Raw genomic sequence first — 108,256 nt, 5'->3', positions numbered from 1 at the left:
TTAGTCTAAAGAAGCCAGATTTTGTTCCTGGCACTTGAATATATGTGTTCAACGGATATGATAGTCGTTAGCTTGCGTCTTGAGAAAGAACCATTGCGTCTTGAGCTCAAAAACTGACAAAAATATTCTGATATTATATGTGCCGAACGATAGTGCAGCGTAGGCTAGCTGCACTCACATATATGACCATTGACCTCATAATGGCGCATACATGCTCACTCACACACAGAGAGGTCAATTACCAGGCTATTGTCAGTAGCCTTAGTCGGATGTCCCTCGGCTCATTATGCGTCTCAAAGGTTGGAACAAAATGGCCATGCGTGGCTGTGGATTCAACCTACCATCTTTCTGAAGATATCGAGGCGATAACACTGTGCACAGGCTGCGAATTTGCTGGGATTTTTGCCAGCGGGGGGCAAGTCTGAATGGGGCGGGAGCCCAAACCCACTAAAAAGAGGTAAAAGAGGTGTAGGTGTGGGTGGTTCGACGCACCCGTCCGCCACCACCCTAGCTTGGTAAAGAAGAAAGATCGGATAGCAAAACAGGACCTAGCTTGGCTGTAGCCCAACCAGGTATGATGCATCACCACTTTTCGAGTTTTTATCACAAAAATAGGCGGCCCCCTATCTTTGAAATTTGTAGTAGACGTAACGGATGAGGGCAGTATTGCACAATGGAAGGTGAAAGTCAGATATTGACCTGAACCATCATGACTATCCGCACCCTTTGGTGATGATGTTATTAAAACGTTTTGACCTAAGCCAAAACATTTTTTTGTTGTTCATATCAAGATGCAAATTTCCACATTTTTTAGTTGCTCTATGGTGACCGAGTGATGATCTTCTTAGGGGTGGGATACCCAGGTGCTTCCACTGAACGGACTCACAATTCCAGTGATTAATGTATGTCTTTTGACCTTTAGCCAAATATAGATGAAACTTGTCTCGGTCCTCATTCGAAGTGTATAGGAGGTGACCTGATTATGTCAACTGGTATCCGAATTTTGTGCATGACGATTCTGGGACTCCCATTTAGAAGGCTCCCTGGAATACTCAGCAAGTCTTTTGGACCTTCGGATGATGCATCCCGCTTGAACTCTGAGGACCATTTAGTTGCTGTTGAGGATCGAGACCAATAAATTTTGTATTGGGTGAAAAAACCATCCAATTTTATCATTATTATGTTTTCAGAATCTTTTCTTGGTCAAAAATGTAATTTTTGGTCAAATATGTAATTTTTGGTAAAAAATGTGATTTTTGGTTTTAAAAAATGTGATTTTTGGTAAAAATGTGATTTTTGGTAAAAATATGATTTTTGGTAAAAATATGATTTTTTGGTCAATTAATGTGATTGTTGTTGAATGAGCAAGCCAAAAATGAATTTTGGTCAAAAATTTGTAGAAAACAAAATTTTTTGGGAAAAGTGAGCCTATCCAACACATTCCAAGTTTTGAGTCCAAGTGTTGATTATATTGGACTCTTCAACTCTGTACAAAGTATAAGAAGGAAGATTCTGAGAACATAATAATGTGTTTAATTCTGGCAGACCCTGTGAATTCAAGTAGGTATGTTTCATGTACATTGTATCCTGCTCATAATTATACCGTGATGCAAAAATCGGAATATTTTTGCAGTAATATTGTGAAGGATTGTTTTCAAATGAGACTATATTCATTATACCTTGTTCTACGAACTTATTGACCGCCCCTCGTAGCGTAGTGCAGTAATAAATATTTCACTTTTTCATCTCAAAACAAATTATAAAGTCATGTGTATTGATGAAGTAGTACATTGCTTACATCTACCGTAGATCTATGTATTGATGAAGTAGTGCATTGCTTACATCTACTGTAGATATGTGTATTGATGAAGTAGTACATTGCTTACATCTACCGTAGATCTATGTATTGATGAAGTAGTGCATTGCTTACATCTACTGTAGATATGTGTATTGATGAAGTAGTACATTGCTTACATCTACCGTAGATCTATGTATTGATGAAGTAGTGCATTGCTTACATCTACTGTAGATCTGTGTATTGATGAGGTAGTACCGTTGCTTATATCTACCGTAGATCTGTGTATTGATGAAGTAGTGCATTGCTTACATCTACTGTAGATATGTGGATTGATGAAGTAGTACATTACTTATATCTACTGTAGACCTGCGTATTAATGAAGTAGTACATTGCTTACATCTACTGCAGATATGTGTATTGATGAAGTAGTACTTTGTTTACATCTGTTGTAGATCTGTGTATTGATGAAGTAGTAGGCCTACATTGCTTATATCTACTGTAGATCTGTGTATTGATGAGGTAGTACTTTGCTTACATCTACTGTAGATCTGTGTATTGATGAAGTAGTGCATTGCTTACATCTACTGTAGATATGTGTATTGATGAAGTAGTACATTGCTTATATCTACCGTAGATCTGTGTATTGATGAAGTAGTGAATTGCTTACATCTACTGTAGATATGTGTATTGATGAAGCAGTACATTGCTTATATCTACTGTAGATATGTGTATTGATGAAGTAGTACATTGCTTACATCTACCGTAGATCTGTGTATTGATGAAGTAGTGCATTGCTTACATTTACTGTAGATATGTGTATTGATGAAGTAGTACATTGCGTATATCTACTGTAGATATGTGTATTGATGAAGTAGTACATTGCTTACATTTACCGTAGATCTGTGTATTGATGAAGTAGTGCATTGCTTACATTTACTGTAGATCTGTGTATTGATGAAGTAGTGCATTGCTTATATCTACCGTAGATTTGTGGATTGATGAAGTAGTGCATTGCTTACATCTACTGTAGATCTGTGTATTGATGAGGTAGTACCGTTGCTTACATCTACCGTAGATCTGTGGATTGATGAAGTAGTGCATTGCTTACATCTACTGTAGATCTGTGTATTGATGAGGTAGTACCGTTGCTTACATCTACCGTAGATCTGTGGATTGATGAAGTAGTGCATTGCTTACATCTACTGTAGATATGTGTATTGATGAAGCAGTACATTGCTTATATCTACTGTAGATCTGTGGATTGATGAAGTAGTACATTGCTTATATCTACTGCAGATATGTGTATTGATGAAGTAGTACCTTGTTTACATCTGTTGTAGATCTGTGTATTGATGAAGTAGTAGGCCTACATTGCTTATATCTACTGTAGACCTGTGTATTGATGAGGTAGTACTTTGCTTACATCTACCGTAGATCTGTGTATTGATGAAGTAGTGCATTGCTTACATCTACTGTAGATATGTGTATTGATGAAGTAGTACATTGCTTATATCTACCGTAGATCTGTGTATTGATGAAGTAGTGCATTGTTTATATCTACTGTAGATATGTGTATTGATGAAGCAGTACATTGCTTATATCTACTGTATATGTGTGTATTGATGAAGTAGTACATTGCTTACATCTACTGTAGATCTGTGTATTGATGAAGTAGTACATTGCTTACATCTACTGTAGATGTGTATTGATGAAGTAGTACATTGCTTATATCTACTGTAGACCTGCGTATTGATGAAGTAGTACATTGCTTACATCTACTACAGATATGTGTATTGATGAAGTACATCTGTTGTAGATCTGTGTATTGATGAAGTATAGTACATTGCTTTATCTACTGTAGATTTGTGTATGAATAGTGCACTGCTTATATCTACTGTAGATATAGGTATTGATGAAGTAGTACAATGCTTATATCTGCTGTATATATGTATATTGAATAAGTAGTACATTGCTTACATCTACTGTAGATCTATGTATTGGTGAAGCAGAACATTGCTTATATCTACTGTAAATGTGTGTATTGATAAAATGGTGCATTGCTTACATCTACTGTAGATCTGTGTATTGATGAAGTAGTACATTGCTTATATCTACTGCAGATCTGTGTATTGATGAAACAGTACAATGCTTACATATACCGTAAATCTGTATATTGATGAAGTAGTATTTTGTTTTATCTACTGTAGATTTGTGTATGAAGTAGTGCATTGCTTATATCTACTGTAGATATGGGTATTGATGAAGTAGTACAATGCTTAGGCCTATATCTGCTGTATATCTGTATATTGATGAAGTGTTGCATTGCTGCGCTTACATCTACTGTAGATCTGTGTATTGATGAAGTAGTACATTGCTTATATCTACGGTAGATCTGTGTATTAACGAAGTAGTACTTTGCTTATATCTACCGTAGATCCATGTATTGATGAAGTATAGTACATTGCTTATATCTACTGTATATCTGTGTATTGATGAAGTAGCACATTGCTTATATCTACTGTAGATATGTATATTGATGAAGTACTATCTACTGTAAAGTGCATTACTTATAAATAATGCTGAGTATTTATGGAGTGGTGTATTGTTTACATCTACTCTAAATCTATGTATTGATGATGTACCGTAGTAATTTGCTTACATCTACTGTAGACCTGGGTATTAATGAAGTAGTACATTGCTCACATCTACTGCAGATATGTGTATTGATGAAGTAGTACTTTGTTTACATCTGTTGTAGATCTGTGTATTGATGAAGTAGTACATTGCTTATATCTACTGTAGACCTGAGTATTGATGAAGTAGTACATTGCTTACATCTGTTGTATATCTGTGTATTGATGTACCGGCATTACTTTGCTTACATCTGGTGTAGATCTGTATATTGATGAAGTAGTACATTGCTTAAATGTCTACTGTAGATCTGTGTATTGATGAAATAGTGCGTTGCTTATATCTACTGCAGATATGTGTATTGATGGAACAGTACATTGCTTATATATACTGTAAATCTGTATATTGATGAAGTAGTACTTTGCTTTATCTACTGTAGATTTGTGTATGAGGTAGTGCACCGTGCTTATATCTACTGTAGATATAGGTATTGATGAAGTAGTACAATGCTTATATCTGCTGTATATATGTATATTGAATAAGTAGTACATTGCTTACATCTACTGTAGATCTATGTATTGGTGAAGTAGTACATTTCTTACATCTACTGTATATATGTGTATTGATGAAGCAGAACATTGCTTATATCTACTGTATATGTGTATTGATGAAATGGTGCATTGCATACATCTACTGTAGATGTGTATTGATGAAGTAGTACATTGCTTATATCTACTGTAGATCTGTGTATTGATGAAGTAGTACATTGCTTATATCTACTGCAGATCTGTGTATTGATGAAACAGTACAATGCTTACATATACCGTAAATCTGTATATTGATGAAGTAGTATTTTGTTTTATCTACTGTAGATTTGTGTATAAAGTAGTGCATCTACTGTAGATTTGGGTATTGATGAAGTAGTACAATGCTTATATCTGCTGTATATCTGTATATTGATGAAGTGGTGCGTTGCTTACATCTACTGTAGATCTGTGTATTGATGAAGTAGTAGGCCTATATTGCTTATATCTACCGTAAATGTATTAACGAAGTAGTACTTTGCTTATATCTACCGCAGATCTGTGTATTGATGAAGTATAGTATGCCTACATTGCTTATATCTACTGTATATCTGTGTATTGATGAAGTAGCACATTGCTTATATCTACTGTAGATATGTATATTGATGAAGTACTATCTACTGTAAAGTGCATTGCTTATAAATACCCGGTAATGCTGAGTATTTATGGAGTACCGTATAGTGTATTGTTTACATCTACTCTGAATCTATGTATTGATGATGTACCGTAGTAATTTGCTTACTACTGTAGATCTGTGTATTGATGACTTAGTAGGCCTACATTGCTTATATCTACTGTAGATCTGTGTATTGATGAAGTAGTGCATTGCTTACATCTACTCACAGTAGGCCCTATCTATATGTATTGATGAAGTAGTGCATTGCTTACATCTACTGTAGATATGTATTGATGAAGTAGTGCATTGCTTACATCTACCGTAGATATGTGTATTGATGAAGTAGTAGGCCTACATTGCTTACATCTACTGTAGATAGGCCTATGTGTATTGATGAAGTAGTGCATAGGCCTATGGGGAACTACTATTGGAAGTCTAAAAGTGCAACAACACACCTCCACCCTATACATCCAGTCTTTTTTCCCCGAAGCTATTTCCCTTTGGAACGCCCTTCCTCAATCTTCAGTTGACATGCCCACCTACGCCACCTTCAAAACTTCCATCCAAGCCTTGGACCAAGACCACCAACTTCACAGCCCCCGTTAGACCACCGGACCACTCTCGTCAACTTCCAGTATAGGGGGACTTCCCTGGTGGACTCTTCGGGAGTGATATCTACAAGGTACAAGGTGTCTTTCACATTTATCATAGCAATCCGCTGTCGTTAACAGTTGCCATACAATGCCCATCATATAGGCCTACAACCTGAGATTTTATGGTTGAATAATTATACTTTTAGACTTCCAATAGTAGGCCCTACCGGGTAGTTCCCCATAGGCCTATCCAATTTTTGTTCAAAAACTTCAATATTTATTACCCATTTCACCTATGGATGAGGGGTGAAATGTGGATCTGTGAACTCGCTTTCAATTATGCCAGATCAAATATTTAAAATTTCACATTTGATTTATTTCTACGAGTTCCCAGTTTATAAATAGACCTGAGTTTTAAGCAAAAAAATCCATGATCAGATCTGAATACTACTGGTCTGATAAAAATGGTATCATGCTGCCCTCTGTTGACCATCAGCAAAATTAGACAGGTGCTCACTATCAATATGGACATTGTTTCACTATTTCCAATATGATTTTCCACGTTGAGATTACCGCAACATTACAGGTCCATCTAGGTTTCAAAGCTATTGATACACGTATTCAAAATGGACGTTTTCTTCTTCTGACAGGTGGAATTACCAGCTTGATTGAAGAAATTAATTAAGGTGTTAAAACTCACATACGGATAAAAAATACGCACCGAATTGATTGATGTTATAGAGAAGAAAGTGAACAATTATTTAGCTTTGATAAATAGCAACAATTTAGAGAGATTTGGCTGAAAACATGGCGAGTCCACGTACACGAAGGGTGATGAAAGAATTGAGGCCAAAATATGGCAATAACGTAAGAATTAAAATTTTAATTGATTTTTTGTTTTCATGTGTATTTTGATTTTTGTTAAATCATTTGTTAAATTTAATTGCTTTAAATTTATTTTTGGGATTATATTGACTACAATTATGTGCATATAAAATTATAGACCAAAAAAATGGATGATCGATGATCGATTCGAGTCGAGACGTATCAATTAATCATGTCAGTATTGTCACTGCATGAATGTTATAGAAAAATTATTAAATTTGTGTACATAAGTCATCGTGGAACATTCAACTATGCTTGTTACTCTGCGGCGACTAATCATGCTAAAGTTTTTTTTTTAAAACTTCTGTGGTCGTGCCTGTGCGTATCGCGTACACGAGTGTAAACGCAAAAGCAATAAACAATCACGCTGATTGGCTGATCAACAACGGACTTGACAACAAGCCGGTTGACCCATTGGTCATCGGCGTGGCGTGTAGTAGGCGACCTTGTCACTTCTACGCGATCGCAATTCACCAGCGTGTACCCTGACCACGGAAGTTTAAAAAAAAAACCACTTTAATACACGAGCGTACATTTATTATGCCATGACCGGTCACCGGTCGCAGCAAGCATTTGCGCATGGAATTGATAGCAGCGCAAAATTCGAACTCAATTATACCCAGCCAGTTTCGACTGATTTTGTCCAAAATTTACGGAAAATCTATTATGTGTGGACAATAATTCTATTATTTGCAACTTGAATATTCCTTTAATTTCAAGCTTTATTGCGAAAATGCATACAAAAGCAGACTTGCCGGGCAGCTTGCAAAGTACAGGAAGCAAGGCTTGTTACATGTTTCCGGGTGGGATCACGTGACTGCGAACCCTGAGCTTACATGTACGTCACAAGCATTCCCAAGGTCACTCATAGACGATTGATTTGGGTGCTTTTTGGGCGCCTTAAAAAATACAAATAATGTATTGATTTTTTTAATTTTTCAGCTTTACTGGCCATCAAAAAAATCTGAAAAAAATGTTTTTAGTATCCTGACATCATAAGCTTTCCATTGATAATGATACTTTATTTTCAATGAGGTTCATATAACAATTTTAATTATAATGGTTGGTTCCTGTAACCTCATTCTGTTACTCGAGAACTCTAGCTTCGAATTTGCAGTTTTTTGCACATGATAGTTACGTATTCAATGCTATGAGAGCTTTGCAATATTTTTTCGGTCGGACAGCGGGACAGCGGTGCAATTTTTTGCACCGGAAGTTATTTAATTTTGTTAATTAATGTTGAAATTCGTATGACTATGAAGCTATTTCGATGAGTCTTTTGAGCAAGATTTGCCTATTTTTGACAGTCTAAAATTTTGTTGAAGTGTAATTTTAGCAACATTTTTGATGCAATCCCCTGTCGCGATCAGCTGTGTTTACTTCTGAACTGCTTTACACGGTGTCATGCTTCAGCGAATCCAACTAGATTTTGAATGCAATGGTCTCTACTCTACATTTGTACTTTTGTAGCCTAGAATGTGAAGCTATGGATGAGCAAATTCTTGGCTAGACTTCTCGAGCAATCATTCTTTACAACTTCTACAAGGCATCGATGTATTGAAAAAAAAATGGGGTTTTCTTCCTCCTTTTCGTTGTCAATAAAACCCAGAATTCAGAATAGACTCGGAATGCCGAGTCATGGACTACGTACATGTAGTGTCAGAAATTCGGCGAGAATCAATTCTCGCAAAGATTCTAATCAACAAAATTGCAAGAATCTGAATATACCGTAAAACCCCGTCTACAAGCATAGTGTTTTTTATGAAAGCTAAATTAATTCGAAGCAAGCGTAAATATACCAATACAAATTACAATAGATTGGTCTTAAAATAATACTTGTTTGTATATGCTTGGATCCATAATTTATTTGCTTAAACTCCATAATGGTGCCTGGATTAATGTAGCTTTCATCAGAAGCACTCTATATGCTTGTAGACGGGGTTTTACGGTATATGGCTTCTTGTAAATATCAGTTGGGGGGGTTCGGGGGCACTCGTAACTCACGGACGTCTCTGATTTCAAAGACGGGTCAATGATTTCACATACAGGGGTCTGTGATATCACATACATACGTTGAGATTTGTTGACAGCTGGGCACTCGATGCACCACATTGGAACGAAGCTGATTGTATTACAATAAGCTTTCCTATGTTTAGCAAATATCTACCTGTACAAATTCTGACAAATGATCCCAGAACACACTTAGATTGCAATTGCCAAAATCAAATGTTTTGAAGTAAAAATATCCCAAGAGTACCCGAGCCTGCGCTCTAATTCATGAATTGGATAGTAAAATTAGCAGGCACTCAACTTGGGCTAGCTACAACCCTGATAAGGCCTACTGACAAAATTATTCCCACTGCGCTGGCACGTTCACCAAAAGGACTAATATCGTAAACCTTGTGACTGGGTTTTGAAACTAGGGAGTATGTAATTTATGAGACGTCTCTGAAATATGATATTGATACTGTTATGTGACATGACGCTTCAAGAGTATTTGATATCAGAGACGTCCGTGAGTGCCCCAAAACTGATATTTCAATTTTTCATATGTAAAGTTATGGCGAGAATCCATGGATTCTATTCTTGCACAATTCCAATGGGAGAATCCAAAGGATTCTCCCAGTGGTTGCGATTTTCTGGTGCTAATTTTGAAATTATAGGCTTAATTTTATATGGTCAATAAATTTGATTTCTTGTATTATTTCAGAGTTGTTTTGAATGCAATGGCCATAACCCTCAATGGGTGAGTGTGTCATATGGAATATGGATATGTCTGGAATGCTCTGGAAAACACAGGGGACTAGGAGTGCATTTAAGGTAAACATTGTGTTGTAAATTGTATTATATACCTCATATATAGATTCCTGTCATCTGATTGGTTTTATTTAACCATGCCCTGTATTTGAGAGAATTTCATCAAAATGAACTATATACATGTATTGACCGGTTTTGGAAATGAACTATTGACCTGTCACATGCGTCCCGTCAAAGATCTTATACAATGAGATAAGACACTCCGTACAATTAACGTGCAAACAGCCTATACCGATGTGAGGACAGAAAAATGTGACTCTCGTGCTAGTCTCCCACACAACCAGCTAAGTATGTGGCCCTGACACTCATCGTTCATAACCGCCAGGACCACATAATTAACCAGTTGTGCAGGAGACCAGCACGAGAGTCACATTTTCTGTCCTCCGGACGCCACCGGAGTGTCGCGTGCTTGGTCCCGTTCGAACTGCGCAATCACAACATCCACGTACATCCATTGGGTATATAAAACTAATATTGACTGCTTTATATTCGGGACATGGTTGGCAGCTCTGTGTCATCGATCTTATGGTTTGTTCCCTGACCTAAAATTTGTCAATTGTGACATTTGAAATTTGGCCTGATTTAAAGGTTAAAAAAACTGTTCCCTTTATTACAGTTTTGTGAGGTCTATAAGCATGGATAAATGGAAGGACATCGAGCTTGAGAAGATGAAATGTGGTGGTAATAACAATGCAAGGGAATTCATCAAATCCCAGCCAGACTATAACCCTTCGTGGACATTCCAAGAAAAATACAACAGCAAAGCTGCTGCACTCTACAGGGATAAGGTACGGGCCATTCCAGTTGAAATCCATTACAACCCCTATTTTAATTTAGTCTCGCTATTGTTGATCAAGTGGACTTTGGATGTATTTGCATGTAGACATATCATAGGCTCCAGAAATGAGCCCCCCAATAATTTGGGTGTGGGGGCTGGAATACCCTTCAGCCCCCAAAATAAGCCAAATCGGCATTGGAAGTTTGCAATGCATTGTAGGACAGTTTTTGCAGTTTTAGGACACTTTGTCCTTTGACCTTTCAGAAAATTCAGAAATATTGGGTTTTTGTACGTACAAAATATGATCTAAAATGTTTTACAATAATTAAAACAAATATAAAAAATATTAGTATGTTATAAATTAATTATTTAGTATTTTTAATGATCAACATTACGACAATAATAAGAAAGTTAATAATAATTACGTCAATTTTCCCGATATGTCAGAGGTCAAAGTGTCCCAAAACTGCTCTCAAAAACCGGAAGTTAGAATGGCGATTGGGCTTATTCCATGTGAAGTAAAGAAAAATGAGCAGATAGCGGAAAAAATTGCTGTTTTTGACCTACTTTTTCTGACCCTTAAGGGGACCCCCCCTCAGGCACCCCCAGAACAAGTCATCAACAAAATGGGTTTTGTTAGCCCCCTAAAGCAACATGACATCACTGTACTGTCCAGGTCCACAGATGGCCATATCAGTTTCAAAAATTTCAAAATTAAGAAATATCCACTGCTTAAAACCATTTGTACCATAGAGCATTCCTGTAATTTGCACTTTCCTACTATTGATGCGGTGAACACATTGATACCGAATTGATGTATCACACATTATTGAATAACAAAAGCGAGGTCAAGAAGGTATGACATGATTATTTCATTATTTTATAATCATGTCATACCTAATTGACCTTGCTTTCATTATTTTATTATATTTATGTGATGCTGATGTTCACCCCATCAATGGCAGGAAAGTGCAAATTTTAGGAATGGTCCATAGCATCATTGTGATACTGGTCTGTTGATTAATCAGTTACTCAAGCGCGCTTCAGACTCCGAGTATTATGCATACAATATTGTATGTGCAATATATACGTTATTTAATCTATTGCCATTCTATTTCCAGTAATGTTTAAGTTCTAACGAATGTTTGATGACGAAAAATCGATAATATGTTACATACAATATCTAGCAGAAATATATTATCGATTTTACGTCATCAAACATTCGATAGAACTTAAACATTACTGGAAATAGAATGGCAATAGATTAAATAACGTACATATTGTACATACAATATTGTACGAAATATAATAAAAAGTCTGTATACTGCTTTACAGTTCTTTGTCAAGACCAAGGGAAGAACTTGCATATTTTAGCATCATTGCATCATCCAGCTTAAAGTGTTCCAGAGACATCCAGAATAACATGCTTTAAATTGTGTTTCTTGTTTCTTGTTTCTTCTCCCCATCATCAGATTGCTACAGAAGCTCAAGGCAAGCCCTGGTCAGCAGAAACATCCTCAGCTAGAAACCATGTACCATACACAGCATCGCTGAGAGTGTCCTCATCTAGTTCCATGCATACATCCAGTAGTTCACCTAGCTTTGACACATATAATTCAGGGGGTGCCAAGTCGGAATCATACGGGAGTGGGTACCAAGCAGCTGGCACAGATGATTTTGAATTTCAGTACGGAATGTCAAAGTAAGTGTGTAAAGTGTAAACTTCTGTATGAATCAATTAATTGATTGGCTTATTGAATCACTTTATGAAGCATCTGCATGGCACCTCATTTGACGAACAAGCAACATAGATATTGTTTGACCCTGGCATGACCTAGTTCTTTTCGCGCAAATAAATGGATGCGCTCGCACCGGCAAGTGCATTTGAACCTTACTGAGAACTGCGACAAGGTCTCAACATTTATAATTTGCCACTTGGGCAAGTTGCAGTCATGTTACAACTTGCTCCAATGCCATTACCAGCAATTGGCTATTACAGTTGAAATCTGTACACCCTCGATGAAAGACATCCACACACACATAGTGTGAATTTCAAATGGGATTACCAAAATGGGTGACTCCATTTGAAATCTACACCCTCTGTGTGGGAGATTAAGGCCATGTCTTCCATTTGGTGTGTATTTCAATTCAATGGAATAGTCCAATGGGCAAGTGGCAATTTAGAACCATACTTTATTTACTGCTGTTGATTATTGTGTAGGGGTGAGTTGACATGTGTTTACATGGTGCACCTTTCGTTAATCTGAGATAAAAACTGCGGGACAAAAGACCCTATAGTCAGGGTGTGTCTCATGGAGGAAGTTGATTTTTTGCATTAACTTTGGTTTCAAAGCAAAAAATGCCAAAACTTGCTTCCAGGTGCTACAAGCTACATAATATTACAAAATTAAAACAAAGGTTTTGTAAGATTTCATGTGGTTTGCTGTTATTTTCTATATTATTTTGTCTGTAACAACAGAGGGTGTTCTGAATTTAAACATACAACATCATAGGTCAACTCATCTGAAGAGATGAAAAGAGAAAGAGGATTATATTTGTCAGCAGGGTCCATAAACATTGACAAAATTCAATATCATCTAATGTATGTACACTGTTTGTAATTTCAGATCGGAAGTTAAAAATAAAACGGACAACTACTTTGAAAGAAGAAAGATGGAGAATGCTTCAAGACCCGAGTAAGTTCTAGCAAATATTTGTATAATGCGATTTCCCAGATATTGAATTCAGTCATGATAAAAAATGTTTCCAGCAACCTGGGCAACACGGCTGTAATTGACCTTTTCGATAAATCCCACAAGGCTTTGCGAGTAATCCTGAGATGTCGTCATTTGCTGTCACGCTGACTTCCAATACACAGTAATTATGTTCACTAAGCAATGTGCGCATCGGCGTGACGCGTGCTGATGTTAAATGACGACATCTCGGGTGTATTCGCAAAGGCTTATGGGATTTACTGTAAAGGTCAATTTTACTTGTTCGCCATCTTGTTTTGGTCTCTGTACATTAATTTATATTGCCATCAATTTATATGTTCTTTTATTTGGGAGCATTTGTGGCCGAGTGGATAAGGTGCTCGACTCATAATCCATAGATTTGGACCCGACTTGTGTCAACGTGTTGTGTCCTTGGGCAAGGCACTTGCCTCATTGCCTACGGGGGTGGGGTGGGGTTGGATTTTTGTATACTTGTTTGTTTTGATGTTGCAATATTGGCCCTGATTAAGCTGCGGATCACAATTAGAGTTTGAAATAAACCTTACTAAAATTTCTTCTTAATATGGTTTGAGTACAAATAAAACTCGATACAACTGTGAGAAGATAAACTAGTGTTCCTTTGAATTTGCTACCAGAGTGTAATGTCCACTTGTGCATTTTTGTAGTCATAAGTACTCACAATTGTCATGTAGATATGATAGGTTCTTCCAGTTGTAATCCATACACCCCCTATGGAAGATATGACCCCAGGGATATGACCTTAATCTCCCACACAGGGGGTGTAGATTTCAAATGGAGTCGCCCATTCAGGTAACCCTCTTTCAAATCCACCTCCCTGTGTGGAAGATTAAGGTTGTGTCTACCATAGGGGTGTATGTATTAAACTGGATTATATACCTCATATATAGATTCCTCTCATCTGATTGGTTAAAAGTGGAGTCATTAAAATAGCTGTGCCCCCTTTTTCTATCAAGATGACGTCATACAACAACTGTGCCCCGGGCACAGTTGATTCTATGCCCGAAAATAATTGGATATTCGCAACCCGAATACACAGATCGCTTCGTATACATTGCGCACCCACTATACGGCCGGCGTTGATTACGAGTGTTGAGACTATCGCGGTCACAGTTCGCAATGAATTTGACCTCTCCTTGACGACGATCTTTCACCGGCCGCCGTGAGTGCAGTGATTGTTTACATTCTGTTACATGTCAAGGATTTATACCTGCCAAATGTCACTTTAGACAAATTACTACGACCTGGAGACTCGGCAGTGTGTGATGTTAGCACAGAAACGGTAGGGTTGTTTTAGATATGAAATCGGTAGATATCGGTCCAAATTCTGCACCCTTGCTCTTACATGCACTGTGACTGTGTGCATTTAAGCCTAAGGCCTATGCAGTTACAAAGCTTGTAGGCCTTGTCAGTCAGGAAATCTTTTAACCAATCAAATGAGAAGAATCTATATTATTCGGTATATAAAACAAATATTGACTGCTTAATATTAGGGGCAGAGTTTAAAATTATAGGCCCTCGGTGATGTCAAAACCATGACTATGCCCTCAGCTTCGCTCGGGCATAGTCATGGTTTTGACATCACTCGGCCTATAATTTTAACTGTGCCCCTCATAGCAGTCAATATTTGTATACTAGCCCTGTGTATCATATTTGGGCTATTTTGGGCCCGCATCTGTCCTACCTTTATAATAAGCCTCCCAGCTTTTTTAAAAAGTGCACTTGGAGTTTTGGATCAAAAAGGTATATGCAAATATATGTTACTAATTTTTTTTACATAAAAATAATCATATTAAAACATTTTTGCAGGGGTTTACCACCCAATCAAGGAGGACGCTACACAGGTTTCGGGAACACCCCAGCTGAAATGCCAAAAAGTGAAAGCCAAGAATTTTACAATAATGCCGTTTCGTCGCTCACATCGGTAAGTATAGCAATTTCAAATGACTTGCCTAAACTTTGACAAGTCATTTTGAAAACGGTTGGAAATGCAAATTTTTCATGCCGTATTTCAGTGACCATGTCCATCTTTGTAATATGCATAGCTTAAAATGTATTCTTTATCTGCGCTATTTGAATATTTCACACAAAATTTTAACCAACTGTACCACATTATCTCTAATTAACACCCCCGGGAGCGTAACATTTTCAAAAAGAGGATGTTTATTAGAAGTGAATTGCAAAATAAGACTTTCGCTTCAAAATACAGAAATCAGAATTACTACGAAATTAGTGCATTTTTATGCAAGAAAGCGGTTTATTTAGTGAATAATTATTTGAACATTCTACTATAATGTGGTGGGTGGAAATGTAAGTTGCTCATGGGTTGTGTATCTATTGCATAACCTAGTCGTAACATGATATTTTGCATTCTTTAAGAACATCAGAATTTTATATTTTGTATGATGGCAAAATACAAATGAATTTAAACAAGGGAGTAATCATCAAAGCCATCACCACCGCAACGACTACCATCACCAACACCAACCAACTAACTACACCCCTGGTCCTCCCCAAAATGTGAACTGCAAAAAAATTGCTACTCCTGATCCTGATTTATCTAAAGAGTCTTTGTAATATTTGGAAATAGTGAAACCTGTATTCTTTCTAATTTTGAATGATTTTATTTTTGTTTGTTTGCAACAGGGTTGGAGTGCATTTTCTTTAGGAGCTTCAAAGTTTGCCAGTGCTACAAAAGAAGGGGTAAGTCTAATATATATTATACTCAGCACAAATGACTATATATGGGTCACATTTTCGTCCATTTGGTATACCAATTGCCCTTTTTAGGCCAATTTTGATATATGGATGGTATTTTGTCCAAATTTTCCAATTTTTTCTGAAAAAAAAATTTAGCCTAACTGTAGCTAAAAAATGTTGGCAATTTGCGTAAAATTTGGCTGAATAGAATAGAATTTCTTGCCAATTTGACACTTTCAAATACTCAGCGGCACATCCGTACCCAAACCAAACTTGAGTACCTTTCCTGGCTGTTGTGTGTTATCTGCTTCTTGTGATACAATTTGGGCAACATGGAGAATCATTTAAATTTAAATTCTGACGTGGATGGGATCCAGCAAGAGTAGATTAAACCGATGTCGGAAATTAGAAAACTAAGGCTCTGGTATTATCACAGTAATATTCATACCATTAGGAATAATACAATGACATCCCAACCACAATTCAAAACACCATTTATATGTGATGCGTTCAAGCAAAATCAGTCGGAACTCGGAGATATTAAATTTTCAGTTTCTTACAGCTTTGTAAAAAACATTTACACAGCTGCATTTTCCAGAAAACCCCATTGAAATTGAGCAACCAGTTCCAAAGATATGAGCAATTAATGAGTTTCCAAAACAGGAGGAAACAAAAGGAAATAGTTCCTTTGTTCAGCTATATCTCAAAATCAATATTTTCAAGTTCTGAATGATTTTGCTTGATCGCATCACATATGTGACCATCCAGCACAACTGAGCCCTGAAGTCGCCAATCATCATTTTTGAGATATTCAACCAAAATATTCTGCTTGAAATTAGCTTTAAAATTATGTATATCATGTCTATAGACCACTTGACATGTGACGTCATTGCCCGGCAGTATGCGCAAGCATTATGGTATTTTCCATTGTTCTTTGCCCTGCAGTGTGCGTGCGCATCATAGTCTGCTCAGGGCATGTGCATTTTAAATCTCCCACCACATTTCATATAGTACAAGAAAGCCATGGAACAGTGAAGCGGTTAGATTCGGGCATATCGACAGACCAATCCTCGCCTTTGTTGATAAACAATAATGTAAAGTGGTCTATAGTACTTGACATTTAAGTAGTGAAAAATCAATAAAACAGTCAATAAATCCTTTGTTTCCTATTGTTTATTGTTAAGTTCAACAGAGCATATCTCAATAGTGGCACTGGAGACATCCGGGCTCAGTTGTGGTGGATGGTCACATATGTGTATATCCATGTCAAAGGGATGTAGTTATCGGCTACTACATAAGTCTCTTTTCACATAATAGCTAGGAATATCAGACTCATCTCAAGTGGAGGTCACTTCAAATCATCCCCAAGTCACATGGTTTATGAATACAGAGAGCACTCATAAATCATGTGAGTTGGTGATGATTTGAAGTGACCTTGCCTATAAACTCATTTTATTGTCAGTTTTATTTAAAAAAGTATAGTACATGAAAAAGGAGGTTTTTGTCAAAAACAAAAAAAGAAGAAAAAAGATTTTTCACACCCATCATACTTTTTTGACCTCTACAGAAAACTTGCAAAAATCTGTCTCATTTGCTTGCGTTGTTACACAAGAGATGCAAATGGGCAGATTCATCTTTCATTTTCATTTTTGAAGCAAGAATGATCAAATGAAGGCCCTAGTTGCATTTAGGAGTGAATATAAATGATCTGCAATTCTTGTTACCCACCCCCTGAGTGATCTTTTTTCAATTAAATGCTGCCCTCAATGTTTGTCTGTCTACTCTCATGACTACTTGAATAAATTGTACTGTAGTACAAACAAATTTAATTGTCTGAAATGGGTAGACTTGCTTCAAATCCTTAGGCATCCTTTGTGAATGATAATTACATGTTCTCAAAGGTCATGTCTTTTCTTTTTCAATGCCTAAGAAGTTTGTCAAGTCAGTGAGATACTGATGATTTATGCTCTGATTCAATTAAATAAGCCAATTAGAACTTTGGATTTTTTCAAGAAGTTTATCCACAACATGTCTGTAAAATTCATCAATACATTTTGTCTGGAACTTTGAAGAAAATAGGCCTTACTATACAAACCAAAGCTGAATGCATTTATAAGAGAAAAACTCAGGACAGGTGAAAGGTACCATCCCAATATGCATTGCATTTGATCTCCTATTATGTGGAAATAAGAAAGAATGTATCTGGAGAGCGAAAAAAGTGCAAATATGTGACCGTACGGTACGAATGAGCCGTAAATGTCCTAAATTGTATTCTGAGTATAAAATGTGCATGATGGTCGTATTCATAGGTACCTTAATTTGGCGCGACATGTATCTCTTTAAACCAATCAATAATCCTATTGTTGAAGGGAATAATAAGCTTCTACCTTAGATGTCTATAGAATTCTTATAGCTCTGGTCTTTATTTGATTTGGCTAAATCCTGTTCAAGTGGTGGATTGCAAAGCATTGTATTTTGTCTAGGTATGTATAACCAACAATTAACAATGAGAGGACATTTGTGAACCTAGTTGACTTGGGGATGATTTGAAATGACCGCCAATTATAACTGTTTGATATTTATTACCAGCAATGTGGAATGTGGAAACATGTAGAAAGGAAAAAAAGCTACCATTTTGTTGAAGGAGCAAAGTTCAACAAACCATAAGCTCGCTTCTGGATATTGTTTGAAGTCATATGATACCATTTTAAAGCTTTAAGTATGCTCATGTGTCAGGACACAGTTCTTTAACCCCAATATACTTGTACATCATACAAAATCTCATACCCACACAACTAGGGATCAACTTTTGAGCAAAGGTTCTTAAGGTTAGCCGAGAGTTTTTCATGCGCTTGATTTCAGAGGGGCGTAAGTTCATAACAGAAACAGCCATGCAGAAAATGAACAAGCTTACCGGGACGTAGGCCTACTTACAATAGAATATCGATCCACGGTCAAGACATGAAACGGCTATGAAACTTGGCTTAGCTCGTGCCCGGAGCTCGGATGCCGGGGTGGCACAAGCCGTTTTCGCAATTTTCACAAGGATTTTATAAATTTTAAAATTGATTGGGGCACTTCGTCAAGCTACGCCCTGGAAAATGTGTTGATTTTGAATTTATAGCCTTGATATCTTTGATGAAATCAATGCTGCTATTCCCCTGATTACAATGTAGGCCTAAGGGTAGGCAACAACAACAATATCAAAAAGCAATTATTTGTAAATCGAATTTGGGATGAAAATCAACAAGACAGACTTAGCAGGCCTACAAATTTCTGAATTATATAAAGTGAAAAAAACAATCAATCACGATTCACTGCACTCAGCTTAATCAATCAAATAAAACTAAAAAGAAAGGAGCAAGAAAGAATAAAGACATAGTGAAAAAGAGGAAGAAAGAGAGAGAAAGAAAATAAACGAAAATGAAAGAAAGAAAGAAAGAAAGAAATGAAAAAAAGAAATGAAAAAGGGAGAAAGAAAAGAGGAAAGAAAGGAAGTAAAAATGAGAAAAGAAAAAAAAAAAGAAAATTCAGCCACACGGAGACTCGAACCCACAAAAATAGTTCACATTAGATTATCAGTCCAATGCTCTATCCACTCGGCCATCGATCAACTTATGCAATAGACTGTTCTCAAAGCGGGTGATATAACTATTTGGATGCAATTCAAGATGATTACAATCGCGTCCGCATTATGGCTCTTAGAATAAACACGCATGTCGGCGCTGAAATTTTGAACTAACTGATGGAGGAAAACCTCGCTTTTTGCAAAACTAGCTTCAATTTGGAGTGAAAATCAAATGGAATAGCAATTGGCAGAATGTTGAGAAATAATGTAGGTATTCAGATGTCTAAATTAACGCCTCGTAATCAAGATATCGATAATTTCACAAACCAGCTTTTTCTCAAGCAAATTCTCCAAAATTTTCCCCCAAAAGGGCTTTTAAAATTTAATCGGTACTGTATTTGGTTCTTCCCCATGGCAACATTATTTCTTTGATCGATTTATAATACAATACGAAAAAGAAGAAAACAATCGCTCGGTGTGGATTTATACGGAGCGCACATTTGAAAAAAAACCTCATGGAACGTGTTTTTGATGTTGTGAACATGGTGGGTAAAAATGCTTTAAACGAAGGATTTTCAAATTTATTCTAATAATTTGTATATAACACACACAAAAATGTTAAGCTACATCCAATGCACCAACATTTCACTCGCTGCGATATTTGATTACTGAGAAAACTCTGTTTTAGAGAACAACTTTATACGTCTTTTATATACGCTTTTTTATACGCCTCTTTGTGTAACCTTAAATGAGGGTTTAATATTGAACTATGCCATTGGAGATCAGACCATTTTGGCTTGCTGTAAAAATGGAAATTTTCACGCTTTCTGTGTTCCAAGCAGCTACCACGAATGTACGAATATATTCCTGCTGTGTATCGGTCAATGCAAGCATAGAATTATAAATTAAAAAAGCAACTGAAACCGTCCAAACTTGGTAGAGCGTGGATTGAAAAATTTACCCCGCAAATATTTCCGCTTTTGCCTCTATAGGGTGAGCCATTCTAGGTTGAATGACTCGTACAAAGTTGTGTAATAGTAGACATTGCATGTATGATTTATATCTACAGTTTCATTTTGTAAAGTCAAATTCATTGAATAATATTCCCTGTATAGCCGACTCTCATCTAGTCAGCCAGTCAAGTAGTGATTGAAATAGTCTATATGGGGTACTTACATCAGAGTATTCTTTGCTTGCATAATGCATATGGACCCCGATTCTGCATTTTAAAGTATTATATTTATGAGGACCAGATTTAACACAGGGCCAGATAGGCACAGGCCTAGAGCCCAAGATCCAAGGGGCCCCAAATTTGGTAGGAATGAAAAATGAAATTAAAAAAGAAAAAAAGAAAAAGAACGGAAGAAAAGGAAAAAGAGAAAATTGAGTGAAGCATTGCTTTGAGGTGTAACATGTGGATCTGGATACGAATAGCTAGATGCCCTACATTTTAGCCTGGTACAGGGCCCTGAACAAGGTTAATCCGAATATTTATAATGCTTTGTTGAAAACTATATCAAAACACTTCATAAATCATTTTTTCTAAACATATTTTTAACCCAAACCTTACACCCGGTGGGGGGGGGGCTTTCCTCTGGAACGGGATGGCCGCTCAACAAAGAGCACCAAGACTGAATCCTTTGTTGTCTACAACTGTGCATGTTATTTGTGTTAAGCTATCGTATCATGTTGGACTCATGACAATATTCCTGTGTGTCTTTGGTTGTACCCCATATTACTTCCTATCACTGTTATGAAAGGATCACGCTCTGCTATTCTAAAGATATATATTTATGAACAAAGGTGGTCAAAATGTAAATTTGGACACAACTGCACAGTCTCAGACCCCAGATTCTGGTAGTACATGTATGTCCAACACTTTTTAACACATCAGTTTCTCAGTCATCAACCCAGAACACTGACAAATGAGGGGATCATGTTTTTGTTGCTGCATGTATCAATAAAGTCCCAACTTACGCTCACATAAATAAAACTATGCACACGCTACTAGCATAAGTGCTGTACCCAACTGCGTGTATGATGTTCTAGATCAATACACAATGTATGATTTTTATTTTATTATTATTTTTTTTGCCAATCATATTTTTTTTTGCCAATCAAATTTTTTTTTTTTTTTTTTGCCAATCAATTTTTTTTTTTTTGCCAATCAAATTTTTTTTTTGCCAAATTTTTTTTGTGTCTAACAAACTTAAAGGGCACCTCTGACCAAACAACGACTAGGGAGTTAAATAAAAGAGGTGATTTTGTTGGGGGAGGTGGGTGCATATTTTTTCTTTCTTTTTTGTGGGTGGATTTTGGTGTGTTCTGGGTGTGTGGGTGACGGGTGTACCATTTTTTTAAATGCCAAGGAGATACCAAATAACCCTTGACTCAATATTTTTCATGTCAGTTCTCTCCTCTATGAATACCTGCACAGGGATCACAGTGATACCCAGAAAGACTGCCATACTGCCCCTCCCCTTCTATTGAAATTTCTATTATAACACTACATGAATATATATGTACAGTGTTAAGCAATAGAATAGTGTTTGGTCTGATTTCCCCAGGTGAGGTGAATAGAATCACAGTTATGTTTACAGAGTGTTTCCTTTCCCTAACAATTTGGAACATAATGGAATTGCACGTTCCATAGTACAAGGTGCAACTCGATCTTGTCGTTGACATTTTGGCTCTTACCTGGTATTTAAAAAGTGGTGTTTGTTGAAATTTAGCTGAAAATATGTTATTGAAGAATGACATTTTATTATAAATTAGCACTACACTACAGGCGTACATATTTTTGACCGAATGGTTTATCTGAATTGACATGTTTTTGAATAAAGGTAAAAGGCCTTTTTTCTTCTTTAACTTCCAAAAGTGCTTATTTTTTCATACCCAAAAAGTACCAAATTTGCAAGTTAATATACCCCTGACTATATTGCAAAGTAATACAAAAGTGAACGTACATGCAGCATGTTACGAAAACACATCATATGAGAAATAAAAGAGATGTACTATTTTAATATGAAGGTAAATAAGTCTTCACTTTTCAGCCTTATGGATAGTGGCAAGTTGCTTCATAGCTCTGTATTCTCTGAACTTCAAAGACCAGGTACAGGGAAGTACAGTATTTTAACCTTAGCATAGAGTCATGTGGCAAGTTTTCCGTGATTTAAAACACTGAATTCCGTGATTTTCCGTGCATGGTTTTAAATACTACATTCCGTGATGTAATTTCAATTCCGTGTTCACATTCCGTGATTAAACGGGATTAAAAATCACAAATATAAGCGTATGTCTAAAGTTGTTTTCTTAAAACTTCCGTGGTCGCGTGCCTGTGTGTATCGGCATTACACGAAAGCGTAAATGCAAAAGCAATAAACAATCACGCTGATTGGCTGATCATTGATCAACGCACTTGACAACAAGCCGGGTGACCCATTGGTTTTCGGCGTGGTGCGTAGTAGGCGACCTTGTCACTTCTACGCGATCGCAATTCACCAGCGCGTACCCGGACCACGGAAGTTTAAAAAAACCAACTTTACTCTATGGCTATATAGTTGTTTTAAGCCTGATATCTTTGAAGACATACTTCATTCTCGTTATTTTTGCCTCACATTCTCATTATTTTTTCTTCATTTTAATTTTTTAATGAAAAAGATGTTTTCCGCGAATTTCTGTGTTTTCCATTTTTTTCTTAAATTCTGTGGATTTGTCTGTTTTTCCGTGACACGAAAAACTTGCCACTTTACCCTAGCATCATAAAGCGACTGCAAGTGCAATTCGAACACACACTAAAATACTGGCTGGGCAGCGTAATATTCATGTCTTACTCTCCTCGCTCTTGTCCGAGGGGTCTGTGGTTCTTAACCGGACTAAAGCAAACAACTTTTCTCCTTATCTTCTATTTTTCTTCCTTTCTTCTTTCTGTTCATTCTACAAAAACAGCAGTGGCAGTGTTGTTTGGTTTACAAGGAACAAGAACTTTTTTTGTGCTAGTATCAGTATTGTGCAATGTATTGTTAGCTCCTGGGGTCAACTTGGGGGATTTCCTTTCAGAGAAATGAGATACCAGTGTTGATGCTAGCACATAAATGTGAGTTTCTTGGAGAAGTTCATCAAAGTTCAGCTAAATCAGGTTTCGCTGAGTCTTGGGAGAGGGGAAAACATGATAAAATTGGGAGAAGGAAGTGAAATTTGGTTGTAAAAGTGGACATTTTGTGAAACATTAGTTTTTAATCTTTTTTTATCACAGAAAATAAAAACGGGGGAGATAAAAACAGGCAGAGATTATTATTTTTGGTATAGGTCTATGTAAGAAAATTCAAAATTGTGAATTTGAAACAATCTCAATTTTGCAATCAATGAACCAGTAAATGTATAGGTCTATTATTTTAAAGTTATTTCATTGATATGTGGATGTATACTGTACATTCTCTAAAAAGCGCTTCACGCCTCCACCATTTTTTTCGACCAAATTGTTCCATAAATGCTGTCAAAATATTACAGTACCTGTATTTTTGAACAGTGATCGCCAATTTCACAATATAAATGTGTGAGCAGCCATTGTTTATATCAACAATATTTCCAGTATTTATAGAAATTCTGTATTGTTTGTGGAGCACTGCAGCACTTCAGACAGTTCTTTCTTTAGGAATTGTCCTTTTAAAAAAGATCCAATTAATGCCCCCTTTTGAAAATGTTACACTCCCAGAGGTGTTTATCAGAGAATATATCGAGGGTTGACAAACAGAAGGCCTTTTAAGGCCTTAAAACTCACTTTTGGCCATGTTGAGATTTTGGTACCAAAATAATCTGTAATACCCACAGATTCTTAAAATCATAAGCCTTAACTCAATTCAACTTCCTATTGCATCTATAGCACAACAATACTTGGCCACATCTCAATGCAAAAATATTATTTTACTAATTTTTCTCAAAAAGGCACTTTTTGAGTTAAGGCCTTCTGTTTGTCAACCCTCGATATATGTATGTGTATTTCAGTGGTCCAATTTCAGATCAAGTTAGAATGCATTGTGCAAATTGTAAACTTAGAAAAGTTGTGTAATAGCTTTCAATATGGATAGAATCATAGAACTCTCTGGGCTTAAGACAAATGGGAGATATTACAATGTATGTAGCTTTAGGTTTGTTATGACTCATGTTCTACTGGGATTTTAACATTAGACCTTACCTCAATAAATTTCTCATAATTTGTTGTTTGAAGTCAAAGGTCCAACATTTTGGCATATATGTGCTATGAGTAGTTTGAAAAAAATTGAAGTGTGTTATTTTTAAAAAATTGAAAGAGGTTTTTGTTTGTTCATAAACCTAATTGATATGACCTAATAAATGTATATGTCTGTCATTATAATATCAAGGCTCTATGGTTGAAAGCTGGAATATGTGAACATTAACATTTCATACAGGAATCTATTGCCAACTGAATCTTTTCCAATTCGCAAAGAAAGTTGCTGCAAAATATGAGCATTTCTGACATGAATTCCATGAAATAGTTTGACCTACTTCTCACATTTAAATTAGAGCTGCATTCCTCTTGAGAGAGACATCATATACCACCATGTATACATTGTCTATAAGAACTGAGACCTGAAGGGTTGGTGGTAACTTGGTAAGGGGTATGATAACAGGAAAACATTGCAATGGGGTAATGTTTTATTTAGTCTTAATATCAGTAGTTTGGTGTAATATTTCTCATCATTAAGAAAAGATAACCAATGTTTTGTTCTAACTGATTTATACCCAAATGATTATCAAAAGTTACAACATCTTAGGGTTTCGCCATCTTAAGATTTTGAGTTGGTATTTTGAGATGGTATTTTGAGATGGTATTTTGAGATGGTATATCATGTGCTGGACTACTGCAGCTCATTGTGTTATTTCCAGTTAGATCTCCTCATCCTCATCAAATGGAAACATTGTGTTTGACTCATAAATGTATGTTATGAAAAGAAAATTACTAAGCATTATCATGATTATATGGGGAATGGGAGTCAAAATAAGTTGAATTGTTATGTTTATTGTTATGTTTATTGTTATGTTTATTGTTATGTTTAATTGTTATGTTTAATTCTCGGTGGTGGAAACTTGCTGGGGTATTGACTTTGGGGGGAAAAGTCATCTGCAGATTAAGGGGGTACTACACCCCTGCCCAATTTTGTGCCTATTTTTGCCTTTTCTTAAAAATTATAGCGCATTGGGGACAAGTAAGATATGTATATTATAGGGGCAAGAAATACAACTACTCCACTGGAAATTTTATTTCAGCACAGACAACAGTTGTGGAGTAAACAGTCAAAAATGAGGGAAAACCAATATTTGATCAATAAATCAATAACTACTTGTTTTGAGTTGCTGAATTTTCAGTACAGTAGTTGTCGTCCTTGCCCTATAATATACATATCTTACTTGTCACCAATGTGCTATGATTTTTGAGAAAAACGCAAAAATAGGCACACAATTTGCCAGGGGTGTAGTTCCCCCTTAAATTCAGACTTCCACTTCTCTATGGTGTATTTAGAGTTGGGTAAATGAACCATGGGAGTATTCTGTCCTTCAGAGGGGATGTTACTTTATCAGTCCCATTTATAGACAGCCAGTAAGTTAGAAACGAGGAGGTCGTTAACCACTGGCTGTTCCAAACCAGTCTGGCACTGTTGGATATACACAATCTATTTTTTAAGACTGCACTCATGGAGAAAGTGATTCTGATATTCAATCTAATCGGCACTTTGAGGCATCCACACATAATAAGGCGCTTAACAAATCATGAATGAATGAATATGAGAAATTTGATCATCTTCTCCCTGCCTATGTTCATCCAATTTGACATTGAGCCAGCCTTCCCCTTCCTCCAAACACACAGATTTTTGCCTATGCACTGGATGCACTGTCTGGTGCCTTGAGACACAGACTTGGCTGGTGCAATATCTTGTTAGTGAAGATTGAAATCCATATACCGGATGACTTGCTAATTTCGCCCAAATCGCTTTAGAGCATAAGACGTCGGAGCTTTGGAGTAACCTTGGTTGAATCTCACATCCAGATTCAAGGGATGCAACGCTTTTAAGATCTTTTGCCTGTGTGAGCATCACTTCCTTGTTAATAACCCAGAGCTAAATATTCCAGTTATTTATACTAGCTAGTTTGCATGATCATCATGGTGATGTGGCTGGGTTTGTAGATAAAGTCCCCCTGAGAGATGAAAAATCTAGACCTGATATTGTGTATAGGTAACATAAGATGCCTACCAAATGTAGTATCATCACTTCCCTGGTATCATTATTACCAGAATTTGAAAGCAATTAATGTCTTTATTTTGTGTTCACTAAAAGATACATGTAACAGACACAAAACTTAAGTCTAATGGCTCCTGGTATTTTCTAATACTATAGATTTTCAAATTTGATAAGAAAAATTGTTATAAAAACTTATTCCTTGGTTATTTCTTTAGTGAAAAAGAGTAATCATTTAAGGGCTTGGATCAATTGCCAAATATAACAATCATTCAATAAAATAGAGTACTTCTGCTTTGTAACCAACTTCAATTTTGATAAGAAAAAAATATATAAAAGCTTTTATGGTTATTTGAGGTAGTGAAAAGAGTAACTTTTAAGTATAGCTTTAATACTATGATAATACACTGGTCGTTGTGCAGAGTAAGTGCTGCATTAAGATCCATATCTGAGATTATAAAGGGCACTTCATTCTCAATGTTATACCTTATTGAATGGATATTGAACTCTGACTTGGATTCCTGCCATAAATGAATACTAACCCACTAATCGTCAGCCTGTGGACATTTAGTCAAGGTTTGGTAAATACTGTATCTTTTTATCAGAGGTAAATTGGAAAAAAGAGCCTGTAGGTTGGTCATTTTGTGTTGGTAAATTTTCAGACATTATGAAAATGTCAGCATATTCAGGTTTTTTAAAGTGAATTTTAGTGCTCAAAATTATATACTCAATTCTAAGGGATGCACTGTATCTAATGAAGATAATATAAAAGGAGCCACTCATTCATTGGTGAGTTAATTTTGCAATAATTGGTTGCAAAATAAGCTATTTTGTATTAAAAAAACCAAATTCTTGTTTGTATTTTTGCGAAAGAATAATACACAACCGAAATCTTCAAGAATTGCTTTTTTGGATGTGAGCAGGACCCAAAACAGTGGAAAGATCACTACTTTGAGAGTACCATGCTGTAAGAGTAGCATGTTGTTAATGCGTGTTCATTGCCAAATTGTAGTTTATATAGTGTTTTATTTTACCTCGGGTGAATGGGCGATCAAGGTCATGTTTGTCCATACTTAAACTGTAAAGTGAATTGCAATTGATTGCAATAATTGAACTTCATGCAATGATAAATATCTATTCTTGTTCCGCCACTGAAAAACTAAAAATTGTGCGCACTGCGCTTATTCTCAGTAGCTTATACTGATAATTGTAATAAATAGTTGGCATTGTCAATATGTCAATTAATCAAAATCAATCTTGAGTGTCAACATATTTTTGAAGGGATTTCAATGTTTGGAAAATTTGTCTCAAACCTCGTTCCTATATAATTCAAGTTTCACAAAATAAAATTACCATGGGAGAATTTTTTTTCATTTGTTGAAGACTTGTGTTTCTGAATTTACTTAAAATTGCAGTGTAAAAAAGTTTTATAAGTTTGAAAATATGGTGAAACTCTAATAAATAATCTTGCATTTATAAACATTTTAATTTACATTTAAATTAAATACTTTCTCTAAAGTTGCACAAGACTTTTTTATTTTAAGGTGTTAAGGAAAATAATGAACAGAAGTTCAGCTTTAAAAAATCAGTATGAATTGAAAAAAAACCAATACTTTTGAGAGATACTTTTGAGAGACCCAACTATTTTTGAAAATCCTGATTCATGAATAAGTAGATCAGTGTATCCCCTGAGACAAATATTCATCTCAGGTGTAGCCTACTATAAATAAAACTCATTTTCTAATGTTCTTTAGCTTGGCTTTATTTATTATTATTTGTTTTTCTCTAGCCACATACACTTTAAGACATCGTTTTCAGACTTTTAATTTACCACACGTTTACAAGCTGCGAAAGTCTGTGTAGCGTAAAGATATTTCACTTCATACCCCATGCTGTATCGTACAGTCACATGGTCTATTAAACAAGGGAGGTGGGATAAACTGCTTTGTACCGTTGGTGACCATGGCCCATTGAATAAACCAATATTAATCAAACAATAATGCAATTTAAACCTGGCATAGCAGCACACTGAGGGTTTCTATTTATTTCTTTGTCTTGTTATATTGAACAAGTGTTGCCTCGTTGGAATGCTTTGAACTTGATTGAGTTCAGAAGTAGGAAACATTGTGGTAAATAATACTGGGAGGTTAACCATGATCTTCTTTAATAACAGAAGAGTTTAACTTCAACGCTACACTATTTTTTTTTTTTGCTCACCTGAAACGTTTTCACTAGTTTGACTAGCGTCTTCAGCAGATGGTGATGCTGTGATGATATCTTGTCTACAATCGTATATGATCTTCTTTGCTGAAAGTGTTTTTATAGAAAATATTGTAACCATACTGGCAGGCTGATCTTCTTTGCATATATTTTTTTTCAGGAAATTTCAAGTTTAACTAGTTATATGTGACGTGTCATGTCAAAAGGAGACACTTTTGGGCAGGATCGTAAATGGAGAAATAACCAAAAATCTGCTTGGGAGTGATTTTTTCACAATTTGGGTTTGTTGCGAATTTGTGATATTATTAATGTATAAAATATTGTCTGAGAGTTTCATACCAGAATATAACTGGCATCTTGTATTTTTTGAGACATTTTTCAAGGTAATTCCTACTCTCAACATTGTCAATGATATTTTTAAAGGCCGATATCTCAATTTCCAATTATATAATACCATAACTTACGAACTCAATATCTTCGCTTAGGAATGTCCGATTTCATAGTGAAACGTTAGGAGTAAAATATCTCAATATTTAAGATATGTAAAAAGCTCAAAATTGATAACCTGCCCAAAAGTGTCTCCTTTTGACATGACACGTCACATATATTATAATGTTATAAATTCACTATAAATATAGGCCTATCCCATGCCCAACAATCTGTAATATTCAATTATTATTATTGCAGTTGTTGTTGTAGTTGTTGTAGTTGTTGTTGTTGTTGTTGTTGTTGTTGTTGTTGTTGTCATTATCATGCTTATTAATGTAGGTTTAGAAAGACATGTGTCAAAGGAGAGATTATTTTGTTCAAAACTAGATTCAGTTTAAAAATAGATGATAAAAATTCCAGAAATGCCTTGGACATTGTTGTGTATCTTCACCCCATAAAACCCTGTCACACTTCTAATAACAATGTGAAAACTTCAAGGAAAGAAGCACCAATTTACTTATCCCAACAATGAACTGGCAACCTTGTATCAGTCACAGCTGTTCTGTGATTGCTTTGCTTCATTGCTCCATATGTATTCGTAGAGAGCACGTGAGCTTACACTGACTAGCCTCTGACTGAACACACACTGTGATATCACTGTCATCGTAACTATAATGCTATCTGTTGCATGCGTGTGCTGAAACTTATACGCTTCGTGAGGAACATTTTATACATCAATTAAAAAGTAGCCGATTTGTAATAAAAATGTTATCCAGAAGTAGGAAATATGCAGCGGTACCAACAAATGGGAACAAATATGGCTGTAAATGCAACTATAGTGTAAGTTATTGGTATTTGTTTGTCTGCAATTTATTTGATTATTGGGTGATATTGTATTAACTACTTGAAAAGAAGTTTACGAAGCATGGATAAGGCAAATTAATTAACGTCATGTTGTTTTTTTCTCTATGCTCTTTTGCAGGCAATTAAATTTGGTTCTGCAGCTTCACAAAAGGTAAGTGAATCATTGTCATCAAAAGTTTCTGATTTCGCAATTGGGGAAAAACCTCTCCTGGAGTAATTGCAAATGCAATACAGTACTTTGCAAATTGTTTTCTTTAGACTAGTATGCAATTGGTAGTGTGTGGGTGAGAGTCCTGCAGGTTACTTTCTAATCACAGAAAAATTGTTTTGGTCCACTGCATACATTTGTGTGTGGGGTGTGTATGGAGGGGGTGGATATTGTGTTCCAATATCTGTGATGTGTGTGTGTCTGTGATGCAACTTTACACAGGGGTGGGTGGGGGGTGTTTGTGTTGTGTCATAGTCTCAACTAGATTTAACGATAAGGTTTCATTGGGTTAATTCCAGATACCCTGTGGCAAGTTAACTTTAAAAATAAATTAGGCTACAAAATTTATTTATTTATTTAATTGATTAATTAATATTATTTATTTATTTATTTATTTATTTATTTATTTATTTATTTATTTATTTATTTATTTATTTATTTATTTATTTATTTATTTATTTATTTTATTTTTATTTTTTAAATTTTTTTATTTATTTATTTATTTATTTATTTATTTATTTATTTATTTATTTATTTATTTATTTATTTATTTATTTATTTATTTATTTATTTATTTACTTACTTACTTTTTTAATTTTATTTCTTTTAATTATTATTTACAAAAAAACAATAAATTGGTCAATATAATGTTTTAAAAGCACTTGTTGGTAGTATTGGGTAATTAACCCTTTAAATTCAGTTAAAATTTCATTATGTATTTAAGAATGTACGTTTTGAAACTTCCAAGCATCTCAAGCTTATGTTAACTGAGTTTGAGTGGGCAGAAAAAAGGGGGAAATGCATTTTAAAATCTTCACAAGCTTTGAGACATAACTTTTTTTTAGGTTGACCTAAATTGTTGGATATATCATTAGGGTGCTCATATGGGCATTGGGATCATGGGATATAGATACATCAAAAAGCTATGGGACTTCCCAGTGAACATCTTGTCATATTTGGGCTCATTGTTCTTATTTTGACATTTTGATAATGAGAATTTCTATGCAATATTGAGGGAAATCCCAGTGTCTTTTTTTAATTTCTGGAATGGCCCGTTGAATTCAGCAAAGTAAGAAGTATATCATGAATTTTCATATCTCAAAAGCTGCTGGTACAATAGTACCTCTATGGTAAAATTAAGAATTCAGCTCAATTGGTGTGGCAGCACAGGAATTGTTGCAGGAGGACAATGGGAGGGAGCACAAAATTCTAAAATGTGTCTTAACTTTCTCCACACGGGTGTAAATTTTCATGACCATATTTGGAATCAGCATGAAAAATGCATAAAAATTAGTACAAACAAGCCTAGTATTGGTTCAGTGGTTTATAGCTCTTGATTATTTTGAGAAAATATCTTTTTATGTTAAAGCCTATGGCCAGCATGCAGAGCATTAAACTGGTTGGCCAAAAAAGTGGACATTTCCCCAACGTTTATTTGACTGGGAGAAGCCCAAGATTAGTATGAGTTTCTTCTCTGGCAGTGTCACCATTGCTTACTTGGCTTGATTACATCATATTTATTTATGCGTAAACAAAGTATTTATTGCAAATTATTGTTTTGTTATTTTGTCAGAGTGGGAAGTTGGCTGGTTTTAAACAGTTTATGATTATCATATGTGACGTGTAATATGCTCCAATAAATACACAAGGTCACTGTCAAAAACAAACAAATAAACAAAAACAGAATTTGCATTCCTTAGTTACTTAATTCAAAATGTTTTGACAATGAAATCTTGTGACTGCTGAGTTAATTATCAATAGAACAAATTATGCAGCGTAGCCGTCTCAAACATATTAAGGGATAAACACATATAATTAAGCTTTCTTCAAAAAAACTGCATTAACATTGTAAATCGGATGAGTGTAAGTTCATTCTGTAATGTTCAGGCAAAGAACGGTTGCATGTATCGAGTACTGAAGTCAAATGTCACTGAAAAACACTTTGGTCATCACCATGAAAACAGAAAGAGAGAAAGAGGGCTATTCTAGTAGAAATCCACACACCCTCTATTGAAGATATATAACCTTAAACTTCTACGTAGGGGGTATAGATTTCAAATGAAGTCACCCATTCAGGTAATTCATTTCATCTTTTTGGTTATTTGCTGGAAGCTTTTCAAAACATTTTACTGTTTTGAGCACATATAAGTGACAATAATAAGCAAACAGTCCAAGACTGATGTGAATAGTTCATTATTATCTACATCTACTATGGTAAATAAAGCTTGGAATGAATGTATACTGTAATTAGCCATATAGGATAGTATTATTATTATTGTTTTATTGATAAATGTCAAGGTGTCATTCATAAACGTAGAAGTGATGTTTTTTGTTATCTTGACTAAGCTTAAGTAAATAACCTGATAAAAACAAGCAGGGTTGGAGTAGATGTATACAGATATTGTACAAACCAGATATTTATTTATTTTATTTTTTATTAGAGCATGGAAAGGAGTAGACTCATAATTAAAGAAGAAATTTGAAGTTTCAACTAATGTACTTATCTTGACCATTTTGGGATTTATTTAGAGAATTATTTTTTCTGATAGTTTGACTTTGGAGAATTGCTGAGGTTCTTTTCATGCAAAATCAGGGATAGTTTAAAGCTGATAATCACAATTTTGCCCAAATTTGGAAATAATATATGTTCTGTATTTTTGGGCAAAGGCAGTCTCTATGGTTGGATGCTACAACTGTGGGTTAGGGTCCAAGCAGAACTAAACGGAGATAAAACTTGGACTATGCTGGACCCAAGGATGACAAAAAGAACAAATTTGCGCTGCTTTTTTTTCAGGATGTTTTTTGTTAACCTTTGATGGACGTTCACTTCAATATTGATGTATTCAGAGACGGTTTTAAGATGTTCACCTCACTAATACTTAGAAGTAGAACATCAATTTTTTTACATGTATCATCACATCCCCAAGTTGGGATGCAAATATTTTATCAGGCTTTTCCTTGAGACAGTGTAGGACATACTAAATATTGATGATGTGACATTAAGACTGTCTTACATGTATGTTAACTATTAAAATTAGTACTACACAAGCTTTTTTATGCTGCTACTGTTAGAAAAAGTTACCACAGTTCTGTGTTCCAATATCTGTGGTTCAAGACAAAATCATAGCCATACAGTTTAATACTTATTATACTAAAGAAGCCACAATGACAATCTGAACAAAGCAAGAGTTGTGGGAGGATTGTAATTAGCAAAATGATCAGTGCAGCATCAAAATGTTGGCAATTTAAACACCAATCACCAAACAAATAAATATTAACAATTTATTTTGTGTGTGATTTTTTTTAGTGTCACTAATAAACTTCTATACATGCAACAGCTGTGATACTGCGCATCTAACATGGCATGGTGTCTTGAATATTTTCCATTTGAATGAACGTGATGAAAAGATGACACCATGTACCTTAACTGGTGTTGGCACCAAAAATGACACTCATATAAATTGTCGTTTTTGTGACCAGCTTGTTTGGGTGTCTGTTTTGACCCTTCCTGAAATTTAATTTATTGTTCCAAGATATTGATTGGAATTGGGAATATGCCTTTGTGTGATAAAAATATAACAAAATGTAAGGTAAGCTGTGAATTTGACGTCTATAAATGGCATTGACGTGAACAGTGTGACCCGTTCCTACTACAAAACGCCGAACATGTCAAAAATGTTAAACTGGCTCAGTGCTATGAAAAAAACAGGATTTTGTAGGAATATGTTAAAATTAGCTGGTTCTATTTCAGACATGTGTTGCGGATGTTACTCACTTTCAATTTATAGTTTTGGCAAAGGCAAAGTTACCCCACACTATGAACCAAAACCATCTGATTTCCAGTGACAAAGTTCCTTAAAATATTAATCTACATTCGACAAACATATCTGAACATTTGACCTCAGGTTGCGCAATATGAGGTTTTGTACCCAACATATTCAGGGGTCATTTTACAGATGTACAAACATTAGGGGTTTCAAGAACTGTGTGCTGCTGGATGAGCATGTTTTGTATCCTAGCACCACACTTCGAGATGTTGTCAAATGAAAATTGCCAAATTATTCAACATTCAGCACTCTGTGTATCGATGGGTAGACATGCATGTGCCCAAACTTTTAAAACACCCCCTTTTGTATCTCATTTCACGAAGTTTTCAGGTGAAAGATTGTGCCCTTCAGCAATACCCCTTTTTTCACTAAAATGTAAACAATATTCCAAGGATAACCCTTTTTGATGGAAACATGTGTGAAGAACCTGAAAACGCAGGTTTTCATATTTTGTTTCTCAAAATAACAATTTATAGCAATAAGCATATTATTTAAGAACACCCTTATTATTATATTATACAATTCACAAATATGCATGTAAAAAAGTGAACCTTTTTTTTGTGCTTAGCAGATCATGTTTCTTCATCAGATATTATGTCCTATTGCTTGAAATTTTGCACAAGCATGCCTTCCTGCAGATACAGAGTGCGGTTTTAACACCTTCATGTGAAATTGGAATAGCTGGGAGAAGTTTCATTTTCGTCATCATACAGTAACTATAAACAGAATTTTCACTTCTCCCTAGATCTTGTAATTAGGTTCACTAAAAACTGTAAATTAGCCCTTCATTCAAGGCAGTAAATGCATCATTAAAATGAAGTGAATTATGCTAAAATTAGACATGAAAAATTAAATACAAAACCATTTCCACCCCCAGGTTTCTATCTCAAATTTCTCGTTTTTGATTTCCCCTTCTTGTGTAGTTTACGTCACTCTGAATCATTATGCATAACCTTAATTGTTTGGAGTGACATAATTTTGCATGCCACTACCAGGTACTCGCATCACTGTTTAATATTATGGCTTCTCCGGCTCTATTGTTGTATAAGATCCTACTTCATCATCAACATGATGTGACTGTGACTTGTTTGCTTGTCATTTCCTTTGTTTCTTTGTACCTTCGCTGATTGAATATTGATTGTTGTAAGGGGAATTCCCTTTGTCATTCTTAGTCACTTTCATCACCATCATCTGTTTGCCTTGGTATTATTAGATTGTGACTTTTGATTACTCATTGTCATCGTCAATATGTTACCATGGCAGTGATGCAGGATTTGGACATCCACATGTTGTATCATCTCAATGACCTTGCTTTGGTTTTTATATCATATAAACCCATTGTTAATGAGTTTGCGTGGCGATTATATTGAAAATGTTATGGATTTTTATATTCAATTTTAATACTAGTGTAAGAATTTCACTGTATGTGTTATGTGGACATCGGCCAAAGTTAGTCTGCCCTTGGCCTTTGTGAAACTAACCCTGTTGATCTATAAAAATCTATTTTTATTATCTTATCACAAGTATAGTCGTGTTCACATTTTGAGTTACACCCGGCATAAACTTACGCTAACATTGATGAGAATTCCACAAGTGTTTTCCCTACTCTCACCGCGTGTCCACACCTACTAGCCTACTCCTAGCGCTACGCCGACCAGTTCTACCAAGCATTAACTTCTGGTTGACGTAAACATCAGCTACCACTTCCGGTGTGTCCGTGACCTTTTTCAACCACGCGATATGTAATTTCTTAGTTCTGACCAACAATACATGTAGGTCACACTTACACTGGGTGCCTGGCGTAGCAGCATTCACATTGCAACTTACGCCTGGTGGAGGTTACACCCAGCTCGCTACTCCTGACATTGGTCAGCTCGCTACCCTACTTTTGTCAGCTCACTCCTGACTTTTGTCAGCTCGCTACCCTACTTTCAGTATCACTTATTGAAGACTTTTGTCAGAAGTAAATTGTCGGAATTGGTGGAACTTGCGCCGACCCTCGTTCACAATGCCACTACTCCTGCCAGCACCTACCGCTACTCCTAGCAACTTGCACTGACCAAGTTCCGCCAGGCGTACGTCCGACAATGTGAATGTGAACACAACTTATAAAGGAAGATTTCCAAGATAATCATGCCTTTCCATCCAATTAAATCTAAAATAATTCAAGCATCTAGCACATGGGGAAACATTTCAATCTCTAAGGATGCTGTAATTGTAAATTGGATTGAAGTCAACAGTCCTTTCCTTTATGATATCTTTTGACAAGATTTGAAAAATAAAGGTTTCAAAACCATTTACGCGCATGGGTCATGATAGAAGGTGATCTCTAGAGGAATTAATGGTGCAAACCAGTTTGCTTGCTTACTTGTTTGCTTGTTGGTTTATTTGTTTGTTTGTTTCTTTTGTTCTTTCTTTCATAACTTGGTTGGTTCATATTGAAGAATACAATAATCCTTGGAACATTTTAAAATAATGTCTGTAAAAAGTATCCCAGTCGTAAGTTCAGCTTAATATTATGAGAAAGAAGAATAGTGAGCAATGGAAGAAAAGAAGTCTACTCGCAACAATCAAATAACAATTTTGCTGAGGGTAAGTAAGCCCTTGGGTTGAGAGATAAGAAATTGGAAATTCTTATCCCAAGCCCCAAATACAATGGGGTTTCAGTTGTACTTGAGTAAAGCCAAAAAAAAAAAAGAAAGAAAAAAAAACCCAGAAAAAAACAAGAGCAACCCTTTTCATTTTTGACACATATTCCAAAACACTATAAGACCTGTTGAGCCAAAGGTGCAAATAATTTGTGAGCCATAGATTATTTATTTATGCAGGAGTCAAAGAGAATCTTGACCATACTGTCCTCAAGCTTTCACCATTTCGCTGGTGAAAATTGGTCTTACTCTGTACCTTGCAAAACCATGGGGTGAGTCTTGAAACAATGTCTTTTCAGAAGAGGTGAATCTTCAACCCAACAAATAATCACATCTTCTGACCCAGATCAGGTGGATCATGACCAAGTAACTTTTTTTATGAATCTTGAACCAATATATTTGGACAGAAGGTATAAATCTTTGCCTAAAAGGAATGGAACAAGGTGAAGGGCTGGAGGAGGGTAGATTCAAGACCTCCTTTAGACTCTTGCATTGAAAGAGTCCTTTGTCTTGAGCACTTAAAGAGAAGAGATTCTGTTCCACATTATGAGGACCCAAAATGAATGAACAAGAAGGCTGTAACTGCTTTGTTATCATGCTACACTAACAACCTTTGGCCTAAAAAGAATGAAACAAGGTAAAGGGCTGGAGGAGGGTAGATTCAAGATTCCCTTTAGACTCTTGCATTGAAAGAGTCCTTTGTCTTGAGAACTTACATGAGAGATACTGACATCTGTTCCACATTATCAGGACCCAGAATGAATGAGCAAGAAGGCTTTAACTGCTTTGTTATCATGCTACACTTAACAACCTTTAGCCTAAAAAGAATGAAACAAGGTGAAGGGTTGGAGGAGGGTAGATTCAAGACTCCCTTTAGACTCTTGCATTGAAAGAGTCCTTTGTCTTGAGAACTTAAATATTAGCGGGGGGTCACTCCCATTGTTGGCCTGTACACCATCCGCAATAATCAACTTTTGAAAAGCACCCTAAACAAGGATTTGACCCTTGGCTAAAACAATACCCTAAACAGGTGTTTTCACACCCTAAACAGGGATTTTATTCCTTGCATCAAATTTCATAACCTAAATTTCATTTCCGCGTATTAGCAATTGCAATTTGGCTACCCTTTTTCCAATATTTCATGTTTTTGACACCTAAAGCGTTACGCATGACGTATCGTGCTTACCCACGAAAAAACTACCCTTTTTACGCGTTTTCATTATCGCGGATGGTGTACAGGCCACAATGGGAGTGACCCCGGAATATTAGATACTGACTTCTGTTCCACATTATTGGGACCCAGAATGAATGAAGAAGGTTGTTACTGCTTTGTTATCATGCTACACTTACAATCTTCTTACTTGCTTTCCACAGGATCTACTGCATGTCCTCATTTATACACTGTCAGCATCAATACAAATATTTATGGGCAAATATTCACTAATCTGCATCCTCATTTTCTGATCCTAAGGCATATTTATGAGTCAGACAATAGCAAGTGCCATTTTCTGATTAGGCAAATTTATGGGATAGACAATGGCAAGTTTAACTGATTTAGGTATACATGTATTAGACATTGGCAAGTCATTATCATATGTTTACCATTGTAACCCTTAGGTAGACCTTTGTTCGTTTTGTCTGTTGTGGTTTACAATGTATGTGGTACATGACAGCTGGTGTTACATTTTAGGCCTACAACCTTGTCTTAAATTTCTTTGTTTTGTCTGCTGTTTGTTTTGTGATAATGGTATTTTTGCTAATGCTTATTTTCGCCAGCCCATTCGGGGCTGGTACCTGTTTCAGGTTTGGGGTCAGTTTACTTAAGAGATTATATTTTAGTGGTATTGGAATGATTTTTTTTTTTTACTTTTTGTGGTTAAATTTTTTAAAAAATATTTTAATTGATTTGTTAGGAAAAGTAAGTATGTTTTGCCGTTTCAACGAGCGTAAAACGAAAGTGAGTATTACCAAAGTTATGTTTGAACTAATTAATTATGACTTTAAAAGTTTAAAGGCCTAAATGTAACAATAATAGTTAATATAAATAGCATCATATGGTCAGCAGAAGAAAATCTGACATCACCTATGATGTCATATCAGTGTCCTTGACCGGGGTCCTTACTCCTTGACCACTGAACAGCGTGATATCATGTTGATAACAGATCTATAGAATCAAAATCTTCATCATATCCCGGATCATATCACAGATTCTCAACAATCTGTGATCATATGGACCATATTGATGTGAAAGTAGTTATCTATCATATCCTGTGTCGTTTTATGGATAAAAATGACTCAAAATGTTATTGATGAAATGGTTGCTATCATAAACATCAGTTTTGTCTTTTCAACGGAAAAATCCGATGCAAAATAAAGTTTTTAGGGCCTAGCTATAATATGGGCATAATTTATGCATATAGTATTGAACAATGTACCCCATTTGACATGCACTTATAGATAAATAAATTGTCTTACTTTATTAATTTAATAACTTCTTTATTATAAATAAAATGACACATAACTATTTGATTCATAAAATTACATTCAACAAAATGATTGAAGAGAAAACACACAAGGCACTAGGCAGACTGTTATAGAATGGAGTATGTAAGATGCCATGTCCATAGCTTCGCAGGAGTTTCCGACTAGCTAGCAATCAACATGATCAGCACATTCAGAAAAACACAGTTTAAGAGTGAAGATTGTAGTGAGTAACCAGTCCTTTATAAATGTGCTGGCCACTATCTATTATAATATAGTAGGCTTAAACTATACATTGCGAATTAATTAAGTTATTTTAAAATAAAATGTACATGTAAGTTAACTCAAACCGGCAGTGTATATATCGAAAGCAGTCAAATCGGACATTCATAAGCGACGATATTGACGTTCGTAAGTTCTGGTATTACAAAATTGGAAATTGAGATATCGTGGGTAAAAAGCTGAAAAGACAAAAAAACCCAACGACAACAACAACAACAACAAAACAAACAGACCAGAACAATTTGGAGTACATGTAGGCCTAATGAATTAAAAAGAGTTGACATGAGATTAGGAATTAATGTTTTCTGCTGTTTCAGTGTGCATGTTCTCATCGCTGATGGTTTGGTGGACTGTCAGTGTCATGTAGATGTAAGCGTGATCCTAAAAATGCCTTTCACATTGACCAAAACTAATTACAAGACCTCTTCTACATTGAGGCTGGCTTTCCCTTTTAAAGGAATTTTTATTGCAATTAGGAGTGAAAGAGACATTCAAAGAATGTTCAAAGTTATTTTCATGATTGCCCAATCATGCCATACTTCCTATAGGTCTACATTATTAAATACTTTTGTGTGGTGTTCATTTCATGGTTGGACCTTCAATCGCAAAATTTGCGAAGATAAAATCGTAAAAATTAACATGTATACAGTAATAAGCAGCAGAAAAAGTGAAAAAGGAAACCTACTAGAATGTGCTTTGTATACTGATTTTGGACAGGAATATAAGACTGGGATCAATGGTGGCGCATGGGGGAAAATGCCCTTTCCCACCAGTTGGCCTCCTCCAGTTTCCCCCAGTAAAAACCCAAAATTATGAAAATTTCCTCTTTTTGTGGCAATTTCGCACAAAATTGGTTGATTTTGCTCCCTGAAATTCACATCTCCCCCAATACCCCCTCCTGAAAAAATCCAGGCACTGCCACTGACTGATATTCCTGAATTTGACAATACCAAATTTGATGAAAGGGAGTCCCAAAAATATACAAATTTGCCAGATTTTGAAAGAATTTTTGTTAATTTTCGAAAAAACAAATTGATGAAAAGTTAGTTCTTTTTATGAAAGTTGCAACACAAATCTAAACCCTAACGAGCCTGAAAATGCACGCTAAATCTGCCAAAAAATATTACATTATGTCTAAAAGTCACTGAAATACCTTTATCAAACAGAACCACCGGTCCTGTTGGTCAAAAAGTGTTAATAGATTTTATAGTTTTGAAGAAACAAAAAATGATAATTGAAATAAAGATTTTAACTACAGAGATGCCTTCACCTTTGTGAATTCACAATGTGAAACCATGTGGAGCAAATGGGCAATGGCTTCACTTAATTAGATACGTTTCTGAAAATTTGTCTTTACAAACACAATAAATGCCAAAATAAATTGCATTTTCTCACATCTTTTTTATGCGAGTCGCACGTGTCTCACGTAATGCACATCGTAATAGCAATCGAATTACGGATCTCGCAGAATCTGTGTGTCTTCAACGTAAATAGACAATTGTTCACTTCATTATTGTCGGCTAGGTATACAATGAATTGATGATCAAATTTCGGTATAGTTTACCGTAATTGCAGGTCTTTAATTAGAGTTTAGTGTTTATGAGAAGATTGGTGTGGTCTATAGTTACCCTAGCTGTGCTTTTGATCACCTTTAATTTGCAATGTTCACTTATTGCTTTTGGTTCTTTCCATTCACTTTCTTTTATTTGAGTGTTTTTCTTCATTAGCATAATGTACAAAACTGCAGGTAAATATTTTAATTTTATTGAAGTTTTTTTCCCATTGGATGTGAAATATAGCCGGCAACAGCATCTCTCAGGAGAGATGAGACTTACCATTTTGTTCAGATTTGTTGTCAAAAACTTTCTTTTTATATTTCAGTATTTGTTATTTTCAAAATTAAATAATCCTTGTGGTGTAATAACTTTCTGAAAAGTAACAAAGCAAATGGGCACAAATAATGTGTTGTCGTTTATGTAATTTTGTAGATGACCTCATCTTGTATGATTTAAATTCTTACGTGCAACAGCTTGCTGAAATCACCCCATTACGCATCAGATAAAGTAATTAGAAAGGGAGTTTTAGCTTGAAATGAGTTGCATAAATATCCCATAGTAGTTGTGTGACAATGCTGGTGTCAGATGAAACCAAATGGTTCAGTATTTTTTTCACTATTTTTTAGGTTTTTTCCCATTCATGTATGAATGATAGCACCAAGGAACATTTCTCTTCATGGCGATGCCATGAGGGGAAAATCTCCCAGTCAGAACTCTTGTCCCCCCACCAGTAAAAAGCCAAAATTACAAAAATGTCCACTTTTTGCTGCAATTTATTCTGCCCCCATGTCCTAGCCTAGCCCCCCCAAAAAAACCCAATTCCTGGCACAGTCACTGATAGTTTGATATTTAAGGGTCTCATCACTCATGCCAACTCTCATGTAGTTCCATGTGACAACCTTTTCAGCATGTTCTACACTAATTATTCAAAATTATATCCCACACATTTTGTTCAATTAATGCCTAATAAAGTGTTTGGAAATTTGCACTGCGGTCTGTAATGTTGTGTGAGTTTTATGTAGATCTGAAAGTCATATTTGTGGCTTGGTATCTTTAATTTTTATTTAAATTGTCAAAAAAAAGAAAATTTTATTATCAGCTTTACAAATGCTTTTGTAGGAAACATTAATAGATCAACTAAAAAAGTATACTACATATTTGTATTGCAACATATTTTGCTACAAATAGCAATGTATCAGTGCCCCTACTATTTGGAATTATTTGTGTTATTGAAATAATATTATGTACATGTATAATGATGATGCACAAGTCTACCTTGAACATAATTATTAGTCATGTAATTGAAAAAAGTGCATTGCAGTCGTGTTTTGCTTTATAATATTGCAGTTGGTTAATGAGCCATATCACGAGCTTTGTTTTTGGATAGAGGTGGTGGTTTCAATGCATCGCTGATCCTGTGTGGAAGGGGGAAAGAGGAGAGAGTGAGGGAAAGACGGAGAGAGTATGACGGGGAAGGGGAGAGAGTAAGGGAAGGAGAGTGGGAGGGGAAAGGAGAGAGAGTTGAGTTCAAGGGAAAGGAAGAGAAAGTAGGAGGGGAAGAAGAGAGTGGGATGGGGAATGGAGAGAGTGAGCGAAATGGAGAGAGAGAGAGTAGGGGGAAGGATAGTGAGGGAAATTGAGAGAGAGAGTGGGAGGGGAGTGAGAGAGAGTGAGGAAAAGAAAGTGGGGAGTGAGAGAGAGTGAGGGAAAGAAAGAGAGGAAGATAAAAATGGATTCTCTCGGTCGGACATCTGGGAACATTGTACCCTTTGTCCCCTTTGCACAAGTGTTCATATAGTAACCAGCTCAAGGAAGGCGAACCGCACATGCGCACACTGGTTTTACAAGGCTTTTCCCACTGTGTGACGTCAGCCTGACCGAGAGAATAGAGGAAGGAAGAGAGGAGAAAGAAAGAGAGGGAGAAGAGAGGGTGAAGGGAGGAGGGGAGAATATAGGGAGAGAGTGAGGGAGGGGTGAAAAGGATAGGGAGGGAAGGAAAGTTTGTGTGCCTATATGATTTACATGTTTGTGCATTTGTGGTATATGCATGTTTTTGCTTGTAAATGTTTGCATGGTATATTTGTTCGAAGGTACGTGCGTGAAGCCAAAGACATGCACTGTTGCACAAAATATAGTCTCCTTAATAATATCTTGAACTGACAGTAATGTGTGTGATGTTGTCAGGCAAATTGAGTCTTCTGACCCGAAAATTTTGATTTGGCGGAAATAATGTTTTGCAGGGCACATAAATAATCAATTTTATCTTCATCGTGGAGTTGAGTTCAATAGACTTAGTGCTAGTGAAAGACAGCAGCACTTTTTGAACACTAAACATATTTGGATATGACGACAAACCATCACTTACGCAGACCAAGAAAAACCCGTTTCAGGCATAATATATTTTGCAAGTATACAGGCAAACACCATTCAACTGTATTTATGTCCCTATTAGAAGCAAGCAAGTCTGGACGTTTACACACAGTGTCTAGGCCTATCATGCAGTAGTCCCATTTAACTCTAATAATTCAAGGAGGCTGATGTTGCTTTTTGTGCTGGGAAGTAAAGTGCAGCTGCATCTAGTAGCATTAAAAACAAGATGAAAACTTAATGTTATTGAGAGAGGTAGAGGCAACTTAAGGGCAAATATATATGGATATTTTTTCAACAAACATTTTGAAGCAATATGAGGGGCATGGTTAAAGGTTTACCTTGATCCAAGTTACAACGTCTCATTCCGTTTTACTTGCAGATGATACGTACTCTGATCGTTTTGTTCCTTCCTTTTTGATTTAGGTGGTACTCCCAGTCCCATCTCCTTAACTTTCAGTGATGTGTGTGTGCATCAGGGTGTGATATTTTTGACCTGATTATAGACTCTCAGAAGTTTGAACCTTCCTTGTCCTTGTGTTGGTGAAAAATAGGGGTGTGTGTTCAGTAATGATAAAAGAAAATGAACAAACTTGCAAAAACATTATGTATACTTTATACCCTGATTTATGTTAAAATCCACTTGTTTTGAAAACAACAAAACTTAACAGGCGTCAACAGGCGTTAACAGGCGTCATAAGTGTAATTGATATTGTTAGTTTGTCATACATGTCAGGGGTTTACTTTAATTTAAAAGTTATCCAACTTCAATATTTTTAAGCAAAATTGTCTTTGAGTGTTCTCATACATATTGACCTATCTCAAAATCACACGCATCTAACAAATGTTTGATTATGTGTTTTTTTCATGTTGACAGACACAAGAATATGCTCAAACAGTGAATGACTCGGTAATTAAACCAACTAGGGAAAAGGTCCACGATGGCACATTACTATCAGACCTCTCATCAGGCACAAAATCATGGGCATCTAAGGTAGGTATATGTACTAATTCTCATCAAGCAGGTGTCTGCGATGTATAATGTTCGCAGATTGGGCTTTTCCAATTAAAATCCATACACCCTATGGACGATATGATTTTAATCTTCCACACAGGGAGTGTGAACTTCAAATAGGGTTACCCAAATGGGCAACTTCATTATAAATCTACACTCCTGGTGTGAGAGATTATAAAGATCATGTCTTCCATAGGGTGTATGGATTTCAACTGGAATAGCTGATTGCGACGCCCCTCGATAGCCAGCGCAATTAGGACTGGCTCAGTTTAGTAGATCGTGATGCCCAAAAGGGCAGGCTGTTGCAAAGTGACCATCGAGTGCTATAACGAGCTTCGGTTACGCTGTTGGGCTCAGAAAGTCAGCTGCTCTATTGCGCTCTCTTGGACGGGACAATTCAGTTGCTCTAAATGGGCTATTCCAGTTGTTCTAAATGGGCTATTCCAGTTGAAATTCTTTACTTCCCATATGGAAGACAGACATGACCTTAACCTTGTGCACAGGGGGTGTAGATTTCAAATGGAGTTGCCCATTCCGGTAATCCAGGTCTGCAAACTTTTTGGAATTGCATAGAGTGAGATAATGTGCAGGGCGTACCGGGACGGGAATATTGTTTGCAGACTTGAATTGTTAATAATCTGTTTTTTTGCCACGGTAGCGGCAAAATTTTGATGGATGGGTGCGATTTTACTACTTAGCATATGAATGTGTGAGAGTTGACAACCTTGCATGAGATTTTACTACCTTGGCGTGGGAGCATGAGAAAGTGCCCCAAAGCATGAGACTCGTGCTCAATATGTGAGAGTTGGCAGCCCTGGGTAACCCCATTAGAAATTCACACTCCTTGTGTGGAAGATTAAGATCATGTCTTCCATTGAGGGTGTATCATGATGGATTTCAAATGGAATAGCCCTATAGGCTATCTTAGAGGGTACAGTGCAGTACTGAGCCAGTGTTAATCTCATGATACTGTGTTTGGATCTGTAGCATGATGTACTATCCTTCATAGATATTTAATATTTAATAGAGCATGTTTCAACACATGCATGTGAGTGGTAATTTGCTGCCAAAATCGTATCATCATAACTCCCTCAAATTCAAATTTACATCGCAAGAAAACAATAAAAAACCAGAAACAATTTGCTTGTAGCAGTCAAGTTTACAAAGCATCATATTCTTGAAGGATAATTAAGTCCAAAATTGACTGGTGGTGGTATATCATGGGCTATTCCAATTAAAATCCACACTACCCCTGTGGAAGATTTTGGAAATATTTTCAAGAGGGGGAGTATGACTTTCAAATGGAATAAACACGTTAAGCAGCTCCATTTGAATTTCATACACCCTCTGAGAAAATTCAACCTGAATCTGCCACATTGGGAGGGTGAGTTTCAAATAGAGTTGCATTGGTTAATTAGCTAATTCCATTTGAAATTCATACTCCCCCTGTGGAGGGGTGTAGTGTGGATTTTAGATGGAAGAGCCCAATAAGACTATAGACGTGAGCAAGATAATTTGTTAGCTTTAGTTTTGTGGTATAGCACAAACTTTTGCAAAGAATAGGTCTACCCGATCTACTGCATACCTTTTTGTAAGAAATAAAACTGAACTGAACTGAAGGCTGAAAACAAAGACGGCTTTAAGGTGTGGTTTGATGAAGGGAAGGTGGGAACTTGTAATTGAAATGCATAGCCTTCATCTCGATATTAACTTCTGGCTATGTTAGCACAGTTGCATGTTTTCTCAAAAAGAGAAGTGGAGGAGGAGGAGGATAGGCATACATCTCGCCTTAACCCCCTCCATACGGGTGTCAAAGCCAAGTTCCAAATTTTCTTTAGAAGTTCGAAAATTTCAGAATTGTACATTTCCATGACCATATTTGGAATCAGCATGTAAAATGCATTAAAATGAGTACAAACAAGCCCCGTTTTGGTTCAGTGGTTCTTGAGATAGCACTTGATATTTTTAGAAAATTTGAAGCCTAGGCCAGCATGAAAGTATTAAAACAAGCAGACATTGTGCAGTCAATAAATTCTATCAATATGAATATTGGTTGTAGGCTTGTCTGTTTTACATGCATAGACATAGTTCTTATACTCGGATTTGTAGTAAGTTCGTAAAAAATGGGTCTTGGTTCCTTGTGCATACATATTGAAGTCAATCCTATTAGTGCCAATTAAAAAGGCGTTTGAATTATTGTTTGAAGTTTGAAACTAACAACTAAAACACATTTTTTGAAATCTATGAATTTAGGCATACAAAAATTAAGAGAGTAAGTGATCGCATTGATCATTGTATTTTTTGTGTGAAAGCTTTTAACTTTAAAGAGGACACAAGGAAAAAACTTGGGAATTTTTATAAAAGGGAAGATAACACACTCTGCTTTTTGAGAACTTCTCTAAGTCTAAGATCATCGAATGTAAGTACTTGAAATGCTCCAAACTGTTTTATAAGGGAGTGTCAGTGATTTGCTCCAAATCTCGCTTTTCCCTGCTTATACAATTTGATCAAAATCATTCAATTCGGGCTATTCTGGTAGGAGTATGGCAACTGGACTCTTTTGACATTTGACTTAAAAATATGGCTCCCGAAGTGTGTTGCACTACGTGCCTGCACATAACGAAAACTCCTACCTCCAAGATTGGCTAAAAAATGTAAATTGTATCACTATCCGGTTGCTTTCATACTTATTACCAGCAAGGTATGTAGTATATTTTGACAAGAATGCAAACTTTTGATTTTTAACAATTCACTTAAAAAGTTACCTTTTCAGAGTCTGTGTTGAGCAGCAAGGTAGTTTGCGACACCCATCACCGTATCTTCATTCTGCAATGTGGTTCCAATCCTCCAGTCATCCGACCATCTTTGATGATGTCACAAACTATGTCGCTGCTCAACACAGACTCTGAAAAGGTAACATTTTAAAAAACAAATGGTTAAAAATCAAATGATTGCATTCTTGTATAAAGTATAGGTGTACCAACATACCTTGTAAACGATAAGACTGCAAGCGAAGTGATAGGGATTACATTTTACATCAATGTTGGAGGTAAGAGGTTTCTGTATGTTCGAGCATGTACACACAGATAAATGGAGCTTCATATTTCAGATTTAGATGTTTTCATGCAATTTGGTGTGTCTGAAAAGGAGCATTGATTAGGAAAATAGGCATAGAGGCATGAAGTAAGAATATCAAAGTGCATCATCACACACATTAGCACGTACCTAGGAGTCCTGTACCTTTAGTGATATGACCACAAGTCTAGCAAAAAGCTGGCTTGGTTTGAGGGTGATATATTATACAGATACTCAGCGCAGTAATGTGATACAATGCCTAGACGTTGATCCACAAGCCTCAGCACACTTTTACACATTGTTGATGACCACTACGGCCCCACATCATTCCATAAACAATTAAACACAAGATACAAGAGCAAGAAACAATTTGATTATAGATATTTTGTTATTGTTGATAGTGCCTTTAATTCAGTTCAAATCTGCACTTTAATGTCACCTTTTTTGTATGCATTGGGAGTAACCTTGTGTACCTCAGTTGCCTCAAACCAAGTCTTCATGGATATAAATAGGTGCAGTACAAGGCTTCTCTTTGCAATAAATGTGTTGCTTGTGATGAGTGGCTGCAGAGTACCTACTGCTTTGGTTTCCTCAACTTAGCATCAGGGATGCAAATCATTTAGTGGATGAAAGTACATCTCTTGTTCTATTTTGAGGTTAGGTGATTGCGACAGGTACTGATCAATTCTGACATCGATGTTGCCAGACAGTGGTGTAGTGTTGTGATCAATTCTGACATCGATATACGCAGACGGGGTTCAATTTTTGTCACACTTTACGGGATCAGATTCTTCTTTGTTTATTTTAACAAGAATTCATGTATTCTTGTCAAGTTTAAGTGCTGTGAGCGAAATGTGTGTGGTTTCCAGAGAATTTATGCTTATCAGTGAATCTTATTTTACAGAGTTTTCAGGTTTACAAAAATAAGTAAGGAAAATGGGCATTGTATTAAGAGTACCAATGTATCATCACATACATGTAGTCCACTAGTACTAAACTCTCTGGTAAAAAAAAAGTCCTGTATTAAAAAATCTTGTAAGATATGTTTACGCAAACATTTTGGTAAAGTATGTTGTCAACACTTAAATATTCTGATGTTAAAGTGTTTTGCATCATATTTCCAAAAATGTTTTTGAATGTTATTACATTTTTACCCTTTATGTAACCCGACATTTTCTGGCAACCTTTTCTAACCTTTTATGAATGTTTTGTGTTTGCTGGCACATGACATGCTCCATTCGGACTTAAATCTGGCTTGTTTTTGGAAATTTAAAAAGGTTTAAAATTTACTGCAAATTATTTATAATATAGAACAAAATTTGAATCACAGATTTAGCACTGAAAAACATGAGAACATGAAATTGGAAATTATATTCACTGCTTTAGCAAGTATAAACCAAGTCCATATTCCCATCATTGTCAAATATTTGGCTATTCCAGTTGAAATTCATACTCCCTATCGAAGACATGACCTTAATCTCACACACAGGGGGTGTAGATTTTAAATGGAGTCACCCATTCGGGTAACTCGATTTGAAATTCACTCTCTCTGTGTGAAAGATGTAAGGTCACATCTTCCATTGGGGGTGTGGATTTCAAACGGAACAGCCCTTTGAAGATTTAGTATTCCGTGCAGTATTTGGTTGCAGGGAAGTCTATAGGAAGAGTTCATGATGTAAAATGCAGTATTTTAAAAAAGGCTGCCTTGTGTAATTTTGTAATTTTATGACATTTTATGCAATGAGATATATTGCAATTGCTAATTAGGAGGGACTAATTAGTGTGAGTACCGTATTCATTCCAATAAGCGCCCAGGGCACTTAACAAAGTCATTTTGGGTGGGCGCTTATTTTTTACATTGTTTGCCTAATTTTTTCCCAACAGGCGTTTTATAGAGAAAAATTTACATTATAAAAGGGTCCTGAGACTTTCTAGTAGCTTTTCTGATGCAGAAAATGTATTGGAAGTTTACACAGGACTTCTAATCCCCCAGCTATTTCACTGTATCGACGTCTATCTTTCACTTCAACATTAATGGTACCCTTTAGCAAATTGAAAATACCCCAGATGCAGATGGGCGCTTATCGGGGCATGGGCGCTTATTGGAACGAATACAGTATTTGTTAATCCATAATTATTGTGACTATGGCATTAAAAGCTGGTGACCATTATAAATTAAAAAGAAATTTTGAAATATAAAATAGTACAATCAATTTCAGTATTGTTGAAGGGGAAAAATAGCAGGGTTGGAAGCAGGCTTTACTTTTCTGAAAAGCAGAGCCTGGTCACAAAATTAGAGCCTGGTTCAGGTGGATTTTGTGTGAACCAGGAGCTACTTACGACCAACCAAAAGTTAAAACACACTGCTACATCTATTCTGTCTTTCAAATATGAAATACTGAGACTTTTCCCTGGATACAGATTAAATTTAAAAGTAGCACCCGTTAAAAAGAGGCTAACCGGGAGTTCTTTAATGATAACCAGTGGGCAAATAGAGCCCGAAAGCCTGCTAATTTTCCCTTTATATTGTTTTAAAAATACCACAAGGCAGCAGTAGCGTATATCGTATTTTGAGCCTGAACTGTTCATATGTGACAGGAATATTGGGATAGATATAGTCCCAGAGAGTTTAATTTCCTGTTGTTTTAGTAGCAACGATTTTCTCACATCGACTAGTTAAGTGGAAAAACACTTGTCCTTATTTTCGAGACAACCTTGTTTTGTAAAACGGGAAAGTCATTCCTCAAGTACCAGTAACAGTATATTGTGTTCTTTGCAGTTATCTAATTTAAGAGAAGAGGGGAAAAAAAAGCATTAACTTTGTGTTTTATAGGGTTTGGGTTATGTTGTAGGATTAGAACTGATTCTGAATACACAGTAACAGCAAAGTTTGTAACTTTTGGAAAAATAAAGAAGAGTTTATCTGGTCTGTCAAAGATAACTCACAATCCTTGCCGGGGGAGTGGTGAACAGAGAGAGCGCGGAAGGTATGACAGAAGCGAGCCATGAAGCGGCCATCTCCCTGTCCTGGCGGTGCTTTTCTAACTACTGGGTATACTGATACAATTTTGTTTTGTGGGAAAATAATCAACAAGCCTTTCAGAATGGCTATTAATCCAAAAAGTCAAAAGGAGATCAGATATTAAGAATGTCATAACGGGGGGAGGGTACTTCCAAACGGGGTAGGCTTTTACAGAAATTCCTTTGTCATGGGTCCATGAATCACCCTAAAAGGGCACAATTTGAAGCTCAGGTGGCACAAAATAATACAGATAACACCCCACCCAAAAATATGGATTTTGGTACCAAAAGTGCATTTGATTGTACAATATAATCACACACTGTAAAATCTGATGTGTTTTCTCAAAAAACAGTGCCCAAACTTAATATTTAAGTACATTTGGGAACTTGGCTATATTAAAGTCATGTATTGCCAAATAAGCAATAACCTTTAAGCAATCCACATTTGAGCAATACAAATAAGTACTTTTTTGACTGTTATTTTTCAGCGGTTGAAGAGCTGAAAAGCTGCTTGTACGCATTTGATGCCTCACTGACTTTGATCACCCCTCAATTGCAAAAGTTCTCAAAATATTGACGTTTATGCAACATGGTGACAAATTCAGCATACTTGCCTCAAAGTATGTCTGTTGAAGCATGTGATATTGTTGAATGACCCTATACTAATCATTTATCAAAATAGCAACGTTTAAACACTAACTCCCAACTTTTCACAATTCTATTCTTCAGCCTGCATGTAGTTTATATTGTATTGTATAAACGGCCAAACCATTTTAAAAGTCAATTCTAAAAATTCTGAAAAAGGAACAAAGATTAAAAAAATAGGAATACATGTTATCTTTCCTACATGAGTGAAACTATTTCCCATATTTTTTAATTGTACCCAGTCTATGGAGGTTTGCTGTACTTTTCTCCCTTCCCAAATCCCACTTCAACCCACTTGTATGGCCCCCTGCAGAAGCAGTGTTCACTCAAAGGCTGTATGTTGCAATTGGACTATTCATCTAAAATCCACACTCACTAGGATCCACAACATGCTCATCTATCAGGGGCACAGTTCTTTAACCCCAATACATTTGTACATTTATTGAATGACCTTTGACAATTTGGGTACAAAAACTCATACCCTGTAAATTGAGGTCAAACTTTGCACTATGATTAGGTAATTGAGGTTATTGGACTATGCCATTGGGATGAGGCTATTGTGGTCCATAGTGACTACCCCTGTGGAAGATTTTGGATTTATCTTCCACAGGGGGAGTATGAATTTCAAATGGAATTAGTTCATTTTAACCTACTCTACTTGAAACTCACCCTCCCACTGTGGCTGATTCAGGTTGAATCTTTCTCAGAGGGTGTATGTAATTCAAATAGAGCTGCTTTTAATATGTTTATATCATTTGAAAGTCATATTCCCCCTTTGAAAATATTTCCAAAATATTCCACAGGGGTAGTGTGGATTTTAAATGGAATAGCCCTTTGTGGTGCAGAGACAATGAGTTCAATTCAAGTTTTTGCCCAAATTTAGCATTTTTAGAAAACAAGCTATTTCTTCACAGACTCAGACAGACCCCTGAATTAACAGCTCAGAACCCTACAACTAAGAACAAAATGGTCACTGTTTCAATGTGTCACATTGGTTTATACCTTTAATGTCATATGGTCTGCATTTACAGAAAAAAAGAAAGGATCATCCAGTCTGATAAGATTTGCTCTAGATATTATGGTAGCCTATATTAAAGTGGAATTTCAGGTAAAAGTAGGAAACAATATATTCTATACAGTGTGAGGTCTATAGTTTGAACTACTGAGCTAACCTACATTAACTTCTGAGTGCTAACCTACATTTATGTCTGGTTTGTACATGTAACCACTCAACTTGTTTTCAGTAAACTAGAATGGAGCATTGATTAGCCAAATGCGTGTGTGATAGAAACCTAAATTGCTGGGCATCGGGTTGTAATCCACGCATTGAGTAATAACCTAACAGACATGAGAGGTCCTATGATAGTCTCAGCAAAGAAAGTTATGGAAGGAACCTTGTTTGGCCTCCCAGGAGAACTTTTGAAGGTTCTCAGGAGGAACCATAAAAGGAGCTTAGGACACTGAACTTTTTGGTTCTCTGAAAGTCATTTAGAACCTTTTTGTTATCCAAAGGTTCTAATATTTGTCCTTAAGGGTTGAATAGGGAGGTTCATTCAGAACCTTTATATTCAAAAGGTTTTAGAACTTTTTGTAGAACCAGTTATGGTTCTTTATGTGTTTCTGAACCAAAAGTTCCTCAAAGTGCCATAAGATCCTTTTAAGATCCATTTTCATTGGCACAGTTCATCAGATGTGCACTGCAAACCTGCCATGGTTCAAGTGCTGTGTCCTGGAAGATGAGCACAGATCTATGTAAGCAACAATGGGATGAGGGGGCAGTGTAAAGCTGAATTTATGATACATCGCTGATACAACCAATGAGGTAAAGCACTTAATTGTTATGTCAGGAAAAGTTAGCGACTTGCGGAAAACCGCCCTGCTGACTAGACATTTAGAAGGTTCAGAAGGTACCATATTGGTCAAATACCAATATAATTTTGCGGGGTTCAGTAAATAATGCCTTTAATTTAAAACGAAGTTACCTTGAACGAGTTGAATGTGCCTGATTGCGCCATACATGCATCACAAAATTAATAGGTTTATTCAGACCTTGTCCTGAAATTTCCACATTCATTATCAGCAACTAGGCAAATTCAATATTGTGGCCTTCCAGCTATTATTTATGGGGCTTTTGAAACATACAACATAAATGAGTATGTCTGACTAGGATGTTAAAGAGACATTTCAATTTTCCCTTTTGATTCTTCAACACACTTGCTGTAGGTTCCCTAGCTATAATATGATAGCAAGAATACATGATACAAAATAATATTATGTTATGACAAGTATAACAAACATTTGAAAGGAGTTATGTAGACCAATTCCGTAGTTGTTGCTCAAAGCTTTTAACCCCAACGGTACTAGACCATACAAAACAATACAGCACAAAGCGACTGCAAGACTTGTATCCCATGTGATCTGATTGCATAATCTCTTCCTTCCTTCCTTCCTTCCTTCCTTCCTTCCTTCCTTCCTTCCTTCCTTCCTTCCTTCCTTCCTTCCTTCCTTCCTTCCTTCCACTTTGTATTTTTGTAAAACGGTACTCAATTCAGCCTTTGGCTGCGATGCATCTGTTTAATAAAACCTAAACCTAAACCTAAACTTAGGCAAAAGGCAGAAAGGGGAGTTGGGGTTACAGATAAAAAAAATATCTGAACTTCCACTTTATAACCTTTCTTTCACTAATTTACTGATAAACTTGAGTCCAGTATATATGGAGCAATATTTTTACATATAGCAGAGAGAATCATAGTAGTTTTACTTTTCTTCTATGAATAGATGAGACAATAATATGTTGATTCACTCAGAATGGGACTGATAATAATTGTGGCTATATCAGGCTATTGTTTACAACCTTGATTATCTCTTCCAGTTAGCTGTTCAACTTTGAATCACAGGTGCAGGAAGTTCGGATATACATGAAAATGTGAATGAATGAAGTGCAGAGAAACTTCTTTCTATAAGGCATGTTCAGTGATTTCCAGCAAAATGAGAGAAATATGTTGATAATTGTAACTTGAAAGCAGGGCATTCATATAGAAAATGAATCAAAAAGATTGCCATTCAACATTCAAGAACAGTACACATTTTGCACACTGTGCTGGTGGCTGCACTTTTGAGTGACATTTTGGTTCATGACAAATCATGAAGATTTGTTAAGTTGGTTCGCTCTGACGCTCTCTTGCTAGGGGTTAAACAAAATGGTTACAAATCATCTAATTTTCAGGTTAAATGCATGAAACCTTCAGTTAGAAGAAGTTGTGGGGCCCGAATGTCCCAGTCCAGTGAATGTGGTTGAAATCTAAAGTTCCCCCACTATCAAACTTCATGTTTGATCCTCATACTAAGACACACCACAAAGATATGTATATGTGATGATCAAACTGTCTGGAATTATAGCATTGTAGCTGAGGATCATTGTCTTCTATAAGGTGTTATTAGTCATGTTGTATAGTAAGAAACATGTGACTCATGTAGTCTAACCTTTTATTAGAAGGTGAATCTAGATGCTCTTAATCATGATTTATTTTTAGCTTCCATTAATGTTTGTTACCATGGTTACATGATGCTCACCATCAAATGCAGAATGAGTTTATAAACTCTGGGGTGAGGGTGCTCAGTACAAATGACCTTACAGGGGATGTAAGGTCATTTTCTGCCATTTGGTATATCAATGATCCCTTTTTCTTAGCCAATTTTGGTATATGGATGTGTCCTTTTTTCAAAATTTTCCCATTTGTTTCCAAAAAATAGCTACATTTTGCCTAAATGTAGCCAAAATGTGCACAAAAAAAGAACAGAAAATTGACTTTTGGGGTAGTGATGGGTCCAAATTTCTTGAAAAATGTGTATATATATGGATGGGTTCAGCGGCACTTCCCTGCCCAAACCAATCTTGAGTACCCGCCAGGTGTTAAACGGTCTCAGCCAAACCAGAATGTCAAAAAAATCAAGCCGAAATCGGAATAAAAAGGCAATACAGCAATCTCATGACCATATCTGAGCCACATAGAAAAATGGAGAGAAAAATTATGAAATTTAAAGAGTAATAATATTCTAGATTTGTTAGAAAGGGTAATTTTTAGCTTATAACTTTAATACGTTGGATGCAGCCATGCTAGAAATGATTTAAGCTCACACTGCAATGATCAAGGAAAGGTTGTATACCCTTCAACTCAAGCACACACCAATTTAATCCTGCAAAGCACTGGCAACAATTTTGTTACTTACAAGTATTAAATTTGCAATTCTGTAATTTGCGTAAAATTTATCTTGCATCCCTCAGGAGTAGCAACTGTTTAAACATAGGATATGTATTCCATCACAACATAGTTGATCGGGTCCAAAATCTTATTAAGGAGGCACACAGGATCACTAATTATCCATTATTATTCACCTCATAACTCGAAAACTATTCATGTAAAGTATATAAAAGTATACATTTTTTGAACGGAAATGAGCTCATAAATCCATTTAAAATGTCAGTTTTGGGTCAAAAAGTACAATTTTCGAGAAAATCCCCAAAAACGGCTTTTTTTGACCAAAAATTTTGGTCCGCCATAAAAAAATTATTTGAAAAGCAAAAACTGTAAAACATGAATTTTATTAATTTAGACAAATAAATCTAGAAAGTGTTTTTTTATTTTTTCGAAATTTTGCTTAGTTTTTAAAATATAGGCAAAAAATCAGTAAAAACGCGATGTGACCCGTGTTCAAATTTTTTGAATCATGGGTGATAAAAAAGTTCTAGGCCCTAATTTAAAAAATGAAAAAACACTATCTAGATTTTGGCCATATCTAAACGTTTGACTTAAAAACTTACCTCAGTGATGCTTCATTTAGACGCTATGGCGGACCAAAAATGGTTAAAAGTGGTCAAAAGTGAACTTGCCGAAAATCGCGATTTAGACAAATACAGCGGATTTTAGGTCCATTTTTGAAGATTATTCCATAAATATATAATCCGTGATTTGTGACGTTTGGTCAAGTTAGAAAATGAGAAGGCGCCCTACTGCAGCAGATTGGCATTTTTTGGTGATTTAGAAGGTAAAATATACAATATAACAAAATTATCCGTGCACATTCGGCAGATGTTTATCCACATGGTGTAGCCATTTTATTTACTGCAGTCTTGTTTCCATGGTGCAGCAGAGCTTCCGGCAAGGCCGCGGCGTCGCGTCGGCGTTTGAGGAGCGACAGGCGCAGCATGGACAGACAGACAGGTTACGCGAATAAGTTGCACAGTGCATGGTCGTGTTGCCGCGAACGAAACCATGATTATTTAAGCACAATTTTGTCCTGTTCCGTATAAAAAAAAGATCATGCTCTGTATTAAAATTTGCGGACATCAGAACATTAAAATTAGCATAGAATAACTGACAAGCAATTATTTTAGCAGATAATCAGGAAGTTTTATGAAATGAAGAATCAATTGAGACATAATCATGATAATTGCGATGTTTTTAATTGATCGTTTTTGGTGATTTTTTTTTTCTTATTCCGATATTCAATATTCCGTTTTTGTTATTGTAATTGTTTGTTGTTATTTTATATCATATTTTATTTTTAACTTTTTACGGAATATCAAACACGTACAAAAGTCATAGGCCTATTATAGGCCTAAGGCCACAATAAAGTTGTAAAATATTTTGTACCGTATAAAAAGTGAATAAAATACAACAACAAAATTTTTTAAAAAAGTGTGTCTTTTGTTGTTTTCAATCAAATAAACGTGTAAAAAGTGGGGTAAAAGTTGTAATAGGCCTATGTCTTGAATAAACTTCTTGTAAAACGGACAAAAAGTAGGCCTAGGCTATATATATGTTAAACGGGCAAAACACGGAGAGGTCACAAGAAAACTGAAAACACGGAAATTTACATAGCCTAACAAAACCGAATTTCAAAAGTAGAAAACGGAACACTTATGGCTTTAAATTAGATTGTGGTTTATGCAGTACCGTATATATAGGCATCATGCATGCTATAAAGAGCGTTTTAAAACACTGCATGAAAAAAAAAAAAAAAAATGCTTTAAAGCAGTTTACCTTTTAAAGTATGCAGAAAACATTATCAACGTGAAAGTTGAAAGCCAGACAAACATTGCAAATAAAAAGGCATTCGGCCAAAACATTCGCAAAAAGTGTTCGCAATCATGGTATAGGCCTACTAATGGAAATGTAGTTAAAATTGGTTATGAAAAAAGCACGAATTTGCGTTTTCGATTATATTTCTTGTTTGAAATTATGCTTTCATAAACGCGTGCTCGCTATGCCGATTTCAAATATCGACATTTTTGACATAGAGTTGTAGGCCTATGCCTAGATGGTCGATATGATGTAGGCTATTGAAATGCCAACGTTTTTGACATTGCGTTAATGGTCAATCAGGAGAAGAGAACGTTTGAAAACGAATCTTAAATCCGTGTTTTAATAACACTTTGAAACATTATTCAGGGCCTTAGGTATCTAATATAGGCCTACCGGTAGTAACTGCTTGCCTATTTTTATGGTCTTCAAAATGAAGACGAGACTGAACGACCACAGACCAACCAAGGCTGGGACTGCATAAAATATAAGCTAATATAATAGGCCTATATTCTTGTCCAACTATACCCACTTGGTAAATCAAATAACAACAATGAAATGAATGAATGAATGAATGAATGAAATAAAACAAATTTTAAACATAAAATAATAAGCCTAATGATGTACTATAATACGGGCTAAATCTAGCCTACTAGCAAAATATTTAGGGCCTACCTTTTCTATCGTATCTACCAGATTGCGTCATCATTACAGGGCTTCTTACGGGTAACTACTTCTTATATACAGATAAATTTCATCTTTTCAAGTTCAGAATGAAACTTGAAAAACAAAACAAAAACAAACAAAAAATTCACTATTATGTTCATATAAAAAAAAACTATAATTTATACCACTATATCAGCACTTTTTTGGCGAAATTTATCGAGTACCGGTAGGCCCCGGCGGTAGGCCTACTGATTCTAGGACGGGGACGATGGTTGTCCGTCGGCCCGCAGTTTCGCAATGCAATGGTGCAAGCTTTACCTACCTTGGAAGAGATCAATACGATAAAATACGGTAGTGATCGCGATTGGCGACTCCAGCGCCTCAATCAGTAATCACCTCGCCCATCCAGTTTACCATGTGTGCGTGTCTTTGCTAGCTGTATCGCGCAGCAGTGCACGCGTTACGAGAACGCGATCTATTGCGGAAAACAATAATTTATTTGCTTTTTGCATTTTGACGAATTTTTAATGAAAAAGGGTCTTTAAAATAGCTTTTCTTATGGTTCAAATTTTAAGATTTCTTTAAAATCTATTAATGACAAGATAAAATACGGTTTGAAGATGACATTAGTGATGAAAACTCAATTTTGGCTATGTAACACTTCAGTGATCCTGTGTGCATCCTTAAAGCATCAATTTCAAAATTGATCATTATCATGAATATATATTTCAAATTGGTATTTAAGTACAATGAAATGAGTATAAACATGCCAGGTATTGGTCCAGAGGTTCTTGAGATAGGAATTGAATCCACAATTAATGCAATGCCTCTAGTATTTGTTGATATATACATGTATCAATTGATTGCAGCATTCAAAATCATCTCAGGAGTATTCATTTGAATATTTTGAATATTTTGTCCTTCATTCCCTTAATGATGATGCTAAAACATACTGAAAGAAATTGTTCCTATCCTGGCCCTGTCAAAGCTGTTATTTTGTACAGGAATAATGATATGGCTTTTTAAAGTTTTAAATCATATCATTTTTACCATTGTAAGCATTGTTTATATGAGAAGCATTTCTTACTGGATGGTATCATTATTTTATTTGTGCAAATTTTTTTGTAAAAGGTGATCTTTTGTAATTTTTTTTATGATTGCAATGTAATTCTTTTTTGTGTGAATAAAACACTGAAAAATTAAAAAAGTCTTGATAATATGTGACACGATCAAGGGGAATGAGTCGGATGTCACTAACATTGATTTTGAAATATTGGCAAAGAAAGTGTTAAAATTGTTTTGTTTTCTACTGTTTTCAGCGATTGATAAAGTGACGTAACTTCGCAAAGAAAAGTCGTATCAACTTGGAGTTTTCAGTTTCTGAAAGCTCTTAATGGCCTCTTTAGAAACATGTAAAACTCATTTTCGACCAGGGTCGACATGTGACTCATTCCCCTTGATCATGTCACATAAAAGTGCTTGTCACTACTTACTTTCTTAATAAGCAAAGTACTTATATGTTCATAGAGCTGTAACAGATTTGATTTAACAGGTAATCTGTATTTTCATTTCCAGATTCAGGTTTGCTTCTTAATGAATAGATGGCTTACATTTTTCATTCATAACCGACAAACTTCGCAAGGTTAATTGCTTCATTTTGACAATACATAAGCCATCTTATCCCATGTAATGAGGTGTATTAGAAACAATATATACCAAAATAAATTATTAAGATAATTGGAATGTGTATGTCCTACAGCATAGTTATTGTTAAGAATGCAAGGGTAGATGGGTGATTTAATTAAAACTTTGGAGGATTATTAAGGTTATAGTTCTTAATCAAAGGGACTTATATGTGCACACAATTTCAGAAGTGCAGCAACCTCTCAAAAAGAAGAAATAAGTAAATTATACGTCATCACAAGAAAAGAATGAGTAAACGCTGTACTTGAATATTCATATCTATAGAGAAATGTGTGACATTGGGCTATTCTAGTTGATATCCATACAATCCCTATAGAAGACATGACCTTAATCTCCCACACAGGGGGTGTAGATCTCGAAGGTAGTCACCCATTCAAAAAACCCCTTTTGAAATTCACTCTTCGAACCTATTTGACCACCCTTTATGCTGTATAATTTGTCATCCTAGCGAATCCGTACACAGTAAAATATACAATGTATATCTGTGAGCAGGGGAGAAGCATATTTGAAATGAAATTATATATAATGTGTGATGATGATGATGCAAACCATGCAGTGCTAATTGTAATTCGATAAAGTTGCAGGTGGATGCGGTCATATTTCTATGAGTGGTCAAACCATCATAATCAATGCTTGGACATTTTTATTTATTTTAAAGGACTTACAAATGGATTTAAAAATTGACTTGCATGGCAATTTGTTGACAATCCATAAATGATTGTTTTTATACTGAGTACCTCGCAGTGCCGCTTTTGTTCCCCCCGCATATTTAGTCCTCTCACTGTTGACCAGGTTGTAGCTGCTGTGCTACAAATGCAGGGTAACGATTCACTGCCCATGTATGTTGTGGGGATCGTCACCCACACTACTGGGCATGTCGGCATATATCACCAACTCACATCACCTCGTATCAGATCAAATGCAGGGGAGACACTTGATGCGAAGATTAGTCTCAATATAATGAAACTGTAAAGATTAAGAGAGTGCAGTCTTGAGATGATGATTGGGTTTAAAGCATGCAATGCATGACTAAGATTATAGGCTCCCTCATCACTATTCATAATAATGTTCGTTCAAAACATTTTTGTTGCATCTAATTTTCTATTACATTTGGAAAGCTATGGCGGCAATGACAGTGATGAAATTAATATCTTTGCAAGACATTTCATATTTTATGTCTCAAAATGTTTGATTTTATATTTATGCATGTAAATAATTAAGTTTAACATTTGCTTTATTCAGTTCACATCACGCTCCCAGCAAGACACCACAGAAGAAAATACCCCGGTAACTATAAACAACTTGATTACTTAGCTATAGTCTGTTTCCCTGAAATTTGAAGAGTGAGAGACAGTCTGTGTGCATCAAAGAGGTTGGACCCAAAGAGTACCAACTCAAAATTCCCCTGTCAAAACCATTTTGGTTTGCGACTCACAGAGGGCAAATATTGTATCCTCTATTCATCAAACAATAATTTGCATCATAATTCTAACAGCAACTCATTTCATATTGGAAGTTTGCCAGGCGTATAGTGAAATAATCGGAGATATACTATTTTGCCTTCCATGAGCGACACACAAACTGGCGAAGTTGGTACTCTTTGGTTTTACTTCATTGGTGTACATATGTGACACGATCTGGTCCATGGGGGCCAAAGGAGGCATTTTTGAAAATTGAGTTACTGTAATTATTACATTATTATTACTTAGTTCTAAAGTTATGAAGTTTTTTGATGTCTATTTTCTTATGTATTTTATTGTTTTTTACTCCATATTTTTACCTTTATCTCAGTTTCAAATTTGCCGCCTTTGGCCCCCATGGAGTAGATCATGTCACATATAAGTTTGCACAGACCATTTTCAATACAATTTTAAGCATATTATAAGAGTTTGGATGAAGAATTTAAAATTTAGTGATTACAAAGACTGGTGAAAGAAGTATGCATGAATCAATTTTGATGCATAATTTTTAAAACTATGCACAATCTACACACACCAAATAGAATCTTCAATATTGTAATAATCCTGTTTTGGGTTCAGTAAGCTGTGTAAGATCAAGTTGAACCCAATACTAATTCAATGGAATGGATGTAAAACTTTTCAAATTTCAAAGCAAACAGACTGTTCTACCTGTCCCCCTCTATGGTGTCTTGAATTCCCTATTGTAATGTAAAACCTCCCGGTGTAAAACAAACCCCATCTTCAGGACTTCAAAAGAAACGTATGAGAGATAGGCCTATACCGTGCAAAAAGGTCATCAACTATGCTTTGTTTCACCTCAAATTTGGTAGTGATGTCAACGCTTTTATGCAGTAACATCGCATGCATGCATGTACGTTCTGCAGGATTACGTGTACGATTAGATGCTGCGATAATAATCTGTTTTGGGTTCGTTAAGATCAAGTTGAACCCAATACTAATTCAATGGAATGGATGTAAAACTTTTCAAATTTCAAATCAAACAGTCTGTACTACCTGTCCCCCTCTATGGTGGCTTGAATTCCCTATTGTACTGTAAAACCTCCCGGTGTAAAACAAACCCCATCTTCAGGACTTCAAAAGAAAAGCATAAGAGATATACCTATACCATGCAAAAAAGTTAGCAACTACGCTTCGTTTCACCTAGAGTTTGGTAGTGATGTCAATTCTTTTACACGGTGATGTTGCAAGACAAATCGCCCTGGTATGTTTGTATGTATGCTCTGCAGGATTACATTGGTGTGTACAATTCAATACTGCGATCAACGTAATACGCACCTGCATCACTACAAAAATTGAAGGTGAGATGGTATAGTTGCATATGAGGATTTCATAGGATGTTACTAGTGCACACTTGTGTTCAGTCATATCACACGGCCCTGCATGGTGCTAACAATTCAAAGTGTTCATAGTTCTGGTCGCTAGGGTTCAAATCCCCGCACAGGCATGGAATCCTACGTAATATGTACCATGTTCGCTTCCATCTAGCGATCAATAACCTGAATAACCATTGTGTAATTCAATTCAATGCACAAGCTCATACACATGTGGTTCTTTGATGTCAATCGCATACAATATAACCCGTGATCAATAATGAACGTTGGTCAAAAGACGAGCTTACTGAAGTGAAAAATTACGTACATGCAGATTCATCATTTATGCATATTGCCTTGAAAATCATAAAAAGCAACTGCTTGATCAACCCAAATGATTTTATAAGCGTTATTTCTAAACCAAATTTCAAAACCACAAAGTGTTTTACCTGACTTTTGATCCAGAAATGTATGAATTTGATGAGAAATTGTGATGAAAAATAATATTTTACAAGTCAGATTCAGAAAGAGAAAATCTCATTGCACACGTTAATTACATCACAATCCAAACATAGATGGTTAAGTTCATGGAGAATGTTACAAACTGTTGTATGTTTTGCCATATTGTTTTTCTATAGAGAATAATGTTTTATCGTAAAAATCGGACACGAAAACCTATCAAAAACACAACAAAAACGTGCATCGCTATTTGTATGCATGAAACAAATTATAAGAATTGTACAGAAGTGACCTAACACTTATGAAGGCTGTATCTTGAGAAAGCGCATGGTCTGATGCTTGAATCTTGGCAAGGACACTCTGGTGAAATAAAGAAAAATATATGTGATTGATTTTGGGTGACTTTTGAGCGTTAAATGTTTCAAAATTTAAAAATGAACAAAATGCGAGTAACTATGATGTCATCAACATGACAATAATATTCATGATAAATAATTATTGCTCCATAAAAAAGAAATGGTTAACAAATGGTTTGAATACATCGCACGACCGTATAGTAACTGTATCTAGAAAATTTTGCAAGTTATACTTGTCAATTTTCGTCAGAAACGAGCTTTTTCTACGGTTACTGCCCAGCTCATTAGCGCGATATGGGATATTCTTTACCTCGAGTTTACTGCCCTCTGTTGACGACAGGGCTTCGAACTCTTATCAAGGCGATCTAAGAAGTGCAGGGCCGTGATCAGTATGCAGTTGTGTCCAGATATCAACGGCTCGGTGCCAGAAGTGGGTAAGTGTAATAGCTGCCATGTGTAGCTGCCATGTGTAGATGAGTACAATATACTATGTGTAAATTGTCAAATGTTTACAGGGCAGCTATTGCACTTACCCACTTCTGGCACTGAGCAGTCAATATGCACAAAAAGCGAGATCATAATTATTAGAATGAAATTAAGGCTACTAACTAGTGCCTTTCTCTCTTTGAATTTTGTAGTATTGAATACATTTTCTTACGTCAATCTTGTCTACCGAGTGAAAAACACAACCTTACACCAAACCTCAATAATTTCATTTCATGTTGCGTCATTGTGATAAGTGATATGGCCATGCACCGGCAAGAAACAACCTATATTGTAATCATGAGCTACATTTAGAGGCACCCCACAGCAGCTAAAGGGAGTATCCCATTATGCTTTGCAATACCATAATAGAACTAAATGTGTCATAGAAAATGTACACAAAATCCCTCACTTTCAATTTTCAATTTCTTGCTTAAGGGTAGACGAGGTATTGTTGGTCAAAGCAACCTAAAAATCGATTTTCTTTATCTAGATAAATATATTATTGAAAAATAACACCTTGATGTTTTGCAAAAGTTCATTCTACAAATCGTATACTTTGCAAACTTGCTTAATTTATTGTTGTTAATGAGTTATGTACGTTTTACAAAAGTGTTGTTGTTTCAGCCCTCTTTACAACGTAACTCAAGAACCGCAGCACCTATAAAAGTATATCTGTGATATTTTAATTCTTCTACATGCTCGCTATGAATTGAGTAATGCAGTTTTTGCCAAAGCTCACTACCATTCGTAAGATGCTGTGAACTACCAAATCACAACAGTTTAAAATAATTAATAACCTTAAATCAGGGAAGCTTAGACTTTCATTTGAAAAAAATATGACCCCTGAAGTATTGTGAAACTATCCATAGCCCTCACTATCTGAGCGGCTCTTGTTAATATTTTGTATACATTTGCTATGAAGCATGCAGATATACTGCAATGCATGATGGGATACTCCTTTCAGCTGCTGTGGAGGCACCCACTATCATCTGATCAGTACCTTGTCTTGCATATTTAAAATGGCAATTTTGAAGCACGGTCACTGACACACAGTGATCTTCATTGTTGAGCTCCTTGTAAATCTCAATAGACACTAGACAGCTCGTTTAGGCCTTGTATTACCTTTACTTTATAATCACACTCTTGCCACTGTTAGCTGCCTAAGTACAGTAATTAATTGCTATTCTATGGCTGAGAGCAACATGTTGGATGTTGTCCAACCAGCTGTAACCTTTTGGTGATGGTATTAATTGATAGCAGTTTGCCGATTTACATCATTTATAGCGTCATTATTGTTTAGAGTGCCCTTTTGTTATCTCTCGTATGTAACGGATACTAAGTCTTGAGGCTGTCCAAAAGCGTATTATGTGTAGTATTATCTGTTAAGAGCATTCACCTGTAATTGTTGTAGAGATAAAATACTAATATGTACAAAGCAGCAGTGGACTGGTGTCTAAATGTCATGTTAGTTAAATTTAACTCTTAAATTGAAACTGATTTCTGTGTTTTATAACTCTTACAAAAAAGTTATTAATGCAGAGATTGAAACATTGTCCAGTTATTTAGTGTCAATATGAGATGAGGATTCCATCCCCAAACCAACTCGATCCATTTAAATATGTACTTTGTAGAATATCAGCATATAGATATAATATTCCTAGTAATCTGTGTACTGTGACTGTAACTGAGTATAAACTCCTTTATATTCCTTTACCTCCTCTTTGGCCTAATCGAGACGTGATTGACCAATGCTGTACATGAAGGGTTACAGAAATTAAATGCATTGATCTATATCAGGCCTTCTCAACTAGTTTATTTGAAGTGCCAACTGGAAAATTTGAGTGATCATGAAGTGCCAGCATGTCAAGGGAGGACTTCGCAAGGTAGCGCGTGCACATAGTGTGTGCAGTGGTGCTTTGGGGTCCAGGGGCAGCGCCCCAGGAAGCTCATGGATTTTAAGGTTTTTTAAGGCCCAGATTGGGTAGACTAATTCCAATCAGCCGTCTACACTTCGCATGTACTGTGTATGCTTCGTAGTGACGACTGATTATCTTACAGCCAATATCATGACGGACTTCTGAAAACTATTCAATGCGATTTTAGTTGTGCGCCCGAAGGCGACTGACTAGCGGCGCCCGTGTGCAGCGTCGATGTACCGCGCCGCTGTGACAAGATCGCGCTCTGAACTTCTAAAAACAACAAACTCGGTCAAAAGGTCAATTTGGACACAACTGCGCATGCTCTATTCCACAGGAATCCTGTTGCAAAATCCGTCACTTTTTTTCCACGTAGTTTTCTCAGTCGTCAATCCAGACGGTTGACGACTGAGGGCAGCAGTCTACAGATTGGGTATTTTTACCCCCTTTTTGTTCAAGATTTATGTGATAAAATTATTAAAATTACCGTGCGCCATTTTGTGCGCCACTTCGACTGACTCCATGCGCCCCAAGTGGCGCGCGCGCCGCCAGTTGAGAAGGCCTGATCTATATACATTGCCTGGAGGGGTCTGGATTTTGGATTGACAGGGGATGTGCGGCTGGAACTTTGAACACTTACCCTCGAAAAAAAGGTACTCAAAATCATACTTATTTTCCAGATTGTTTGAAATTGACCAAATTATTGAAAATTCTCTAAACCAGATTTCTTAAATTTACACCCTGAATCTAAACCTATTAGAGTCTCAAAATGCACACCGCACTTCCCCATACTCATCTTCCCACTAAGAAATCCCCATGCATCCCCTGTGTCTATGTCTGTGGGAAAAAAGTTCTGAGGAACAAAATGGTAACATGTGCTAGTAGACATAATTTATTGACTTGAATTTCATGTTTTAACCAATTGTGAGTGATTAACCCAAAAATGTGGACTTGTAGTTAATAGTTAGTTCTGTGAATTTGGCTATTCCAGTTGAAATCCATACACCCCCTGTTCAGCGCAATGCAAAAAGGAGGGGACACCGTTGGCTTCCCCCGTGTATTATCCGCCAGTGCCATTATCATGTGACTGAAGAAAAATGCTGCTGCCACCACAGAATTAGACACAGAGAACCGGGACTCGGCCGCCATCTTGATACATTATGAATATATGAATATATAATTACAGAAAAATGCTGCTCCCACCAACGATAGCTAGCGATATAGGCTACGTAAATCGCGTATTTATATAAAGACTTAATTTTTGTCACTGTCCTCACGTCGGTGAACTGAGTTGCAAGTCCATCGCACTTCGTGCTCTATATTATTCGGCCATGGAAATATGTAACCACTTTGATGGCGAATATGGAAGACATGTCCTTAATCTTCCACACAAGGAGTGTGAAATTAGGTCACCTGAATTTGAAATGAATACTTCCTGTGATATTAATGTTGTCTTTCATAGGGGGTGAATGATTTCAACTGGAATAGCCCTTTGCTGACATCTCATCTATAGACAAATATTATTATAGAATGTATTAGCTGTGCCTCTAGCAAATAATGTTCCTTAAAAGAAGCTCAAGTATGACTGACATTTTCCTTTCACCAGGTGCTACTTGAAAAATATACACAATTATATAAGTCTAGCCAATGTATCATTTGCAAATTGTACAAGTGCTTCATGGATATACAGGTGTGCTCATCATCAATTCCTTATACACAGACGCAATATACAAAATACACATGTTTTCATCTTGTGCAATGAACTTGTTGTCTGGAGTGTGTTTGGTTGTATTTGTGCTGATTATATCAATATAATGATATGAAGCTTCCTGTCTATTTAGTACTATATTAAAGTATAATTGCTGGCAAGGGTGTAATTGTGTCGATTGGATGATGAATGCGGTTGACAGTAAAGCTGGTTGAGCAAAGTAGAAATGGTCAAATAAATGAGAGGTGCCGGCAGCTGGCAGGTCTTGAGCAATTAAAAATTCATATTACTTTGTCCAAGCTTTTCAGACTTTACAACAAACGCATCCTTTCCTTTAGGGCAAGCAGAAGTCGGTACTATTATTGGCTTGGTTTCTTTAGGCATGTTGCCCATTGTAGACTGAGAATTATTTCACCTGTACATTTAGACCGGCAATTTGAAAAGTGCAGCATTTTGTTTCGGTGTGAAGGCCATGCTAGAGTCTGACATAACACTAACAGCAACAGCATCATGTCCAGACCAGCACCAGTTATGACTGACTGGTATTTGTGGATAGCTGCGATTTGAAATGTGTGTTGGCCGACAGTATGACATGTTGCTTCAACAAGACCACTTGCTCCTTCCAAACAACGAGCAGGTGTATTCAGAATTGATACAGGTGATTGTCATGTTTAAAGCAAAAAAGGAGGGAAGATAACCAATATTCTTTTTTTTTTTCTTGTGCTTGTTTATTGTCATTTCCACAGGTTGCAGGTAACACTTCAAAAGGCTGGGAGGGTTTCACAGCGATTTGGTCTGAAGAGCCGACAGCGCTAGACAAGGCAGAGGGCGCTCCTGGCACAGATGCACCACTCATGGGGGACACTTCGGGTAAACAAGAAAGGGACAGGTTACGGTAAGTACCTTGTATACCACCTGTGCTGAGTGATGCAGGTAGTATTAAGAACAGATCAAAGTTGTTATATAGGCCTACAGCTCTAGCCAGCTAGCAATAGGTGATTTACAATTGACCAATGAGAAGAGGTGTTTCTTCTTGAATTAGAAAGTACAAGCCAACTCATTGGTCAATAATCATTTGTTGCTGGTAATTGTGTTATAAACTCTTTATGACCTGAAAAGGTTTTATTTTTAAGTATGTTTTATTTGGCTCAAATTTCTGCATATTTTCTTTCAAAGAAACTGCAAAAAATGAGAATGGCTTCAAAGTTATTTTGTCAAATTTTCATTTGCCTTTGCTCTCTCCAATGTTTGTAAAAGAAGTATTTGAGTTCAGAATATTAAAACAAAGAGCAGGGAAAGAAAATAATCAGCATAAAAACCTCTGCTTTAATTCTTGATTTTGTCTGGCTTATTCTGCGAGGGTTTCACTCATATTTGTTTTCAATGCAATAAAGCTAGCAATATTGTTCCATGCCAAATCTTTTCTCCTGCCATTTACTTTTTGGCTTGTATTTCACAAATTAATTTGATTGGGCTAAATGTCCCATCCATGGAATGTGTGTAGGGGTGTGTATGATTGTGGGGGGTTGGGGTGTGTGTGTGTGTGTACCTGCACCTACCTATTACAAGGGCTTATGGTTGAGAAAGTAAGGAAGTACGCATGCTAAACATAAACATTTTGGAATCAAGTTGCTCAGTTAATAATACCTCCGGTGGAGGCATATAAAAATCATGACAGTTTTATTCAAACTTAAATAACAAAATAAACTAAAACTCAACATGAATGAAGAATTTGCTTTTACTTGAATATGTCAGCTATCACATACTTTTGAATTGACCGCTCCGTTTTTGAAATATAAGAACTTTACAAAACTTGAATTTTCCATCTGTTCTACGGAGTCAAATATCTATCAATGACAATAGACCCCTCATGCACTGATGATGCACTGTGATTGGCACTCCGAATACAGATCATCAATTGATATTTGAATCCATGGAAAGGTTTGAAAATGAGGAAGTTTCGTAAAATTCTTATATGTCAAGAACGGTGTGGTCAGTTGTCAAAATTAAAAAAGTATATGATAGCTGATTTTTCCCCAACCACGCTAGTTATTTAGTTATGTTTAGTTGTGGTGTTAAAATACCCAAACAATTAAGTTTCCGATGATACTGTTCTTTTAGGGACACCCTGTAGGGAAAAAATTGTTGCTATGGTGTAGGCTTTTAAAATGTCATGTTTCATTTGCATGTTGCCTTGATATTGGTTGTATAGTTTCATGAATGAGCATTGAATAACTTGCTTTAAAAAAGACTACTATGTAAATTTATTTATTTATTTTATTTATTCGTTATTTATTCAGGAAAATTCCATCAATACAAAAGTACTGGTCTCCCTGGAAGCCCTGATAACATACATAACATTCATATACAAATAACACTATATAAGAATATGAATAATTAATATACAAACATAGAAATATAGAACAGGTTCAAATTAACAAATTAATGAGGTCTTAAACACAAACAAAATTATAAGACATTCTTGAACTCATTCAAGCTTAGTGAATCCAAATTGGCACAGAGATTAAAAGGAAGTCTATTCCATGAAGTGGCAGCTCTATAATGAAATGTTCTCTGCCCAGAAGATAATTTCCACCTTGGAACAACCAATTTGTTATGAGATTGACTTGAGTGTTCTTAGAATGTGTAGAGGAGGTGAAAGTAAATTGAGATGACAAATAATGTGGAGCAACCTTCTTTAGACATTTAAAAACTAAAATAAGTAACTGATTCTCCCACCTACTATCAAGTTTAACCCATTCCAGGTCTTTCATCATTTTGTCCACTGGTGTTCTTATGTCTGCAGAAAGTAAAATACGGGCAAGTCTATTCTGTAGAATCTGAAGCTCATTTTTGTGACAAGCACTAAAAGTTGACCAAACAGAGCTGCAGTAGTCAAAGTGAGGAAAGACTAGGGCTTGGGCAAGTGTTTTAACTGATCTAAAAGGAAGATACTTTTTTACTCTACAAATAACACCAATACATTTTGATACATTTGAAGAAAGATAACTAACATGCTCATCCCAAGTAAGATGTGGATCAAATGTAACTCCTAAATACTTATACTTATCAACTCTTTCAATGCTCACACTTTCATAAATGAGGGATATGTTTTTATAATTAATTAAAGCTTGCCTTGTTCCAAACAACATCAACTTAGTTTTTTTAGTATTTAGAGTTAAATGATTAGACTGAAACCAGTCAGCAATTTTTTTTAAATTTGCATTAAGATTATTTTCCAGAACAGAACATTATTTTCCAAAACAAAACTGCATCTTGCTGCACTCTTAATTGCATTTTCTCAAGTGACATTATTGCTCGGAACCTTGTTGATCACTCACTCATGGCAAATGTAACATCCTTAAAACGAATGATATATATGGGTAACAACTTAAAATTGCAGTACAAAATGCATAGCTGATAAGAATAATTGGTTATAGAAATGGGTTAGAGAAACAAAACCTGGGGAGGAATTTATGTATTCAAACAAACATACCCAAATAATATCAGTTGAGTGCAGAGAATTTGGCATTTATAGCACAATCCACACTTACCTACGCATCCTGTACATTTGAGCATCCTTAAAAATGCTCACCTTAAAGGAAATATGGTCTTGATTTTGTATGTTCTGTTTTTATTATCTTACATTGAGGCCTACCGTAAAAACAATATATTTTGATATGAGAAAGGTTTTTAACACAAGTCAACACATACATAAATGACAGCCAGTGAAAAAATTTCACTGACCATCCAGGATTTGAACCTAGGACCTTCGGATCACCGGATCAATGCTCTACCAACTGAGCTAATAAGTCAGATGGAGAAGAGCACTGATGTTATTATCTATAGGCCTTCAGTTCAATACCCGTCCTCTATCATCTTCTCATCCAAGAAGCTTTAAGAAAGAGGTTTGGAAATATATTTTGAGTTGTTTTGCTCAGCAATTTTTATTTTGAGAAGCAAAAATGTGTGTAACAATCCCCCGTAGGATATTATATGGTGCACACCATCTAAACAAAACATATCTTAGGCATTTAATTTTTCCGGGGTAATGAGAAAACTATGAGCTTTTTTCTGATACCAAAATCTCAGTTTTGATGAAGAAAAATGGGAGATGAGGCTGTCGATCAGGTCACAGCCCTTTAAAGACCAGATTAAACAATCAGCAAAAATATTGGAAAATATATGGGGAAGTTGAAATGTGGGTGGGGAAGATGTGAATTACTCAGAAATTGGTTCGACCTGGTCCTTTGGGCAGATTTATTAAAATTAAAGCTCAAGTCTTGGCTCAGTAGTTCTTGAAATCAATCTTAGAGTCATTTAAAGGTCCTTGGCCCGATCGAAAGCCTCATCCCCCATTTTTATTTATCAAATTGAGATTTTTGTATCAGAAGAAAGCTCTTATTTTTCTCATTATAATTTAACCCCTGAGATATTTTTCGTTTAAATGGTGTGAGCAAAAACGTAATGACTTGTAGTAACCACACCGGAAATGTATGCACTGTCATATGGGGCATTGTTATACATGATTTTACTTCTCATATCAAAACCGCTGGAGCAATACAACTCAATATTTGGAAACATATTGTTTTAAAAGTAGGCCTCAATCTAAGATGGAAAACAGAACATGATGAATCAGACCATGCCTCTTTAAATTGTTGAAGCTGGTAATCTAGGCATGTACAACATCACCTTTAATACAGTTGTACATTAATAACAAGTTTATTTGTTTATAGAAGACTTTGGGAGGTGTGATATTAAAACATTGTATCAGATAAAACTGTGATCTATTCTATCTGACTGCTACATACAGAGACGGCAAGGGCAGGCTGGCATTGCTGCTGCTAATGGATATACACTATTGGGCTATTCCTGTTGAAATCCATACACCCCTGTGGAAGACATGACCTTAATGACGACACAGGGAGTGTGAATATCAAATGGGGTTACCTGAATGGTTGACTGCATTTGAAATCTACACCCCTTGAGTGGGAGATTAAGGCCATGTCTTCCATGGGGGTGTATGGGTTTCAACAGGAATAGCCCAGTAACTGACTTTATCAGCACTATCACAGTATTAAAATTGATTAAGATTGATGTTGTGTCTGAGGCAAAAATAAAAAAAGGAAACAAAATTAAGCAATAAAAAAAAACACTTTAGAAAGAAAAAAAATAAAAAGGTTTGGGCGTTATTTACTAGAATAAGAAGGGTATATCCCAAAAGGAAGTCATAAATAATAATAAAAATGAAATAACTGCTTCTAAAATTACCAACGCAAATATGGGTAAAAAAAACATCACTCAAGTGCCACTCAGGAAACACACACGCTTGTTTTGAGCACAGGATGGGAGGCCTGTCAAAGCTTGTAGGTCGGTTATTTTAAAGGCAATTTTGCCCAAGGTTAGATTCTTTACCAGGTCACTTTCACATGGTCTATCATTTAAGATAAAATGATGTAGGGATGTTAAGTGCCTTTTCAAAGGAATTGTTTTCTTGACAGGATGCAACTTGAAAAAATGGCATGTAGCTTAGTAGGAAAAAGAAAACTATTCTTAAGCTTTCCTGGCCAAAATGGTGACTTGCACTAACAAATATCATTGTTTATCTACGGTCAAATTTGAAATGAAAAGATTTTGACGATGGTCTTGTCTATTTTGGTACATCTTAAGTGGAAGTAAAAGAATATTTTTGTTCCTGGCATGAAAGCAACAAATCAAACGGACAAATAAAGAAAGAACAAACACTTTTCTGACCGTCTGATTAGCATTCGTGGCGTGCGTGCATGAATCGTAAAGGTGGATAACCTGCCTACATTGTATAACCTGCTTCTTCTCAGATGTTGAGTTTATGCAACTAGCTATGGAAAAGTGTCAATTTTAATCAAAATTTTAGCTAGCTTAAAGATGAAAATTAAGTTGAAAAAGGGGAAATGATATACATGTGTATATAGTTTTTGTGGTAGGTCTGACAAGTTTGTGAACAAAGTTTCAAACATTTTTGGCGATACTTGAGACTTGAAATCAATATCCAGGTGCAGAGCATTAATGTCATGTTTGGAGGTATCCCGTGTGTTGGCACGCATGATTCCTACTGCATTCTTGGTGCAGGTGGCTGGTTGCATCGAGACCTAATCACTCCAGTTGTATTCAAAGCATCTTCCCTGTGTTATCAGCCTACTTCGGATCTGTTGAAAATGATGTAAACATAGTTGGGGCACGGTTGTTTCTTAGTAGGTTTTTAGAAAAGTTATAAACTATTAATAGTATTATATAATACTAGGCGGTTACCCGTATTTGGCGGTTCTCGGCTGTCGCAATTACCTGGCTGATGGCATAGACCATTTAAATGGTCTATGCTGATGGTGACTGTACTCACCAAGTTTTATGCCCATAGGACAGTTTTTACTAATCTGACCTCAGATGACCACTTGTGACCTCGAAATGACCTTCCAAAATTTGGCTATAAATGTTGACTGTACCCATCACGTTTCATGCCCATACGACAGTTTTTAGTAATTTGACCTTGGATGACCCCAGATGACCCCAAAATGACCGTCCAAAAATTTGACTCTAAAAGTTGACTGTACCCACCAAGTTTAATGCCTATATGACATTTTTTACTAATTTGACCTCAGATGACCCCTGAGTGACCCCAGATGACCCCAAAATGACCGTCCAAAAATTTGACTCTAAAAGTTGACTACCCACCAAGTTTCATGCCCATACGACAGTTTTTACTAATTTGACCTCAGATGACCCCTGGATGACCTCGTGTGATCTTGGCCCACTAACCGAAACAAACTTGTTCTGTCTGAGGTCCAGATGCACCCACCCACCAAATTTGAGGAACGTATGACCCTAGTCTCCAAGAAAATAGGCGGAAAACAGTTTTTACTAATTTGACCTCAGATGACCCCTGGGTGACCTTGACCCACTAACCAATACAAACTTGTTCCGTCTTAGGTCAAGATGCACCTACCCACCAAGTTGCATGCCCATATGACAGTTTTTACTAATTTGACCCCTAGATGACCGCTGGTGACCTTGACCCACTAACCAATACAAACTTGTTCCATCCCGGGTCAAGACGTACACACTCGTCAAGTTTGAGGAACGTGCGACCCCCAGTCTCCGAGAAAAACAGTTTTTACTAATTTGACCCCTGGATGACCTTGGGTGACCTTGACCCACTAACCAATACAAACTTGTTCTGTATGGGGTCAAGCTGCACCCACCCACCAAGTTTGAGGAATGTGCGACCCCTAGTCTCCGAGAAAATAGGCGGACAGACAGACAGACAGACAGACAGACAGACAGAGGCACAGAGTCACAGACTACCAGTATTATTATATAGATACTTACTAGGCCTGGCATTTTCGGTAATTTTGTACCCGGGTACCCGGCGCATTTTTCGGGCGGGTAACCTGGTACACGAAATTGCAAAAAAAACAACAACAAATGTTAAAATTTTTTTTAATTTCGGGTACCCGGGGAGGGTATTTCCTACCCAGGTAATGTAATCTCAGGTGGGTACCCGCTAGCCCGCCCGAAAATGCCAGCGTTAATACTTACTTAAATAACACCTAAAACAGAAAGTGCCCTGTTGTTTTCCCAACATACAAACAAAGAAAGGATCAATTTTGCTATAAAGAAGCTGAAAATTTATGTCGCTCAAATAAATAAGTTAAAGGTCTTTTAAGACCTTTAAAATTAAAATTAAGATTAAAATTAAAATTGATTTAGATACAATCAAAACATGATGACAGTTCTTGTATTTTAAGTTGTTTTCGGTACACTTTACTGCTGATCTAATTTTTATGTAATTTCTAGCAAAGTTCTGCTATCACATTTATTATCAAATGCAAAGTTATGCCCAATGTGTCTGTTGTATAAGTCCGCATCACAGCTGAGCCGAATTTTTTGGACCTTTACTTTAAAAAAATCACCAATTACCAAAAGCTGGAGGCTGCAAGGTCTGCAGGAACAACTTCTATAGAATTATTTGCCTGACAGGCAGTATAGGACATGTGACGTACGAGGCTGACAGCCCATTCAAAATAGACAGTTAGCAGTTACAAATTGAAAAACAACATACTTACAGTGGGGTACTTTGTCGCACCTCAACGGTTTTAGAATAACATAATTTTGCTTTGACACCACATAACACATTTTAAATTGATTATGTGTTAATCCAATGACGATGTCATTCACTAGGTAGCTCAACACACTTGCCCCTATCACTGTTCAAAATGGTGATATCGCATACAACCACCGCCCCCGTTGCATGATGCAGCATCAAAACATTCAGTTGCGTGATACTTTGATAATATTAATACAGCATATGCCAGGCTCTACTTTGGCCTAGATTTAAGGGAATGAAAGAAAGAGATTGAGTGAGCGGAGAGAGAAAGCGATTGAGTGAGTGGAGAGAGAGGGGACTTTGAGCCATTTTTGCATCACTTGGCTGTAAGGCCTTATTATAGATCAAAAGATTTCTTGCACATTTCGTGAATTGACATGATTTCATTTCTATGGATGTGACATTACCTGCATATCATGAAATATGCATCTTCCTTCCAAAACAAAATTGATTTAATGGCAGTGAGAGAGTTCAACGAATGACATTCTATGCTTTGAATAATGTTAGAATATTGAATTATGTTTGCTGAAAGGGCAAAAACAAATTGTTGAACTTCTTAGAGAGCAGAATTTGTTTACACATGTACTATTCATGAAAACCTTCCCTTCATTTCTGTTAAAATGTGTTCCATGTTGAACTCTTCATGACATTTAACAATTCCCTGTCCATACACATACATATATGCATGCTTTTCCAATCCAGCCTCATCTTGCTGCTTAATCTTTCTTGCTCTGACTTTCTGCTTGCATTTGCATTTTCAGTATTTTTGCATGCTTAAATAACCCACACGTTTATATATTAAGTATAATGTAACAAAGCATTTTATCATTTGAAATCTAATTAGTTGCATCTTGTATACTTTTGTTAAGTATTTGGGCAATTAAAATCTATATACTCTCTATGGAAGACCTTAATCTTCTACACAGAAGATTAAGGTCCACCTCTCCATGTGGAAGATTAAAGTTGTGTCTTCCATAGGAGGTGTAGAGATTTCGACTGGAAACATCCATTGTACTTATAACAGTGACAGAGTAACAAATCGTCGGTCGCAACACATAGTGGCGTAGAGTGAATTTCAAGATTTTCCGTTTCACATAATGGCGTATAGGTTTAGAGCTAGCTATTATCCTATAATAGTTATTCCTTGTTAACTATTAAAGACACATTTTAATAGTTTGAACCTTTTAAGGTTTTAAGTTTAAAAATTTCAATTACAAATGGAATCGGGCCAATGAAAGATAACAGTGGAGGAGTATTGACTCCGTTACTAGTACCATATTCTGCAAAAACGTTTTGATCGGAAACATATTTTGGCCTTCACGTACGCCATTATGTGTTGCGACCGACGAAATGTGGCAGAGTGACAAATGTTATATTAGCTCATATACATTTGCAAATTTGCATCACTTAAAGTCACCTATCTTGCATATAGTTTTGGCTAGTCTCAGGAAAGCATTTTTTGAAATCAAGCCTGTTTCAATTTGTTTACAATCTAATGCTTCTATATTTTAGTTAATGCGTAAATTGTGCTGACCTCACGTGGGAAGGTTGGCAAGTTAATTATACTGTTTTAGTTGAAGCTCGCTATTCACTTAAAGTAAACAACAAAGTGTGAAATAATCTGGGTTGGTAAAGAACCTCTATAAAGATGCAAGTCAATGACACAGAATGTCAGCTGGAGTTAGTTATGATTCCTGATGAAAATTTCACACTCTTATTAGCTGTGTCAGTTACAAGTTTGATCAGCAAGTAGGATATAATCTCTCCCTGCTCTAGATAAGTCATTTTAAGAGCTGAGCTTTTGGTACTCTAGTGAGTGCCATCTTCAGAGCCATATTTAAATCATATTGAAGAATTGGCATGTGTCAATGAAAATCCTCATTCTTTCTTACCAATCAATTGTGAGCATGTGGCACAGGTTGGTTGGAGGTTTTGGGGAACCAGTCCAGTAATTTTTTCGTTTGTTTTGGGGAACCAATTTACTATACTTGATTTTGGCTAGCATTATAATTATATCGTCCTTCAAGAATGGTCATGTGCAATATGGCTTGCAACAGCAGGCTTGGTTATAGAGGAGTGTGTTATAAATTGGGTAAACACCTGAAAATGGTAGTATCGTTTTGCTGGAATAAGTGAATGGGATATTTAAGCAACTAAGAATACTGTATGTGTGCAACAAGTTACGTGACAAAAAGCAACTAACTCTAAAACTGAATTGACACTATTGATCCAATGAGAGTGCTTTCTTTTCAGTGGGAAAAAGCATTTTACTTCATTTGTCAGCTTAAAGTAAATTGTTTAATTCTTCTGTGGTCCGGGTATGCATTGGTTATACAGCGATCGCATAGAAGAGGCAAGGTCTCCTTCCCTTCTAGGCGAGGTCTCTTTCTCATCTTTGCGCTGATGACCAATATGTCTATAGTCCGATGATCATCCAGTCAGCATGATTCTTGATCACTTCTGCATTCATGCTCAGTGCACAGCACACAGTATGGAAGAATTAAACAATTCACTTTAGTGTAAATTTATCTTTAACACATGGAAAGTTAATAGCTGTTGTTCCTTTATTCAACCTAGATTAGAATCAATCTAATTTGGACTGATTTCACAAAGACATGCATGCAACACATCACTGATGGCCCAATTGTAAACCTTAGCAACTGGCCCAATCTGGGCAAAAAGGGCAAGTTGATCAAGATGGTTGAGAGCCCTGACCAATGAATAGCCATAAGTGCCCAAACCTATATCATAGGTCCTGGAAACCAACACAAAGCAATATATATATTATATGTTGAACCCTTGTGATGTATTGTAAGCTTTTTGGAATCAAGTCCTAGAGCCAGTGTTACAAAGTCTTACTCTCAATTCTGCATCTGACCGGGGGCACTGTAGTGGTGAAGGGGGGTATCAGACACGTCCGTGGACTCTCAAAAGCACCCTAAACAAGTATTTCTGAGACTGAAATTTTCACCCCTAAACAAGTATAAGTAGCACGATTTGCTACCCTAAACAAGTAGTTGTCTTTCCCCCAACCCTAAACAAGTAATTCATGTAATTATTACCCTTAAACAAGAAACACACAGAAACAAGTGCTTTTAACCCTAAATAAGAAGTTGCTGCCTTCAGGAGCTTTTTTTCGATGATCTATGGTGTGTTGTAGTAAAAAATATGCCGGCGGCTCTGCATAGCCAGAGTCTGGTTCAAGAAACATGTTAAAGCTTACCTCACAGGTCATGCAGTAATTGCAGTATGTCCAATATTTTCAAGATTTTTGTGGCAATAATTTGCCCTTTTTGTACAGGTCCAACCCTTTGGATTGAAATATTAGAATTTATTTTTTGGGATTGGGATGCACCCAATTCTCCACATTTCCAAGAGAATTTTGAACTGCAAGTCCAACGCAAATGACGACCATGGCGATTGCAAACCACACATTATGAAGTTGGAAAATAAACACGGCCAGTCTCGCTTGGTCTATTTCCTAATTTCGTCTCCATTGAAAACATCATAGAGCATTAATTATCATGCTGGATTTAGTGATAAATCCAACCAATATCCTGAAACTCATTGATTTTAAAGGAAAGCCAGCAAATAGTTCCAAATTATTCAATCGGCGTGTTTGTAAATATACCCTGGTAAAATTTCACACATGTCAAAAGTTCGTTCACACAGCTTGTTTATAAAGTTGGGCTGGAAGCTATCAAGACTATCATGAATATTGATGAGTTTAAAGAGGTTCAGCCAATCGGAAAGCCTCTTATATTTTTCTTCATATTGACTTTTGTTGCAAGCTCATTAATGTAAATGCTCATTAATGTAAATGCAGAAAATAATTGGTGAAAGGACACAGTTAAGAAAAAGGCATAACGTATGCTGATTGGTTGTATGCACTGGCCAGGTTGTGACCTTGTCCGGGGACCTCGTGTTTAGTATGCTAGCTGGGCCAGTAGGGATCTATCATCGTGGACAGCTGAAGGATGGCTTTTGGAGTGTAGCATTGAAGTAGGGAGAAGACCGCAGACTTTTCTTTCACTTTTCAAGAATGAAGGAGAAAGCACAAAATCCCAAACTTGGCAAAACTACCCTAAGTATGTAAGAGCTCCAAAAACATACCCTTTTACATGAATTTGATACCCTATTCACGTTACGCACGTAACGTGCCCCAGTCTGAAAAAATACCCTTTTTACGTGAATTTACGGACGCGCCTGATACCCCCCTTCACCACTACAGTGGCCCCCGGGATCTGACTAAGGGACCAAACCAAAAGATCAGTGAAGTCCTATAAACATATAGCTCTTTTTTACAGCCAACCACCCCCCTCCCCATCTGTAATGAAATTGGAAGTTGACACAGTATCATCAATATTTTAAGAGCATAGGAGAAATGTAATCAACACTTTAAACCTCCCATCCCTAACAAACAAAGACTTGATTTGATTATTTTAGTTTGTACCCTTAGTAGGGTTTACATGCGATAATCAGATGTAAGATTGAGATAAGTGTTTGTGAGACAGACCTCATGGTTAGCTAATCAAGGTGATATAAAGCTAATTAATACGGTACACAAGATTATTAACCTAGTTTCAATGCGAAATAAGCAAGATATGCCACTTTTTTCCTTGTTTTCTGAACACCTACTAATCTCATCAATTCAGCCTCAGTTAAGCCTCAGCCTCAGAGTGTCTCCATCAGTATATATTTCATTTTATTGAGTGTTACACAACCACGTCTAGTAGCTCATTGTTCTTACTTAGCTAGTCCAACACAAAAGATTAGATTTCTCTTTTCCACATATGTATGTGATATCATATAATTCCAAATAAGTTGGACCACTATTTGGTAACACAAATTAACTGAATCTCATGATTCTTAGTTTGCTCTCATTTTTTCGTTCCTGTAAAAAAGGGAAGAATCAATTCTCTTGTATCAGCCAGAATACCTTTTTTGGGAACTCATGGAAAGAAAAATCATATCTTGCTGTATTTTATAGCATCATTAACATTTCACTTGGGGTAGTGTGGAGATGTATGAAAAAAATAGTTTGACCTTTTGACTTTTATAGTCAATTAGAATTATAGGTTAATAAATGCAAATCACTTGTTGGGAGTGAAATTATACAAAATAATGCACACGTTCGGGGGTACGGGGGAGCGCATTTAGATGCATCAACATCTCAGTACAAGTGCATTATTTTATACAATTTAAATTTCACAAGATTTCACACCAAATTCTGTTTTGTAAAGAAATGTGATTGTCTTGTTAAATGGTTTTACACCTGTACTACACCATCCATCCATGTGATTCCTGAAATAAAGCTTTAAAATTAACCATTTAAATCTGAATTCCAGGAACCATACAATCCAGGGAAATCAATCAAAACATTAAGTTTCTTGAGTTTTTTCCTCGACACATTTGAAATCAAAGCACAAAAATTGTCACAATTTTGTAGAAAAGTTGCAAAAAATGCTTAATTAGTAGCTAGAACCATTGAACATGTCTTCACATATCTCCACATCACCTTTTAAGGCCATATAAAATAAATTTGTTGGTTCTCGTTCCCTCCCACATCATTTTCTGGAGTCGGTCCATATAAGTGTATAACTTTTGATTTTAAAGTACCAGCAATTCATTATTGAAGCAACATGAATTACTTTAAAGAAGTTTTTGTAATATTCTCCCCCTCAGAACCTTCAAATAATAAGTACTACCTCATTGTTTCCCAAAATTGTGTCGTAAAAGGATTACAACTGAGGGGAAAAACACCTCCCATTCTCCTCAATTCATTCAAATCCTCTGGACGAGAACCAGCTAATTTCTTTTATCTGGCCTAATCAATTAGCTCATGCATAATTCATTAACATGGTGGCTTACACTTACACATCTCTTCATCTTTTCCTTCCCCACACCATATCCATTTGTCCTTGCGCCTTCCTTCTTCCCCATCCCGCTTGCTTGGCCCATCACACTGGGCCCCAAACACATTTCAAAACCCCTGCTGTATATACCCATCACCTGCTGTTGTCGCTGTTGCTGTCACTTTCCCCCATCATCCAGTCTTATGGACCCAGATAAAAGTGACACTCCTCTTCTTCATGATGTCCCTACCCCTCCCAGGAGTCCAGACGACAATTGGGGATGGGGAGACGACGATACGTGGGTCAGCGCACCATTGACACAGAAGACTGACAATGACGCCAAGATTGCCAACGATGGATGGGATACGTGGGGCAATGATGATGCGGAACAGGGTGATTTACTACTGGATTTTGATGATAATCCGTAAGTAGAATGGCTTCTCCTGTTGAAATCCATACACCCCCTATGGAAGATAAGACCTTAATCTCCCAAACAGGGGGTGAAACCCAACCCCATTTGAAGTTTACACTCCCTGTGTGGAAGATTAAGGTCATGTCTACCACAGGGGTATATGGAGTTATTTAGATACAGGGTATACCTTATTCAACTCCCTAATAGGTTAGACAATCATGGATCGATTTAGTGTAGCATACATGCAGCCTTTGCACCAATGTGGACTTGTATTACACCTTCAATTAACAAAAACCAAATAATTGTGCTTATCATGAGTTGAACAGGGTATCTTGTGCCTCTTTGAAGTCCAGGGACTGTATAAACGGTTGTTTCTGCATGTGCGTTATTTTCACAAAGTTTGTGTGAGTAGCCATGGAAATATGAATATATCAACATGAAAAAGATATCATGGAATATATCTGTGACATGAACTTCAGATAAAAATAAATTTGTGCAATTTGTCAAAACATGAAAATCATCTGTATATGAAAATAACTTATGCATACAGAAATCTCTGTTTAATGCAAGGATAAAATGTGAATAAACACCATTTTATGAAGCCAAAATTATAAAGAACTGATGTTCCAAGATCTGGACTTGCAATACCCTTCCAATTGTTTCAGAAATGGCAAGGCAATTCAACTGTACTATTTTTCAAGAAACTTATATATTACAGTTATCCGAAATACTTTTGATGACTTTATTGTATCTCCTCACACAGTTTTACTTTAAAGGAAAATAATGAGGCACTGACGAACTAGTTTGATATAGGAAACCTTCATACCTCTGTGTCTAGATTCTTTGAATGTTTCCTTCAAGCAATATCACCATGGTAACGCATCAACTCAAAATGAGGTCATCTTTGCCCTGCAGTAAATGCCACACATACTTCTACCAGAAGCTACAAATAAATGTGTACAGTTCAAATTGCAATAATAAATAGCTAGCATATCTGCTGAAATACTTGGAAAAAGAAATAAACAAGCCAAGTTTAGGTCATGCTGGAAAAGAGCATTCATCTCTCTTTTTTGGTTTTTCAGCTAGACTATGTTCTGGAATGTGTTATTTGTTCACTGTTTTTTGCACCAACAATTACATTGGTTTGTTATGGGTAGTGGTATCTGTAACTGGAGCCAAGCAATCATGAAGAAATGTGTTACTTTAGTGTGCTAATGACACTGCTAGGGTTTGAACCCATGACATGAAGTTGACAATGTGCCTTCATAAAAACAGCTAAATCAGATGAGTGTGCCAGTGTACCATAACAAATACATTTCATGCAGATGGCTTGGTCGTTCTTATTTATATCTGCAGAATGAGCATGATCCACACTGATCCAATAATGACCTTATGTAAGATTACTAAATTTTTTATATCGGAAACTTTCAATTGTTTTGAAAGAACTTTGAAATATGTGCACCATACAAAGCTGGTATGAAGGTGCAATGGTCTTTTTCTACCCTCGTTGCATTTAAATTTGAATCTGCGACTTTCAAGGTACTAGGGGAAGTTTATCATGTGTCTTCAAACTGTGAATACCATTGCACCATCTCACCTTGTGTTTGCATCTGATTGTGATGAAGATTTCAGCCATACTAACATGTTTTGTTTTTTCATATCCTTTTTATCTCACTTCTACAGTAAACCTTCCAAAACAAAGTCCACAAAGAGCAAAACAAAAACCAACGTGAACACCAAGCCAATCAAATCGCTGGAAGACGACTGGAACGAAGATGGGGGATGGGACGACGCGGCGTGGGAAGCGGTAGAACAAGAAGTAAAAAACCCAAAGAAAGGCGATTGACACTAAGTTGAACTCACAAATGGTGCTTATTCAATTGAACTGAATTGTATCTAGACATTCAATTTTTGTGTGAAATGTCACCCAGATTCAAGGAATGGGATGTTATACTTGGAATTCAACAGATGCTAGAGTGTCCTAAAAAGGCGATGTCGGCATGATATCATGAGCTGAGCGTCTTGCATCCAGTGATGCAATTCAAGTACCTGAAAAACATTCCACAGAACTTTATCCCATTTGACTTTTAAGAGGAAGCCCCATCAGAGCAGAGCTTCTGGGGTGAACAGAACCTGCCTGGTTATCAAATTAATTATTTTAGGTTTTCACCCTGCAGTGAATCTGGAAACAATATTTTAGGGTTAAAATAACAAACTGCTGAATTTCTTTGTCAACATGGATAAGACATGCATGTGCAGCAGCCAAATGTTGAACCATACTCCACATTTGTGTGCTAGCTGATGGTGCAATGATAGGCCAACAGAGAATGACAATAAGATTTTATCAGAAAGCATTTGGTTTTTAGGATCAAATTCATCCTTTTCTATGCTCAATTAACTTTTTGGCGCAGTTAAGCCAATTCTATTTGGCATATGGTACAGAATATCTCTGAGTGTCCGTTTCAAGCTAAAATATTAATGTGCTATTTCAGTTGAAATCCATACACCCCTATGGAAGACATGACTTAATCACCACACAGGGAATATAAATTTTAAATTGAGTCACCTGTTCAGGTAACCCCATTTGAAATTAATATTCCCTGTGGGGAGATTACGGTTATGTCTTCATAGGGGGTGTATGGATTTTAGACAGTGCATATTCTGAGGTTACTGTTCCGAACCCAGGCTACTTTTTGTACATTACAATACATATAGCCCGTCGTAAGCCCCTCTATAACAATACACATATTGTACGGAATAAAGCGTTAGTATCAACACGTTCGTCAATTGCCTCAGATTGAGCATGTTATGATGGATTTCAACTGCAATAGCCCAATGCCGAAAAACTGACAACTTTACTGAACCAACTGTTGAATTTCATATCAAGTATGATTTCATTTATTGAATCTGGATTTACAACTGACACTAGATGAGATCAAGTGGTGCCATCATCATTGATTGTACATCAACCATTTCCTCTCCTGGATGTTGTACATTCTTTGGCAGTCAAACCCCACCATATTGAGCCATGCTTTATGAGCTTGGCAAAATGATACAGACTGTTTTACTGAAACTTGGACTGTATGGCCAGTATTTAAAGATTGAGTGAATCAAGGAGAGTGCTGAATCACTCTCAGTAGCGGTATTTAAGGTGAGCTAATAAGCAATCAATAATTGCTCTTCTCAAAAGAAAGGGTACTATTTTTCGTTCTGAGAACAAATATTGTTGGTGGCTTCAAGCAATGCTGAGACTCTTCTGAGAAAGAGAGAACAATTTCAGCCTGAGATATGATTTTGTTGTTCTGTCCATAAACAGTTACTGTATTTGAACAGCAGCTGTTTTTCAGGAGAGTGAGAGTGATTGCTCTGCTACTACAGTCTGTCCACGTAGAAGTACAAACCAAATCTGTGGCATCAGGGGTTGATGCTTTGCGTCACACACACTGTACTGGGTGTTAAAAAACAGTTACTGTATTTGAACAGCTGTTTTTCAGGAGAGTGATGAGAGTGATTGCTCTGCTACTACAGTCTGTCCACATAGAAGTACAAACCAAATCTGTGGCGTCGGGTCGATGCTTTGCGTCACACACACTGTACTGTGTGTTAAAAAACATGAAGTGTAAAGAGCATTGAGCGCTCGGCAAGTTCAAATCACGCAGCAGTGGGCGCGCCAAAAAACTTACACAGGCATTGCACTGATATAATTATTCTCATACCTCCAGTTTCTGAGATCTATTTACTTTGTACTTCTATGTGGACAGACTGTACGCTCCATGTGTGAGAGTGATTTCAGCAGCTGAATGAATATGAAACATTTAGTCTTTACTAATCAGCGCCTCCAGCTTGACCTCTACTTACAAAATTAAGGAGAGTATTTTAATCTCTCAACGTCATCTCAAAAGATGAGCACTGCACAAACAATTTTTTTCTCTCAAAGGAGTGAGTCCTATTTCAATCCAACACACATGTATTTTGGTGAGCTTTCTGCAAGCAATTTTATTGCTCTTCTAAAAAGACTTGATGACGAACTCAATCAATTGATGAACTTTACTGCGGTAATGGAGGCATTATGTGATGTTGGAGGAAGGCAAGTTTGCCTGGAATTATACCAAGAATTTGAGCTGTTTTATAACTCAAAATGATAGACGAAGCCCTGCAGTGCAATACAAACACTGAGAGTACATTACATCAGGAGGTGATGTCAGATGTAGTATTTGTAGAGAATTTCAAAGCAGCAAGATGACAAGTTTCTGTATTATTGCTTGTTATCAAAGACAATTTCAACATCTGATCTTCCTGTAAAAGTGGAATTGAAGTACAGTATTGAATATTCATGCTACATTTATTGCTTTTCAATAGTTATTCAAAATTTAAAACAAACTTTTTTTAAAAAGTTCAATAAAATAGGTTTATGCGAAGTCACTGTCAATATTCATTGAGTAAATACATTATGAAATCATGCTTTCATTTGTGTTTCGTTTAAAAATTCAAATAAAACTTTTTCGCATACTTTCAAATAATTTCCTTCCACCTCAATGTTATCTCAACTTGTTATCAGAATCATAATTATTATTTAGTGTAGCCTGAATTGTAATTGTAGCACTTTTATAACATAAACATGGCGCAACTTAGAATTCAGTAGAAGCCACTAAATTGGTGATCATTAGCCTACTAATGAGCTGGTGTGTCTATTGTTAATGAATACATACAAAGTATTACAGAGAAAAGTACTATGAGTATTGAAATGTGGAAATGAAGCTGTTGACAGTTTTCCTGTTAAAAGAAGTTATAAAATTTATAATTATGTGGCAGTAAAGGCTGAATGATGAAATATAATAAGTAATAGCTAATACTAGTAGTGGATATTTGAACAAAATAGGCTCTTGCTCTCCGAGCAGTGTTATATGCGACCTGTTAGTCCCTTCAATGCACACAAAGTGAAGTAAATAAAGGAGTCTGTTTGTTCCAGTGCTAGTCAGGAAAATGTTTGTTATTTGCATACAATGTTTGAAGCTTCACTGGCCACAGTCCAAAAATCCTATGTATGCTGCGTAAGAGTCAAAATTTATAGGGAAGAAGTCAAAACCAGTTTCATGTATTTGTGTGCACGTAATTTTGATTTAAAATCTATTCCTGTTGTTTGAGAAAGATCAATTAGAGTTTTTGCCTCAGTGTAAAGTATGGCCTTGGAACCCAGGATGATATGAAGTTCACCAGCTTTTTGGCTGATGCAACTTCAAATTTTGGATTTTAAGATACTGGAGGTCAGTGATGCTTCAAAGTGCAGGGCATCAGTGTACATAACAACCTCCTGGCATGATTCTCCATGTTGCAATATTCTTAGGTTCCAATTTTACCAATGCAAGGAATCAATTATGGTGTTTCTACTGGGAAAACCTGGATTTTGTTGTACCGTACCAGAACTCTTGCTACCAGTATCCAGGCTTTTCCATTGAGAAAACTTAATGTTATCCTGTATATTTAGCAGTTTGCAACCCAATAGAAATTGGGGAGATGGTTTATCAGTCAGAAATAGTGGTATCACTAGGGGCAGTTTCTACTGAGCAAGACTCATGTCTGTCCTGGTAATTGTTCTCAGTAGAAACACACTAAATGTTGAAAACATTTTAAACCCAATTGTGGCAGGATTACAGAGGTTGGACAGTACCGTGAATGTGGAAATTTTTGTGTTGCATTTAGTTTTGTGCTTTGCACATTCCAAGCCGCTACTGCGAAAATAACAATGGGATATTACAGTCAAAATCCATACACCCCCATGGAAGACATGACCTTAATCTTCCACACAGGGAGTGTGAATTTCAAATGGGGTTGCTTGAATGGGTGACTCCATTTGAATTCTACATTCCATGTGTGGGAGATTAAGGTCATGTCATCCATATAGGGTGTATGGAATTCAGCTGGAATAGACCAATTTGCGATTATATTCCTGTGTATAGGTCAGTGTAAGGAAGCTTTGAATCTTGAACTTAAAAACAAACGAAACAGTTCAAAGGGCGAAAAATTAATTCTCACGTTTCACAATAGAGTGCGCCTCCAGCGGTCGCTAGGTCGAGGCCAAAATACGCAGTGCATCATGGGAAAAGGTCGACATCCATATAGCCAGCGTAATACGAACACAATACAGAAACATGCATCATTGTGTGTTTAAATGTCATTATATAATGCTATTACATGCGAATGCACACTCACACTAAAACAACAATTATAGTAGATCCATTTTCTATCTATTGATTACAAGTAATCCTTTGTGGAGCTGTTTTCAACATATTTATTATCACACTCGGCGTGAAAATTCAACAGCAGCTAGAACAGCGATGTCGACTCTGGAGTAATTACCGCTGGCGGCGCATCGTATTGTGAAACGCGAGAATTGCATGAACATTTCCACTTTTGCAGTATTGGAGACTTGTACACAAATGCACTGTTTTTTTGGTTGTGTATGTACACGTATTGGGCTATTTTCATTTAAAAGCCACACTCCCCTGTGGAATATTTCAGTGTCATTTCAATTCCAGTTGCACCGTATGGTCAATCTAGCCAGAAATATCTGCAGCTTTATGTGCAATTACAGCTGAAAATTGTTGAAATTTTGTCAAATCCAGTTGAATTTTGACCAAAAATAGTAGACAATTTTGTTTAGAAATACAAAATTTTCCACTTTTTATGGATGAAAATGGTTGGATCTGGAATAAGTTAAACCATTGAATTTGGTTGGAATTCCAAAATCTTTTGCAGTAGGGGTGTGGTTTTCAATTGGAACAGCCAATTTCCTGAGCAGATAAATGCAAAACAGTTTTCTTGTTTACTTTAAAACTTAAGTTAGTCTTATAAACTCCCAAATAGAGGAAACATTGTGTATTCATAATAATTTGTAAAGGAATACTTCTCTATTGGCTTCCATAAAGTAACAAACATCCTTTAATATTTTTCTGAAAATGTAATCTTTTGAATATACTTCAGAAATGTGGATAGCTTTTTTTATATTGTCCATAACTTTGACCAAGCATTTGTACATGTCCACTCATCTAGCAACATATTTCCACAGAATATGCAGTTGTACTTGCAGTCCAACTATTTTGAAAAACTAGCTAGAACTACTTCTTAGGTCTGTTCAGAATGTAGCTAGTAAGTAGGATATATGTATATCCCTATTCCATACCAAAACTTGATATTATAAACAATAATTTGTTACATAAGTTCTGCAAATCTTAGTACCCCTGAAGTCCAAACACCAAACTAACCACTCTTGCACGGATCCGCCATTTTACTACCAAAACAAGGTTCACCATAACAAAGGTATGCACAAAAAATACATTTCTGCTTTTCTAGCTACAGGCTTTTACAAAGCATATGCTGTAATTAAAACATGCATATGAAAGGCCTACACACATACAAGATGCAGTTTGCAGTTTGCAGGTAGAACCTCATTATGGGATGACTGTGCAAAGGGTGTATAGGAGTATTTGGATTGTTCACTGCCTGAAGTGGGTAAGTGCAATAACTGCCATGTGTAGCTGCCATGTGTATGAGTACGAGTACAATATAGTGTGTTTAAATTGCCAAATGTTCACAGGGCAGCTATTGCACTTACCCACGCCTGGCACTGAGCAGTCGATTTGTAATAGTTGTTTCATGCTAACAGTATAATTTGTTCAGCTTATAATTGACGAAAAAATGGGACTCGTAAAATTGTGTGTTGGTACAGAATTGCATGCATATTTGGGCGCAGCACTTGACTACAGTCAGTCTACTCTGAAGTACAAAGTACCGACGCGGACGCACACATTGTGCCGACTTTGAAGGCACGCTTACCTGCAGCAAAGGCGCAGCACTGCGCACTATTTATGCGCTGTATATGCTCGAGTTGGCACTTTGTATTTCAGAGTAGACAAACTGTAGTTGTGTAATTCGTGACTGGTGCACACTTGTGTGAATTTATGCAAGCGTAAGTTTGGACTTAATTGACTTGCACAATAACGCCAATTTATAAGCTGAACAAACTAGAACAATGGTTGGGACAAATCAGTGGCGATTAACACTGGGTAGCAATTATGCAAACACTGCTAGTAGTGAGCTATTCCATTTAAAATCCACACTAAAGAGTATCAATTTCAGATGGAATGTGCACAATAGGCAGCCCCATCTAAGAAGGATTCAACCTGAATCTTCCACAGAGAGAGGGTGAGTTTCAAATGGAGTTGGTTAATGTGATAATACTGCCTCTGTGGAAGATATTTCCAAAATCTTCCACACGGGTAGTGTGGATTTTCATTATTGTCAATCAAGTTGATTCAAGTCTAACTGCTTGTAATGCTAATGCTTGCATGTCAGTGACTGATAATTGCCTCAGTAATTGATATTTTGGATCAGTCTGATGCTTAATTTCCTCATGCGTGATCCAATGTATGCAAAAATGTTACAAAATGCTTCCACTGTTAGCAACTGCTTTAGTGTGATATGGGCATAAAACGTGACTGCACAGTGTCAGATGTGGGCAAGTGCAATAGCTGCCCTGTGAATATTTGGCAATTTACACACAAGGTATAGTGTACTCGTCTCACACATGGCAGCTATTGCACTTACCCACTTCTGGTACTGAGCAGTCAAAATAAAGTCATTGGGTCTGTTGTTACTTTTGAGAGGCTCTGGGCAGGCTACTAAATTGCTACACATTAATTAGGTCATATTTAGAAAAAAAAATTAACGATAATGATAATGACATGAACATGAATCTTATGCATGAATTCATAAAATGTCTCTTTGTCTTTTGCAATGTGAGTGTATTATGTGTATATTATAAATTACCCATAGTTTGTGATGTCAGATATTTTAGCTGAGAAATATTTATTTTTTTGTTTCCAAACTGTTTCAACATATATTATGTTGAAATGCTTACAGATTGGAAAAAATGTTCTAAATTTGTGTCATATCAGAGTAGTAATTATGTAACTCTATTGATTATACTTATGTTGATTTAATTAAAAAACAGAAGAGAGAAAATTTTTTAGCGAATTATTTTGATAAGGGGAGAGTGCCATATGCTTAAAAAGGGTTACACATATAGCTGTTCACATCTTCTTACAAACCTAATTAATATTGAATGGGAAATACATCCACTGACCATCTAGGATGAATGCAAGACTTTTGTTTTGTTGGTCTTGTATTCTAACAATAGGTAAAATTTGGCATTCCTATTTCATCACAGGCTGTTTACATGCTTGTCATATCGTGCAAAGGAGGCACAATCAGGCTTTGAAATAACTTGTATCACCACATTGGGCCATTCTATTTGAAATGCACACACCCCCTATGTAAGACATGACCATAGTCTTCCACACAGGGTGTGTGAATTTCAAATGGGGTTACAAATGGAAGTACATGTATCATGAGGTTCAATAGATTGGTTCTCGTTAGAAAGGTTATATCGTAATTCTTCACCCCACTTTGAAAGCTGTGTCGCAACAGGCAATGTTTGCGAGTGCAATTATTGTAACCATGTAAAAGGTCTTTACAGTCTGGTCACAATATATACTGCATTGAACATGCACAGCATAGAGCATGGGCACTGACCAAGGGCACTGGCATTTGATAACATAGTTTCTTCTACTGCAATAGATTTCCATGAATTCTGAACTGTTCTGTTGAGCTAATGTGCCAGAGGGGGAGAAGCATGTGATATGTAATCTGTGGGACTTTTGAGTTCAATCCTGTAACTCTTCAATTTTGTTTGTTAATTTATGAAAAAGGTTGTAAGTGGTTAAAGAAGAGAAGAAAGGAAACCGGAATGTAACTAACCTGAAAATTAGACTCAAAAGTTACTGGGAGAAGACTCACAAGGGAGACAAGACTCACAAGGGGAAAATTCCAATGTGCTGTTTGTTATTAGCACCTAAAAAGATGTGGAATACATGGATATACTGCAAGTGTGCATACTTTTTGAGCTCTAATTGATACATACTTATTTTGTAATCTAATTCAGTGAGCCAATTTGATCCTTAATACAAAATTTGCTCACTCACAAGCTACATCGACAAAACTCTGGAGAATGTTTGCAGTTGGAGGGAATAAAGAACACACCAAAAATTTAGGAATATTAAAGCTGATTTTGCCTTTGTAGAAAATTAATGGCATTCATGGTCTTTATTTACTGCTGTTTTCAGAGAGACAAGCCTATCAATCGCTACCCATTGCATTTTGCAAAAGGATGTCACTTTTCAGCTTTTGTGATTGAGTTTGCTAGTCATGCAGACTGCATTGACTTATCATCAGGGGCGTAGCCAGCTTTCTTGGTCAGGGGGGGCAAAATAAAATTTTGGGGGCACAGACGAAAAAAATTGCAGTTGCATCATACATTACATAGAGACTGTATGTCTTCGAGCTTCCTGAAAAAGGGCCTTATTGGGATGATGTGCGCACGTAGCGGGAAAAAAAATGATATTTTACACTATTTTTGCCCATTATCCGGCTAAAAAAGGGCTTTATTGTTACAATGTGCGCGCGCAGCGCGGAAATTTTTTTTATTTTACACTATTTTGGCCCTGAATTTTGCTAGAAAAGGGTTCCTTGCCCTTTTTCTTTTCCTTTGCCCTCCTGATTTTCTCTTTCATTTTTTTTGTCAGAGGGCACTTTTTCTTTCATTTTTTGTCAGGGGGGGGGGCACTCTGCCCCCCCGCTGGCTACGCTACTGCTTATCATTGCCTACCAACTGGATCTTATCTATTATTTTGCTAATCCGTTTACTTTTCTGACCATGAACTTTCTGGATCATCAACTTTCAGAAATGCATTATGTAATGACGTTATTATTAAAAAATAATTATCAACCTCAATGGATTTCCTAGAAGTGAATTATTTAATGAAATTTTGGCCACAAATTGTTGTCTGCAATCACCACAAGTAGTATCAATGCAACTTTTTGAAGAGCGAGGTTGAAGAGCGAGGCATCACAGTAACTAAGCTCAACAAGTGTATCAACTATAGGCAGCTATTGGGCTATTCCAGTTGAAATCCATACACCCCAGATGGAAGACATGACCTTAATCTCCCACACAGGGGTGTAGATTTCAAATGAAACCACCCATTCAGGTAACCCCATTTACAATTCACACTCCCTGTGTGGGAGATTAAGGTCATGTTTTCCATAGGGGTATGGATTTCAACTGGAATAGCCCATTCAAGGAATTCAGTGATTGAAATTTAGTCAGGGAGGGTGGGATGCATGGGATGAGGGGATTAATTAATTATGCATGAATATTTTCATTATTAGGGTGCTTCAAAACACAACTTGTGCTAATAGTACATTGTAAGTACCTCTGTTTCAAATATAATTGTCAATTGTTCAACCTGAAAATATTGTAGAATTTTGAATCCCAAAATGTAAAGATAAATTTTTCAAACTTGATTATTATTATCATCACCTGATTATCAGGTATTGTATGTCCTCCATACCCATTGTAATTATATTATGATGTACTATATGTCCAGTATAATGTTATTATGTGTGTGGAGCAATAAAGGTAATATATACATGTAATATGAAAATTTTATCAAACAAAAGCAGTTAATATGTGTGTGTCTGTTGAATGTGTACCGTGTCTTTTATTTGTTTTCAGGGGTACACCCATTGCATTTTTTTCAGGTTTTTTTTTGTTGCATTTTGTGAAGAAATGAGAAAAGAAAAATTGGACAAAGTGGTATGCAAAATGAAGGGCAAATCTTCTCGTTCTATTGGTGGCATCGGTATCAATGTAGCTTACATGATTTTAAGGTGGTACTACACCCCTTGATAAATTTGTGACTATTAACATACTGGTAACAAAAGTTACTATATTATAGGGGCAAGGAATCCAGTTACTACACTGGAATTTCAGTGACTCAAGACGAGCGTTATTTATGATAAGAAAAGAGGTGCGCTAGAATGTACCTCATTTCTTAACATATATAATGAACCACTTGTCTTGAATCACTGAAATTTCAATGAAGTAATTGGATTCCTTGCCCCTATAATATACATAACTTTTGTTAACAGTGTGTAGTTATGTTTTGAGAAAAATGCAAAATTAGACACAAAATTGATCAGGGGGTGTTGTGCCATCTCTACCTCTTAAAGCATGTAAGTGACATTGATACCGATGCCACCAATAGAACGAGAAGATTTGCCCATTCATTTTGCATACCACTTTGTCCAATTATCTTTTCTCATTTCTTCACAAAATGAACAAAAAAAATGCAATGGGTGTAGTACCCCCATTGGTGCCACTGGTATATTCTGCATGGGTATAATTTTAAAGGCACTGTCAGTGCAGTCCATGAAAACAAAATAATATTTGAAACTTGTAGAAATAGTGAAGGGCAAGTCTAGAATTCTCTTGAGGTGTTTTTTGGTTTCATATGAAAAATTGACAAAATGGAAAAATATGGTAATGATGAAACTATTGTCCCTATTTATGTGTTGCTGTTAAGTATTGGTATAGACAAGGAAACCAACATTTCCTAGAATGTCAAATATCCATATTAGGTCATGTTGGTCATTTTACCATACTGATGCGAGTATTATCCCACCTTTAAAAGTCCCACCCCTAAGTTCAGAAAATTTTAATTCCCTCGAGTATAGTACCATGCTAAAATATTGACTTTTGTTTCAAAATTCATTAGCTTTTTTGCCGAAAAAAGTCAAGATTTTTAAACATAAATTCACTCAACTGTCTGGAAAGGGCTGAACATTAATTTGTCCATTAATTTTGTTAAAAGCTAAAATATTCCTTATCACTTGTAACTAAATTGTTAAAAGCATATGGGTTATTATTGCACCATGAGCACCATGATTCCCCTGACCTATGACTCCATTATATGATATACTGGTAGTCCTGACTTTGAACTCTAAACAACACAAATTTGGGTCAAGTTTTTGGTTAAAATATTGGTAAATTGGATTGGATTTAATTTTTTCATGCATCATATAAACGATGATAATGAAAATGCACATTTTAATAGACTTATGGAGCATATCTAGTGTATCAAACAAGAAGCTTAAAATAGGCTGTAGAACGTGAAAAATGGTATTCTTCCCATTTCAGCTGTTCTGTAAAGTGTAAAAAATTGGTGGGACTATACTCGAGTCAGTACGGTTAGCACACCACCACAGTGCCTAAAAATAGTGTATTTACCCCTTCAGATGTCTTAGTTAAGGGATCTAGAATGAGCGTTTATGGCGTTTCGACAGTATTTTTTGTGGGACATGAGAGCACCTCAGACGTATCAAATTGCATTCTCTTTCTGATATCAAATAATTTTCATCTTTTGAAATTCACGATATAATACAAATTTTATGACAAATTATTAAAATTTGATATTTTTCAAATTTTTGATATATAACAGTCCTCGAAATAAATTTTATAAATCTAATGATATATTCTTAAAGTGTATGTAGCTGGGAGGAAAAGCCGACAATCAATTGAAAATTTTGACCTTTTATATTGAAGATATGGATTTTTTCCCCAAAAAGACCTATTTTTTTTGTGTGTTTTGGAAAAAAAATCAATATCTTTAATCTGAAAGGTCAAAATTTTCAATTGATCGTCGGCTTTTCATCCCACCTACATACACTTAAGTATAAATCATCAGATTTATAAAGTTTACTTCAAGTACTGTTAAATATCAAAAATATCAATTTTAATGATTTGCCATAAAATGTGTATTACATTGCTAATTAAAAAAATCAAAATTATTTGATATCAGAAGGCCATTCTTCGTATTCAGAATGCAATTCGATATGTCTGATGTGCTCTAATGTCCCACAATAAATACTGTCCAAACGTTCATACCCCAGCCCTTAAGGGGATAATTAGGTCGATATGGTACTTTGTAGAGTAAATTAAACGCATGACATTCAAATTGGCAGAATATACTTGAACATAAAGCTTTATTTCAGCCATTGATAGCAAAGAGCACTGACAGCAAATATAAAGCCAAAATATCTAATACTGTTTTGGCATATACACATTAGAGACATTCATTTGAAATGTCTAGTGTAAAACTAGTCTTTTTCACATTAATATTTACCTGTACAAAAAACACTTAGGCTTATAGATATAGAGAAGAGTACTACACAATTATTTGTATGCGATTCCCATTGCGGGAAGCCAGCATACATGCATCTCCGAATTGTTTTGCCATGTTGTTGGTATAATATGATTATTATGTATTTTCCTGTCCTTTCGTGAATGAATGCAGGGTCGACTGCTCAGTGCCAGAAGTGGGTAAGTGTAATAGCTGCCCTGTGAACATTTTACACACAGTATATTGTACTCATCTACACATGGCAGCTATTGCATTTACCCACTTATGGCAATGAGCAGTCAACATATATTTCGGTTCATCTCAAGTTTGGTAGTGACATCAATGCATTTTAGCAGTTCCGCCTCACTTGTCACAAAGCGACCCTTGCACTCGTAATGCGTGCATGCCCTTCGTGAATAACTTTACACACACGATTTGATACTGCGACCAGCAAAATACACATCTAAAATGTACATATGTTACTATCGAACTTGAGGTGAACCAAAGAACATTCCAATTTTCCAACATTGTGCTACATATGTGGTGCAATCTGATACAATGATACAATCATTCCATAGGTGGCAATAGTGAAATTGCGACATAGGGAGAATATGGAGAAAACAGCAATATAAAATATCTATGGACACGGGTAGCATATAAAAGTTTGTAACACTGCAAGGATGTATGGTCAAGTGTAAAATTTCAGTAATAGTATGATGATAGGGTTGGGTTTTTTTGTCCCCTTGTTTTAAGGGCGGGCAGACTTTTCAAGTAGGGTCGGTCGGTCTGGATTTTTTGCTTTTCTTGTTTGAATTTTTTTCAAAAAATTTCAGTCAAAATCAATACATTTTGGCCCCAAAACAGCTGATTTTGTATGATATTAGCAACGCTTAAAAAAAATCTCCCAAAATGCAACATCTGGTCGGGCCCGTAAAACAGGGGTTTTTCATCGCTTAACACCTCAATTTTCAAAATTACCTTTAGCCTGATTGGATCAGATTATGTCATATATCTTTATGAGTTTGACAGACAGCTGAATCTGGATTTGTCTTTTGTTATGCATAAATTCTTTTGAATGATCAAGCAAACAGGGATCAGCCCTTTACATCCAGAGGGCAGCAAATTAATTTTTAACAGTGATCAGCATTGACCCAGCCATGCTGCACCGTTAACCCTGTATGCTGCCACCTTTTGCCCACTTATCATGTTGACACCCCGTTGTCACACTTTTTATCGGTTACAAGCGCTACAAAAGGCACTGGCTAACCCGCTTGCAAGCATTTAGCAAGTGCCTGTTTTGCCTGTCGTACCTGTTCAGCCCGGCGCAGCTCACTAGGACCAGCACTAGGGTTTGGATTAGGATTAGGGTTAGGATTATGGTTAGGATTAGGATTAGGGTTAGGGTTATGATTAGGGTTAGGGTTATTCATTGGTAATATACTAGTAATAGTATACCGTGTGCGCGCGCTTTATTCCGTAAACAATAAGTATAATAAATAGACGTCTTTCTAGCACAACCACTTATAGCATAGTGTGTATTGCCTCGACTATGGATCGAAAGGTTGCTGGTTCGAACCCCAGTGGATCCTTGGTAGAACTTGTTTTGTTTCTTTTTATTAAGTAAGAGGAAATAGTAGCCTAAGTAACTCGACAACGGAGCGCAACACATTTCGAAAGGTGTGAAGAGGCACCCTTTGTAGCGCTTGAATAGGTACCCGTCGGATATCGTGAAAGTGTGACAAGAGGCTGATGTTGATTACCATTAAAAAATTATACTGCCCTCTGGATCTAAAGCCCTGATCACTAATTCAAGAGAATTCATGCATGAATTTAGCGGAATCCAGATTCGGCTGCATATCAAACAATATGAATGCTTGTAAGGCACACTTTTTCTAACGTAAAATTCCACTTCTGACAAAACAATCCAGAGACACACTATATTATTATTCCTTTAAAATAGGATCCCATAAGATCCAATATAGTAGAATTTACATACACCCTATGCAATACTACATCATTTGAAGCCCCAACCATTTGACATCATCGCCCTTATCCTAGACACTATACACAAATGTTACAAGAGTGTTAGATGGACCCAATTAGGTACCTGTTCTTGTCTATATATCTACCCCGGGGATACCTACCTCTAGTTTTTTCTAGTCAGCAGCACTAGGTTTGAAGTTCAGCGTATTCTACATTAGCTTAGCGTTACTTGGTGCGTGTACATACTTTTACAGGCACAATAAACAATGCTAAGCCAACACAGCACAGGCGAGGCTGAACTTCAAAGCTAGTGCCGCTGACTATAGTGAACTTGTTGGGGCCAACTATAATCAAAATATCCAATTCTTAATCATCTGAGCCCACTCTGTAGTCGGTACACAGATATGTGCCTACAACACAATGACCACATACACTGTTTAAGAACTGACCAATAATGGTCTTTGCTAGGTCAAGAGTAGGCTAGGTCAAGGGTAGGTTGCAATTGTGTTATTCCATCAAAAATGCGCTTGATGCAATGTACGCAGTAGCCTAGGTACAGGCTCCCATGATTGAGAATTAAATATTTTGATTATAGATAATGAGCTATTGTGATCTGAATTTGGGCATTCCAGTTGAAATCCATATCCCTAACCCCTTTAGAAGACATGACTTTAATCTCCCACACAGGGAGTCACTCATCAGGTAACTCCCATTTGAATTCACACTCCCTGTGTGGGAGATTGAGGTCATGTCTTCCATAGGGGGTGTATGGATTTTAATTGGAATAACCCATTGAGCAAAGCCGCATCCAGACTATTTCAAACATCATATCTTAAACATTAGTACCAATGATCTCAACGCACTTGGAATTATTGGTCGTAACCTTGGGCCATGCTCCAAGGATGTCACATGAAAAGCATACCAGACGCTTGTTAGACTTGAGTATGCGACCACAGCTTGTGATGTAAAATCCTTGGAAATGGTCCAGCAACAGGCTGTTAGGTTCATGTGTGGAGAATTTGACCAAAAAACCAAATGTAATACCTCTTCTGGATCAGCTGCAATTATGCACAATGTCTTATAAAATCCATCATGGTCTAGTTTTAACTAGACCATGTTAAAACATCAGTTTTCCACCTAACATAAAGCTTCACCCAACCTCTGCAAGATCACACAATCTACGCTATCTTCCAGTCTTGGCTACCCACAACACTTATAACACCTCTTCTGGATCAGCTGCAATTAAACCAGTTAGCCACTAGAAGAGCGATGTCTCAATGTACAATGTTTCATCATATTCATCATGGTCTAGTTTTTACTAGACCATGTTAAAACATCAGTTTTCCACCTAACATAAAGCTTCACCCAACCTCTGCAAGATCACACAATCTACGCTATCTTCCAGTCTTGGCTACCCACAACACTTATAACACCTCTTCTGGATCAGCTGCAATTAAACCAGTTAGCCACTAGAAGAGCGATGTCTCAATGTACAATGTTTCATCATATTCATCATGGTCTAGTTTTTACTAGACCATGTTAAAACATCAGTTTTCCACCTAACATCAAGCTTCACCCAACCTCTGGAAGGTCACACAATCTACACTAGCTTCCAGTCTTGGCTATACACAACACTTAGTTATAACACCTCTTCTGAATCAGCTGCAATTAAACCAGTTAGCCACTAGAAGAGTGATGTCTCAATGCACAATGTTTTATCAAATTCATCATGGTCAGACCATGTTAAAGAAAGATTCCGGCAATCACAACATTTCCCTTATATGTAAGAAAAATAATTATCAAGCACAAATCATGTGGTTTTATTTAAAACAAACTCATAGTGACCATAAAAACGATAAAAACATCCTTCTCTCAGCACGCGATATTCCAAATGCCCAGACGCAGAAATTGTTGAGTGCAATGACGTGAAGGCTGACGACAATGGAGCACAAATAACCATTACGTCATTCCACTTAGACAATTTCGGCGCAGGAATTTTGAATATCGCGTGTTGAGAGCCGACTGTTTTTATTTGTTTTTATAGTCAATATGAGTTTATTTCAAATACAACCATGTGATTCATGCTTGATCATTATTTTTCTAACATATAAGGCATAATTTTATGATTGCCGGAGACCCCTTTAAAACATCAGCTTTCCACCTAACATCAAGCTTCACCCAACCTCTTCCAGTCTTGGCAACCTGCAACACTTATAAATACTCTTTCTTTGGGCGGACAATTCCAACTTAGCAGACTACCTGCAGAAGCAGTTGCAGCACCATCTGTCAACATTTTCCAGTCCATAGCTCTACCACAGTGAGGGTCTTGCAGCCTACTGCTACTCACCAAATCATCTAATCAGCTCTCCAGTTCTTTTTACTCGCACCGTTTGTTGTTCCACACTCTGCACATTTATGAGCATCATCACCTTACTCCTTGGATAAGCTTAGCTTTGTATAAGGAGAATATCATTTGAAGACTTGGTGGAGAGTATATGGAAATGTACCGAATCCTAATAATAAAATCATTACAATGGGCTATTCCATTTCAAATCCACACACCCCATGTGGAACATTCCACTGTCATCACAATTTCAGCTGCAACTTACAAAATGTTCGATCCAGCCAGAATTTTTTGCTACTCTTCAGTTTCATTTCAGTTGAAAGTTGTTGAAAGTAATAAAATCTAGATTTTGGCCTCAAATGAGAAATTTTATTTGGAATTCCAAATTTTTACATACCTTTTCAACTCTTGTGGATGAAAATGGTTGGATCTGGAATTATTAAAATTGTTGAATTTGGCTGGAATTCTGATCTACAGTAGGGGTGTGGATTTCAAATGGATCAGCCCATATCATAGGAATAAACCAAAGGATCAATGAAGCCCCATGAACAAATTTACTTTCAAAATACTAAAAGACATAATAAAAAAAACCTGTTTCACATCTGCTGCGCAATCATTAGCCTTTTCAAGATATGACGGATACAATAGGATGGCGCTGCACAAAATGGGTCAAGTCTTTTGAATTTGCTGGATTTTACCCAGATTGAAGACTGCCCTCCTATTGTGTACGCCATATTGGCCTTGGGTGTGTGTGTGTGTATGGCTGCCGTGTGACAGAAACTGTTCGCCGGTTACGCACATGCCAATCACACTTGATCGATATGATGCCACTGATGCGAAACAGTTTATTTAATTCTGTCTTTTACAAATGTAGTATATCAATGGTTATAATGCTGCAGTTAAAAATACATACATAAAAAACCCTTCAGCCTATCACTTCGATAATTAGCCGTTTCAAGAGTGCACCTCGATTCAGGGGAGTGCCTAATCCATTTAACGAATACATTGTAATACCTCATTTATAAAATCTGTTGCCTATTTACAATGAAGGCAAATATCTACATACAGTATATATAGAGTAATTTAAAACAATGATGATTGATGATCATTATTCATCATTTAAAAAACAATAATTCGTCACTGGGCGGGAAAAACCTCATGTTCTTTTTGCCCTTGAACATGGATGAAGCAAACCATTCAATATAAAGTCTACACCTGCAAGCTTTATCCATTTTCAAGGGCCAAAAGTAAATATGAAGTGTTTCCTGCATGTACTTTTGGCCCTTGAACATGGATAAAAGTGTGCGAGTCACTGAAGGTCTTTGTACTTTTTCAGAATCCCAATTTTTAGACATGGGTGTCCAAAACCAGAAAAAGGGGCCTGATGAGGCAACTAATATGGTGCTAAAATACTTAAGAACATACCTTTGCTTAAAATACATTGTTATATATCACCACATTTATCAGAGCCAATTTGAACACATGTTCATAACAACATTCCAATATTCCAATAGGGAAACCAAGTGTCAGTAAGTAACTCCTACCTTTATCGGTAGTGCTCATTCACACAAGTCAACCAAATCAAGTACTGGCAATTCCAGTTGAAATCAATACACCACCTATGGAAGATGTGACCTTAATCAGCCACACACAGGTGGTATAGACTTCAAATGAAGCCACCCATTCAGGTAACTAAATTTGAAATATAATCATGTCTTCCATATGGGGTGTATTGATATCAAATGGAATGCCTCATTGGGCAACCAAAAGATGAGTTGACTTCTGGCAGTATGCGCACGCATCATATTTTGTTCAGGGCTTGTGTTTTTAAAACTCCTGCCACATCACAATAAGGCTATTGAACAGTGTAGTGGTTGCACGGGGTTCACTCAAGCATATCAATATACCAGTCCCTTGCCTATGTTGATAAACATTGAGGTCAACTCACCCCTACACACATCTATCATGAGGGCAACTGCGAAACTGCCCATACTTTTTCATCTTGACATATACAGACTTATACAAAACTGATATGACGGTGATAAATTATCCATTGCTATAGCTATTTAAACCTTTCCTCCCTATTGTTAAGCCTTTTACCACTCTTTGTGGTACAAAGTTTGGTACAATTTGAACAAAAATTTCAAAAGTTTTTAGTACTTCATATGCAATAACATATTTGCTTTTTAAAATTACTTTCTAAAACTGTACCACTTCAAATGTGGAAACTTGTGTGTTACATTTGCTTTTGTGCATTCCATGCAACTACCTAAACAACCAGCGAATATTTTCCTCTTGTGTACGGGTCAATGTAAAAAAGCTTAGAATTGTGAATTTAACCCCCTGAGCACTACCTGCTGATCTAACATTGCCTCTGATTGGTCAATTACATTATATCTTCATTTTAATCACCAATCAGAATGGAGCTTTGCAAATAATTCACCCCAATTTTTTTGCATGGTGAAATTATTCTAACAATATTGCTGATTGGTCCAATTGATAATGAAAATTTCGTTTTGGCCAATCGGCAGGTAGTTCTCATAGGATTTTATTAAAGAACAAGTGAAACAGGTCAAGTTGGCAAACAAAAATTCCACTTGACAGTAATTCAAATTTGGACAGATTTTATGTTATAAAGCTACATGCGCGATGTATGTTACACTTGCATTTTTCACATATTCTTCTTCCAGTGAGTACATTCCTCTCTTCGAGAGAATTGTCATATATACTGCATCCCTTATGCATAGAGAGCTCCCTTCAGAACTGCAAACCTCCACAATACTCTATGTGTGACCCGATTTAGTCCACTCAGGCAAATATGAAACTGAGAAATAGCCAGAAAAATGTTGTAACTTCTCAACCAAATCAGTTATCATTACATATGGGTTTGGACTGTTAGAATTAAAGGCTTTTTTGCTCTAAATAATCATTCAAGGATTTTAGCCTGATTGGACTGGATTGGGTCACATACAGCGTGTCTCATATCCTGAGAGTAACACCGTGTTAGATTTGGCAGTTACGAATGCGTGCATATATGTGGTTGTGTCGCCAGTGTAAGGACAAATGGCCCTTTTAATGTGTGTATACACCCTGCACCATTAGGTTAGCACACACAATTAGAATCTGCGACTGCAAAATCCAACATGGCGTTACTCTCAACTTGAGATGAGGCAGACTATAGCAAGACATTTTTTGAGGTTTTATTTTTGTGGTTAATTTTACAAACATAAATTAAGTCCACAAATATATTTATAGTTTTATGTGTATGTCTTTGAAACTGTAAAATGAAAGAAAACAAAGATCTTTTAAGGAATGCAACATTCACCAATTATTGACATCGCTACATAATATCCTGCTATAAAAGACCCTTTCACATAAAAATCAAGGCTGTTCAGTAACTTTCTTTGACACTATCCAGTCAGGCCAGTAATTCTAAAAAGTTACCCAACCTACTATACTTTGTTTCACCTTAAGTTTGGTAGTGACGTAAGTGCATATTCCACTGGTCGCAGTATTGAATCTCGCTTGCCAATCTAATCCTGTAGAGCATTAACAAGCGTGCAAGGATGGTTTGTCCCCATGCTTGAGGCACAACTGCATAAAAGCACTCACGTCACTACAAAACTCGAAGTGAACAAAGTACATGTATACAAACAATACATCAGCCAGATATTTGAATAATATACACTGATCTACACTTGCTACCCACCAAACAGGCCCATACTGTTTACTTGCCTAACAGTTAAATTACCCGCTATTGGTGTGTGGATGGGTGTTTAAGCTTGCACTACTTGAATACATATTTGTGAGCACCTCTTTTTATACAAGAGGTTTATCAAATACAGCCATTTACAGGCAGATTTGACAATATTTTCTTCATTGCTGTATATGTACATCTGGCAGTGAGTATGCTTTAAAATACATAACAATCTCATAAAAATGTGAAGAAAGAATGCACATGTATTTTTTTTTGTATAAAGATTTTCACCATTAATTTTAAAGCCTCAATTAAAGCGTATTCAGCAGCCACATATTCTAATTGATAATCTTTATATAAGTTCAATGTAACACAGGTGTTCCAATAATGCAGACCTCAATAGTTTTAATTAACCAATTACTTGGGTCCATCAATGTAAACTGCTCAAATAAAGAAAGTCCGCATGATCACGTAACCCATCCTACACCAAAACCTGATCTTGTTATGACGATTTGATTGAAAAGGTCGCGTGCAGCATACTGTTAGCTGCAATTTGATACTGAATTTGCTACCAAAAACTCTAAATTCACAGAGATTGATACCAGTATATGAAATTTGGTGCATTTTCAAAAGTTGCAAATTAAAAACGGACCACGCGGACCTGTATAACTGAATGGCAACGCGACCATTGACATAGCCGAAACAACCTCTAGGTCATATCGATCGCATCGTGCCCTAGTATTCATCAGTAAAGCACTGTAGCAATCCATGCATTTTAAATTAACAATTGAAAAAAGCGCGCACTTGGGATAGTCGACAGGGGCCCATCGTGGGCAAGCAAGCTTGACCATATTGCCACGCTAAGCAATTTCGACCGCATGCTTCGTTTTGATTTGCAACTTTTGAAAATGCACCAAATGCCATAAACTGGTATCAATCTTTGTCACTCTTGAGTGTTTGGTAGTAAATTTGGTATAAAATTGGAGCTAACAAGATTCTGCACACGACCGTATCAATCAAATCGTCATAACAAGATTAGGTTTATTAAGAGCCACATGGGCCAGAAAAGTTTGTTTGTTTGCTCTTTTTACAGACAAAGCAGTATTTGTTGGGGTCTGCTTTTGGTACACTCTGTGAAAGCCATTACAAAGGTTATTCATCCTTTCACCATATAACTTGTGGGTACAACCTGACTTGCCTGTACATATGTTGGACACTATGCAATAGCGCAGCACATCATGCAACTGTTATCATGCATTGCCAGTGTCCTGCATTTGGCGTGAAAGATCTAATGATGAAGGCGCCCAAAACAGGCCTGTATCTATAGAGGCCGTCAGCGTGACGTCATCTTGTGGGTACACTCTGCAATGGTCGTTCGATCTCCATGCGTGAACAGCAAAATCACCATGTCGATGCGTGATAGCAGCTGCGTGGCAAGCTGCGTCCTAGCTGCGCGTAGTGTCCGACGCATATTCACGCGTATCATTTGTACCCACAAGATGGTGAAAGGCTGACGGCCTCTATATACAAGATGGTGGGCACGTGATGTCATGGGAATAACCTCTATATGGTTTAACACTGTGCATGTATTTTGCCACCAGTATGCATGTATGCATTAATGTATATATCCTACTTTGGGCTATTCTATTTGCAATTCTTACACCCCCTATGAAAGACATGCCTTAACCTCCCACACAGGAAATGTGAATTTCAAATGGGACCACTTGATGAATGGGTAACTCCATTTAAATTGACACCCCCTGTGTGGGAGATTACATCATGCCTTCCATAGGGGGTGTATAGATTACAACTGGAATAGCCCATTTTTCATTCTACAGTTAAGAAGAATGTGCTTGTGAAAAAATGCACACAAACATGATCACCCTACATAATGGCCCTAATTCTATGAGCTTGTAAAAAAAGAGTTGTTTATGGAACAGTGCATTATATATAGTCAGTGCAAGACCAATCATTTACATCATGTATGCCAACAGCTGCTTATTAACAAACCACTATATGAGTGAAACAAGTATACGACTTCATTCCAAAAATATGTTCGAACAACTTAAAAAAACAATTTTTAAAGCTAAATAACATATGTACAATATAAAAACCACAGACAGTGTCACATGAAACTTATTAATGAGACATACTGAAACTGTGAAACTGCAAGCAATTTCATGCATCAAAGTTCAAGTTTAGTCACCTTTTAAGTTGAGTAAATATCCAAATATCTTGTTGTTTCTAGTCAACCAGATTGTGCAGATTGCTCTTAATATTGCAGGTCTGTAGTTAATCCATAATATTAAGAATTTCATCACATTAAGACCTCAAGACATCAAGGTTATCTGAGCATATAGAAGCAGATTTTCTAAACAAAACCTCACCAGATCTAACAGAAAACAAGAAGAAACTGAACAAACAAGATCAACTATTTCTGACCATGTTGCTAAGGACAATCATGTTATAACTGGGAGGGGGCCAACATCATAAATTTGGGAAAAACAGCAAACCAATATGGATCAAAGAAGCAATTTGGATCCAGAGGAACAGTGGCAAAGAGTGTGGCAAGCTCCTAAACACAGATGAGGGGACCTTCCAACTGCACAAGTACTTTGACACAGGGAATGACGCTGCCCAAACTCTGAGGGTTGATGAATCAATATTACACAGCACTTCCAAACAGCAACACTGCTGATGAGGTCAACCGATGGTTGACGAAACACCCAGAAAGGTAAGTTTTGACTGCTTTTGTTGTGATGAAATTCTTAATGTTACTTGAATCATGCTCTGAGGGTTTGGTTGGTGAACCCTCTGGACCCAACTTCCACATGAAAGTATACTCCACTTCCAATCCTACATGTACTTCTTGAGATTTGTTGATGAAGTCAATGTACTTGCACTTCTTCATCCCAAAAACTACCATTGTTACATTGAAAAACATGTAGGTACAAAATTAAGGCTACAAAACAAAGAAGTTTGTTTCCTGTACCCTGTGTGCCCTTTTTCTTTCTTTTACTGATTTTTTCAATTTAAAAAAATGCAGTAAAATCAATAAAGTAAACCTTAGTGCTGCATAAACTAATAATTTGTATATAAATACATGTTAACTTATTTTTATAATTGACTTGGCCATTAATGTGTAACTTGACTTAAAAGAAACCACACCAAATTTTTGAATTTTAGATTCCATCTTACAGTAAACAAACTTCCCTCTTACCCTTGTTTTATAGATAATTTCAAAGATTAGCTATATAAACTGCCTGCAAGGCTAATGAACATCAATTTCCAGTTTCCTGTTACATTTTTTCTTTCAAGATTGAGTAGGTGACTTTTTCATTATTCATTATTTTAAGACTGTGGCGCATAGTGTCACTCCAAACCAGCATGTGGTAACGGATAGCAGAAGTGCAACGCTAGCCACGAAAGATGTCATGATGTCTGTTGAGTGCATTATACCCCCTATATATCCATAAAAAGATGCTTAAAATGTGTTTTTCTTGATGAGGAATAGTTTCAAATAGTTTTTGTTTCTATAAAACTTGTCAAAATATCAAATAATGAAATATTTGGAAATAATGAATTATTTATGTAACATGTTTAAAACAAGTCTTCAACACTCACTTTTTTGTTCCGTATATTACGGAGAAACCCTTCTCCATCATCAGCGGGTGGTAGCTGATTGTTGACTGGTTGGTCCTCTACCCACGTTGGTGAAGTCCTAGGTATTTCCAATGGAGAATAATATAGATTCATATGTATTGGGTAGAGGATCAACCCTGGCACCCAACTCAACACAAAAGTTGGCAACCATGAGAGTTACCAAATCTTTCAAAGACCCCCTTTGCAATGATTTTTCAACAAATTTACTCCCCTGCAAAATTTGGCCAAAAACAACCCCTTTTTGTGGTTTTCAATGACTAGAATTTCAAACACCTCTTTTCAATGACTAGAATGTCAA

General features: G+C 36.4%; 1 protein-coding gene across 3 annotated transcripts; it reads left to right on the top strand.

Annotated features, from left to right (window-relative positions):
* The first annotated feature begins 6,842 nt into the window (after window positions 1-6,842).
* LOC140166104 (ADP-ribosylation factor GTPase-activating protein 1-like) lies at window positions 6,843-84,712 on the top strand. Of its 3 annotated transcripts, none has more exons than XM_072189489.1 (13): window positions 6,843-7,089; window positions 9,818-9,927; window positions 10,541-10,712; window positions 12,175-12,404; window positions 13,330-13,398; window positions 15,265-15,379; window positions 16,102-16,158; window positions 30,611-30,643; window positions 44,739-44,855; window positions 61,313-61,357; window positions 68,533-68,681; window positions 82,041-82,205; window positions 83,877-84,712. In XM_072189489.1, the coding sequence occupies exons 1-13, from the start codon at window positions 7,030-7,032 to the stop codon at window positions 84,037-84,039; spliced, it is 1,485 nt and encodes a 494-aa protein (XP_072045590.1). In that variant the 5' UTR covers window positions 6,843-7,029; the 3' UTR covers window positions 84,040-84,712. The 3 variants fall into 3 exon arrangements, with proteins under 3 accessions (XP_072045590.1, XP_072045588.1, XP_072045589.1); XM_072189487.1 differs by having other exon boundaries at window positions 81,981-82,205; XM_072189488.1 differs by lacking the exon at window positions 61,313-61,357 and having other exon boundaries at window positions 81,981-82,205.
* Window positions 84,713-108,256: the final 23,544 nt, after the last annotated feature.

The sequence above is a fragment of the Amphiura filiformis genome, chromosome 12, assembly GCF_039555335.1.
Source record: "Amphiura filiformis chromosome 12, Afil_fr2py, whole genome shotgun sequence".
Classification (NCBI taxonomy): domain Eukaryota; kingdom Metazoa; phylum Echinodermata; class Ophiuroidea; order Amphilepidida; family Amphiuridae; genus Amphiura; species Amphiura filiformis.
The sequence above is the reverse complement of the archived record's forward strand: the minus strand, read 5'-3'. Positions and strand labels throughout refer to the sequence as shown.

Coding starts and splice junctions, on each gene's coding strand:
- LOC140166104 (XM_072189487.1), top strand. CDS start 7,030: ATGGCGAGTCCACGTACACGAAGGGTGATGAAAGAATTGAGGCCAAAA. Junction 7,090..9,817: donor GGCCAAAATATGGCAATAAC/GTAAGAATTAAA, acceptor GTATTATTTCAG/AGTTGTTTTGAATGCAATGG. Junction 9,928..10,540: donor GGACTAGGAGTGCATTTAAG/GTAAACATTGTG, acceptor CCTTTATTACAG/TTTTGTGAGGTCTATAAGCA.